The following is a 144,179-nucleotide window of genomic DNA, read 5'->3' as shown; positions in this document are numbered from 1 at the left end:
AGTAATAAAAATATTCATCCTGAACAACAGAGAGAAACAATGTTTTTAAAAATGGGCAAAGCCTTAGGATCCTGTAAAATAATACCAAAAAAAATAATATTCATGTCATTCTAGTCCCAGAAAGACAGAAAGCAGCATATAGTGCAGAATAAATATTTGAGAAAATAATACTTAATATTTTTCCAAATTTGATAAAAGACATACACTTACAGATCAAGTTCATTAAACTCCAAAGAGACTATGCTAAAAGAAATCCGTATTTTAACAGATAAAACATAAACTTATCAAAACTAAAGACAAAGAAAAAATATTTTAAGCAGCCAGAAAAAGAAAAAGAGATGTTAAATTTAGGGGATCAGCGATTCCAGTGACTATGGATTTCTCACCAGAATTCATGGAGGTCAGAAGGCAATGGAATAACATTTTTTAAGTGCTAAAATAAAAGAATTGGACAACACAGAATTCTACATCCATGGCCAGGCACGGTGGCTCACGCCTGTAATCCCTGCACTATGGGAGGCCAAGGCGGGTGGATGACCTGAGGTCAAGAGTTCAAGACCAGCATGGCCAACATGATGAAACCCTGTCTCTACTAAAAATACAAAAAATCAGCTGGGTGTGGTGGTGTGCACCTGTAATCCCAGCTACTCAGAAGGCTGAGGCAGGAGAATCACTTGAACCTGGGAGGTGGAGGTTGCAATGAGCCGAGATCATGCCACTGCACTCCAAACTGGGAAACAAGAGCAAAAATCTCTGTCTCAAAAAAAAAAAAAAAAAGAAAGAAAAGAAAAGAATTCTATATCCATCAAAATATCCTTCAGGAATGAGAGTAATATACAAAGATACTATCAGATGAAGAGCCAAGACAACTTGTAGCAAGCAGACCTGGTCTAAAAGAATTGCTAAAGAAAGTACTTCAAATGGAATGAAAATGTTACCAGAGGGCAACTTGAAACTTCAGAAATAAAGGAAAAGCAACAGAATTGATAATGGTCCAGAAGATGACTGTTTTTGTCTTCTTTATTTCTTTAAAATATGCATGAAAGTTGAAAGGAAAATGTATAGCACTGTATAATAAGATTTAAAATGTATACAAATACAATACGTATGAAAAACAGACCACAAAGAGGGGAGGATAAAGGGATTTTATATAGTAGTAGATTCCTACATCCTCCAGAAAGTGATAAGATACTAATTCTAAATAGACTATGAAAAGTTAAGAATATATATTGCAATCCCTAGAGCAAACATGAAAAAGTATACAAGCAGATATAGTCAAAAACTCAGTATAATAATCAAAATAGAACACTAAAAAAATTCGGTGAATCTAAAGAACAAGAGTAAAAAGGATAACAAGAAATTTTTTTAATGGAGGAATAAACAAAACAAATCAAGACAGCAATAATTACATAAAATGAAAATTGTCCGAACACAGCAGTTAAAGGAGATAGATTGTCAAAATAAATTCTTTGAAGAGCCAACTATATGCTATTAAAAATCTCTCTTTAAATAAAATAATATAGGTGGGTTAAAGGTAGAAAGAGATGGAAAAAGATATACACAAAAACAAATGGGATATAACTAACAAAAAAAGACAAAATTATCATTATTTGTAGGTAATATATTTATCTATTGGTGAAACCCGAGAAAATCAACTAAAAAATACTGTGGCCAAATTATAGCACTCAGTAAAGTGGCTGCTTATAAAATAAATATTCAGCCAGGCACAGTGGCTCACACCTGTAATCCCAGCACTTTGGGAGGTTGAGGTGGGTGTATCACTTGAGGTCAGGAGTTTGAGACCAGCCTGGCCAACATGGTGAAAGCCTGTCTCTACTAAAAATACAAAAATTAGCAGGGTATGGTGGCACATGCTAATAATCCCAGCTACTCAGGAGGCTGAGGCAGGAGAATCGCTTGAACCCAGGAGGTGGAGGCTGCAGTGAACCGAGATCACACCACCACACTCCAACCTGGGTGGCAGAGCAAGACTCCATCTAAAAAAATAAAATAAAATAAAATAAAATATTCAAAACTTAACAACTTTTATATGTATTTATAATAACAAGTTTAAAAAATTAACTCATAATAGCAACAATGTTTTATTCTGCTAATGTTATATAGTATTTGACTTTTTTTATTTCAATCATTTTGAGGGAACAGTTGGTTTCTGGTTACATGGATAAGTCCTTAGTGGTGATTCAATTTTTTGCCCATTTCTTTCTGATCAGCAAAGTTACATTAAAACAGAGAGATGTTATAAGGAACACATTGCTTCACCTTATCAATTAGGTAGGACATTTTTAGTTCCGTTGCTGACTGTGTCTGGGAACATAAATGAGGAAACCTCTGCCTCCCAGTCCAGCCCACTCTCTGATTTTCTCTATTTAGAAGTACTCTTCAGTGGCATAGACAGATTTCTCTGTATGGTGGTTGTATTAGTCCATTCTCAAGCTGCTATGAAGAAATACCCGAGGCTGGGTAATTTATGAAGAAAAGAGGTTTAATTGACTCATAGTTCTGCATGGCTGGGGAGGCCTCAGGAAACTTACAGTCATGGTGGAAGGCACCTCTTCACAGGGTGGCAGGAGAGAGAATGAGTGCTAGCAGGGGAAATGCCAGGCACTTATAAAACCATCAGATCCCATGGGACTCGCTCATTATCACAAGAACAGCATGGGGAAACTGCCCCCATGATTCAATTACCTCTACCTGGTCCCACCCTTGACACATGGGGATTGCGGGGACTACAATTCAAGATGAGATTTGGGTTGGAACACAGAGCCAAACGCATCAGTGGTGAAGTAGATTTTTAATTAGTGTACTTCCTGTTCTCAAGCCCAGTGCAAGATTTCTTCTCAGAGCTCCAGCTCCAACCAGAAGAACCCTAAAGAAAGATTGGTCCAGCTCAGGTACCAGGCTCTTACCTGTATCATCAGAGTGGTCAAGAAAATGGTAATTTATGATTAACCAGGCCTATACCGTGTGGCTTATAGGAAAGGAGGAGGATCCTATAATTAATGGTCCCACCAGAATCACAAATCTAAAATATGAGAGATTTAATACTTCAACCAGGGTGTGCAGTGCTAGACACCCTAAACCCACATCTTCCAAGAGGAAAGGCTTCTACAATAATTGGAATATAGGAATATAAAGAAGAAATGAAAGGCCCACAGTCCCCCAGAAAACCCTGCCCCAAAAATGTACAGAAGAGAAACTCCTCTGGGCCAAGAGTTAAATGGTGTTTTTGCTTTTCATCCAGAAAAAGCCAAGATGATGCAAAGGGAATATTATTCTTTCCTAACTGATGCAAACTTCTGGGGAGAAAAACATACATGTGCAAACGTATGTTCAAATCTACATATGCATAATACATTCATGAGCACCAGTATATCACTGTGATTTGGCACCTAATATTTAACAAATCTAATATTTTTGTTTCTATGAATACTTCTCAGCTGCCTGGGATAGCCTGAAAGTTCCTAGTCTCATTTCCCTGCTGGTTCTTTGCCAGAGAATGCAACAGTGAAGGAAATCAAAAGGCCTTACTTCATCAGCTGACACTGGAGGGAACAGCACAGGAATCACAGACTGAGGCTGACAACCAGCCCCCTTTCTCACAGAGGAAAATTACCAGAACTCTCTGCAGAGTGACTAAGAGCTGCCAGCAGTGCTGCCTCGTGTCCTCTTCTCATCTGAGACTGAGCAGATGCAGCTTTATAAACAAGATGGAGAGAGAAGCCAGGATTCCACCCTGAGACAGAGCAAGCCATCTCTGACCAGGTGGTCTTCCCATCATATCTATGGACACTGGGCAGACAGCATGAAACGCTAATGGGCAAAAGCACCACAGATGCTTCCTGAAACCAGGGCAGTGCTGAAAGTCAACAGAATGGGCGTCCTGGTTATGGTAGGTATCAGCTTTTTCATAATGTGGTCAGGGAGACAGACGCTCCCAAGAAACCCGTTGGCTCATCCAGTTGTCTGGCAGAGATGAATCGATGTTAAGATACATCCCTGACTGTGCCTTCCATGCATCTGTTCTAGAACTGGAAAGTTGCCAAGACCCTCAGGACTCCCACAACAGAAAACAGAGGAAAAAAAAAATTAAATTGGAATAGTGTATTGTAGGAGTAATAGAGATTTGCATTATTTGCCTGATGTTATGTTGGTTTTGAACCACATGCAGATAAAGAGCCTCTGACTTACTCCCTGCTGTATCCCAGCTCCTAGTAGAAAAGGCAGTTCATAGAAGTGCTCAAAACATATTTCATAAATGAATGAGAGACATTACCTAATTTTCCTCCATACCAACCCTAATCATGAAAAAGGCTGGTGTGTACATATGTGTGTTGTGTATGTCCATGTATTTCATTGAATCCCTGCTTCTGAAATACTTCTGAAACAGTAAAGCTCCTAAAGTACCAAAGACCAGGAAAATATGACTTTGTGTCTATGTGTACCTGGCTAGATGATGAAAGTATAATATGGTCTGGTCAGAATATCCTACTAATTGGAGATTTTGAGTCTAGTTATCCCAGGGATAAACCATACATTTGAATATTTTAATATTCAATTATCTTTTTTTCCCTTTGTGAGAAAGAACAGAACCATCTCTAAAAAGGAGCAAATGAAGACAGTTTCATCAAGACCAGCACTCTAGGGAAGGAGAGCCTTATCATATCAGTGAAAGAAGGAATCAGGAAATTATCAGCTAGCAGCTGAAATAGAACTGTTGTCTGTCAGTCCCTAAAATGCAACTAAAAGTCTCCTATCAACACCATCACCCATTGTCTCCTTTTATACCCCTCAAGTTGCTTGTTATCCCTTTCTGGTACCTCATCTCAGAAACACCTCTCCAGGGATAATCACTGACCACACCTCCCTTGGACATTTTATTTAACCAATTTTTGTCCATATTCCTATTTCAAATGAGGGATGAGCCCCTTCCCTCACCTCTGCTCCTTTGAAGCTAGGTCCTAAAAAGTGGGCAGTAGGCCTAGATATTTCAGGACAGAGAAAGGAGCTATGCTAAGTCATTAGCCCACCTCCAAACAGAATCTACTGTGAGAGAGGAGCTTCCACTTACAGAGCTAACTATAGGAGCACAATTTTCTGGGAAGACAAAAGTCAACGATCTTGGCAGCCAGGCTCCAGGTGCTCCTGCCTCCACCATGACATTCTCTTCTTAAGGCAAGAGCATGGTCCAAGAGTACGTTTTCCAGGCTGTCTTCACATCCTCAAAGGTAAAAGCACACAGCACTAATTCTTCCCCCACACCTACTTCCCCATGTTCAGGTGGGCCAACAGCACTACTGCCCATTCACCTACATGCCACTCAGTCCTGCCACTAGAAAAGCCAGCATCTTTCCAGAGGGCTACCAAGCACTGCCAGGACACTGGAAACAGTTCTCAAGCAAAATGGGTCCTTAATGGAAGACGATTAAAATCTAGCTCTTGGATTGGGAGCAATGAAAGGCTGAATGCCCTTGGCCCAAAGGCTTAGGGTTGTTTAGGTTATGTTTCCTGGTCATCTTAAGCTGAACAGGCTGAAAAGGAAGGTTCCTAAGTGCTGGGAGGGAGAATGAAAAGGAAAACAAACAGAATGTAGAGACAGCTGTAGTGTGGATACCCAAGTTCCTTCTGAACTTTGTACAGACAGACCTCACACGTTCTCCTTTCCTCCCTCAGAAGCAGGGACAGATAGACACTGCTCTGCTACGTGGACACATACTGGGAGCCCAAGCTTCCTTTTGGAAAACCCATGGGGATTTTTCTCTCTGGACTTCAGCCTGATACACTAACATAAAGAGGAATAGCCTTGTTTTCACTTGGTTTCTGTCTCAATTATCACTCGCTACACTCCAATCTCTTCCAATTCCCTTCATCTCTCCTGTCCCTCATAGTTCTGTTCCTAGCCCTCCATCCCATTCTCACCAAAGTAAATGGGAAAAGAATTATCAGGAGGGGGGAAAAAGATGACTTTCTCATCAGAAAAATAGACTTTTGGTGTTTATACTCAAAGATTATCTTAAATAACATGTGTGTTTTCACTCATTCAATAACTATCAATACCAACTCTGTACTCAGCCTTGTGGAGAAGATATTAAGGTGAACTAAGTACAAACTCCACTATCCTAGGCCTCCCAGTGTTCTAATAATTTGTTCTGGTCTTAAGATTTTTATACAGATAGAAGCAAGGCATTATGGGAATACGGTGAAATAAACTCTTAATTGTCTCTAGAGATATCAAAGAAGGCTTCTTGGAAGAAACAACATTTGAGCTGGCTCTTAAAGGATGAATAATGATTCTCTAGCCAGACCAAGAAAAACAGGAAAGAGTTTATGAGACTAAAGAAAAGTCAACTTAAAAAATGTGAAGATGAAGACTAGCTTATGTATTCAGGGAACTGCATTTGGTAGCAGTATTAGAGATGAGACTACCCAAGCAGAAAAAAGTCAGGGCATGGTGCATCCTATGATCTCTATGTTCTTTATTTAGTGGTTTGGACATTGTTGCATGAAAATTAGAGAAATTTAAGTGGTTTAGATTAGGATCCGATCAGATTTGCATCATGATCAGATTTGCCTATTAGAAAGATCCCTATGGGCCGGGTGAGGTAGCTCACACTTGTAATCCCAAGATTTTGGGAGGCTGAGTCAGGCACATCACTTGAGGTCAGGAGTTCGAGACCAGCATGGCCAACATGGTGAAACCCCTTCTCTACTAAAAATACAAAAATTAGCCAGGCATCGTGGCACATACCTGTAATCCCAGCTACTTAGGAGGCTGAAACCGGAGAATTGTTTGAACCCTGGAGGCAGAGGTTTCAGTGAGCCAAGATCGCACCACTGCACTCCAGCCTAGATGACAGAGCAACACTTCATCTAAAAAAATAAATAAATAAAAAGAAATATCCTTCTGGCTACAGTACCAGGGATAATGCAACTCGGGTTAGATCAGAGGTGGGGAAACTACTGAGGAAGTTACTACAAAGTCAAGCAAGAGATCGGGAGGGTCTGAACAAAGGCAGTGATGTGGGTTTGGAAAAGAGGGGTTTATGTTATTTATCACTCAGTTCCTAAGGTAATATTTTTTTCCTGCCTAATATTGTAATGTGGAATCAGGCAAGCGAATGTCTGCGTCTTAAGGCAAGGATTATGTGTGTTTTGGGCTTATCTTTATTAAAAATTACCTTATCCTGAACCTGACCTAAGCTCTTCCGCCCAAAGTGAGTGGTGGAGGTGGTTGTCATTGTTGACATGATTGTTATCATGATGATGATAATGATGACAATGACAACCCATTTAGAATGTGAGAGCAGACCTTTAACTACCATAAATTAAATTTGCTATGCTCTGAATGTTTGTGTCCCCCCAGAATTCATATGTTGAAACTTAACCTCCAAGGTGATGATAGAGCCTTTGGAAGGTAATTAGTTCATTAGCGTTCTGCCTTCATGAATGGGATTAGCACCCAATATGGTTTGGCTGTGTCCCCATCCAAATCTCATCTTGAATTCCCATGTGTCGTGGGAGGGACCCAGTGGGAGATAATTGAATCATACAGGAAAGTCTTTCCCATGCTGTTCTCATGACAGTTAGTAAGTCTTATGAGATCTGATTGTTTTATAAAGAGGAGCTTCCCTGCATGAGTTCTCTCTTTCTCTCTTTGCCTGCTGCCATCTGTGTAAGACAAGACTTGCTCCTTCTTGCCTTCTGCCATGATTGTGACCCCCTGCCACAGACACATGGAACTGTAAGTCCATTAAACCTCTTTTTTTGTAAATTGCCCAATCTCGGGTATGTCTTTATCAGCAGCATGAAAACAGATTAATCCAGTAAATTGGTACCAGTAGAGTGGGGCACTGCTGTAAATACCTGAAAATGTGGAAGCGAATTTGGAACTGAGTAATAGGCAGAGGTTGGAACAGTGTGAAGGGCTCAGAATAAGATAGAAAAATGTGGGAAAGTTTGGAACTTCCTAGAGACTTGTTGAATGACTTTGACCAATGCTGATAATGATATGGACAATGAAATCTGGGCTGAGGTGGTCTCAGATGGAGTTAAGGTACTTGTTGGGAACAGAAGCAAAGGTGACTCTTGTTGTGTTTTAGCAAAGGGACTGGTGGCATTTTGCCCCTGCTCTAGAGATCTGTGGAACTTTGAACTTGAGACAGATGATTTAGGGTATCTGGTGGAAGAAATTTCTAAGCAGCAAAGCATTCAAGAGGTGACTTGCATGCTGTTAAAAGCATTCAGTTTTATACAGGAAGCAGAGCATAGAAGTTCAGAAAATTTGCAGCCTGACAATGTGATAGAAAAGAAAATTCCATTTTCTGAGGAGAAATCCAAGCCAGCTGCATAAAATTTGCATAAGTAACGAGGAGTTGAATGTTAACCCACAAGACAATGGGGAAAACGTCTCAAGGGCATGTCAGAGACCTTTGAGGCAGACTCAAAGGTCCCATCAGAGACTTGGAGGCCTAGGAGGAAAAAGCGGTTTTGTGGGCTGGGCCAAGGCTCCCTGTGCTGTGTGCAGCCTAAGGACTGACTTGGTGCCCTGCATCCCAGCTGCTCCAGCAGTTGCTGAAAGGAGCAAATGTAGAGCTCAGGCCATGGCTTCAGAGGGTGCAAGCCTCAAGTCATGGCACCTTCCATGTGGTGTTGAGCCTCCCAGTACACAGAAGTCAAGAATTGGGGTTTGGGAACCATCACCTAGATTTCAGAGGATTTATGGAAATGCCTGGATGCTCAGGCAGAAGTTTGCTGCAGGGGTGGGGCCCTCATGGAGAACCTCTGCTAGGACAGTGCAGAATGGAAATGTGGGGTCAGAGCCCCCACACAGAGTCCCTACTGGGGCACCACATAGTGGAGCTGTGAGAAGAGGGTCACCATCCTCCAGATCCCAGAACGGTAGATCCACCGACAGCTTGCACCGTCCACCTGGAAAAGCCACAGGCACTCAATGCCAGCCCATGAAAGCAGCCAGGAAGGAGGCCATACCCTGCAAAGCCACAGAGGTGAAGCTGCCCAATACCACGGGAACTCATCTCTTGTATAAATGTGACCTCGAGGTGAAACATGGAGTCAAAGGAGATCATTTTGGAGCTTTAAGATTTGACTGCCCCGCTGGATTTCAGACTTGCATGGGGCCTGCAGTCCCTTTGTTTTGGCCAATGTCTCCCATTTGGAATGGCTATATTTACCCAGTGCCTGTATCCCACTGTATCTGGGAAGTAACTAACTTGCTTTTGATTTTACAGGCTCATAGGTGGAAGGGACTTGCCTTGTCTCAGATGAGACATTGGACTGTGAACTTTTGAGTTAATGCTGAAATGAGTTAAGACACATGATTGGTTTTGATTTCTGTTGGTTTTTTTTTCTTTTTTTTTTTTTGTTTAGACAGAGTCTCGCTCTGTTGCCCAGGCTGGAGTGCAGTGGCATGCTCTCGGCTCACTGCAACCTCTGCCTGCTGGATTCCAGCAATTATTCTGCCTCAGCCTCCCTAGTAGCTGGGACTACAGGTGAACACTACCACACCCAGCTAATTTTTGTATTTTTTAGTAGGGATGGGGTTTCACCACATTGGTCAGGCTGGTCTCAAACTCCTGACCTCGTGATCCACTCACCTCAGCCTCCCAAAATTCTGGGATTACAGGCATGAGCCACTGTGTCTGGCCACATGATTGGTTTTGAAATGTGAGGACATGAGATGTGTAAGCGGCCAGGAGCAGAATGATATGGTTTGGCTGTGTCCCTACCCAATTCCAATGTGTTGTGGGAGAGACTTGGTGGGAGATAGTTGAATAAGGGGGGAAGCCTTTCCCCTGCTGTTCTCATGATAGTGAATAAGTCTCACAAGATCTGATTGTCTTATACAGAGGAGCTTCCCTGCATGAGTTTTCTCTCTCTCTTTGCCTGCTGTCATCCATGTAAGACATGACTTGCTCCTCCTTGCCTTCCACCATGATTGTGAACCCCACTCCCCACCACCAGCCACGTGGAACTGTAAGTCCATTAAACCTCTTTCTTTTGTACATTTCTCAGTCTCAGGTATGTCTTTATCAGCAGGGTGAAAATGGACTAATACAGCACCCTCATAAAAAAAGCCTTGAGGAAGCCTATTCACCCCCTCTGCCCTGGGAGGACACATAGAAAGCACTAGCCATGAGGACAGGCCCTAAGCAGACACTGAATCTGCCGATGCTTTGCTCTTGAACTTTCCAGCCTCCAGAATTGTGAGCAATACATTTCTGTTGTTTATGAATTACCCAGTCTAAGATACTTTGTAATGACCACCCAAACTAACTAAATCAGAATTGAACACCAATTATTCTTTCAAAAGGTTTGAAGTTATATATTTAGAAATAAATATATTATTATTGATTGAGGCCATTCTTGGCTTCAAATGGGATACTTCAGGGACTGCTAAACCCCCAAACCAAGGAACAGAAGCACTCACTGTGTTTATGATGTTGGAACTTAAATATAGAGCAAGAGGTCTCCTTATGCTCATTCTTGCTGACACTTGCTCTTCTCTCCAGCACTCCAACCACAGCCCTGGTCCCCTGTACTGCCATTGTCCCTTCTCACTGGACCTTCACAAACTTTTCCACAGTTTATTGCCCTAGCATGTGCTGTTTCATCTAATTTTTTTTTAAACAGAGTCTTTCTCTGTCACCCTGGCTGGAGTGGAGGGCCACATCTTTTCCTCTATCTACTCTGCCTTGGAAACTTGAGCTCATTTCTCAATTTCCAGCTCAAAGTTCCTCCTGCCTCTTGGCAATATTCTCTGATCCCAAAGAGGAAGCTCGTTGTTCAATATTTTATGTGCCTATAGCAAAGGGCTCATAGCTGTGTTATAGTACTTAGATATTAAATTGAAAGAAAGGAAATTGATTGAAAGAAAGAACAAATAAAGGAGAAAATATAAGAAAAATAGAAAGACAGCAATACCACAAAAAGTGAAGTGCAGATAAAGAATTTAATATAACCCAGTAATAACCAATAATTAAGAGCCAGGACAAAATGTCTTATATGTGTGTGTATTTTTCTAGAAAGAGAATCCACAGCCTGTCAGATTCTCAAAGGGGTCTAAGAAACAAAGTTTTTAGAAAAATACCTATTGTACACAAAATGAAAAAGAGTTAACATACAACATTTTAAAAGAGAGTGAAATACTTTCATGTATTTCTGTTGAGCCTTGTTATTCAATCACATTTGTGTATTGACAAAGCATAGGAATAGTGAATATAAATAAAAAGCAGTTTTTAACTCCAGGGAGAATAATAGTAGAATTACCCAGTGAGTTCTGGCCTCAAATCAGACAGAGCCATATAAAATATTCAAAATCTAATAAGATATAATTTAGGTATATTTAAGTGTCATATGGTCCTAGCAAAAAGAAAGGTTTCAAAGGTTCAAAAGTGAATAAAGTTTCAATTCTTAGGATTCTATGAAATTCGAAGATTTAAACATATAAAAGGAAAGACATGTACATATGGTAAGAGCTTATCAGCCTAGTAGAGCTGTGGACTTCTCCCAGTTGACAGAAAAATAAAATAAAATGTATAACTTGCATTCAAGGAAGTGGACTTCCCTCTCCTAAAGTCAAAGAATCATTGACATTACAATATAAGTAAAGTCAGTACGTTCTATCAAGGTCACAAACAAGAATCCAGTCTCCTGGCCTAAATCTCTGCTGCTAATAATATAAATTGTAACAAAATAGGGGTCAAGTGCCCAAAGTCCTTCCATTTGTTTTCATGAATATGCATCTACAGGTTCAAGGGTATGGGGTTCATCTCAAGGTGAGGTCAATTCTTTTTTGGCTGTTTCTTCCAATACTCAGGAAATACATTGCTATGACTATCCTTCTACAGCATGAATGTAGACTGCCAGGTCAACAGCAAATTTCACATCAACATATCCGGTCCAGCAGCAGAATGGGTCCACATGGAGGAAGTCTGAAGAAAGAGGTGTCTTACATCCAAATGGACCAGGTCCTGTGAAACTCTCCTGGAAACCCTTGAAACCTCTTTTGTAAAGATTATGACAGTGAGAGAAGTCTAACAGAGCTGACTCCATTTTACTTCTAGCCTCACAGGCTGCCTGTCTTTGCTTATTCCTGAGCATAGGCCAAGCTAACCACGGGAGGAATTTAGTTTATAGTTTAACTTGGTAGCAAAGATGAGAACAGTTCCTCCCTAAAACTAATTCTCCCCTTGCTCAGTGACAAAAACCTGGTGAAAGGCCATGAGATTAGGATTATGGGAGGAGCCTGAACTCCACTAAAATGTAGGTATAGTTTCTATAACTTCCTACTGCTCAGGAGTCATGTGGCCAGAGGTTACAAGATTTGTGGCTTCTTCAATTGCTCCTATAGATAACATTACCATTATAGAACCTGAGGTTGGTCTTTTGAGATGCTTTTCAGACCTTTGCATTCTGGAAACTCAGTAATCCCACCTAGACTCATGGCTCATGATTCAGCTGATCTTCTGCACCCCCTAAACCTACCCAGAGGCAGACTCAGCACACAAGGACCATTTTCCACACCCTATGATTGCATCCCCAACCAATCATGTGGATCCATTCCCTAGTCCCCTGCCTTGAAAAAGCCTAACCTCCAAGCCTTTGGGAAGACTGATTTGAGTAATAACTCCATCTTCCATGTGTTTAGCCTAGCATTAATTAAACTCTTTCTTTACTGCAATACCGTGGTCTCAGTGAATTGGTTTTGTCTATGCAGCAGGCACAAAGAGGCTGTCAGGTGATTACACCTTTGTGGATAGAGTCTCTCTTCTGAGTCAGCCATGTACTATGAACCCATGGACCACTGGACCCATGGACCACAAAACTTACCTACATAAAAAGTGCCATCAAAGATGGGCATCTGCAAAAATGAGTATCTGCAAATGACAGATACCACTTAATCTAAAAAAGAATCCCTAAGTTTCCCTCCCTGTAGCAGCTTTAGCCTAGAATATAAAAATGTATGCCCCTGAGGATCTGATTCATCAACATTAAATCTCAAAAAACCACACTGAGACACAGGATAGGAAACTTCAGAGCTGCTGGTGTGCTCTGAAAAACTCTGGGCTGATGGAACTAGCTGCAAATCAAGACAGTCTTGACCTTGCTCCAGTGGTAGTTTGCTGCTGCTCACCAGAAAGGGCTCCTTCCCTGCTCCTCACTTTGACCACCTCCCTCAAGTTTCCCTTACAATAACAGTGAAGAATTACAAGCTTAGAAACTTATCATTTTAGCCAAATGAAATATGGATATGAATGTGAGATTTGTACATACACAGAAGGGAGCATAAAGAGGAAAGTAGGCCTCCAGAGTCACAAGAACTTCATATCATGTATTCCTAAAACTTTAAAATGCTGAAAAAAATTATGACTTTTCTTTTAAAATGTATATCTGAATCATTTTTTCAAAAATGTACTGCATTTACTGTGACTACCTTTGCTTTCAAAATGCATGTTTGAGTCCCTTTTTAAAGTTTACTATGATTCTCTTGGGAAAAAAAAGTGTGTGTGTGAGTGTGTGTGAGTGTGTGTACATATATATAAGGACTAGGGAATGGGTCCTTGGGTCCTGCTAATTGGTTGTGACTGCAATCAGGGGTGTGGAAAATGGTTCTTGTGTACTGAGTCCATCTCTGGGTGGGGGACCACAGATATAGCTAGCTAGCTAGATAGCTAGATACATAGATAGATAGATCTATAAAATAAATATTTAAAATAAAAATAAATAAAGACTGAGCCCAAAATAAGATGGCCTTGGCCTCAGGGTTTTCAAATATTTGTGGCCATTTCAGAACCTTTTAGCAAGAGTCCATTTGCATTTCTGGGGTATAACCACACAGGAGCCTGAAACACCATCCTGAGCCCTAGCAACTGAGCCAATCCTGGTGTTCTTTTCCACCTAATATTCACCCAGATGGGCTCCTGCCTCCAGGTCAGATCATCGTATAGATCTTTGCTACTCAAAATGTGGTGCCCAGACCAGAAGCAACAGCAGAACTTGTGACCTTGAAAGAAATGCAGAATCTTGGCCAGGCATGGTGGCTCATGCCTGTAATACCAGCACTTTGGGAAGCCGAGGCAGGTGGATCACCTGAGGTCTGGAGTTCAAGACCAGTTGACCAACATGGTGAAACCCCATCTCTACTAAAAATACAAAAAATTGGCCTGGTGTGGTGGCACATGCCTGTAATCCCAGCTACCTGGGAGGCTGAGGTAAGAGAATCACCTGAGCCAGGGAGGCAGAGGTTGCAGTGAGCTGAGATTATGCCATTGCAATCCAGCCTGGGCAAACTGAGTAAAACTCCATCTAAAAAAGAAAAGAAAGAAAAGAAAGGCAGACTCTCAAGCCCCAGCCCAGAACTACTGAATCAGAATCCGTATTTTTCTAAGATTTCCAAGTGAGTTCTATGCACATGAACATTTTGGAAGTCCTGGTGTAGAATACATTGTCTCTCCCACTATGGGTACCTAGAGAAAAAGGAAGAGAGGCATTCACATTGCTACCTCACAGATGGAAGAAGGATGGACAGAGCTTTTGGCCCCGATATTTTCTTGCTTGGAACAAGTAGGAACTAGATGTGGACAACGATGATTCCGTCACTCCCTCAGGTGCACTGGGCGTTTGCAGGCTTCAGTGATTTTTATAAATGTAATTAAATCTCACTCTACTTCTATTTTGACTACTAGCTAACATTTTTTGACCATTTACTATATGTCACAAACCACTTTAAATTTATAATAAGTACTGTCTCACAGAATCCTTTTAAGGACCCCATGAGTAGGTTCCATTACTACCCTCATTTTGCAGAGAAGGAAACTAAGGCACAGAGCCATTAATTAGCTTGCTGAAGATTACACACTAGTAATCCACAATTCCCTCTAGGCACATTGACTCCAGAGCTCCAGCTCTCATCCTCCACACCAATCCCATTGCTCTTACAGGAGACAAAGCTGGGTCACATGGTCACGAGTAGAACCTCTATGCACATCTGCATTCAGAAAGATGATCAAGCTGTAGAACGGCTAGCCAAAAACACAATGCTGAAAGTTCAGGGTTGCAAAAAGTCAGAAGCACACATCAGCTTCAAAGAGAAGGCTGTCAATGGATATGGGAAGTGGGGAAGGAGGGGGTAGCCTTCTCTCTGCCACACAGAAATGGCTCCAAGGCTGTGATGCAAGGTGGCCCCAGCTCTGTGAAAAGGCACTTTCACCTTTAAAGCACTTTGCTGAGAGGGAAAGTCAAAGCTGATGTCCTCCTAGAATAAAGCACTCAGGTCTACTGGGGAATCCAAAAATAAAAGCATGACGTTAAGTATTTCTCCACCTGTAGCTACTGCTCACCCTTAAGAAGAGGGGCAAGGTGGTGCTGTTAAGGGAGCAGGTAGAGGGAGAGGCAGGTGGGGGACCGTGGTTGAAGCACTAGAAAAGGGCAGCTGGGAAGACTAGCATATGGGAGTGGGGGAAGGGGCAGACTTCCAGAGGAAGTGGTTTTTGCTGAGGCTGGCTGAGAGCAACAAGGAGGCTGGGAACACCAAGGATGCCGTGAGAAGGTGAGTGACCCAGAACTCATCACGTGTGCTTCTCGAAATCAGAAGACATCTACTGACAGTGACATCTTTTAAATTGGAGCCCTGATAGCATAAACAAGGCTTCAAAAGTCTTTAAAAATTCTTTATTTTGGTCAAAATACAACCTGATTTTGCAGGCCATCTTATCCTGGCTTCAAGACTTTTTCATCCTCCTAGACTTCAAAGCACAGATGTCAGGTTTCCAAGCTGGCAAGTCTACCTTCAATATTAGAAGGAAATGCAAGAGCAAAAAGAGATGAATGACACAATCCAGTAGGTTGCAAATGGAACTGTTTGTGTGAGGCACTAGAGTTGCATCAGCTCTGCCAGGTCATGTGTGAAAAGCAAAGTGATTACACCCAGAGCAAGAGGCTGAAGTGCCCTCCACTGGCCAGACAGATTCCCCAGTAGCCTCAGTGTCACCGCAGAAATGGCTTGAAAGGACAAGAGTTTTTGGAATTTGCTCCATCTTAAATCCTGGGGTTCAAAGATGTTGATGATGCAACCAATGGAAGAAACTAGCCGATAGTGTTGCTTCCTGAATCCAAGCTTTTAATTTTATTTAATATGGGAAATTCTCTTTAATCTTACAACAAAGAGATTTACCTTAAGTCTTTAATGTCTGAACCACAGAAGCAGAAATAGAAACATGCTATACTCAAGAAATTATCACAGACTTATCTTTTGTCTTCATGTTGTTTCCTTTTGTTTGTTTTCATTTTTGAACCTCATTTGCCATCTTTTTCCAGGCAATTTTTATTGGTAATCTGCTTAACAAAAGACTAAAGTGATCTAGTTCTGCAGATGAAGCTGAAAGCAGATTCTATTTCTCCAGCAGGGTTTACCTCGCTCTGTGAACACAGGCTTAGCAGACATGAGTTAAAAATGGACAGGGGCTCTCTGGTGCCTCAAGACAGCTTTAGGCACACATGGAAGAAGGGGAGGGTCTTTGAGCAAGAGAAAAAACGGGCACCTCACTCACCCTTCCAGGCAGAGTCCAGCACAATCTTCGGAGGGCTAGAGGTGGATTGGAGGTTGTCACAGAAGCCTTTGAACATTGCAGAAGTCACTTGAGGTATTCCCCAAGGATAGCAACATCTCACAGGCACCAGCTTCACTGTTCAGGAAGGAACAGCAGCGGCTTCCTACAGGGACACACGTATGTGCAGTGTCTGGAGAGTGGCTCTGCTGGGCCAGGCTGCCCCACGGAGACAGCCAGCAGGATGTTCCTTTTATTTATTTTTTCCAGCTTTACTGAGGTATAACTGACTGACAAAACTATCAGTTTAAGATGTACAATATTAGGATTTGATATATGTATGTATTGTGAAAAAAATGACCACAATAAAGTTTGTTCACATGTGTGTCACCTCACCTACTTACCAGTGTGTGCATGTGTGTGTATGTGTGTTTGTGTGTGGTGTTGAGAAGGAATGAAATCAGTAGCTCAAAGAGATAGCTGCACTCCGTTATTCATTGGAGCACTGTTCACAATAACCAAGATATAACCACCATAAGTGTCCATTGACATGAATAGATAAAGAAATTGTGAAATACATGTATATGTGTGTGTGTGTATATAATTGTATATTATTTAGCCATAAAGAAGCAAATCTTGCCATTTGTGACAACTTGGATGAACCTGGAAGACATGATGCTAAGTGAAATAAGTCAGACAGAGAAAGACAAATACAGTATGATCTCGCTTCTATGTGGAATCTAAAAAAGTCAAACTCCTAGAAATAGAGTAGAAGAGTGGCTGCCAGAGGCTGGGGATGGGGGAAATGGGGAGAGGTTAATCAAAGGCTGCTCCTTCTAAAGAGTGAACTGAATGCAGACAAGGTGGCTAAGCAGTTACTGGTTAACCTATCTGGGCACAAATAACTCTACAAACTTCACAAATCAAACCACTAAAAAGCAATCACACTATTTTATTACTAACTTGTGCACTATGACAAAATGATATCATCTTGTTTTCAATGTAAGGCCTATAAAATATTTAGTGATTTGTGGGAAAATTTGGTACACAAGGGAGAAAGCCTAACTACAAAGATCCAGACACACAAGGAGGGTAGAAGATGGTTCCCAGGAGCCGTTATCTATACAAAACCTTAGGGCTAAAATTTAGACCTTCTTGATGCCATGAGACCTGCCTTCCTGTGCAGTTTTTCCATTAACTGCAGTGAGACCTTTGTCTAGTCACTTACTCTCCCAGGAGCCCCATCTCCTTGTTTGTTCAACATTCAACAAGCACATTTTGAGCCCTAAATACTTTCTGGGTACAATAAACCAAGATGGTTTCTAACCTTTCTAAGTATAAAAGAACATATCTTCACACCAGAAAATTTCCAACACGCTTCTACATGAATATCATCATACTTTTCCTTTTGCTTCATTTTTTAAAAAGCTATCTAAATGGCAGAAAACAATGGAGTCAATGATACATCTAGTACTTTTATATTTACTAATCAGAAGAGCATCTATGCAGACCACAAAAGTGGCAATAAATACATTGCAAGACGTAGTATTCATGTAGTCTCAATGCCTGGTGCACCAACATATCCACTGGCTCCTCACAAAAATTTAAAGGTCCCAGGAGCACAAGGTCCCGTCTTTGCTCAAAATAGAAAGTACTAGTCTAGGTGTCCCGATGTTCAACACTAGGGCACTGGACACTGAGATGTGGACATTATCATCTCCCAGGAAAACAACTTCCCCTAACTTTAAAGTACCACTGGACTCAAAGGGTCATATGGCTGGAAACAGTTCTGGCTTTACTTTAACCACCAAAGATTCATTGCCTAAGACAGTCTCAAAATTCTCCAACTCCCTTGGAATTCTCAAACCGTTATAGTCAGCAGATTTGGTGTTATTTATATTTTTATCTGTAATTTTCCTCTTCCCCCACTGCCTCATGCTCATGAGACAATGCTATCAGTAGAGAGTATCTGAAATCACTTCAAGTAAGAAGAAGAAGCTACTGATACATGTGTGAATCTCATAATGTTCAATGAAACAAATTAAAGATAGAAGAGTACACACGGTATGATTCCGTTTATATGAAGTCCAAAAGTAAACAAAACTAACCTATGATGGTGGAGGTCAGAATTGAGGCTTCGTTGTGGGGTACTGGCTGAGATGGTCATGCAGGAGCATTTCTGGAAGCTGAAAATTCTCTAACCTTGGTTTAACTGGCAGCTACATAGTTGTACATATAAGTAAAAATTCACTGCATATATATTTAAGAAGTGTGCACTTTAAGGCAAGTAAGTCATACTTCAATTTTTACATACAAGGGGAAAAGCAATGGGAATTAAACCAGGAAAATGGTTAAAAGGAACAGGTGGGTTCAGAAATAGAAGCAGGGAATCTGGAAGCAAATCCTGGATGACTTGAGCATGTAAGGATGAGTGGGGGTTGTGAGGTGCCCAGCAAAGGAGACTGGGAAAAAGAACTCAGAGAAGGGGGAGGAAATGGTATAGGGAGGGACAAGAAGACAGGAGTAGTTCTCAATGACTTGCAGATGTGAAAATAAAATCTAGGCTGTGGGGACTCCAAATTAGTTTGAGTTTGAAAGAAATATGACTGTGGTACCTGCGTCATGTGAGAGGCATCTGCAGCCTGGGCAGGTGTAACTGTTGTTTCTCTCCTTATAGGTTAGACTTCTTCCTTACCTACATTGTTTTTTTAAAATGTTGTAAATGACTAAAGGGAGGCAGGGAAGACCCCTTCCCTCTTCACTGTTGATCTTCGTTATAGATTAACTTCCCTCTTACCTTTCTCACACAAAGACTTGATGGTTATCACATTTTCTAAAGACGAATGTTGAACACATTCTTTTAAATTGGAAAGAAAATGAAAACAAGCCCCATGGAAAACAAACTATAATGAATTAAATTGTTGTAAATCACCAACAAGTCCTGTATAGAAAATGTTATAACACGGCACATGGATATATATGTAACAAACCTGCACATTGTGCACATGTACCCTAAAACCTAAAGTATAATAATAAAAAAAAAAGAAAATGTAATAATCCTATCAAGCTTCTTTGTTTTCTGCCAATATAAGCAGGAAGGTAACTTTCAATTTTGGAGGACTGGACCCATTTTTCTGGAGTTTGTGTCTTCTAGACGGTTATTCCCAGCTTTTCACTTGAATAAACTCTTAAAAACTGGATTCTGATCCTTTTGATTATTTCATGTTGACATAGATAAAGAAGGATGGAGACAGGGTGATAGAGGGGAAAGACCTTCCGGTCTCATTAGTGAAAATAACATACATGAAAAAGCCATATCTTTTCACAAGTTTCAGAAGTATCTGGGTAACTTTAACACTTGCTGGAGAAGCATCAAGTCTCCATTCAAGGAAACTTGAGTATCATGTCCAAGTACCACTGTCAGAATCCAGAGCAATCTGGGGACCCTCTGGAAGGATGTTCCGAGCCCTTCAGAAATACCCACCCAATGGCCTGCTTCTGCCTGGAGAGGGAACGTTCACCATCTCTAGCTGGACAACAGAGTGACCTTCAGGGGCACCAAGCCAAATGCAGAGAAGAAAGGAACGGAATGAGGCAGACGCAATACTGGGCAACACCTGCCATTAAGTGGAACAACCTGGGCTGTTAAACACACATTCACTTGTAGGGAAAAATTAGAATCAGGTTGGTTTAGGCTTAATAGTGTATTTATACTGTGCTGGAGAAGAGTTTTGAAAGCAGGGGGCTTCTGCAGTGCAGCTGACATGGCTTGTATGAAAATACCATTTTCTTCTCTTAATTTCTATAGCACTTTGGTGAAGATATTTTTTAAGAAATCTGTTAAATTTTTTCTTGTACTGTGCTTATTTTATAGACTTTTATTTTCCTCCACATTAGACTGCAAACACTCCGAAGACAGAAAGCAGGTCTTTTGGCCAGGCACGGTGGCTCACGCCTGTAATCCCAGCACTTTGGGAGGCCAAGGTGGGTGGATCGCCTGAAGTCAAGAGTTCAAGACCAGCCTGGACAACATGGCAAAACCCTGTCTCTACAAAAAATACAAAAATGAGCTGGGCATTGTGGCACATGTCTGTGGTCCCAGCTATTCAGGTGGCTAAGGTTGGAGGATCGTGTGAGCCCAGGAGGTCCAGACTGCAGTGAGCCGTGATTGCACCACTGTACTCCAGCCTAAGTGACAGAGCAAGACCTTGTCTCAAAAAAAAAAAAAAATGTTCTTTTCATCTTGTGTGCCCCCAACTCCCCCATGGCTACTCACAGTTGGAGGAATGTAGCAGGTGTTCCCGGCGCCTGGGCGCTGGTGCCTGAGCCACTCCTCTGCTGTGAAGAGGAACCCTGAAGGGTGAGGTTCACCCTGCAGGCAGCCGGTTGTACCCAAATGCATTGTCTTTGAGCCAGAGGCATTGCTGCTTCTCTGAAAAAGGTAAAAATAAAGTGTTTAAAATTCAAGGAGAATTTCAGAGAAATAGGGACTAGGTAAAGACAGCCCTGTGGCAGTAAATAGCAGACAGTGAAGGAGGAAGACAAAGTTTCAGAAGGAGGAAGACAAGGTCGCCTTGCCCTCTGGTCTCATTAGTGGAAATAACACCGACAGGAAAGTAACATCTTTGAAGATATTTGAAAGTTTCCTGGGTGATCATGAAATTGCAGGTGGCAGTATGAGGTTTTCAAAATACACAGAGCATGCCCTCTGAGAGAAACTCAATTGGCAATTAGGACATTGCAGGATCATAGAGCTTTTCTTCCCTTCTTTAGCTATGAGTCACAAGCTGCCAATTAAGAAATCGGTGACCTGTCAGGAGCTTGATATTACCTAATGGGCTAAAGCCCTCAATGGTGATGACTAATAACATTGGTGTGTTCAGGATTTATCTTTAACTTGATTTCCTGGGGTGATTAGATGATGAACAATAAGACGGGTTATTTTATTCTTCAATAGATCCTTTATGTGGGGATCTGGGTGATGCAGTAAAGCAGAAGGAATAAAGAATTGTATCCTCTTGCATTCTTCCTCCTCCCCCTGCCCAGCAACAGACATGTTAAGGTCAGCAGTCTTGAAGTACAGACGGGTGTTCTTGGTAAGATGTGCAGGAATCCACAGTGATCAGAATGCATGTGGACCCCATTGTTTTTACTGTGCAACAAATGTGTCAAAAGCTCATACAGGACAGCAAAGCAAAAATGTTTTTAAGAGCATGAACTCAGAGTCAAGCAGACCTTGTTTGACTCCTAGATCTGCCCCTTACCAGTCTCAAGCAAGCTTCTTAACCCCTCTGAGCCTCCACTTTACTCATCTGTAAAATGGTGATAATAACAGTACCCACCTCATATCCTCATATGATTGTTGAGGAAATTAAATGAGATATTGCATGCAAAGGCTTCATGTAGTGCCTAGTTCCTGATGAAGTGCTAACAGACATCAGCTAATATTATCATTTTTATTAGCAGCCTGTGAAAATCTCTTATAACTTAGCCATCTGTCTTTACAGAGTATAAACCATGTTTCATTACTTCATCTAAGGAGAGAAGAGATTCCTGTTGATAGAGGAAGATAGCAAATGAGCTTGTCATATATACAGATTTCAACCTAAGTGCTTAGAAGACAGCTCTGTGACCAAGGCTACTGAGGACCTGTCAGGGAGCCATTAAGATTTACAAAGGATCTCTTTTTAAATATCACACATTGTTGTAGATCAAAGCAAGCCACGATCTTTGAAGAAGGTCTTCCACTTGTCTTGTTCTTTCCATAGCTAGCATAGAAGGATCTCTTGGATTGATGCTGGTTTGTTGCCAGAGTATCCATGGCCATTCTTTGGGAAACTCTTGGCTTTTCCCATCCTTGGTGAATAGGGTTATACAGCCCTACTTACCAGGGACATTTTGAAGAGGACACTAGGAGAAGTGGGCATTTCTTCAAGAGAGATGAAAAGAGGGAAGGCATGATGTCACTATCACTTCATATGAATGGCAAACACATATCAGTGTATATAAACTACTGGCACAAGCAGAGTCTCACTTACTGGCTCTGACCTACACGCCAGGGTCATTGGCCAGAGCATCACGGACCAAAGCACAAATAGTGCTGGATGATAGGGTTCACTGCCAAGACGAAGAGGGATGAAAACAGGAAAGGAGAAGTTTGCCACATGCTCAACTCAAGTCTCCTTACAATAAAAAGTCAAAAATTTATTTTCTGAACTACATATCTGCTCGGATCTTACCATCTTCATTTAGCCACCAAATTGTTGACTTAAAAAAAATGGGGAGGGCAGGTGGGATGCCTCTCGTCTGTAATCCCAGCACTTTGGGAGGCCATGGCGGGCAGATCACAAGATCAGGAGTTCTAGACCAGCCTGGCCAACATGGTGAAACTCTGTCTCTACTAAAAATACAAAAATTAGCTGGGTGTGTTGGCGCATGCATGTAATCCCAGCTACTTGGAAGGCTGAGGCAGGAGAATCACTTGAACCCAGGAGGTGGAGAATGGAGTGAACCAAGATCACACCATTGCATTCCAGCCTGGGCAACAGAGTGAGACTCCATCTCAAAAAAAAAGGAAGTCAGGTTCACAAAGTTACAGAATGTCTTTCTTGGCTAAGACCTGAAGCTCCTTCATTTCTGTTAAAATTAGGCAAATAATTCCCAAATGGCAATGTGGAGTCCAGGACTAGTATGCAGCACCTGGGAAACTTCCACAAATTACAGATGCCTTGAGCTTACCCCACGTGGACAGATCCAGAATCTTTAGGGGAGGGTTCCATTCTTTTGAGCATCCCTGATGATTATGATGAGGGGCCAGTCTTGGGAACCCCTGAAACGGGCCATTTTCATGCCCGGATTTACAGGGTCTGCATCTGAATGTCATGTTCATTAATTGATGTATTTCCTTATAACTTGCCATCAGGAAGTTTGCCCAGCAAGTTTCAAGAAGATAACATAACGCTGATAGCCAGTCCCTCCTATTTACCCAGGAGTTTCCCTTCTCCTCTGCTGCAAAAGTCTTTCCTTTCTTCCAAAGTCCTGACACTTTCCACTTAAACTGGCCTTGAGTCATATCTAAACCTCCCCTCTCTCAAAGCGAAAACCATTTTACCCCTTCTCACCCTGAATACTTTTTCTGTTGAGATTCTTATATATGCAACATGAGTGCGTCCCCTGGACATATTGGCTAAATGTCCAGAAAAAGAATTGCTCCAATAAGTGCTCAGTAAAACTCCTAATGAGACCATGGAGTAGATGCTTAAAATAAATTTTTAAAAAACCAAAGTTGTATTTCAATTCTCTGTGTGTGTGTGTGTGTGTGTGCGTGTGTGTGTACGTGACTGTGCATGTTTTGAAAGGAAGGGAGAGATTTTTAATCAAATTTAAACAAAGCAATAATTTATATTCCAATGATGGAAGAAAACAATTTGGTCTCATATATGGAACCTGAGGGAAAGACAAGCTTCTCATTTATAATTTGGAAAGATGCCAGGGGTAGGAGGTGGGAGAGCTGAGGAGGGCAGGGGTGCAGTTTTTTTTTCTTTTTTTTAATAACATTTTTTAAATAGTGTGACATGTATGGTCACGCCTAAATCTCCCTAAATTATATTTTAGAAAAAAAAAATCATTTAACCTCCTTTCCTTTGTTGGGAAGACAGAGGTCATGGAAACATGCCTAAAGCAAGAGATGGTAAAAATGATATCACTATTTCCGCGGCTTCGAAAAGTGACACTGGTCTCTGTGCAGGGACATTGTCAAGCATCAGGAACTTTTCCCAGGCTGAGCCACCTTCCACACTCAACCCCAGCTACTCTCTGTCAATACGCTACCCAACCTTCAAAGTTCAACTCAAACGTGTCAGCCTCTCCAGTAGCTTCTTCTGCCCTGGGTTAGGAGAGAGCTTCCTGTGCTAGAATTTAGTTCTTCACTCCTTGAGTTAGAACAGTGTTCTCAATTAGAGAAGATTTTGTCCTTCGGGGACTCGTGGCAGTCAGTGTCTGGAGACATTTTTGGTTGACACAGGAGGGAGGGAGGTGCTACTGGTATCCAGTGGGAAGAAGACAAAGATGCTGCTAAACATCCTATAATGCACAGGGCAGCCTTTGACAACAAAGGATTATCCAGCCCCAAACATTGGCAGTGCTGACATGCAGACCTCTCCCTCCTCCTCAGCCTTTTACCTATTTGGCTTCCAGGACACCACATCCTTCGGGCTTGAGTTTTCTCCGACCTCACTGGTCCACCCTCTTCAGTTACCTCTGCTGGCTCCTCCACACCTCCCCAAACTCTAAACATTGGAGCACACTAGTGTTGGGCTTTATCTCTTGTCTACCCATTGTCACTCCAGTCTATGCCTTTAAATATCATCTTCAGACCTGCTACTCCCAGATTTATATCTGACTGGACCCTGCCCCTGAATTCTAGGTTCATAGATCTGAACATCTCCATTTGGACATCTGAAAGGGCATCCCGCACTCAGCATATCCCAAACTGAGTTCCTGATCTTTCCCCAAAAAACCTGCTCTTCCAAATTATCTGTTAATTGCCATTCCATCTGCTCAATTGCTCAGGGAAATAACCTCAAAGTTATCCCTGACCCCTCCCTGCCTCTCAAATTTTCATTCAATCTACCATCAACTCTATTGGCTCCAAAGATATCCTAACTCTGACCACTTTTCTTCACTTCCACTTTCATTCCCTTTGGCCCTGGTCACCACCATCTCTCACCCAGACATGGCAGCTGTCTCCTAACTGGTCTTTCAGCTCCTGCCTGTAGGACCTTCTCAATGCAAGAGCTGGAGTGATCCTTACAAAATGCAAGGCAGATCATGCCACGCCTCTATTCAGAACGCTCAATGGCTTCCAGCAATTTCCAAAGTAAAGTCGAAAGTCCTTATACTATGCTGCAAGGTCTCATGTGATCACTCTGCTTCGAAATCTCCGGCTTTTCCCCCATTAGAATCTCTCTGACTCATATCCTGCCCTGCCCCTTCACCTGCCCCAGCAGCCACATCAGCCTCCTGGGTCCTCCCTGCCTCCTCCAGGCACCTCCCGACCCCAGGACCATTGCCTCTGCTGTGCCCACTGCCTAGAATGGTCTTCCCCTAAAACCCCCGTGGCTCACACCGTCAATCCTCCAGGTCTTATTGAAATGCCACCATCTCCGAGAGGTCTCCGATGCCACGCTATTTAGAAGTGAAGCCCTGCACCTCCAGTGGTCGGCTGTAATATCTTTCCCGTAGTGCTGACCACCATCTGGCACACTCGTTATTTTTCTGGCGTGAGTTTTTGTCAGATTCAAGCTCTCTAAAGACCGGGACTCTTCCGTATGACTGTCTCCACAGCATGCAGACGAGTGCCATCTGCGGTAAATGCCCAGTGTGATGCACAGCTGAACCCCCCGCAGACTTCAAGATTCCCCAGGAACAGGAGGTGTCGTATCACCCACAGCAGCTTACCCAGGTCTCCTTCCACGCCTTCCTATATGACCTCCATCTCTCTTCCAGGCTAAGCCCTACACAAGGAGCTTTTGTACACATTTGTCATTTCATTTTGTTTACTGGAACCCAATCGATTTTTAATTGAATTTACAACCAGAATCCCGAAAATGTCAAAGGTATCTTCACCGCGGTGAAAGCTTCATGCTGCTCTCCAAACTTCAATTTACCAGCAGCCTGGCAGAGGCTGCAAATCACTCTTCAGAGGTGGTGCCCTTGGAGGACAGACTGTGAGCAGGGTTTCTGCACCATCTTGTGGACAGCTTGGGAACGACACCTACTGAAACACGTCTTTTATGTCCGTGTGTGTGTGTGTGTGTGTGTGTGTGTGTGTGTGTGTGTGTGTGTGTGAAAGAAACGCTTACTGATGTCTCCTCCCCACACCAAAATGAATACCTCCTCTCCTTACCAGTCCTCAATGCTAAAGGCTTCTTGGTTGTGTTTTAAGCTGGTAATTCCCTTTTTCAGTTAAAAAAAAAATTCCTCCTCCTGGCCCAGTAAGGAGAGAACTGAAGGCTCCTTGCGGTTTGGCTTCTCCCAGAGTGTCTTTTCCTTAGCAGCAGCATCTAGTTCACTCTCTGAATCAGGAAACTGTGCAGGTAAGATGAGTCTTCAGTATCTAAAGGGGCTGTCCTCGAAGGCATGATTTCAGCAGCACCATGCGAGGCCGGCACACCACCCCCTAGTCCAGTGGGCCCTCTGTAATGTGCCTTTTATTCCACTGTCAGAACTCAGGTTTTAGATGTAAACACTCCTGGGAGAGGAGCACTAATGTCCAGTCATACCAGCCCAAATGTCCAGTTATACCGACCCAAATGACCAACAGCCAACCTACAGGCAGGAGGTGGAGAATGAGGGCAGACAAAGGCCTCTAGTCATCTAGTGGGGAAGGCAGGTCTGGGACAAGAAAGGCTACCTGACCCTCCAAATGCCACTGCACACACCTTACAATTTCCTTCCTACTTGGCCTACCCATGCATAGTGTCAACTCACTGATTCCATCCTGTGTGTTTGGGATTGAAGAGGGGAAAAGGGCCAGATCCATCTTCATTGTGAAAATTCTACACTCCAAGGGTTTGTACAGCAATTCCACTACCTCAAGACCCTTGAACTATATTAACTACAGCCACCCAAGCTTGCCTGGGGAAAGACGGTGGACAAAGAGCCATGATTTGTAACCAGCCCATGATTTGTTTGAAAGGAGCATGCATTTCTGAGGTGTGAGAAAGTTCTAGAATCATTTTAGCCAGGATCAGGGAGATTGTTTGCTTTCATAATATGTTAAGAAAATGGAAGAAAGAGTGTGGACTCATAAGTAAATGTAAACTTTAGACCAGTATATACGAATTAGCATCAGAAAGGGAAGGGAAGAGAATAAAGATTTATTGAAAGCCCATTTATGGAACGCGCTATCCAGCCACGTTACAAACCTACATTTAACAACCCTCATTAGAGGCCAGCTATGTGATCCTGAGCTAGTAGTTTAACTTCTCTGAACCTCATTTTCCTGATCTGTAAAATGGTGTGCTGATGCTGTGAAAAACAGTTGGGTGTTTCCTCGAAAAGTTAAACATAAAACTACCATATGATCCAGTAATTTCACTTCTGAATATATACTTAAGAGTGAAAGCACAAACTCCAACAGATATTAGTACACTAATGTTCATAACAGCATATTCACAATAACCCAGAGGTAGAAGTAACCCAAATACCAAAGGACAGATGAATGAATATACAAAATGTGGTATAAACATACAATGTTTTGTTTTGTTTTTTGTTTTGTTTTGTTTTGTTTTGTTTTTGAGACAGGGTCTTGCTCTGTCACCCAGGTGGGACTGCAATGGTACAATCATGGCTCACTGCAACATCAACTTCCTGGGCTCAAGTGATCCTCCTGCCTCAGCCTCCTGAATAACTGGGACCACAGGAACACACCACTATGCCTGGCTAATTTCCAAAACTTTTTTGTAGAGATGGGATCTCTCTATGTTGCCAGGCTGATCTCAAACTCTTGGGCTCAAGTGATCCTCCTGCCTTGGCCTCCCAAAGTACTGGGAATATAGGTATGAGCCACAGCACCCAGAAAATATATTATTTTTAGGCCTTAAAAAGGAATGAAATTCTGATGTAAGCTACAACATGGATAAACCTTGAAAGTGTGTATGCTAAATGAAATAAGCCAAACACAAAAGGACAAATATTGCATTATTCCACTGAGGTACCTAGAATAGGCAAATTAATGGAGGTGAGAAGTAGAATAGAGGCTACTAGGAGCTGTGGGGAGGAAGGAATGGTGAATTAGTGTTTAATGGGTGTGGAGTTTCAGTTTGGGGTGATGCAAAAGTTCTTGAAACAGATAGTGGCAATGACTGAATAACATTGAGAATGTATTTACTGCCACTAAATTGTACACTCAAAAAAAGGTTAAAATGGTAAACTTTATGTTATGTATATTTATCACAACGATAGAATAGATGACAAATAGATGATTGATTGATAGATAGATAGATAGATGATAGATAGATAGATAGAAAATGGTACTGGGTTACTATTCAAAGTCATGTCTTTCTTAGCCCTAAATATATATATATAACAATTTAAATATATATTACAATTTATATTTGTAGAAAGGATATATATATATATATATATATATATATATATATATCCCTTCTACTATATTGTCTAATTCTATGTTTATTGCATTGCGTATTTTGCTAAATTTTACTCTGTGCAAAACGTGTTGAATAGGTGTGAATTAATTAATTATATAGTTTTATTGACTACGGCAGTACAAAAGGAAAAGACATTATGATAAATTTTCTCAATACACAATACAAACTAAAAAGACTCTTCCAGTCCTCCTGAGCTGGTTCCATCCTGAACCAAGTATCTCTCCCAAGAGGCCCCAGCAGGGCAGGCTCAGGCAGGCTCTCCTCTACAGTTCGATGAGAAAAGTCTCCATGATGTACTTTTCTCATATTTACGATATGAAGAATGGCTTTTTTTCCCTCTAGTTTTAATTGAGACGGAACATTCCAAGGCCAAGAAAATGTCATGCATTCACTGGTGAGTAAGCTGGACATGACGGGAATGACAGTTACAGGACACAGCTATTTGCCAAAAACGTGACCTGCGGGACTTAAGAACCATGTCACGCTGCTCTGCTTGAGGGTTTCTATTTGGATGATCTGAAATCAGAAACTTGGTTTTCTTTTGAAGAGAAAAATGTCCAGAATACTGGGATATGCGCAGGGGTGTGGGACACGTGCAAGTGTGCACATCCACATGTTCACAGCCATGGAGAAGGGAGGAAAAATCACCCCTTAACTCAAAGAACTCTGGAAATTACAAGAGGAAACAACCTACTTTCCCTATTGAACAGCAACAAAAAAAGAAGCAAGCAATAAGGGATAAGAAAATGCCCAAGTTATGTTTTTACATGCAAGGAAAGTGAGTCAAGAGGACTATAACTTTGAAGACAGCTTATGGAATATGAATCTCTCCACACAGGGTACTTACTGTATTTTCTCATTTCTTTCAAATCCTGTAGAAGTGCATAGTCAAGACTGAAAATATAAAAGGCCATAAAAATGGAGATACAAATGGCTCTCTAGATGTTTGAGTTGGTTCTAAGAGAAATCACATTTGTGAGAGCAGACAAAAATGTGAAACAAAAAAAAAATGGTAGTGCTTAAATGTTAAAGCAAACTCAATTGACAGACATTAACTGAGCACCTACCAAATAAAAGATATTGGGCTAGCCTCCACGAAACAAAAAATAAAGCATTATTTCCTCCCCATTCTGGATTATAATCTAGTTGTGCCTTTTTGAAAAGCCAGTCCCATCAACAGAAAACTATCTTGATTTGAATGGCTCATTAAATAGGATAGAACAGGGGAATTCCAGCTCTAAATGGAAGGCTGTTTAACTCCACCTTCAACTGGGTTCTCTTTAAAATGACAGCAAGACAATTTAAGAGGATTTAATGTACAACAATAAAGAAAGTAAAAGAAGGGCTGTCACTGAATGAAAATTCAACAAATGACTAGAAGGTGGATGAAAACAGATGAAGTAGATCAGAGGAACCGTGGCCTAGAGTCTTTATGGGAGGCAATACGCACATCTACCCTGCCAGACTCTGTTAGGTTTCAGCACTCAGAAAGATCTTTGACAAACCTGACAAAAACAAGAAATGGGGAAAGGATTCCCTATTTAATAAATGGTGCTGGGAAAACTGGCTAGCCATATGTAGAAAGCTGAAACTGGATCCCTTCCTTACACCTTATACAAAAATTAATTCAAGATGGATTAAAGACTTAAATGTTAGACCTAAAACCATTAAAATCCTACAAGAAAACCTAGGCAATACCATTCAGGACATAGGCGTGGGCAAGGACTTCATGTCTAAAACAACAAAAGCAATGGCAACAAAAGCCAGAATTGACAAATGGGATCTAATTAAACTAAAGAGCTTCTGCACAGCAAAAGAAACTACCATCAGAGTGAACAGGCAACCTACAGAATGGGACAAAATTTTTGCAACCTACTCATCTGACAAAGGGCTAATATCCAGAATCTACAATGAACTCAAACAAATTTACAAGAAAAAAACAAACAACCCCATCAAAAAGTGGGCAAAGGACATGAACAGATACTTCTCAAAAGAAGACATTTATGCAGCCAAAAAACACATGAAGAAATGCTCATCATCACTGGCCATCAGAGAAATGCAAATCAAAACCACAGTGAGATACCATCTTACACCAGTTAGAATGGCCATCATTAAAAAATCAGGAAACAACAGGTGCTGGAGAGGATGTGGAGAAATAGGAACACTTTTACACTGTTGGTGGGACTGTAAACTAGTTCAACCATTGTGGAAGTCAGTGTGGTGATTCCTCAGGGATCTAGAACTAGAAATACCATTTGACCCAGCCATCCCATTACTGGGTATATACCCAAAGGACTATAAATCATGCTGCTATAAAGACACATGCACACATATGTTTATTGCGGCACTATTCACGATAGCAAAGAGTTGGAACCAACCCAAATGTCCAACAACGATAGACTGGATTAAGAAATTGTGGCACATATACACCATGGAATACTATGCAGCCATAAAAAATGATGAGTTCATGTTCTTTGTAGGGACATGGACGAAACTGGAAAACATCATTCTCAGTAAACTATCACAAGGACAAAAAACCAAACACCGCATGTTCTCACTCATAGGTGGGAATTGAACAATGAGAACTCATGGACACAGGAAGGGGAACATCACACTCCGGGGACTGTTGCGGGGTTGGGGGAGGGGGGAGGGACAGCATTGGGAGATATACCTAATGCTAAATGATGAGTTAATGGGTGCAGGAAATCAACATGGCACATGGATACATATGTAACAAACCTGCACATTGTGCACATGTACCCTAAAACCTAAAGTATAATAAAAAAAATAAAGAAATAAAACCATAAAAAAAAAAGAAAGAAACAGAAAGAATAATGAAGGCAGTGAAATGAAGGTGTGGACATGGGCTGCCCTGTCCCACTGCACTCTCTCAGCACACTACAAACCAGACATCTCCCTGGCCTACCCCACCTTACTCCCCAGTCTAAGCATCAAAGGGTCTTCCCTGAAACAAATCAATAGCCCCACTGGAAACATCTCTGCATTCTGGCATTTAGGATGCCCTCAATCTCCCAGAGGCAAAACCATCTACCTGACAGATCCCGTTCACATGCATGATTTTTCATTGCCTCGCACTTCAACTTAAATGAACAAGGATGAAGACTGTGCAGTTATTTCAAAATAGAGACAAGTTTTTTAAATGACTCCAACCAAAACAAAGTTAGGCTATAGAACTCAAAATAAAATCCTCTAATTAGAAATTAGATTCATGAAACAAAAATAAGATGCTATATCAAGAGGAAAAATCAGATACCAACAAAAAGAGCTACTGGAAATTTTTTAATGACTGCAAAAGTAGGAAAATTCATTACAAGGGTTGGAGAGTAAAATCCAGATGACTTCCCCAAAAACAGATCTAAAAAATAAGAGATAAAAAAGATAATAGAAAAAAAATAAGAGACCTAGAAGACCAATCTGTGGATCCAATATCTGACTAATAGAACTAATACAAAAAAAGAGAAACCAGAAGAGAGAGAAAGAGAGGAAGAAATTATCAAAGACATAACAGAAGACAGTAAGAATTGAGAGGTGAGACTGATCACTGAGGATTCAGGTAGTCAGAAAAGTCGGCACAGAGGAGGGAAGTTTTCAGCCCAGCCTTGAAGGATGTGCAGGATTCTGACCAGTGGGAAGAAAGTGAGGTCTCAAGGTACAAAGCCCAGCAAGCAAAGAATTCAGACCAGAAAGAGCATGATTTATGCCTACAGAAGCTGCATAGATTCAGATGCAACCACCATTTCCCTAGCATTGGCATCTTCAGACATTGTTCTAAGCCCCTTTAATGCTGCACCCAGTGGAATCCTCACAACCATCTCACAGCTCTCATGTATAGCTCAGGACACTCAGCCTAGGAGAGAGAGGCAATGCATTCATGTCACACCGTGGTTGATTCTAGAGTAGAATTCACACCTATGATGACCCCAGGCTCTAAGTCCCTCATTCATAAATCTCACCAGGGATGAGAGTTCTCTCAATTAAAAAGAGGACTCTATGACTAGAAAGATAAGTTGAGACTAGATTTTCAGGGGCCTAAAATATTCAGTAAAGGAGTTTTTTTTTTTTTATATGACACAGTCTTGTTCTCTTATTCAGACTGGAGTACAATGGCAAGATTATGGTTTACTGCAGCCTCAACCTCTGAGGTTCAGGCAATCCTTCCACCTTAGCCTCCCATGTAGCTAGGACTGCAGACATGTGCGACCATGCCTGACAAAATTTTTTTTTTTTTGTAGAAACAGGGGTCTCACTATGTTGCCAAGGGTGGTCTTGAACTCCTGGCCTTGAAGGATCCTCCTGCCTCAGCCTCCCAAAGTGCTGAGATTACATACATGAGCCACCACACCTGGCCAGGATTTCTAACTGTATCATTAAAGCAATGAAAAGCCATAGGAGGTTTCTGAAAAGAAAATGACAGTGAATGTGGTGTTTGAAGAGGATAAAGCTGACAGCAGTTGGAGCAGTCGGGAGGGAAACAGACTTCGGAAGCTGTGACTATGGCTCCTACACAAAGGAGCTGGATCTGCCCATGGGAGCTGGCAGTGCAATGAAAGAACAAGAATTCAAGCATGCTTCAGCAGTGTGCGGGGAATGCACATGAAATCTTTGGCCTTGACCTTTAACTGTAATGCACACCCTAGCAGGGTAAGGGGACGTTGTCCATGCTCCTCCCCTTGGGTCCCTTTTTACTGTTTTTGTGTTTCCCACTTGTTTTCTGTGTTTTTGTTTCCTGTGCTTTCACCAGCACCTGCAGCTCTTCTTCTGAGGCCAGGGCTCCTGGGGCAGGTTTGGCCCAGGTGCAAGGAGCGGAAATGGAGAAGCTCTGAGCTGCCCACCCGCTTAGGCCCTTGACCCACAATGGTTGGGGACAGGGATGTAACAGCCCACTCCTGGGCCTTGGCTAGAGCATCTCTTCCCTTCCACAGCCCCCTGCAGGATTCAGTGGGAGCTTCCTTCTGTGGACATGGGAGAACCACTCTCACACTTGGCCTCCTGCTGCTCTACTGCTCCTACCATGCCCTCCTGGGGACCTAGGAATGCATCCTCCATCTGTCACCCACACACCCTCATCTTAAGGTCTGCTTCTGATGACCCCAGACTGAGACAGATAGGGGAAAGGTAACAGCAAGCTTGGAACGGGGGAAGGAGAAGGAATGGGAGGAGATTAGCCCTCGGAAGCTGCTATAGTTTGTCTGTGTCCCCACCCAAATCTCATCTGAATTGTAGCTCCCATAATTCCCTCATGTTGTGGGAAGGATCTGGTGGGAGATAATAGAATCATGGGGATGGTTTCCCCCATACTGTTCTCATGATAGTGAATAAATCTTACGAGGTCTGATGGTTTTATAAGGGGTTTCCCCTTTTGCTTGGCTCTTACTCTCTCTTACCTGCTACCATGTAAGACGTGCGTTTCACCTTCTATCATGATTGTGAGGCCTCCCCAGCCATGTGGAACTGTGAGTCCATCACACCTCTTTTTCTTTATAAATTACCCAGTCTCGAGTATGTCTTTTTGTTGTTGTTGTTGTTGACGACAGAGTTTTGCTCTTCTTGCCCAGGCTGGAGTGCAACAGCACAATCTCGGCTCACCATAACCTCCGCCTCCCAGGTTCCAGTGATTCTCCTGCCTCAGCCTCCCGAGTAGCTGGGATTACAGGCATGTGCCACCACGCCCGGCTAATTTTGTATTTTTAGTAGAGATGGAGTTTCTCCATGTTCGTCAGGCTGGTCTCGAACTCCCGGCCTCAGGTGATCTGCCCACCTCGGCCTCCCAAAGTGCTGGCATTACAGGTGTGAGCCACCATGCCCAGCACAGGTATGTCTTTATCAGCAGCATGAAAACAGACTGACTCAGAGGCCCACGTGTGATGTGATGAGGAGACTTACTCCTTAGCGACCATGGTGCTCGGGCACAGCGGACCCACAGAATGTGCATCTGGCCTTGTGAAGCAGCTCCGAGACAAGATTCAAGCTGCTCCCAGAGTCTGGAAAGTTTCCTCTGGTCTGCAAGAGATCTTGAGGATAACCTAGGGGCTCCTTTAGGGGTTAGCATTATTGCTGGCACGGCCTATCTTGCAGAAATTTCCTGTCCTGGAGTTTAGAGAACTGCAAGAAGGAAGCCTCAGCATTCAGAAGGCAGCCAGATCTTTTCTCTCAGTGCAGCTAAGTTTATCTCCTTATTCCCTAAAACCCACTGGGGGAGGGAGGATGCTTCTTTGTAAAATGTTCTTGTTTCATAGTTTAGGGGAAGGGAGGAGACACTCACTTTATATTCTAATTAAATACACTCACTTTATATTCTAATCCCTCTGAGGCACAGGCAGGGATTAGACAGGAAGCCAGTGGAGGTGTCCTGTCACAAAACCAAGCTATGAGCTTCTGACCCTAAGAAATACACATAATTTTACCCTACAGTAATTTAGTTTGGTGGCAGACCTTGGGGTTCCTTGCTCCATGAGAAACGACATTCTCATCCCTGGTGAGTTCACTTTCCAATAAGCCTCCTGAGCTCATCCACTGTTGAGAAGTTACCTGCCACCAGTGAAATTTTATTCAGTTGCTGGCATGGTCTTTGAATAGGCTGTGCCATTTCTTTGTTGATATCTATGTCATATTTTAGCTGAAAAAATTTTAACGCCCAGAGAGAACTTTCCAGACCTATAGTTTAGTGAAAACAGGGGATGAAAAAAAGCCCACTGTGGCCCAAAGTCCTGGAGCAAAAAGAGGAAATAGAAATCAGTCTGTATTAGTCTGTTTTTGTGCTGCTGATAAAGACATACATGCGACCCGGAAGAAACAGAGGTTTAACTGGACTTGCAGTTCCACATGGCTGGGGAGGGCTCAAAAATCATGACAGGAGGTGAAAGGCACTTCTTACCTGGTAAGAGAAAATGAAGAAGCAAAAGTGGAAACCCCTGGTAAACCCACCAGATCTCGTGAGACTTATTCACTATCACGAGAATAGCACAGGAAAGACCGGCCCCCATGATTCAATTACCTCCCCCTGGGTCCTTCCTGCAACATGTGGGAATACTAGGAGATACAATTCAAGTTGAGATTTGGGTGGGGACACAGCCAAACCATGTCATTCCACCCATGGCCCCTCCAAATCTCATGTTCTCACATTTCAAAACCAATCATGCCTTCCCAGCAGTCCCTCAAAGTCTTAACTCATTTCAGCATTAACCCAAAAGTCCACAGTCCAAAGTCTCACCTGAGACAAAGCAAGTCCCTTCCATCTATGAGTCTGTAAAATCAAAAGTAAGCTAGTTACTTCCTGGATACAATGGGGGTACAGGTGTTGGGTAAATACAGCCATTCCAAATGAGAGAAATTGGCCAAAACAAGGGGGTTACAGGGCACATGCAAGTCTGAAATCCAGCGGGGCAGTCAAATTTTAAAGCTCCAAAATGATCTCCTTTGACTCCAGGTCTCACATCCAGGTCACACTGATACAAGAGGTGGGTTCCCATGGTCTTGGGCAGCTCTGCCCCTGTGGCTTTGCAGGGTATAGCCTCCCTCCCAGCTGCTTTCACAAGCTGGCGTTGAGTGTCTGTGGCTTTTCCAGGTGGACGGTGCAAGCTGTCGGTGGATCTACGATTCTGGGGTCTGGAGAATGGTGGCCCTCTTCTCACAGCTCCACTAAGCAGTGCTCCAGTAGGGACTCTGTGTGGGGGCTGCGACCCCACATTTCCCTTCCACACTGTCCTAGCAGAAATTCTCCATGAGGGCCCCGCCCCTGCAGCAAACTTTTGCCTGGGCATCCAGGCATTTCCATACATCTTCTGAAATCTAGGTGGCGGTTCCCAAACCTCAATTCTTGACTCCTTTGCACTCTCAGGCTCAACACCACATGAAAGCTGCTAACTGAGCTGTATGTAGGCCCCTTACAGCCATAGCTGGAGCAGCTGGGACACAGGGCACCAAGTCCCTAGGCTGCACACAGCATGAGGACCCTGGGCCTCGCCCACGAAACCACTTTTTCCTCTTGGGCCTCTGGGCCTGTGAATGGAGGGGCTGTCTCAAAGATCTCTGACATGGCCTGGAGATATTTTCCCCATGGTCTTGGGGATTAACATTAGGCTCCTTGCTACTTATGCAAATTTCTGCAGCTGGCTTGAATTTCTCCCTAGAAAATGGAATTTTCTTTTCTATTCCATAGTCAGGCTGCAAATTTTCCTCTGCTTCTCTAATAAAATTGAATGCCTTTAATAGAACCCAAGTCACCTCTTGCATGCTTTGCTGCTTAGAAATTTCTTCCACCAGATACCCTAAATCATCTTTCTCAAATTCAAAGTTCCACAAATCTCCAGGGCAGGAGCAAAATGCCACCAGTCTCTTTGCTAAAACATAACAAGAGTAACATTTACTCCAGTTCCCAACAAGTTCCTCATCTCCATCTCAGACTACCTCAGCCTGGACCTTATTGTCCATATTGCTATCAGCATTTTGGGCAAAGCCATTCAACAAGTCTCTAGGAAGCTCCAAACTTTCCCACATTTTCCTGTCTTCTTCTGAGCCCTCCAAACTGTTCCAATCTCCGCCTGTTACCCAATTCCAAAGTGGCTTCCATATTTTCGGGTATCTTTTGAGCAACACCCCACTCTACTGGTACCAATTTACTGTATTAGTCTGTTTTCATGCTGCTGATAAAGACATACCCAAGACTGGGAAAAAAAAGAGGTTTACTTGGACCTACAGTTCCACATAGCTAGGGAGGCCTCAGAATCACGGCAGGAGGTGACTTCTTACATGGTGGTGGCAAGAGAAAAATGAAGCAGCAGCAAATGTGGAAACCCCTGATAAACCCATCAGATCTCGTGAGACTTACTATCACAAGAATAGGATGAGAAAGACTGGCCCCCATGATTCAATTACCTCCCCCTGGGTCACTGCCACAACACTTGGGAATTCTGGGAGATACAGTTCAATTTGAGATTCGGGTGGGGACACAAACAAACCATATCACAGTCTGACGGTAAGATTGGACTAATCATATAATATATGATAGATATGTCATAGAAATAGAAATCAGTTAAATGATTAAGGTTGATTTAGATTAATATTTGAGATTGTTCCAGCCAAAATATGACATAGACATCAACAAAAAAAATGGCACAGCCTATCCAAGGACCACACCAGCAGCAAGGCAGGTGAGGGTCAGACCATATGGAAACTTGGGCACCAAGAAAAAGGAGACTGAACTCATCATAACAGCCATGAAATGCCATTGAGAAGCTTGTAAAAGAATATAATTAGCATATGGTCAAGTAATTCCATTGCTAGGTATATATCCGAGAGAAATGAAAACACATCTACACTCAAAAACTCTTATATGTGAGGCCAGGCACAGTGGCTCATGCCTGTAATCCCAGCACTTTGGAAGGCTGAGGTGGGCAGATCTTTGATGTCAGGAGTTCGAGACCAGTCTGGCCAACATGGTAAAACCCCATCTCTACTAAAAATACAAAAATTAGCCAGGCGTGGTGGCACATACCTGTAATCTCAGCTACTCAAGAGGCTGAGGCACAAGAATTGCTTGAACCCCAGAGGCAGAGGTTGCAGTGAGCTGAGATCATGCCACTGCACTCTAGCCTGGGCAACAGAGCAAGACTCCATCTCTAAAAAAATAACAAAAACTCTTATATGTGAACCTCTCAGAAGCATTATTCAGAACAGCTGAAAAGGAGAAACAGCCCAAATGTCCATCAAGTGATTAATGGATAAACAAAATGTGATATATCCATGCAATAAAATATTATTCAGCCAAAAAAAAGAAGTACTAATACATGTTACAACATAGATGAACTTTGAAAACATACTAAGTGAAAGAATCTAGTCACAAAAAGCTATATATTATATGATTATATTTATGTGAAATGTCCAGAATAGGCAAATCCATAGAGACAGAAAGTAGATTTGTGGTTGCCCAGGGCTGGGGTGTGGGGGAACAGGAGGTGACTGCTAATGAGTACAGGGTTTCTTTCTGGGATGAGGGAAATAGTCTTAAAATTAGATTGTGGTGATGTTTGCACAACTCTGTGAATATATTAAAAAGCATGAATTTTATGCTTTAAATGGATTGTGTGGTATGTGAATTATATCTCAGCAAGTTATTTTTTAAGATGTAATTAAATTTATGTTTTGGAAAGATCGGCCTGGCAGTCATGTGGGAAAAAATTAGAGGAGTATAGAAATGAATGCAGAAAGGCCAGTGAAGAGGCTATTTTTACCATCAAAGTGGTTGTCAAAGACAGAGGGGACTACAGTGGTAGTGGAGGTGGTGGTAGAGAAAAGTGAATCACTCAAGAGAGACTCAGAAGGCACAAGACACAGGAGTTGGTGCTTGGTTGGCTACGTGCACGAGGGTGAGGGGGAAGTCCAACATGACTCCCAGGTTCTAGCCAGATGGAGAAGTGCTACACTCACCACATTACAGCAGAGTGCAAGAGGACCAAGCTTGCTTCTGTGGACAGTGTTATTATGAATTTAGCTTGGAGGTACTTTTGAGACATTCAAGCAGAGATGTTTAGCAAATAGAGAAAGTGCTGCAACAGACATGAGTGGGTAACCTTCATGTTGTGGCAATGAAGCTCTGAGATTGGGTGAGACCACCTGGGAAAAGAGGACTGAGCCTAAAGAACTCCCCCGTTTCAATGACTGAATAGAAGAGGACAAGCTGAAGAAAGGCCACGAAATGTAGGGGAAAGCCAGGGAGGTCCCCAGGGAAGACCTGTGCTTCAAGAACCATGGGTCTGTGGCATTGAATGGTGCTGTGAAGTCAAGGAAGACAAAACTAAACTGTGTGCACCGGATTTAGTGACATCATGTTTTGGGGGCTCTCTGAAAGAGCTGCTTCCCTGGAGTGATGGGCCCAGAAGCCAGATTGTTGGGCTGGAGAGTGAATAAGAGGGGAGGAGATGGAGATTAGATATCTTGGGTTAGGTTTTTCAGATGCAGACTGGGACATTCAAGTGCAAGTGATTGATTAAAATGCCCCCAAGAAAATGCCAGTCAGGGGAGGGAAAGGAGAACAAAGAAGCAAGAGAAGGAGGCCAACCAAGGTGCAATCTCAGGAAACGCCAGCAGAGTGTGGCTTCAGCCGGATCCCGGATCCCACTGGAGAGCTCTGGGGTGTCAGTTGTTCCAGCCTGAGGTGAGGGAGCGTGGCTTTCAAGCATTGCCCCTGAGTCACCCTGAGTAAATTCTAGGAACTTCTGGAATGTACTGGAATTACCTAGAATATATTCCAAGGCCTTCTGGATCTGTGGAGGGTAGAGGTGGGAGTTGAGTGGTTCTCATAGCCCAAAGGCAGTCCTCATGAAGCCATAGTGCTGGGTGTTAGAAGCAAAAGCACGCTGAAGGGGGGCAGGCACACACAAGAAGCAGGGATTCAAAGGTATGGGTGGACAGCCAGCACTGTCTGATACATCAGATAAGAAAATATTATTTTGAAAAGTTTGACTTTGAAGAATAGGAGAAAGACAAAATCATAGCTGGAGGGGACAAGGGACAGTTTTGATTTAATGGGAACAACTCACAAATGTTTAAAATCAACATGAAGAGTCAAGTTGAAAGGGAGAGTTAAGCTATTCAAGAAACGAAAGGATAATTGATCACAGAAGGGTTGAGAAAGAAGAAAGAGAACAGGTGCAAAGCACAGATGAAGATGTTGGCCTTCCATTGACAACTTGCAAAGGGCACTCAAATACGGAGCTCATTCAAACCTCACAAAATCATGGGAGACTTTTTTAATGTGCCTACTACATGCAGCCTTTTTTTACATGAACTATTTCATTTAATCCTGATAACTCAGATAAAATACTATCACTTTACAGATGAAGAAACCAAAACTCCATTAGAATTTTGATTGGCTGCATGTGACTGGAAACTCCAAGAAATAGTAACATAAACAAGTTAAAAGTTTGTTTTTTATCTCATGTAAAAATGTCCAGTGGCAGGCAGTCTTGGCTTGGTATGGGGCTCCTTGATAATTAAGGACACAGGCTCTTTCTGTCTTGCTAATGCAGCCATCCTGATGCATGGCTTCCATTCTCAAGTCATCTTGTGGCCCAAAATGGCCTCTAGAGGTCCAGCCATTACATCCCAATTCCAGGTAGTAGCAATGTGGCAAAGGAGAAGGATCTAAAGTACCATATAATGATTCCACTTATTTCTCTTTTAACAAAATTTAGTCTCATTATCACACCCAGGTAAAGTTACCTCTAGATTGCAGTTCTTTAGCTGAACCCACTGCTGACTAAGTTTGGGGTTCTGTTGCCAAGAAGGAGTGAGAAAGTGGGGTAGGAAATCAGCCCTCTGAAACACTGAGTAATTTGTTGAAAGCTATCTGTACTATCTCCACTACTCTTCAACATGTACTATAATCTTAGACAGTACAGCTAGATAAGATAAACTAAGCAGAATCATACAAATTTGAAAAAAAGTGAAACTATAGCTATTTGCAGATGACATGCAAGAATACCTGGAGAATCTTAGAGAATCGATGATAAAACTAGCTCAAAAGATTCAAATAAGATAGCAGGATAATAAAGCTAATGCAAAGAAATCTTCATATACGAAAGCCACAACCAATTAGAAAGTTTTATGATAAAGAAAACCTCATTCACAACAGCAACAAAGAAGGTATAGCAATAAACTTAAGAAACGTGCAAAATCTACATAAGAAAAACTTTAAAAAAATTCTAAAAGAAAAGTTGACTTGAACGAATGAGAGACATACTATATTTTTATTTTTTACTATTATAATTTTTAAAAATCTTTATGGGTAGATAGCCATTGTAAATATTTATGGAGTACATGAGACGTTTTGATACAGGCATGCAATGTGAAATAAGCACATCATGGAGAATGGGGTATCCATCTGTCCCCTCAAACATTTATCCTTTGAGTTACAAACAATCCAATTACATTCTTTAAGTTATTTTCAAAATACAATTAAGTTATTATTGACTATAGTCGCCCTATTGTGCTATCAAATAGTAGGTCTTATTCATTCTTTCTGTTTTTTGGTACCCATTAACCACCCTCACATCCCCCACAACTCCCACTCCCTTTCCCAGCCTCTCATAAACATCCTTCTACTCTCTATGTCCATGAGTTCAATTGATTTTATTTTTGGATCCTACAAATAAGTGAGAACACACCTTGTTTTTAAATAGGAAGAATCAATATCATAATGATATCAGGTATCCTTATTTTATAAATGTAATGCCATTCCAGCAAGCATTTTTATGTAGCTAGAGATATTAATCCTGAAATTTATATAGAAAAAAAATGCAAGAATGACCATTAAACACTGGAAAAGAAAACACTGAAAACGAAATTCTACAAGGAAGGACTATCCCTACCAGACACTGGAACATACTATAAGGATTCCATAATTAAAACAGTGTGGTACTGGTGCATGAAAGGATAAGCTAAGGAAGTGATATAGAAAGTCCAGAAATAGACCCAAATACATATGGAAATTCAGCATATAACAAAGCAGCATCTCAAATCACTAGGGCAAAACTGACCTTTTAATAAACAGTACTTGCATATCTAATTAGCCATTTAGATTAAGAGAAAATTAAATCTATACTTTAGACCACATACTGAAATAAATTCCAAATGGATTAGGAATCTAAATCTATATAGGTCTCCACCCCCAGGCTACACCCATTCTCAGGCCTTCTGACTCTGACTACATCATTGGCTTTCCTGGTTCTCCAGGCTGTAGGTGGCACAGTGTAGGATCTCTCAGCCTCCATAAGTGTGAGCCAGTTCCCATAATCACTCATGTATAATCTCCTACTGGTTCTGTTTCTCCGGAGAACCCTGGCTGGTACCATGACTTCCAGGAGGTGAGTAGTAATGACAGTTAAAGGGTGGGGGTGGGAGCAAGGTGAGGAGTTTAGGGGAAGGATAATTTCCTGATAATATATACCTTTTGGTATAATTATGTTATAGCATATATGTAGAATCACGTTAACGTTTCACATATTCAAATAAAAAGGATGGGTAGATAGATAGATAGATAATTAAATGAGAAGGAGTAGGAAAATACCCAAAATTGAAAGTAAGCAGAAATAAATTAACCTATTTTCAAGTAAATAATATAAATACATTGAAGGGGGTTGAACGCTTACTGGAGTAACTTTTGAATTCAGAATTTTGACCATATACCCTCAAGCTAAAGTCAAAAATGAACTGTAAACAAACATTGAATTCTAGTTCATATCTTCACTTTCCACAGTGATATGGTTAGCAATTCTGTAATGACTTTCTGGCCAGGCATGGTGGCTCACACCTATAATCCCTGCACTTTGAGGAGCCAAGGTGGGCAGATCACTTGAGGTCAGGAGTTTGAGACCAGCCTGGACAACATGGTGAAACCCCATCTCTACTAAAAATACAAAAAGTAGCCAGGTGTGGTGGTGCATGCCTGTAATCCCAGCTACTTGGGAGGCTGAGGCAGGAGAATTGCTTGAACCTGGGAGACGGAGGTTGCAATGAACCAAGATGGCGCCACTACACTCCAGCCTGGGCAACAGAGCAAGACTCCATCTCAAAAAAAAAAAAATGAAATGACTTTCTATGTGTTCTAAGATTAAGGATTTAAGTGACTCTATTCTGAATAAGGGTAGCCAGGTTTATAACTGTTGAAGAGTGTTACAGACATGGAAAGAAGGAAGGCTAGAACGAAGCTTGTGTTGCTGGGTTAGTATTGGGGGTACCAGTATGAACTCAAGGTTTTAGGATGGATGGATGGATGGATGGACAGAACAAAGCAAAGAAGAAAGGAAGACAGATACAGATAGTAATATAGGGTGTGTATGTGTCTGTGTGTGTGAATACATATGTGTATTTATTAATGCTGTCCTCTGACACAGCCTAGAAAGAGTGACCCCCTCCCCCAATAGAATGAGTACATCTAGCACCTAGATCTTAATTGACTCCTGGCCCCCAGGGGGAGGTGGATTTATTTATTTACTTATTTTTCTCTTGCCCTAAAGGACATTAACAGGACAACTAGAAAACTTTGAATAAAACCTATAAATTATAAAAGAGTACTACGTCATTGTTAACTAACCAATTTAGGTAATTGTGGTCATATAAGATAATGTCATTGTTTTTAGGATATACACTCTAAACTATTTAGGAGTAAAGGAGTATCATGTCTACAACTTACTCTCAAATGGTTCTGAAAAAAATTTGAGAAAATGATAAAGCAAGTATGGTAAAATGTTAACATTTGAAGGATTTGGATGAAGGGCATACTGGAATTCTTACACTATCTTTGCAACTTTCCTGTAAGTCTGAAATTGTTTCAAAATATAAAATTATTTTAAAGAAGGCAATAAAAAACATTAGCTCAGGAATTCTGAAGGTGGCACAGAATTGTGGCTGGTTATTAGAGTTCAAACTGTATTAAACACCAGTCCAGGGAGACTGGCGTCCCTTACAAAAAAGGAACTTAGATACAGTAATTAACAGTTTCGGGGGGAAGTTGCCAGACTAACACCCCTTTTGCCATTAAAGTTTGCTACTTTTCTATTCAAAAAACATAGAAGGAAATTCATTCAAGAAAATGTGGGAAATGCTGAAAGCTGTAAACCAAAAGATGATAGGCTAGTTTTCATTACATTTGTGTACACACTTACATGTGCCTTTTCATAAAATTAGGATAGGATCAGATCATGCTTTATACACTTTTATATGCTCCTGGTTTGGGAATATTATAAGCATTGTTCTTGCTATTAAAATTTTTTAAAGGTGGAGAGGGTTGAGTCAGTCATATTTCCCAGTGAATGACACGTTTGTGTGTTATATTTGTACTTAGCAACAGTACTTTTTACCTTCATTCCCTTCATCCCATTCTCCTGTTTGTATGTGCTCCTGTAATGCACATAGCTCTGTGCAATGCACGCATCTTACGCAGCTCATGCTGTCCTTAATGTTTTACTCAGCATGTTTGTAAGTTCCCTTTAGTCCACGACTTCTAACTGCCACAGATAGTCAAATATTTTTAAACAGGTGAATTTTCACGACTGCATAAAACTTCATCATAGGACTGTACCATCATTTTCATCTCTTTCCCTGCTGTTGGCAAATAGATTGCTGCTGCTTTCTTCTTTGTTCCTTGCTCCTCCCAAGTCAGGAATAAGACAAGTTTGTGTGTATGTCTGCTGTGTGGCCATGCCAAGTCTCCTTAACATCTCTTGAGCCTCAATTTTCCACAACCCTAGGGTTGAACACGGACTTGTAACACTGATATGCGAAGGACCCAGACAGAAGGAGGAGGGATTACTGTGGACAAAGCACTTGGCGACAGCAGTCTATATTCTGCAAGGCTTAGTTCCAGGAGCCCAGTTCCTGGAGTAAGGATCTCAGTTCACACTACAATCCATAAGAGGCAGATCTGCTTTGACATCTTTTGCAAATAAAAAAAAAAGTGGGCAGAAAGGAGGGATCTAGGGAGCTTAGCATGTTGACCCTGGACTCATCTCCTGGGGTAGCATGAGAGAGTGCACTTACACCTCACTAGCAATTTGATAACAGCTGGACCAACCAGCGAGCCACTCCAGAGACACTGGAAAGATGACAGTGCAGCCTCTTGAGCCAGGAGAATCCCTGGAAGCAGCACCACTGCGACCACCATTTCCCCAGTGCAGAGGTAGGCATGGGCATGGGCATGGAGGTGGGGAGGTGTCTGGGCAAACATGGGCCCAGAGAAGGCTGCCAGAGGTAGCTAAGGACAAGCCAGAGGTAGCTAAGGGCATGCCAGTATGCTTTTGCTCCCCCAGAACCTCCCCATCAAGGCGAAAGGGACCCAAAGAAAGGCTGGGGAGAAATCCCGTTGGGGCTGCAGTGGGTGTCATGCTCCCATAGATGCCCCACAGCAGGAGGCTCTGGGGGAAGTTGCCAGGTGACAGGCTGCAGGTGTCTGAGTTCACCTGAAGGAGCCAGCATCAAACATCATGAGGGGCTGAGAGAATCAACATCCATTAAAGAAAATGTGGTACATATACACTATGGAATACTATGCAGCCATAAACAGGAACGAGATCACGTCCTTTGCAGGGTCATGTATGAAGCTGAAAGCCATCATTCTTTGGAACAGAAAACCGAACACCACATATTCTCAATCATAAGTGGGAGGTGAACAATGAGAACACAGGGACACAGGGAGGGGAACAACACACACCAGAGCCTGTCAGTGTGGCGAGGAGAGGGGGAGCATCAGAAAAAATAGTTAATGCGTTGGGAGCTTCATACCTAGGTGATGGATAGGTGCAGCAAACCACCATAGCACGCGTTTACCTATGTAACAAACCTGCACGTCCTGCACATGTATCCCAGAACTTAAATTTTTTTTTTAAAGAACCAACATCCAGGCTATTAGCAATGATGTCCCACACCAGCTGGAAATGATACCACAGGGACAGGGAACAAGGAAAAGCCAGAGGGTCTACAGTACGAATCCTGCCCCTTCCCTGTGAAGTTATTTAAAAGTCCAGGGCCAGGGGCCAGGAGGGAGCAAATAAAGCCCCCCAGAATACCCACAAATGGGTATGAGGCATTGCTGTGAGGTGAGGAACTTGTTCTAAAACTGGGCTATAGTGATGATTGTCCAACTCTATAATTTACTAAAAATCATTGAATTATACACTTTTAAAATGATTGAATTTTATGGTATGTAAATTATACCTCAATAAAGCTATTTTTTTTTTTTTTTTTTTTGAGACGGAGTCTCGCTCTGTCGCCCAAGCTGGAGTGCAGTGGCGCGATCTCGGCTCACTGCAAGCTCCACATCCCAGGTTCACACCATTCTCCTGCCTCAGCCTCCTTGAGTAGCTGGGACTACAGGCGCCCACCACCACACCCGGCTAATTTTTTGTATTTTTAGTAGAGACGGGGTTTCACCGTGTTTGCCAGGATGGTCTCGATCTCCTGACCTCGTGATCCACTCGCCTCGGCCTCCCAAAGTGCTGGGATTACAAGCATGAGCCACCGCGCCCGGCCAAAGCTATTTAAAAAAAGAAAAAATCCTTTAGATGGAAAAAAATCATAAAATGTGGCCTCAATTTTAATATGCAACCCAAACTAGAAATAGCCAGAATGACTTAAGTCTCAAGAACAGAATAAGTATGTTGCCTACTCTAAGCCAAAGTTAACAAAACTCCATTCTGAGGATACAGTAGTCTTTATGTTTGCACATATCTAGTGTGTCTATTTATACTTGGTGCTATACAAGGCATCTGGCACAGTGCCAGGCAGGTGGCAAGCCAGCAGCCAAATGTTGTTTCATTAACTGCTCAGGGCAGATGCTCAGTGCCATGCTTGGAACTGGAGACCAAGTGGGCAGAATACAGTAAAGCATCATGGGTCAGCAAGGCGCTGGGGTGGGGTTGAGGGGTTTAGAGTCAACAAGCCAAGACCAACAGGATGGCTCAGGAAGGTCTGGCAGCATGAGTCAAAAGGCTGGAGTCTGAGGGACCAGACCACATCAAACTAGTGTGCAGTGAGCTTCAGACAGACAAGGTTCCAACCTAGCTGTCACTTACTCTTTTAACTGCTGTAAGCCCGAGCTTCCTCATCTGTAAAACAGCATGAGGAAGGACACCCACTTTTGTGTCACTGTCATGTGGATTTATGGAGGTAACATGTATCAAATATTTGGCAAATTCTGAGTTAACTGTTGTGTCCTGTTGTTCTGTCTTTTATTGTTTTTTGGGTTTTTTTGCTTTTTTTTTTGGAAACAGGGGTCTCTATCTGTTGCCTAGGCTGGAGTGCAGTGGCACGATCACAGCTCACTGCAGGCTCAACCTCCTGGGCTCAAGCAATCCTCCCACCTCAGCCTCCCTAGTGGACCACAGGTGTGCATCATCACATCTGGCTATTTTTTTTTTTTTTTTTGTAGAGATGGGGTCTCCCTATGTTGCCCAGGCTGGTCTTGAACTCCTAGGCTGAAGAGATCCTCCTGCCATAGCATCCCGAAGTACTGAGATGACAGGTGTGAGCCACCGTGCCCAGCCTGTATAATATTCCAGAACTCACAAGCATGAGGATTGCTAATGTCTTGCAAGCATGGCTTCCCAACAGGTTTTTCCAATAAAAGTGATCATCTTTCTGTATCCTTAAAAGCAAAGAAAAAGCAGGAAGGACTTGGAGGGGGGAAAAACAGGAGATCCCAATTATAAAATTCAAAAAGCAATTCTTGTTACCAGTACTACAATCAAAAAACTGTCCTTTTTTCACATATCTGTAATCATATCTAATTGTCAGCCTCGACATCACAGACACACAGGTGACTGGTGATCATGGGCATCTTGCTATGGTGAGTCTGCGTTCTTCATCCTCTCTACCTGTGAAAACAGTATTGCCAGGGTTTGGGGTGGGGGAAAAATAAGAAAATTTTGTTTTCTACTGCACCAGATTCCCATCACTGTGTATGGGCAAGGCTCTGTGTCCATGCCACTTTGGGGAAATGGAAGCTACAGAGCTGGTGAACATCAGCTGCATGGTGGACAGCCCATAGGCTGGTGATTCAAAGAAGAGGAACGGGCGGCAGACGGTCACAGACAGCAACATCCATCACCCACGCAGCCCTGCTGCTTCCTGTAAATGCCGCAGAGGAGACAAGAAGAGATACACAAACACAAAGCTGCCTTCGGATTTTACATCATATTCCTGCCCATTTTTATTTTATTCATTATTAGCATATTTCCGGGAGTAGAACAAAACAATTTCTCAAATGACTCAAAAGGCATATGAAATTATTGTTTATTAGCAGGGAGGGAAGGGAGGAAGGAAGGAGGTGGGAAAAAAAGGAGACACATGACAAAAAAAACCTAACACAGGACTGGGCACGGTGGCTCACGCCTGTAATCCAAGCACTTTAGGAGGTGCAGGCGGGAAGATCACTTGAGGCCAGGAGTTTGAAACCAGCCTGGGCAGCATAGTGAGACCCTTTCTCTACAACTAATTAAATTAATTAATTAGTTAATTAATAAATAAGCCAGATGTGGCAGTGTGCTCCTGTAGTCCCAGCTACTTGGGACACTGAGGCAGGAGGATTTCTTGAGCCATGATCACGCCACTGCATTCCAGCCTGGGTGACAAAGCAAGACCCTATTTCAAAAAGAAAAAAACAAGGGAAAAAAGAAAACTAACACAGGGTCTACAAAGGCTCAGAGGGACGGGACCTGCCTCGGTCACACTATACACAACGTTTCCCCTTCTTTCCTGCATTTTAGCTAAGGCTAATTGATGAAAAGGCTAAAGTGGCCTAACACTGGATTACTGGATTATAGTGATGATTTTCCAACTCTATGGTTTACTAAAAATCATGGAATTATACACTTAAAATGAGTGAATTTTATGGTATGTAAATTGTACTTCAATAATGCTATTTTTAAAGGGAAAAAAAATCCTTAGATGGAAAACTTAAGCATGAAATGTGGCCTTCATTTTAATATGCAAACCAAACTAAAAATAGCCAGAATGCCTGAAGTCTCAAGAACAGGATAATGATATTGCCCTCCCAGGGACAGGACCTGCCTGCATCACAATACACCATCTTTAGCTAAAATGCACCTGCATTTTAGTTAATTGATGATAACAGGCTAATTAATGAAAATGATAGTATACCCAACATTCATTCAGAATCTCTTAGAAGAAAGTCATATGACACTAGACTTGGAGGAGACAAAGAATCACTAAAACACCCATTCCTCAGGAATTTAAATTTATCTGAGAAGTCAGGAGATAAATATGTACATACACACACACACACACACACACACACACACACTCAAAACCAAATAACAATTGGATAGTTTACAAAACTGCTAAGGTTTGATCTACCTAGCCATTCCTCTGTTAGAAAGCTGTCCTGTAGATGAGCTTCCCCTTAAGCACAAAAATGTGAGTAAAGGCTTTGTGTTGTCACACTGATTCTAATGGTAAAAACTGGAATAACTTAAGCGCCTAACAATGAGAGAATGGTTTTCATTATGATACATCCATTCTGTGGAATATTGCCTCGCCATTAACAAGGTTATTCATGAATCAGGTCCATTATATGCGTACTGACATAGGAAGATGTCCAATGTATGCTCACAATAAAAAAGGCAAGTTATAGAATCTAGACCAGGATCTAACTGCGATCTGTATTAGTGTGCTAGGGCTGCCATAACAAAATCACAGACTGGGTGGCTTAAGCAACAAAACTTTATTTTCTCACAATTCTGTTGGCTAGAAGGGCAAGATCAAAGGGTCAGCAGGGCTGGTATCTTTTGAGACCTCTATTTTTGGGTTGGCATCCCACGCTCTTCACTCTGTGGAGATCTGTGTCATAATCTCCTTGTGCAAGGACTCTAGTTATATTGGATTAGGGGCCACACTAATGACCTCATGTTAATTTAATCACCTTATTCAAGGCCCTATCTCCAAATTTACTCACATTCTGAGGTACTAGAGATCAGGACTTCAACATATACATTTGGGAGGAGAGACAAAATTTAATTCATTGTATGTTTTCTAAAAACCCTGTCCGTATAGGGAGGATCTCCGTTTTTAGTCTATATCTCCAAATTACTAGAAATTTTATAATGAGCATAAATTTATGTTATGCTAAATAAGCAAATCTTTCAGAAACTAATATGGTATTTTTACACCTGTTTGTCTAACATTCCAAATAAGCTTAAAAAAAATCACAATAGCAGGGAGCCTCAAGCCTGGTCTGTAAAGGACATCTGGTGCAATCATCCACAGGTCTCAGCACTGGCCCTGATGAGGGATCACAGGTCAACACTGACACCAGACCCAGAGCTAGAATCAGCCAATAAAACAACCAAAAGGCAAAGCAGAACTGGGCAACTTTCAGGGAAAAGATAGAAGAAAAGCATCTTTCTGAATTTCCCTTTTCTTATAGGAGCTGTTTTTAAAAATTAGCAAATCATCTCCTCTTTTTAAAATGGATTATCTACAGGAAAAAATATGCAATATGATATTGTATTAGTCCATTTTCACGCTGCTAATAAAGACATACCCGAGACTGGGTAATTTAAAAAGAAAAAGAAGTTTCATGGACTCTCTAGTTCCACACAGCTGGGGAGGCCTCACAATCATGGTGGAAGGCAAAAGGCACGTCTTATATGGTGGCAGGCAAGAAAGAATGAAAGCCAAGTGAAAGGGGAAACTCCTTTTAAAACCATCAGATCTCATGAGATTTATTCACTATCACGATAATAGTATGGGGGAACCGTCCCCATGACTCAATGTTCTCCCACCAGGTCCCTCTCACAACATGTGGGAATTGCAGGAGATACAATTCAAGATGAGATTTGGGTGGGGACACAACCAAACCATATCAGATATTGATACTAATAAAGTTTTACATTTAACAGGAGGAGAAGAAAGGGCATAGCAAATCTACTGGACACACAAGAAGAAAATCTTCTTGAAAAGAGCTATTTAGGGGCCAAGGTCCTACATAATTCAGTTATAGAAAAATTAAAATTGAGTCATGAAGCAGCAAATAAGAGAAAAAATTCAGATTAAGAACATGAAAATAAAGATATGCAGAACATGGGAAGAATTACCAGAAAAAAAATGCACACACAGAAGACAGGCACAGATACCCATATATCATGTTATAAAGCTGGAACAAACAGAACAAGATTGATAAACAAGGGTATAGCTGAAGGGAGCTTTCAAAAAATATATAAATATGAATGGGATTAGAAAATAAAAGGGTTTCTAGTTTCTTCTTTACTAGAACACTTAAGATAGCTTCAAATATTTTTTCTTAACAATTGATAATTTTGCTAAGATAAAAAATTTTAAAGCTTATGGTCCATATTTTAAGCTAGGCTTCTTTATATCAGCTTGACTTTTTATTGTAGGAGTAAGTAAAGCCAATGTAAAGAATTTTGAAAGTATGAAGAGAAAAATGTCAATTACAATTTTTGGCCAATGTTGGCACATTTCTTTCTAGACTTTTCTCTCTCTATATATATACACAACACACACACACACACACACACACACACAATGACATAAAGTGCCTATGAATTTTGATTCCTACTTTCTTCCCCCATAAAATTCATAGTATGAAGTTCTCCTCACAATATAAAAAGCTGTATAAACATTTTTTGTGTCTCTATGATCAAGTGGATAGTGTATAATATTTAACTGATATCTTACTTTAGTGCACTTAAATTGTTTCCAATTGATAGATTGCTATAAACAACTTCACAATGAAGGTCTTCCTGGAAGAAATCTCAACCCGCACCTCTTGAGTATTTTATAAGGACAGATTCCTAGATGTGGAATTAGTGGGCATAGGAACTTTTTTCAGCCTCTGGTGCATCTCACTTTCCTACGTGAGGTGAGCTGCTGATCTGCTCAACAGGGTAAAAACAGATTTGGGTGGCTATTTTTGACCATGGCTACCAAATAGCCATCTTTTCTTACATTTGTGGAAACGTTTAAAAGAATTCTAAGGCCGGGAGCGGTGGCTCACACCTGTTAATCCCAGCACTTTGGGAGGCCAAGGCAGGTGGATCACCTGAGGTCCGGAGTTCGAGACCAGCCTAGCTAACATGTTGAAACCCCGTCTCTACTAAAAATATAACATTAGCTGGGCGTGGTGGCGGGTGCCTGTAATCCCAGCTACTCAGGAGGCTGAGGCAGGAGAATCACTTGAACCGGGAGGTGGAGGTTGTAGTGAGCTGAGATCATACCACTGTACTCCAGCCTGGGCCACAGAGTGAGACACTGCCTCAAAAAAAGAAAAAAAAGAAAAAAGAAAAAAATTCTCAGAGTTCTTGCCCCAGTGCTCTCAAGACATCCAAAACATTCAAACCAAGAGAGGACTGGAGTGAGGATGGCATTAGTGCTAAGGCTGAGCAGAGAGGTATTATACAAGGCAGGTAGAGCATCTAGCAGAACAAGGGACTGTGCCCTGGCCACTCATGGAGGTCCTCAGACAGGGTGAGTGACCCACAGCGGGGTTGGGAGCTTCGAGGACAGCACATTGCTGGGTTGTTAGAGCTGGATGTTTTATATGTGAGCACCTTCCCACACAACACCGTTCCTTTCCCGCCAGGCCTGAAGCCCCATCCTTCCAGGCCCCCACTAAAGGCATTGGGACTTTTAAGTCTTCAACATCCTCCTCTTCCCAGATTCCAGATGAGGGCTTTCTGAGTGATAACAGGGCCCAGAATATGGCCATGGGGTTGACAAAGTGGCAGGGCTAGGCAAGGCGTTGGAGCTATAGGCTTTTATACATAAACATTTTGACAGTTGGGAGATCAAATTATTTGGACAACATAGTTACAGGTTTTTCATTTCTATTTTGAGGAAAAATGTGGAATTTCGCCTTTATCACAGAACAAATCTGGCAAAGCTATATTCTTCTGACAGCTATGATCTTTTTTCTTGGGAGTCAGGGGTGGGGAAGGCATACATACAGCCCTCCTAATGAATCCTTATCCTTTGCCACTCTCTTGTACCTTTTGTATTCTTAATATTTTGGTCATGAAGAAAAATCAAAGTGAATGATTTACTTCTACATGTTTCATGATAAAGTACAAACCCTTTACAAAGAAATATTGATAGATATAAGCCACATAAACAAACATTCTGGAGTCCTCAATAATTTATTTCAGAACAGAAAGAGGTCCTGAAACCAGAAAGTTTGAGAACTGCCTTAATGAACATGAGAAAAATCACACAGGCGAGAAATCCTATGAACATAAAGTATCTAAAATCTCTAAAGACTGCTCCTCCCTTATTCAACATGTGAAAGTTCATACAAGTTAAAAAACCAAAAACCTACAAATATAAAGAGGGGAAATCTTTAGCAAAAAGCATCGTTTAGTAACCAGTAAAGAATTAATACTGGAGAAACTCCACAAATGTGGTCAATGTGGAGAATTTTTCCCTTGTAGCTTGCCTTGATTCAACACGAAAGAACTCACACTGAGAAGAAACCTACAAAGGCAGACGGTGTGGGAAAACCCGTAGCTATTGCTCTTCGCTCTCTCAACATGAGAGGGTACATTCCAGAGAGAAAAACTGTAAGTGCACTAGCATGGAAAAACTTTCAGCATCAAAACATTCATATGGGAGACAAACCTTGTTTCTATAAAAGTAATCCACGCAGAAAAGTCACTTTTTTACAGAATAACAAAAAACCCACACAGAACCTTTCTTCACAAATGAGAATGAATCTAAGAAAAAAATCACCAAATGCAGGAAGTTGCTTTTGAATGAATCCCACCAAAGGCAACATAATTCAAAATCACTGAATAAAGACACTAATGGAAAAGGGTTTGCTGGAAAGCATTTTGAAAAATCCAAACCAGAAAAAGGCATGTAACATTACAGGATACGCATGCACTGTTATAATAATTTCGTTAACATTTTAATTCACTCAAAACCAGTTACCAAACACCTCCTCTGGGGGCCATGCATGCACCATGTTAAGGCATCTGGTTTACAGAGGCAATTCTGAAATGGACAGGCCCTTGCAGACTATATGCTTGCATGTGGACCAACTAATTAGGAGGAAATCAGAGACAGATCTTATCAGATTGAAGATGTTATTACATAAATCAGGCTACAGATCTGCATATAACCTGTTTTATGTTATGCCATAAAAACCATTCCATGACACTATAGACCAGCCTCATCCTAAAATCACTTGCATATTTGGTGTGGTAGAAATATTGTTACCAATGTTTAAAAGAATAACCTGGGCAAAGTTAATGAAGAGAAATTAGGCACAACTGTCTAAGTTAATGCAAAACACAGAGAAGATGCCAAATGTTTATGTAAAGAAACGTTTAACTGGTTTTGTTACAGGATTACACACAGAGCAAAAGTATGCTATGATAAAGTCACATATACCCACAAATATTGACTGGCAGTCAAAGATGGGGTGCGTAAGGGAGGTTAGTTTCTGAAATACAGCATGATACAACTCTTCCTCCCACAATTATTGGATTAAATGTTGGCACAAAGTTTAGATATTTCTGCCACATTGTAGATTCTACCCCATTAATTTTGATGCCAAATTTTAATTTACCATCTCTATTCAAGATTTTATGCTGTATGAATATTTTGGAATTTAAAATGCTGACAGGATATCTTCTTGGCAGTCAGAACCAAAAAGGAGGAATGGAAAGGAGGAATTCGGGAAGGGTTAGGGAAAAGTTAGAATATAAAAAGGCTAGGAAATAGATTATTAACAGAATTTCTAGAATAAAAAGTTTTCCTTTGGTTAGGTTGTTAGGCCAGGATGGAAAATCCCCAAACTCCTTCTTCAACAATTATTTCAGGAATGTCAATTAAAGTTTCACTTTTATGGGAAGAGCTTTTCTTAAAAAAAACCAAACCAAAAAAAAAAAAAAAAAAAAGCCAATATATTAAGAGCTTTAATATCAGAAACTTCAACTTTTATATATCTTTATTCTTCAAACTTTATGTCAAATTACAAATAAATAGTCCATACCATGTAGCTCTTTATGATATACATGTCTTCAGGCAGAAAACAGCAACAACCAAGAATACATCGGAAATAAACTCACAGTAAATAACCAATTTTAAGTAGAGAAAGAACATATGACATTTCAGTGTGGTCCAATATGTACACTGTTTAAAAGTGGATCCCCCTGTAAAACATCACAGATGTACATAATTCTTATGGAAAAAAAAGGAGCCCACACATCAGAGATTTTTAAAAATTTTTTCAAAGTTGTATCACAGGGACTAGTTGTTTACAAATGGCAAAATCTTGAGTATTTTAGCAGCAAACAAGTAAGTTATTCCAGGCTAATCTATTTTTAAACGTTGCTGAAAAAGTTGCAAGCTTTAGAGAACATTATAAATATCAAATCCACTACTGAAAAGCAAAGTAGTATTTAGAAAGTAGATACTACTTTCAGGTTTGTTCTGTGTCAGCAAAAACTTTTTAATGAAGTTTCTGCTAAGAAGGATGTCAGTGGAAGAGCGGTGGGAAAAAAATGGAGGTGGCCACCAGTCTTTGCTGTAAGTTGGAACATGTAATGTTTACGAATTCTTCATACAGCTTAGCTTATTCCCAGTAAACAACAGTTCTTAAGAACCATTCTTTTAGATCTATATCCTATTGTCAGATATTTGTATTAGATTTAGCAATTTGAAATTCCTTAAACTTTTCCTCCCCAAATATCTCCTGGTTAAACCAGTATTTCTTATATGAGTCATAATTGGGTGGTTTTTTCATTGAACAATTTTTTCCTCTTGAAAGGGCAATTTTAGACGATATTATTTTTTAAGTCACTAAGATAGTTTTGCTTACAGAGAAATTTGTTTAAAAGGGGACTCTACTTAATTTCATGTTCTACTGTGGCATTTGACACCTGGCATCTGACATTTTAGGACTAAAAGGAATTATGGACTTCATATGAGTAAACAAACGAAACTAGATAGAGTTTAAGCCTGCCTCATTAGATGGTTCAATCAGTGATCAGCTACATATTCATCTGACACTATTTCAAGTCACAATTATCAGTATCTCTCCTTTGAAGCATTAAAACTTTTTCCTAGATACAATCTTTTTTTAATCATCTGAAAGCAAACAATTATTCTACAGACAAGGCATCAGAAACAAATTATCTCCACCCACCGAGATTTAATTTTTAGATCACAGCATCCTCATATAGAAGTTCCATTTAATATTTTTACTTCTTCTTGGCAGTTATCCCAAACATTAATATTTAATTATGAAAAGAGAAAAGCATTCAAAACATAATACAAATATACAAGAATACAAGAAAATTTGAAAACAAAACACTGTATTGCAATGTCTCCAAATACGATGTTTGTGATGCAACCACACACTATACAGTCCTAGCTGCTCCTAACACTCCCCTTCCTTTACACAGACCTAGGTTCACCTTTTTTTTTTTCCTTTTGATGCCTACAGTAACTGAGAATCAAGAAAGTAACTAGTCTGACATGAAAAATGTGGTGCCTATGATTTAAGTCCTGATTTGAGCACATCTTAATTGGTGCACTATTGCTTTTGATAATCCAGAAATAACAACAGACAAGCAGTAATATACGAAGAGACTTACTATGTATCACACAAGCAATGTTTCTGAATCACAAATAACTTCAACACTGACATCAAAACCTATAAATTAAATCTTAACTCACGTGGTTATAAAGTTAAATTCTCATGTGTCTTAGTGAGAATGCTATTATCAAATGCATTCTAAATTATTTCATTTTCTAGTGTAGAAAGGTTATGGGAGAAAGGATAAGGTGCTTTTTAAATAAGCTACCAAGGACTCACACACATCCATACACGCATCAGTGCAAACTATGAAAAATACTAATTTTAAAATGAAATAATGATTATCTAGACGAAAAGGAGACTTTGGGGTAGAATAATTTTCCATGACTGACTAATTTGTTTACAAATATAGATAATTCAGTGTACATATAGTCAATGAAATATTCAAAGAATAACTTTATATACTCTTGTTTTTTAAATTCTATCCTCTCTTTCAGAATTACTTCCATTTAAGTTTGGATATTTTCCTAGTTTCAACAGATGAATAGAAGACTTCATTGAACATTTTTACAGTAAGCTACTAGACAGACCAATTATCAATTGGTGCTACACGTGCTGTTATATCTCCCTTACTATTAAACTATAACCCTCTCTTGCTATTTTGTTTCATGCATCACCAACCAAACTTCATTTTTTCTAATAAAAAATAAATATATAAAGAAGACACTGACAGGCATATATTCACAAGATCTCAATTTCTTAAAACATAAGTACGGGTATATTTATTTCTCTCAAATGCGTACAAGACAATAATTACACAGCAACAAATCTTTTGTTCAACAATGATTTGATTCATAAGCATCTGAAATGTACATAATTTGATATCAATACCCTTGAATTTTTAAATACAGTAAGTAAAAAAGCCCCCAAATGACCAATTCTTATATTTCCTATTTATTCCTCTATACATCCAAACTTTTAAAAAGTTACAAACTGAACATTATACAGAACATATAAATCATGTTTAAAAACTTGAGGTTTTAAAATCACTGCTTCCCCAATATGATTCAGAAAAATTCTCATACTGACAAGTACAGTCATAGGTGGTAAAGTAAGTTGGTGGCGGGGAAAATGAAAGAAGAGACAGACACAAGTTTGCTGTCTTAATGTTTTACTAATCCTGTCAGTTAAAAATAGTGACGTCATGAGAAGTAATAGTTTAATATGAGGAATGGAGTTTGCCTTGCAGCTTGAGACATGCATTTCAAGTATTTTCCTATTTGATCTGAGCTCACTGTAGCAAACTGATGCCAGAAGAGAGTAATTATTTTCTTCCATACATTCGCTCGATGTCCGCCTGGTAATGTGTTTTAAGCTCTTTGCGTTTCAGCTTGAAGGCATCTGTCACCAGACCAGTTTCAGGGGTCCACGGTTCAGGGCTCAAACGAATTTTTACTGGAATTTCAAACTTTTCCAGACTTGCTAAGATGATTTAAAAAAACAAAAAAGAAAAAAGAGGTATTTAAGTTCTTAGCAAATGGTGTAACTTCACCATGATGGATACTTTTCGAGTATCCATCAAAATGCACAACCAACAAGTGAACCATGAATGTCACTTCTAAAGAATCTATTCCTCAAAATACAAACATTTAAGTAAAACAATAAACTATTCAACAAGTCCCCATCAAGAGAAAAATGAGTTAAATAAAATATGATATAGGAACAAAACAGAATATAATTCTGTCACTGAAAACGAGTTAGAGCCAGGCATGATGGCTCAGGCCTGTAATCCCAGTAACTCTGAAGGCTCAAGCAGGATCGCTTGAGGCCAGGAGTTCAACGCCAGCCTCGGTAACATGGCGAGACCTTGTCTCTAAAATAAATAACTTAAAAAAAGTTTTTAATAGAAATAAAAAATATGAGCTGGGTATAGTGGCATACACTTGTAGTACCAGTTACTCAGGAGGCTGAGGTGGGAGGATGACTTGAGCCCAGGACATCTGAAGATGCAGTGAGTTATGACCGTGCTACTGCACTCCAGCCTGGGCAACAGAGCAAGACCCTATCTCATTAAAAAAAAAAATTAGATTTAGACAGGTATCTAACAGGGTATCCAATATAGTCACACATCTCTTAATGACAGGGATATGTTCTGAGAAATGCATCACACTTGGCAGTTTTGCCATCATGGGAACATCATGGTGCATCTTACACAAATGTCGATAGTATAGCCTACTATATACATCTAAGCTGCATTATCTAGCCTATGGCTCCTAGGCTACACACCTGCACAGCACGTTACTGTACTGAATACCATAGGTAAGTGTAACGCAATGGTTAAGTATTTGTGTATTTAAGTGTATCTAAACATAGAAAAGGCAGTAAAAATATATTATAATCTTATGTGACCACTGTCATATATTCAGTCTGTCACTGACTGAAACTTCATTATATGCTGCATAAATGCCTATTGTTAGGTTAAAAAAAAAAAAAAAAAAAAGACAAGTTCCAGCACAGGCTGCATAAACTTATATGCACCTAGATGTGAGGAGAAGGATACATACCAAGCTATAAACTCCACACCTCTGGAGCCTGGTATCCAGGAGAAAGGAAATGAGGAAATTGACCTTTTCCTTTATACCTATTTGTTTTCCTTGAATTTATTATGCAGAGCACATTTACTTCAGAAATTAAAAAATAATAAAGTTTAAGACAAATTATGTCACTGAACCAGGATATTCCCTACAAGCTATGCGGAGACAGAATGCTTGCTCAGTATTGTGTTCCTAACATATTGCCTAATACTAAGGAGATTCACGATAGCGGCAAATGGAGAAAGGAAGGGAAGAAAGCAAAACATTTAAAGGAGATTAAGGGGCAGTGTAGTTTTGAAAAACCATATGTCATCAGTAGGACTGACTTATTTTTCTAAGCATTCATTCAACAAATATTAAAAAACTATTACTACATGTAAAGTGCTTTACTGAACATTCTTTTAAAAATGCAAAATATGACAAGTTTCTGCTTTCAAGTGGCATGCAATCTAACAAATGGAAATGGGTAAACAGCTAGCCATATGATACATGAAAGAAATGTGTTAAGGAGTGATGTCAGCAAGACGACAATATAGGAAAACGCAGTCCCTCCTTCCCCTACAGAAACATGGATTTTAAAATGCTATATGGGCCTATTTATTGCCTGTGTAAGAAACTCAGAAACCAGTTAAGAGGTTCCTGCACTCCAGGACAGAAGGAAACCAACCGCATCAAAGGCTGGTAGAAAAATACAAGGTATTTGCTTGCCAGAGACCCTCCCCTCAGCACAGTACAAAGTAATAGGGAAGAAAACCCTAACTTCTGACTTCTCCCTAGGGAAGAGAAGGAGTGGAACATACATCCAATATTCTGACTTCTGGGGTGCAAGGAACTTGCTTCTGTCTTTCCTGAATCTAAATAACAGGAACAGGGCACCAGGTTGGGAGCTGTCAAGAACAAAGATTAACATGCACCAGAGGCTGCAGTATCACAGACACTAGGTAGAGCTCCAGTACCATGGCTAACTACAGCACCAGTGAGGCCACAATATCACAGACAGACACCAGAGGGAGCTCCTGAGTAGAAACCAGCAAACCTCTTCAATTAGATTGTACCCCACAAACCCAAAAAGGACACAGCCTCGGAAAAGGCTTAAGATGGCTGGCTCTAGAATCCGTAGTAGGGCTGACTGGACAAAGTCCTCTCAATACAAAAGCAGACTGTAAGACAGAGAAAGGTAGCTGATTTTTCAAATGCTGACATCCCAACAAAAATAAAGATATAGATAAATATCTATTTATCTATATAGGCTATCAAAAGATCAAATTAAATCTCCAAAAATAAACCCCAGAAAGACATGGAGATAGATGAATTACCACATTCAAAATAACTGTCATAAGAATGCTCAATGAATTACAAGAGAGTACAGACACCTGAAAAAAAAACAAGAAAACAATGCACGAACAAAATGAAAATATAAACGAAAGAAATTTTTTAAAAATGAAGAACCAAATAGAAATTCTGGAACTGAATACAATAAATGGATAGAAAAATTCACTAGAGGATCAACAGCAACTTGACCAGGTAGAAAAAAGAATCTATGAACTCAAAGACAGGACTTCTGAAATTACTAAGAGGAGCAAAAATGTAAAAATGAAGAGAACCTAAAGAATGAATGGTACACCATCAAGTGGAAAAATGCTCATTATAGGAGTTCAGAAAAAGAAGAGAGAAAGGAGCAGAAAGCCTATTTGAAGAAATCATGGCCAAAACCTTCCTATATCTGAGAAAAGAAATGGGAGTATAAATTCAAGCAGCTCAAAACACTCCACTAGGAAGAGAACTACACCAAAACACACTCATAATCAAGCTGTCAAAAGTCACAAAAAATCTTGAAAGCAGCAAGAGAAAAATGACTCATCACATACAAGGAAGCTCTCATTGAACTATCATTTATCAGCAGAAAGCTGGCAGGTTAGAAAATAGTAGTATTCAAAACACTGAAAGAAAAAAAATTGTCAACCAAGAATACTGTGACCTAAACCTGTCCTTCGAAAATAAGGGAAAAATTAAGACTCCATGATAAACAACAGTAGAGGGGGTTTATCACCACTAGACCTGTCCTACAAAAAATAATGATAGGAGTACTTCAAGTTCAAGCAAAATGAAAACAAACAGTAACACAAAACCATAAGAAACTACAAGACTCCTTGGTAAAGGTAAATACATAGGCAAATACAGAATTCTGAAAGTAATTTGATATAGGTGCATAAGTCACATTTAAATCTGTATAGAATTTAAAAAAACAAAGACATAAAAAGTAATTATGAATCTATATTAATGACTACACAATAAAAAGGTCTTGAGGGAGGAGGAGAGTTATAAAGGACTCAAGTTTTTATATGAGACAGAAGATTAAGCTGTTATCAAACTAAAATAGACTGTTATAATTTTAAGATGTTTTATGTAACTGCATTGACAACCATAAAGAAAATGTCTATAGAACATACACAAAGATAAAAGACAAGGGAATCAAAGAATGTAATTATACACACAAAAAATCAACAAAACAAAAGAAGGCAGCAAGAGAGGAAAAGCTACAAGATATACAGAAAATAGTTAACAAAATAGAAATAGGTATGAAAAGTCTTTCATATCATAATTACCTGAAATGTAAATGCTGATTAAATGCCCAATTAAAAGATACAGATTGACCAACTGAATATAAAACAAGACTCAAGTATATGCCATCCACAAGAAACACACATTAGATCTAAGGGCATGCATAACCTAAAGTGAAGGATGGAAATAGATATTCCATGAAATTAAGAACCTGAAGGGGGATGGCCATACTTAAATAAAACAGACTTTAAGACAAAAACTGTCACAATAGACAAAGAAGGACATTAATTATAATATAATTATAAAAGAGTCAATTCTCCAGGATGATATGACAATTACAAATATACACGTAACTTGAGAGTTTCTAAATATATGAAGGAAACACTGACATAACTAGGGGAGGAAATAGAAAGCAATACAATAATAGTAGGAGACTTCAATACTCCACTTTCATTTATGAATAGAACAATCCAAAGATCAGTAAGAAAACTGTTATATGTAGAAAACTCTAAAGACACACACACAACCTTTGTAACTAATAAAGATTCCAGCAAAGTTGCAGGATAAAAAAAATCAACATGAAAAATCAATTGCATGTCTATACACTAACAATAACTGTTCTGAAAAAGAAATTAAGAAAACAATACCATTTAATGTAGCATCAAAAAGGAGGAAATACTTAGGAATAAACCTAACCAAGGAGGTGAAAGACTTGCACCCTGAAAACTACAAAATGTTGCTAAAAGAAATTTTAAAAGACACAAATAAATGCAATGTCCTGATAAGGTTTGGCTCTGGGTCCCCAGCCAAATCTCATCTTAAATTATAATCCCCATAATCCAGACATGTCGAGGGCAGAACCTGGTGGGAGGTGACTGGATCATGGGTGCGGTTTCCCCATGTTGTTCTCATGATGGTGAGTGAGATCTCACAAGATCTGATGGTTTTAGGAGCTCTTCCCCTTCGCTTTCTCTCTCTCGTCATTTGCTCTCTCGCCTGCTGCCATGTAAGATGTGTCTTTGCTTCTCTCTCTCCCCTTCCGCCATAATTGTACAGTAAGTTTTCTGAGGCCTCCCCGAGCCATGCCATGCAGAACTGTGAGTCAATTAAACCTCTTTCCTTTATAAATTACCCAGTCTCAGGTATGTCTTCATAGCAGTGTGAGAACAGACTAATACATGTTCAGAAATTGTAAGAAACTTGTACAACTTGCTTGCCTTCCATCCTTCCTTCTTTCCTTCTTTCTTTCTTTCCTTTCTCTTTTCTTCCCTCTGTTGCCCACGCTGGAGTGTACTCGGCTCGCTGCAGACTCCCTGCCTCCGGCTCCCGTGATCCCCTGCCTCGGCCTGCGGGCTGCCCGCCTGGGATTGCGGCTGCGCGACACCACCCCTGCCTAGTTTTTTCTCCTTTGGCTGGAGGCGGGGTTTCGCCATGTTGGCCAGGCTGGTCTCCAGCTCCTGATCTCGAGTAGTCTGCCCGCCTCGGCCTCCCGAGGTGCTGGGACTGCAGACGGAGTCTCGCTCACTCGGTGCTCGGTGTTGCCGGGGCTGGAGTGCGGTGGCATAGTCTTGGCTGGCTGCAGCCTCCGCCTCCCAGCCGCCTGCCTTGGCCTCCCAGGGTGCTGGGATTGCAGCCTCTGCCCGGCCGCCGCCCCGTCTGGGAGGTGGGGAGCGTCTCTGCCTGGCCGCCCATCGTCTGGGATGTGAGGAGCGCCTCTGCCCGGCCACCCTGTCTGGGAGGTGAGGAGCGCCTCTGCCCGGCCGCCGCCCCGTCTGGGGAGTGAGGAGCGTCTCTGCCTGGCTGCCCATCGTCTGGGATGTGAGGAGCGTCTCTGCCCAGCCGCCCCGTCTGGGATGTGAGGAGCGACACTGCCCGGCCGCCACCCCATCTAGGAAGTGAGGAGCGCCTCTGCCTGGCCGCCGCCCCGTCTGGGAAGTGAGGAGCGCCTCTGCCCGGCCGCCCCGTCTGGGAAGAAGTGAGGAGCGTCTCTGCCCGGCCGCCCCGTCTGGGAAGTGAGGAGCGCCTCTGCCCGGCCGCCGCCCTGTCTGGGACGTGAGGAGCGTCTCTGCCCAGCCGCCCCGTCTGGGAAGAAGTGAGGAGCGCCTCTGCCCGGCCGCCCAGTCTGGGAAGAAGTGAGGAGCGCCTCTGCCCGGCCGCCCATCGTCTGGGAAGTGAAGAGCGCCTCTGCCTGGCCGCCGCCCCGTCTGGGAAGTGAGGAGCGCCTCTGCCCGGCCGCCCATCGTCTGGGATGTGAGGAGCACCTCTGCTCGGCACCCCCCATCTGGGAAGTGAGGAGAGCCTCTTCTGCCCAGCTGCCCCGTCTGAGAAGTGAGGAGCGCCTCTGCCCGGCCGCCCCGTCTGGGAAGTGAGGAGCGCCTCTGCCCGGCCGCCCATCGTCTGGGATGTTAGGAGCGCCTCTGCCCGGCCGTCCCATCTGGGAAGTGAAGAGCACCTCTGCCCGGCCGCCCCGTCTGGGAAGTGAGGAGCGCCTCTGCCCGGCCGCCCCATCTGGGATGTGGGGAGCGCCTTTGCCCGGCCGCCCTGTCTGGGAGGTCTACCCCGGAGGCCAGACGCAATGTGGGGGCTGGACGTGGTGGCTCACGCCTGTAGTCCCAGCACTCTGGGAAGCCGAGGCGGGTTGATCACTTGAGGCTAGGAGTTCAAGACCAGCCTGGCCAACATGGCAAAACATATGAAAAATACAACGGACCAACCAACCAACCCAGCAACAACAAAACAGGTCTACCCTGGAGTCATACTCTAATTTTTTCTATTTTCCTCCCTTTCTCATCCTTTATCCCACTTTCTTTTTCTTCCTCTTCCTTATCTTTCTTCTTTGTCAAATAGAGGATTGAGTTATTATCATTGATCCATACAAAGTCCCTCTCTCATTTATTTTCTTCAATTCCCACCCCCCATTTCTATTCCCCGTCTTCCCATGTGCAACCTTCCTAATATGTTTGATATGCATCTTTTTATTTGTATGTCTTTTTAGAAAATGTTTGTTTTGTGTGCAAAAAAATAAAAAAAAATTTTTCAAAAAAAAAAGAAACTTGTACAACTTAACTACGAGGGTGGGGGGGGGGTGGAATCCTGATTTTAAAATGGGCAAAGGACTTGAACCAACAATTTTCTGCAGAAGATATGTAAGTGGCCAACAAATATATATAAGATGCCCAACGTAACTAATAAAAAGAGAAATGCAAATCAAAACCACAATGAGATATCACTTCACATCTGTTAGAATGGATATTAGGAAAAAATACACAAATGTTGGTGAGGATGTGGAGAAATGGAAACCCTTAATACCGCTGGTGGGAATGTAAATCAATAGTCATTATGAAACACAGTATAGAGTCTCCTGAAAAAATTAAATATAGTATTAATAATTGCCATAGGATCTAATGATCTCATTTCTGGGTATATATCCAAAATAATCCAAAGCAGAATCGCAAAACCTTATTTGCACATCTATGTTCATCACAGCATTATTCACAATACCCAAGAGGTAGAAGCAACCCAAATGTCCAAACATAGATGAACGGATAAAGAAAATGTGCAATATACATATAATGGAGTATTACGCACCCTAAAAAAGAAAAATCCTATCTTATGGTACAATATGAATAAACCCTGAAGATAACACTACACTAAATAAGACAGTCACAAAAGAATAAATACTGTATGATTCCACACGTATGAAGTACCTCAAGTAATCAAAATTTTAGAAACATAAAGTAAAAAGGTGGAGGGAATGGGGAGAGAGGGAAGAGGAATTAGTGTAATGGGTATAGTGTCTCAGTTTTGCAAGATGAAATAGTTCTAAAGATCAGTTGTGCAATAATGTAAATACACTTAACACTACTGAATTGTACACTTAAAATGTTAAGATAGTAAATTGAATGTTATGAGATTTTTACTACAATAAAATAAAGAAATATGCAAAATTAAAGACAAAGTGCCTTGGGAGTAAAAAAAAGATGTATTAACTCTAACTTGTAAAAGTAAACAGAAATAATACACAAGGTTTCAGTCTTCAAAGATTAAAAATATTTCAGGAGTGGTTTCCAAAGGAATATACACTATGAGCAAAATCAGTAAGGCATGTACGACAGAGCTGACTTAAAAGACTGCGTGGAACCTGACATTACTGAAATGTGAAGAGACTAAAAAGTAAATGCTGGAGCCTGGCATGGTGACACACGCTTGTAGTCCCAGGTACTCAGGAAGCTAAGTTGGGAGGATCGCTGCAGCCTAGGAGTTCAAGACCAGCCTGGCCAACATAGTGAGACCTCGTCTCAACAACAAAACAAAACAATTTTTTTTTAATTAGCTAGGCATAGTGGCATGCACTGGTAGTCCCGGCTACTTGGGAGGCTGAAGGGAAGAATCGCTTGAGCTGGGAGTTCAAGGCTGCAGTAAGCTATGATTGTGCCACTGCATTCTGGTTTGGGCAACAGAAGAGACCCTGTCTCTTAAAAAAATAAATAAAATAAAAAATAAAAAATAATTCACGCTTGTTTTATGCTTGACACAACAACTTAAAAGACACACATGTTTTTATTAAACCAACAATATTAAACTAGTCTTGGGCACTCTTCACCCCACCAAAAATGGTTATGGAAACTATTAGTACAACCAACTACCAGTACTCTAACATTGTATAAAGTTTCAAAAGGAGTTTTGGCCTGATCACACTGTGGGATAGTGTGGCCAGAAAACTGGGCAAGGCCTTGAAGAACAGCTGATATAAGAGAAAGGGTTAACCCAGAAAGCAAAGGTTGCAGAGACAAGAACATTCAAGATACATGTACCTCAGTTTGGTGGGAGTGGTTAATTTGTGTAGCAGGGCTTGAATGGGGGACTGATAAGTTTACTCTTCCATATACTAATGGTACAAACGGTTTCTGAGCAGAAAGTGATGAACCCTAAACCTTAAAACAGGTTGAATGCATGTAAGTACTCTCTTCCCATCTCAGTTCTTAGTCTATCAGTTTAACCGAATACTCACCTGAAATAGCGGCTTCGGAAAGCACTTTAAGTACCTCATTTTCCATTTCACAGCTGTTACACAGCTCCTCCCAAGTCCCTTTAAGTCCTTTCTTTCGAGCTAGTTCAGTTAATTCCTTTTGATTTGGCACAACAAATCCAATGACATAAGAATGATAACTGAAATACAGAAAGGATAACAGATAAGGAACAAAATGGTAAACTGTTAACTGCAGTTATTATTACAGTGACAAGTAGTAAATAACTCCTCACTATTTTTTTTAAATGCATGTGCCATACTTGGCACTGGCATACCCATTTCATGCAACTGCCAGTTTTACTGTTTGATTCATAATATTTTCCAATGCTTTGGCAGAGTTCATTGCTAAATAAACTTCAATCTGACATTTCATGACGAATTTCAACTATGAAAAACTGTTATGAATACTGCCACGTACACATTTTAAAAGCAAGTTACAAATATTAGAAAATTCACCTTTAAACCCTGATTATCAGTATTTCATAGCACGTGTTTTAAAAAATTAAAATTTAACATAAATTAAAACTATCTAAAAATTCAGCAACGAATCAAAATGATGTGAATATATTTTTTTTCTTTTGTTATCATGAGAATTTGTATTGATAGAGGAACTCTGACTATGCCCAATGAAGGCAGATACTTTTTTGAAGGCCATAAAACAGTAACATCAGGAAGAAGATACTTCTGGTTACTATCACATAAATAAATCCAGAACTGTATCATCACTAAAGAAAATACTAAATGGCTAAAGACCAGAATCATTTACAAATAAATGCAATTCATTTCTAACTTGGGCTGTACCCCCAACGCCTGTTTCTAAATTAGTTTTTCTGATAACAGATTTTATTTTCCCATAATAATGCATGTCAACTGTCGTAGACAGGTTCCCAGCTGCCTCTTCATCATCATGAGGTGGGGAGGCTGTGCGTTTAGGCTGCAGCTTAACACAGCTTACATGGGAGCCCCAAGACCTGCCTGGAGTGCCGAGCAGGCTCAAGTGTAGAGTGGGGATAAGTAAGCAGCACACTCCTCACTGCCACTTCTTTACTCCCCATTCCTCTGGAGTAGTTCTGTGAAGCTTCCCCTGCTGAGGGACAGGTAGGTAGAGGTACCAAGGCAGCAGGAAGGAATGTTTAATTTTCTTCACCTCCCTACATGGGACACTGCCGTGAGACGTAAAGCAGAAAACAGGGACACAGAGAAAGATCAGGGGAAGCCTTACAAGGAAAAGAGTCAGCTAATGGCTGTAATGAGAAGGAGGCCCTTCCCACAAGTAACAGATAGGAAGAGTTCTCAGAACATTTTTACAAAGAAGGTCCATACAGGTCGGAAATGTCTATGCACATCAAACGTTTTAAGTCAAACTAGTATGAGTTCCACGTTCTCACCTGTTTGCATATGCACAAATGTTATCTACTAGTGGAAGATTCTTCAAAGCTGCCTCTACTTTCCCAAGAGAAACATATTCTCCTGCCTGTAGTTTTACAAGGTCCTTTTTACGATCTTCAAAACAAAGAAAAGTGGAGAGGGGAAAACAATGAGTAATAATATTAATAACATTTAATACATATATAAATACTGGCCATTCTCTAAGTAATCTGCTATCAAATTATTTAACACTTGGCAAAATTAAGCATTAATGGTTATGCCGAAATTAAAAGCACATATTAAAATTAGGCCCTAATTTTTGTACTGCTAAATACATGCTTTTAAAAGAAAAACAGGCCAGGTGCAGTGGCTCATGCCTGTAATCCCAGCACTTTGGGAGGCCGAGGCGGGCAGACCACTTGAGGTCAGGAGTTCGAGACTGGCCTGGCCAACATGGTGAAACCCTGTCTCTACTAAAAATACAAAAACTAGCTGGGCGTGGTAGTGCACACCTGTAAGGATCCCAGCTACTCAGGAGGCTGAGGCAGGAGAATTGCGTGAACCCAGGGAGCGGAAGTTGCAGTGAGCTGCGATCATGCCACTGCACTCCAGCCTGGGTGACAGAGCAAGACTACATCTCAAAAAAAAAGAAAGAAAAACAATTAACTTCTACGTAATGGACTCCATTAGCAGGGCTTCAAGTATGTTCTTCTGAACAGGTTTATTCCTGGTATCCATTAGTACCAGGCAGGTGAAGAAGATATTCAATGCCATCTGCAAGTTCACAACCTATCTGGAGACATGCATAATGCAAAAACGTATTACTTCAATACATTGGTACTACAATGGTAGAGCTAAGTGTTAAGACTCTCCAACCTGGGGATTTGGAAAAAATTCTTGCAAGTGAGGCCTGAGCTGAGGGTTGGTTGGTTGGTTGGTTGGTTGGTTGGTTGGTTGGTTGGTTTTGAGATTTTGAGTCTCACTCTGTTGCCCATACTGCAGTGCAGTGGCACAATCACGACCTCCTGGGCTCCTGTGATACTCCCACCTCAGCCTCCCGAGTAGCTGGGATTACAGACCTGAGTCACTATGCTCAGCTGCTTGAGCCAAGTCCTAAGGGAAGAGTGAGAGGTCAGGTGGAACAACACTGGCAAAAGCCAGAAGAACATCAGCTCTAATTTCAGCTGCATCAAGGAGGAGGAAAACAACCGACGATGAAGCTGAAGAGGCGAACAATGTTAACAGGGGCACCCTGAACTGAGCTTCTAGGAGACATTAAATGGTTGTGGCCAGTAAGATCCATGTTTAGTAATTACATGGTGGCAGTGAGAGGATGTGTTTAAGGCGGTAAGCATGGCAATAGTGAAATTATTGGGAGAGGGCGGCAGAAGGTACAGGCCTGACCAATGATCAGGTAAGAGAGACAAAGAGAGAAGAGTATGATTTTGAGACATAGCTCATAAAATAAACTAGTGGGATATAAAATAGGCATGGGAAGCTGACTGAAGAGAACAGTCTTGAGTCTCCTCCCAGGTTTCTAGTTAGCAAGACAGGGACAGAAATGCCATTAACTTTTTTTTTTTTTTTTTTTTTTTTAGACGGAGTCTTGCTCTGTTGCCCAGGTTGGAGTGCAGTGTCGCGATCTCTGCTCACTGCAAGCTCCGCCTCCCGGGTTCATGCCATTCTCCTGCCTCAGCCTCCCAAGTAGCTGGGATTACAGGCGCCCGACAAAGACACCACGTACGGCTAACTGAAATGCCATTAACTTTAAAAAAAAAGAATCTAAAAGGAGAAGCAGAATAACGTATTTTTCAACCCATATGAGTCATAGTACTTAAGCTGCCTGGCTTTCCTTTGTTCTCCTGGGCAAGGCAAGGGTGCAGTTCAGACTGTGAGAGCTCCATCTACTAATCTCTAGATGTCAGAAACACAGGCAGGAAAGAATGACTAAAGGTTATCTACGAGTAATTTAAAATATCACTGCTGCTGAACCATCTCTGAGAACTCATAACATGTCAGGCCTCATAAATTCCACAGTCCGTAATATTTCATATTCCAAGAGTGATGCAACAACCCAAACTAAGATTACATAAAGATCTATATTATTAAACGCCTTCTCTAAATACATTGTACTTCTTGTGTAAACTACTTCAGAAACATTCATTTTCAAAAAAATATTAGATGACTTACCAATAATCTTTAAGCATCCATCGGGTTCAAACTCTCCAATATCTCCAGTACAGAGCCACCTCTGTCCATTTTCATCTTCAAAGAAATCAGCTTTTGTTTTTGCTTCATTTTTGTAGTATCCCATTGTCACACTTTGGCCCCCAATAAGAATTTCACCCCTGGGGTGTGGTTTATCAGTATTAAAGTATCCACCTAATAAAATAATAATTAATTATTTGGAGTTGGGTTAAACACATGAAAATTTGAAACTATTAGTTTCTAAATAGTCATCTTATTTTAATCCAATTAGAACTTCCCAAAGGAAAAAAGGCAGACACTACGAATGAACAAAGTTTATCAATTTAACAGTAGGCACAAAATCTCAGTTGCTAAACCATAAGCATTTATGTTTTCAAACTTCTATTCCAAGAAAAAAATTAAACTCTAAAATCCAACATCTTCCATTTGTTGTATAAAATTATAAATACAAGAGACAAATTATTTGAAAGATTCTGCAACGTCTTAAACATCATATTGATAAACTGATAAAAGTATTAAGTCATGCAATTAATAAAACAAATCCCTATATAAGAATGAGTTACTGCTGGGCCAGTGGCTCATGTCTGTAATCACAACACTTTGGGAGGCCAAGGACGGTGGATTGCCTGAGGTCAGGAGTTTGAGGCCAGCCTGGCCAACATGGTGAAACCCCACCTCTACTAAAAATACAAAAATTAGCCAGGCGTGGTGGTGCACGCCTGAAATCCCAGCTATTAGGGAGGCTGAGGCAGGAGAATCGCTCAAACCCAGGAGGTGGAGGTTGCAGTGAACCGAAACCATTGACATTGCACTCCAGCCTGGGCAACAAGAGCGAAACTCCATGTCAAAAAAAAAAGTGAGTTACTACATATTAAGATTTATTCTTACAGATAATTTCAAAATGACTCCAAGCCTAAATTTATTAAATATTCTCACTAATTCTGCTAAAGATAGCTAAAAGACATCCCAGCCTTAGAATCTTTCTTTCTTTTCTTTCTTTCTTTCTTTCTTTCTTTCTTTCTTTTGTAGACAAGAGTCTCGCTCTGTCGCCAGGCTAGAGTGCAGTGGCGCAATCTCGGCTCACTGCAACCTCCACCTCCTGGGTTCAAGTGATTCTCCTGCCTCAGCCTCTCGAGTAGCTGGAATTACAGACACGAACCACCACATCTGGCTAATTTTTGTATTTTTAGTAGAGATGGGGTTTCACCATGTTGGTCAGGCTGGTCTCGAACTCCTGACCCCATGATCCGCCCATCTTGGCCTCCCAAAGTGCTGGGATTACAGGAGTGAGCCACCACGCCCAGCCAGAATCTTTATCTTTACCTGATGCAGAGGAAAGGTGCATCCCAATAAAACACAGATAATTTGTATATTTTAACAGGATCAAATAAATTTTTAAGTGATCATTATTTTAAATGGCATGAGGATAAACAGACTTTTATGAAATTATAGTGAAAATTTCCTTCTAATAATATAAGTTTGAAGCCCTCAGAAAAAAAAGAAAAAAATCATTTAAAAATCCACAATTTCATAAAATAAATTTTATAATTTTACTTCTGCAAAATAAAGTTATGATCACTCCTAATTTATTGACATTATTCACTTACTAGTACATTTCTTAAGTTTTTGCCATAATTCTTACTTGTATCTACATAATAAGTAAATAAAAACAATTATAGTTCTTCAGAAACATCTTTGAAACAAGAAAAATAAACGCATTCATATAGTTCGATAAAACACGTCTATTACAAAGGACAAAAATGAGCACTTATGGGTGTTTTCATTCTAAAGGAAGAAAGTGAAGCACTAATTTTAAAGTGATTCTAATTTTAAAGTTTAATACTTTAAAAATTAATGCTCTGTGGTTAAAACAGTTTATTACCTTCCTCCCAGTTTTTTAATTTGATTTCACAGCAAACTAATGGTGCTCCCACTCTGCCAGTATTGTAGTCCCACACTAGGAATTAAATGAAAAAAAGGGTATTTGAGAACAGTAGCTAATACATTGCTTCATTTTTCTAAATTACCAAAAATGATTATCCCAAGGCTGAGATATCCCCAGAGAATCCTTAAAAGCAGAAGTCACATATTGGTGAAGCACAGGAGGCCTGTAGAGGCGTATTTTTTGGCCTATATTGAGGGTTCTTTTTTTTTTTTTAATTTTTTTTTAAAAATTCGTTATTGCCATTCTTAAAAATCAGGAAATTTTAGATGTAAGTGTGGAATCGCCAGCAACAATGGGCCCACATTTCAGGTACAGCAGAAATGACAGCCTCTGTTAGAGAGGGCATGCCTGCTCCTGTTCCCTCAGAATCAATCCTTACCCATCACACTGTCTTACATTAGGGCCCACTTGACTCATTTAAACAGGCAGCTGCCTGGTTCTTGAGTTTGAAGTCCCTGTCTTAAAGGATGATGAAAACAATGGTTTACATCTATTCTACTTTCTTATTAGGCCTCACAGATGTGCAGTACAAAACACCTCTCTAATCTTTTCCCATGTAATGTATCACCATTTCAAAGCAAGACCTCTGCAGGCTTCCATCAGCTTATGCTATCACACCCTATTTAAAATTAATACAGCAATAGCTCAAGAGCCAGACTGAAGAATAAGACTGGAAGCTTTCAAGGATGTGAGGAAAGAACCCTCCACTATTATGAATTACTATTGCATTATGTTTCCTCTTCAAAGACCAAATATCAGAAATGAAAGGCTGATATTTAACACTTAAAGACTTTTATTTACAACATAAACTGTTACTGATTAATCATTCAATTTGAATCTTAAAAAGAGAAGAAATTAAGGATCTTCAGAAGAAATCCCATATGCATGTATTTAAGATTGCTTATTTCCTACAAAACATGACTTAGAACTAGCTTCCAAAAGTATATGAAACAGAGAACATAACTGCAAAACAGAAAAATGAAGTAATACATGAAAATGGTATACAGAGGCACTCAAAATAAATAGGGAAAAATCAGTTATGAGGTTTTGTATCTATCCGTATATAGCAAATACAAAGTAGAAGCAGCATAGCTGTATCCTGTACCGGAAAGCAAAATAACTTTCTCCCATAAAAGGGACACATGAGGCCCTATGCAATTCATCTCAGAACTGCTGATTAGTTGGTAGATCTCCTCCTCAAACACAACCACACGATAAACTCTGGTAATAATATTCCCTAGACCTGAACCTAGTTCCTCTCTAACACTTACAGAAATCCTCATAAACATTTCTGAACCTGAGTCTTAACATACTTACCTACACAAATAAAAGCACCTTAATTTTTCTACATAAAAAAATTTAATCACTGATGTGAGAAAATAAATGTACACAAAACAGTCAATGTTTGTTACTAAAGTTTCTTTTCCAAAATGCTAAGTGGTTTTTAATATTACCTATCAGAGTTTGATATAAAAACTTGTCCAGATGAATTATTGACTCTAGATACATCTACTACATTCTAAAAATTGCTATCAATGATCACAGTACTTGGACTCTACCATTATTCTGCCTCACAAACACCTTACTGCTCTTCTCCTATATATTCGCAGAAAATATCCCATACCCCAAAAAAACGTCTGGCATCACACTCCAGCCTCTAGACCATGGAGAACACTACCTTCGGAAATTGTTCCGGCCCCAGCAGATTCAGTGAGTCCGTATCCCTGACCAACAGGACAGCAGAAACAGATGTTCATGAATCGCTGTGTGGTTGCAGAAAGTGGAGCACCACCACACAACAGGAGACGAATATTTCCCCCTAGCAAGCTTCGAACTTTCCGGAAAACAAAGCTAAAGAAAAAAATTAGAGAACCACAGGATTTTAAAACTGAATGGGATTTTCCAAATCACTTAAACTAATCCCCAGCTTTGATATGAGAGATTTTGAGATTAAGTTACTTATCCAAGGTCACACAGCCAATTTGGAGATTCTCTTGAGCCCCAAATCTTAATTTTTTGAAGTTCAACAAGGTAAAGAATTTATGATTTCCTCTTAAGGGCTTTTCAAGTAATATTCGAATTTGAATTGTCGGGTTTAATTTTGTATAGTGACAGGAAAACCCTTGCTTATGGCTACTTTTATACCATTATTTACATAAAATATTTATCATATATTATATTAATACTGAACAATCCTATCATCTTTATGAAATATATTAAAATCAAATTAATTTTTGTTTTAATGTACTTTATTAGAAATGTGTATAATTTGTATACAACAATCTTGTTTTAAAGTTTCACTAATTCAAGCTTTGAAGTGTTTGTTAAAAATAATCTAGTAAATTATCTGTGAAGCATTTAAAAAAGGAAACAAGTTAAACATCTAATTGATGTTTCTGAAAATACACTAGTAAAAAGATTGCATATTGCCTTGATCAAAAAGGAGAGGTAGTACTTAAAAAACCTTTTTAAAAGGTGAAGACTACATGGCGACCATTTTTTAAAAATGGTATTAACAGACTTTTCAAATCAGCTTTTACAGTTACCCCTTGGCATCCAGTCCTCTGGATACCAAAACACTCAGATGCCTAAGTCCCTTATATAAAATGGCATAGTATTTGCATAAAGCCTATACACATCCTCCAAAATACTTTAAACTAGATTACTTATAATACCTAATACAATATAAATTCATTGTAAATAGTTGTTAATACCGTATTTTCTTTTTCACTGTTATATTGTTGTATTTTATTGTTTTTTTCCCCCAGAATATTTTTGACCCACAGTTGGTTGAATCTAAAGATGTGGAACCTGTCGATACAGAGGGCCGACTTTACAACTCACTGAAGAAATAACTAAAGTAAGGCAGGAAAAAAAATTACAAAGCTCTAAATTATGTGAAGCATCTGAAAACTATATTAATATTCCCATAAAAAATACTTTGACTGTCATACTTCCATTTTCTAACTTCTAAGCTATTTTATGATCAAATCATAAATCTACGTACTCTAATAACACTACACAAAGGTTGGAACAAGACTGATCATTTAAAGCTTTAAATACAAAACATTTAATTATATTCATACTGAAATAAATATAAAAGCAAAAGAGAAACTATTTCTCAAAATAATTAGAACTACCTAAGGGTTCACAGAAAATATAAACTCACAAATAGCAAAATCTTAAGTGAAAACACACTTTTAATGACATTGCAGGTTTTTTAAACTGCTCATACTGTTATAAAGGTTTTTTGTTTGCTTGTTTTTTAAAGAGACAGAGTCTCACTTTCACCCAGGGTGGTGTGCAGTGGTGCAGTCATTGCTCCCAGGCCCAAATGATCCTCCCACTGGGGGCCCAAACAATCCTCCCACTTCAGTCCCTGAAGTAGCTGGGATTACAGATATATGACATCATGCCCAGCTAAGCAGAGAAGTCTTGCTGTGTTGCCCAGGCTGCTCTTGAACTCCTGGCCTCAAGCAATCCTCCCATGTCAAGATGATTTTTTTTTTTTTTTTTTTTTTTTGAGACAAGAGTCTCGAACTCTGTCGCCCAGGCTGGAGTGCAGTGGCACGATCTCAGCTCACTGCAACCTCCGCCTCCCAAGTGAGCTCAAGCGATTCTCCTGCCTCAGCCTCCCTAACAGCTTAGACTACAGGCACATGCCACCACCCTGGCTAATTTCTGTAATTTTAGTAGAGATGTGGTTTTGTCACGTTGACCAGGCTGGTCTCGAATTCCTGACCTCAGCTGATCTGCCCACCTTGGCCTCCCAAAGCACTGGGATTACGGGAGTGAGCCAAAGTGTTCAGCCAGGATGGATTTTTGTTTTGTTTTTTTTTTGTTTTTGTTTTTGTTTTTGTTTTTGAGACAGATTCTCGCTCTGTCGCCCAGGCAGACAGATCGTGCAGTGGCACAATCTCGGCTCACTGCAAGCTCCGCCTCCTGGGTTCACGCCATTCTCCTGCCTCAGCCTCCTGAGTAGCTGGGATTACAGGCGTCCGCCACCAAGCCCCGCTGATTTCTTTTCGTATTTTTAGTAGAGATGGGGTTCACTGTGTTAGCCAGGATGGTCTCGATCTCCTGACCTCGTGATCTACCCGCCTCAGCCTCCCAAAGTGCTGGGATTACAGGCGTGAGCCACTGCACCCGGCCTGGGATGGATTTTTTTAAAGAGTTCTCCTGACTTTATGAAATAAATTTATTTCTTATAATTATCTCAATTAATTGGGCTATTAATGTGAACTAAATGATTAAATTATCAAGAGGAGAAAGAAGGAGGTAGAGAGTCTTTACTTACCTGTTGCACAGTGGAGTATCACGTCCTTTTGAAATCTGTTCCATTTTGTAATTATAGGCCAGAATAAACAGATTACGTTGAAAACTACTCATTTCATTCACTTTATTCATGACATTTTTGTAGATCCGATCCATGATTTCCTAAATGTATAAAAATGAGTTTAACATAGTTAATAATGATAACAGCTGCCTTACATGTTCACTTAGCATCAGATTAATATTTCTAGCAATATTAAGGCATTTTAAAAGAAGTATTCTTCAACTGTGGATGTGATTCAGCAAGAAGGAAAAAAAACTTTTGTGAATTTTTCAAAAAGATGTATCCTATCAAGATCAAACTTTTAAAATAGAACCACAATTAGTTTAAAAATAAAGTTTCTAGAAAAATAATTTTTAAAAGCAGAAATATATCTAGATACTCATAAAAATTGTAAGATATTCTTTATATTGCTTTGTTTACCTTACTGATTCTGAACTAAAACCTACTCACAAAATAAATGAACAACCATCTGAAATGGTTTTTCAAAATTCCCTAACTTTATCTTATAAAAATATACAGTACCACATTCTTTGCTCACAAAAAGACCACGCAATGTTTGGTTTTTGTTTGGCTATTTGTCTTTCGATATTGCACCAGGAAGTTTTCCTTGTCTGTGCTGCATTTTGCTTGCTAGATCCATTACTGTGAAGTATACTTTAATGACTTAAAATAATGTTTCCTCCATAACTTGAAATTACATGTCATTTTTAAGTGAACTAAGAATTTAAGTGGGATACTAAAGAAACTATAATTATAGAAGAAACTACGAAACTACTGATTATTTACATTTGACTTTGAAGTAACTATGTAATTATTCTTGACGTAAGCATTTAGGTACCCGACAATTCCCATCATTTCCAAACAAACTTAGCCTATGTTATAAGGAGCCAGAAAATCACTGCTGTCCCATTTCCCTTGTCTTATTCCCAGGCCCCTGTATTATGTAAGGACGCACAGCCCCTCTTAAGTCATTCAAAGCTGCACCAGCTTCTCTGTCACTTTGTTTGGTGTTCAGCCCAGACTTTCCCTGAGGACTCAGGAGGTAACTATACAGCTTGCTTAAAAGGAGGTGATCTCACACTTTCCCTCCTAGCTTCAAGTGTCGATGAATTCACAAACAGACATCATGAAAATAATTTTTATTTTAACAAGAAGGTATTTAGGCAAAGGAGTTGATAATTACACATAGAAGCTGAAATTAAGTTGAGTGCTTAGTAAATAAGAAAGCAAACTAAAACAAGACTGAAGAAATCCTATAGTGCCTAAGGCAATATTCATAGTCAATAAGGAATAAATCCTACATAAACTACCTTGTCAGCAATGTATTTTTCACTAGCACTAATGCTTTGTAGCGGGTGATACTTCTTTAATACTCAATATTAAATAAGGGTCACTTCTTACCGGAACCGCTGCCATCAGTGTTGGTTTCAACATGGATGTATCCCCTTTGCTTCCTTTTTTAATTTTTGAAGACTATAAAATAAGAAAAAGTGATCCATATAAAGTGATCCTTATTTTTAAGATTCAATGGTATTCTTAGATCAAAAAGCCTATTAAAAATTATTTTAACGTACTTACAGTCTAAGAAGCACTTAAAAGGCTAAAGCTCATTTTAAAATGAACCATTGCTCTCATAATACACTGTCGTACTGACTGAAAAAAATGCATTAAAATTCACTACGATTTTTTAGTATTTCAAGTCACAGACATTGAACATACCTGATCTGCTAAAGTCTGTGGTGAAGAGTAACCAATGCGGCATCCATGAGACAGACAGACAAGCTCAGCACTTAATTCTAGAACGTGGGCCAAAGGCAAATACCCAATGTAGACATCTTCCTCTCTAAAAGAAAAGGGAGACGTCAGAAACAAAACTCAGGTGCCGTCTATGCCAAAAGTGCCCTATATAATGGGAGCAAGCTTGAAGGCACATGGAAGGGCCCCAGGGCATCAATTTACTGGTAAAGTGTGTGTGTGTTTGTGAGAGAAAGAGACGGATGAAAACAGAGGATAGACAGACGCTGGGGATGTTAGGGAAAAAGAATTACAGCTCAACCTAAAAGCAAGGAGGCAGACACTCGCAGGAAGGAGTGCTGTTTCCCGTCCTACTTAAAAGCACTCAGTAATTATAAGCGTTGCTGAAGCAAAGTACTGAGGCAGAAGAAACAGTGGCATAAACAAATAATAATATAGAGTTCTTTCGAAGAACGGAAGAAATCATCCAAGGGGGAAATAGTCTTTACATCTAGTGGGTTGCCAACCAGAAGAGTTAAAGTAGAATCCACAACTATCTGCCAGAAATTTTACAGGTAAGACTCTTGCTGTGGGAATTGGATTATGTAATAAATTAGATCTTAATATACAGAAAATGTGTAAGTATTTGTATATGTTTCAAGAGCTGCCCCCATAACCAAAATATAGAAGGCAACTGAGGCAAACCTGTAGAAAATTGTTGCACTTAGTTTTTTCCGAAATGTATGCATACATGAGACATTCCTCCATCCCCAAGTTCAATACCATGGCAATTACGTGAGTGTGTGTGTGCGTGTATGTTTGTAATTTCTGTGCATAAAAGCATCAAAAATATCCAACCACTGTACCCTATCAGTCATCAGAATACCGACTGCATCTCTGGCAATGTTTCCTTGACAGTCCCTCAAACTTCCATCTGGTTTCCTCCATCAGTCTCTTTCCCACTCCACTCTACCTTCTGCTGCTACCACTGGAGTTTGTATTAACAAGAAAAATCAGAGACTGAATACTGAAACTCAACAAATACTTAGTGGATAAATTAAGTTACCTGTTCACCTGAATTGTATTTAGATATTAAAAAAAACTACAGCAGCAAATACAAGCTGATTAAAACAACTTAAAGGATTTACAACTATAAAAAGTTCTGTATTTTTTGAAACATATCTATACGATGTATTTTCAACCTCACAACTATAACTATTTTGCCATTCATTTTAATGTCCTTTTTATTTTTTAAGGAAAGTCCTACTACAAACAGACTCTGAAGAACTAATTTAGCTATATATTAATAAAATGACACAAATGCTAACATTATAACAGACAGAAATACTTAACTACTCAATGTTACTTTACTATGACATACCCCAGTTCTGGAATCCTTTCTGCCATCCCAGTTATACCAGCAATAATGTTACTATGTGAGATCATGACTCCCTTTGGAAGTCCTGTGGATCCACTTGTGTACATGATTACTGCAATATCTGATGGCAATGGTTTGCTATGAGGTTGGCTTTCTGCATTGAAGAGAAAAAACAAACACATACACTTTTATGAGATTCAGCTGTATCGACAATTTCTTTTCATTATCAATTCAATCAAATAAATAACTCAATCAAATTGAGTTAATTTAACTCAATTCAACAAATATTAATTATACTGAGACCAACAAAACAGATCAAGTCCCTGCATGTATGGGAGATATATTCTATTGGGATATACAAACAGATTAACCTGTGAAGAAAACTGAAGCAAGACAAGGTGAGATGACGACAATAGATGCTATTTGGATGGAAAAATCTGGAGAGCGTGTGTGTAGAGTTTCCTTTAGCAAAGGCCTGAATAAAGTGAGGAAGGGAGCCATGAAAACCCTGGAACTGGGAGAAGAGTGTTCTAATTAGAAGGAAATAAGCAAATGCAAAGACCCAAAGGTAGGAATGTGCTCAGCATATCTAAAGACCAGCAAGGAGTGTGGCTGGAACACAGTGAGCAAGAGGAAGAGTGGCAAGAAACAATGGTCAAGTGGCGATCAGGGACCACACATAGGACCTCAAAGGCCATGGGAAGAAGAACTCTGGATTACATTCTGGATGTAAAGCAATGTTGTTTTGCACAGGAGTATGTTATTATCTGTGAAAAAAAGATCACTTTGGCTGCTGTGTGGCTAACTAACTTTAGAAAGGGAAAAAAGGTTATCAGGGAGACAAGATTATCCCAGTAACTCAACTAAGAAATAAAGGTAGCTTGGACTAGAGTATCTAGGTGTTTGCTAAAAACCATTCACTGCTTCAGAGTGGTGACTAACTTGGTTACACTCAGAGTCCTGCATTAAAAGACAACGTGAACCATTTGAAATCAGAAGAGTACGAGCCTAAGGACAACAGCTGACAAGCTATAGAGGTGGCACAGCAGAAGAACAAAGAGAAATAGGTCATGGTTGGCATTGCTGATATGTCTGAACCACTCCCAGAACTACTCTACATGTGGACTTCTAAATGAGTGTGAAAAAATTATTTAAACGTACTCCCAACAGAATACCCTTCCTCTCCTGCCAGTCAAGATATATTTCTTAAATAATGTTTACACTTGGAAGTCTTTACTTCTAAATCAGCCCTTCATTCCTTCAATCCACAGCACCCTTCTCCAACACCACCACTTCTTGGAAATTACAATCCTTGTGTCATCTGACCTCTGCATGCAGCCACTGATCCTGCTCATGACTCACCAAGATCTCCTTTCCCCTGGCTTCCAGGAACCACATACTACTAGATATTTTCTTCTTTCCTCTCTGACCAGTCCTTGGTAGCCTTTGAAGCCACCATTCCCTGTTGGTGACCTCACCCCCTACTCCCACAGCTATAATTAAAACCTAACTGCTTCTAGCTTCCAAGTCTCTTAAGTCCAAACATAACTCGAGTACTAGACTTTTACACACCACTGTCCACGACATATCTGCATCTAAATATCCCACTACCACTCAAATTCCAGGTGCCTAAAATTTGAGCTGAGTAAATGCTTATATCTAATTAATTATTATGTTTCCAACTACAGAGGAAATACAGTCCCAGCATCCCAGCAGCTTTTGCAGTATCTCTAAACACTAGTATACTAGCTAACATTTTCTGACGCTTTTTTGAGAGTAGGAACTTGTAGAGTCACCACGCCTAGGTGTGCTAGTTGGAGGGTAAGGTTTTCACCTCAGGAAAGGGAAGAACTGGAACAGGGAGTAAAAGGAGGCCTCCAGGTTTAGCCACTCTGTTAATGCTACTTACAGGTAATTCACATAGGACAAGATTAATGGCATTAATTATAAACTAACTTTAAACCACCCAAAACTATCACCATAAAAGGAAATGAAAAAAACTGAATAATGTAAAATATTTTAAATTTCAAATAAATACTGCTTTTAAAACATTAATAATTAATGTTTATATTTTTCCTTAAAACTTTCTTTAAAGACTAGATGAAAGTATACCTAGACGGACCTGTTTTCCTAACTGATGTTAGAAAACTGATGTGTCATTTGAGCTAACCTCAAAATCAAAACTTTGGCATAATTCTGGAGAATGTGGTCGCCAGAAAGCACAGGTAAGGAATTAGAAAAGTGTAACATACCCATGCTGGCCTTGGCTCCCAGGGCCTCCACTGCAGCCATGGTATGCACAATGATGCCCTTGGGGAACTCGGACCAGGTTGGTGGCTTTCCATCAACAGTGATGATGTGCCGCAGGCGTGGGACCAAAGAAACTATATCCTAGAAATAACACCAACATTCATCATGTTCATTATTTTTCAAGCAGTTTAGCGAATAAGAAAAGTAGTTTACCATATTCGGTGAATTGTTAAGTAATTTCTTGCCTCAACAAAGAAAGAAGAAAGGGTACACTGGCATAATATCACTTTTTACAGATGGGTAAGTATTGGTCTGAATTTAAACTATTATTTTATAGCATTAGATTCACTGTGTGTACCCTTGGCCTTTGGTAAAACCCTGATCAAGAAGGGTACTGCCTTACAAAATGGGCATGTAAACACAGGTTGCCTGAACTGTAGAGAAACCAGAAGCCCCTCATATTTTCAAGAGACTACATAAAAATATATGGGGGAAGGAGGAGAAAATTCACATGTAAACTTGTTCAAAAAGAAAAGAATGGCCCAGGTATTTCTGGGAGTTGTCTAGAGACCAAAGAAACCTCTTTTTACTGTAATTTCATTAAAAGTCTCCCTTTTTAACTTTCAAACAATTCTGAAAACTTGTAATTAACGCTTCAGAAGTAAAATAAAAATTACTAGTTTAAAATATAACCCTTCAAAATTACAAATTTACTAAAAGTAAACTAGAAAATAGATGAGCACAATAAGAGAAGAAGTCATAATTTCTTCAATTTAGACATAGGCATCTTAACAATTTATAACTGGATTACTCATACATGAATATATACAAAATATTTTTATTTTCTAAAGGAAAAAATAAAGTATGATATTCATAAAAGTCCACAAAGATTAAGGACTTAAAAGTCATAAAAGAACTAAGTATCAATAATAGGGCTCACGACACTGAAAATTCTAAAGTATCAGACAGTTAAGAAAGTAACTAGAGTCCTCACCTTCAACTTTGTTTGTAAGAGTTCTTTACTAGTAATGATGTTGGTCACCTCTGTTTCATTTAATGCATGAACAATGGCTGGACCTCCTAGAGTAGCATATAATGTAACAACTAAAAGGAAAAGCAACAGCCAGTCAAATATTCAAACATTTAACTACAAATGTAAAGTCTCTGAATGTGGAGATGAATCATAATAAAGCATGACGAGCCCTAAACTGTTAAATCCATAGTCTATAAGCGTTATGTTTTTTAAAGTTATCTTACCATACTAATCAACATTACACCTACTCATCCTCCCCTAAATGCCCCAAGAGTTCCAATTTTTAAAGATGAAGATATTTAAATTTTTATTTTGTTTCACTTACAGATATTACTCTGGGACTACCACATTGTGAAGGAATTATAACTGATTTTTAAGACTTCAAATTCTTAATTCTTGGCCACTTGGTTTTACAACGTGAAAAAGAACATATACAAATAGGATGACACACTGAATGTCAGATTTAGAGTGTATGTCAAGAAAAGAGCACAAACGAGGCAGTACTGTTTATTCTCAAGCAAAAATATCCAAAGACAAACATTCTCAGAAATGCTGAAATTACATAACATGAATAAAGTAGATTTTTATTTACTTTCTGCCTAACTCAAAAAAGATATACAAAATGACTTTGAAAATAATTCTTTTAAAGCTCCTCAAAAGAAACAATGTAATTCCAAACCTGTGAAAACAAAAATGGAAAAATGGAATGTTTGTTTAAAAGAAAAGGTGTAGGAGGCCTGGCACAGTGGCTCACGTTTATATTCCCAGCACTTTGGGAGGCCAAGGTGGACAGATCACAAGGTCAGGAGATCAAGACCATCCTGGCCAATATGGTGAAACCCCATCTCTACTAAAAATACAAAAAAATTAGCCAGGCATGGCGTTATGCGCCTGTAGTCCCAGCTACTCGGGAGGCTAAGGCAGGAGAATTGCTTGAACCGGCAGGCAGAGCCTGCAGTAACCTAAGATTGTGCCCCTGCACTCCAGCCTGGCGACAGAGTGAGACTCCATCTCAAAAAAAAGAAAAAGAAAAAGTGGAGGAATTTACAGCAAGAAATCTGGTGAAAGTGTATTTTCTGTTTCATCTGAAGGATGAGACTAAACATCCACAAATCACTGTCACATTTTGGCACCGAGACCTCTGAACTTATGCTTCCAGAACTATCTCACAGACTGAGCCACCACAATTACCACTCAAATAATTACAATATGAAAACTGTATTGTTTAACCTGCCCCTTGAAGTTCACCAGGTTTCAGTATGGAAGTGTTTCGGAGGTCAACTGTTGTTACTGATAGAGGTGACAGAACAAAATGACAGTAACTTCCAAAGAGGATTCCTAAGAAATGGTACTGGAACAATGGCCCCTAAGTGTAGGTCTAGTTTTCAAGACCTGAAAGTCTCCTATTAAGAGGTTCAAACCTACTGCAACATTGATTGGTACAATTTGTCATATAATTGATTTATTTTCCAAAATAAACCAAAAATTCCAAGTCACAACAGAGTTCTCCACTAACTGGACACTGGGTGAAAATTAACATCAGAATTTTAACCTCTTCAGAGTAAAGTATTTCAATAAATATCTGTAAGTTCACTCTTCCAGAAGATAAGAAAGTCTACATACGCTGAAAATTATACATAAAACACGCCTGTGCAGCTATCATCCACTCAGCCCTGGTCTCACAGAAGATGGCGATGTTGGTCTTTGGTTTCTGACCCAACATCTGTAAGCCATTTCCAAAATCAAAGGCTCGAACAAAGACATCTTCATAGGAGAGCCAATTATACTGTCCAAGAATAACCTGATAAAACAAAAAGAAAAACAAATACCTTTTAATGTAATCAAAATAATAATTTACAGAAAGAAACCAGAATATCGTCCAAATGTTATGATGAACCAGAAAGTTATGTTTGCATAGAATTTTTTTAATAAAAAGCTAGAAATTGAGTGAAAAATCTATTTTAAAAATTAGCTATTTTGTGACATGTTCTATAACAACTCAAATCTTATATTGTAACGGGGGTTTTTTGGCTTTATTTTTGGTTTTCAAAAATATTGAGAGTTTGACAGGATCCTAAAGGTCAACTGCCTGGCCAAATGGCCATATACTAATAATCTGCTTATAAATTTCATCTATTTAAATGATTTAGGTGTTAACTTAATATTTAGCCTAGTACCAAGTACCACAGATGCCAAAAGTTTAATTTCTCTCTATTTAGGAATTCCTAAATGTCAGTATCAGATGGTACAATATGATTCACAGAAACTTTCTCTATCCAAGCTAACAGAAATCTTTATGATTGTTGAACTTGAATTGCCGTATCAAACTCTGGATAAGCAAAAGCAAAGTAAACAACTTTCTGTTTACACAACCAAGTGGACTAGTTATATTATTCAAAGTCCCTCTGTTCAAGCCTTAAATGCTTACTGGCACCACCAGGCTTTCAATATTTTATCTGTTTATCGTAAGTGCTGGTAATACCAAATATGCCTTAGTAAAAACTCCCTTTTAAAGTTTTTTAACATATTGTCTTTAGAAATTTTCCTCAACTTAGACAAAACCATAAATCCCTAATTACATACAGATTGTATAAAAAGCTCCTCTCTCTGCAAAAATATATAGGTAATTAATTCCCAAACATGGATGTGTCAGTAATATACATCTCAAACCCTTAAAATCATCTGACCATGTTCATTTTATAAATGTAAACATTTAAGAAATTTCTAGAAGAGGTTGGATAAAGATAAAAATGGAAAAGGATAAATGCTGCCATCTAGTGTCCCATGCAATTACACATTTAAGAAATGAATTTTTATTTTGATGGATAAAGCAACTGCATTTAAGATGGTACTTATTTACTTTACCGGTCCCAAACTCTCACCTTGCTCTTTACCCCCATGAAATGCTCAGCACAGGGAGCTCCAATGACTTCAAAAGGAGCTCTGTGGGGGTGAGAAGATGACAACTTGGCCAAAACGTGCAGGAACTGGATTATAATTATGAAGAATTTTACACTCTAAAGGTTAAGAATGCACTACCTTCCAGATTCTAGTATGTAAGTGACAGGATTTATAAATTTCAAAGACTATGTGTGTTCTGAAAAGGCGTTTGATATATAATCCAAATATGTAAACTCACGCAATGATGCCACCATGTGGCAAAGGAATCAAATGAGCGTAAGATTTCCACATATGTAAAAAATAAAATATAAAACAAAATCTGAATCTCATGATTTTAATTCTTTAAACCACTGAACCATCTAGTAATTACGTTTTTCATAAATATTTCATTTAGAGGACACTACCCACTCTATATTTTATGTGATTTGTGCTGGAAAAGTTTCTAATCCTAATTTTGTCCCTATGGCTAGCCCAAGACAAGATTAAACTATTTATTCCTTGCCAATATCACTGAACACTGCTGCAGAACAGCCAACCTTATTAAATCCGGGACCTCAACACCCTGAAGCAAACCTATCATAGATCCCTGGTCTATTCATTTTCTCACTCTCTCAAATACCTCTGAAACCTTCTCTCTATTCGAATAGCCTCCTCTGGGCAGGTGCACTGGCTCATGCCTGTAATCTGAACACTTTGGAAGGCTGAGACAGGTGACTCATTTGAGGCCAGGAATTCGAGACCAGCCTGGGCAACACAGCAATACCCCATGTCTAAAAAGGTGTAAAAATTAGCCAGACATGTAGTACATGCCTGTTGTCCCAGCTACCTAGGAGGCTGAGGCAAAAGGATCACCTGACCCCAGGAACTCAAGGCTGCAGAGAGCTATGATCATACCACTGCACTCCAGCCTGGGCAAGAGTGAGACCCTGTCTCAAAATACACACACACACACACACCTTCCACCCTTCCTTCTCTACTTACAGGTGGTAATCTTGTCGCCTACTGAAAGCCTCTTTAAGCACTATGACTTGTTTTACTTTCACTGTTTAGAAATATTTCAAAATTACACACGTTCCTGTCTTCTTCAGTAAAGTACACCTGGCTTCATTTAACCCTTCTCTCTGCAACTGAAGATCATTATGAAAAAATTATTCTGAGGGGAGCCACAGAGTAAAAATATTCAAGAGATCTGGATCGTTGTAATAATCATGATAATGATAATGAGGGTAACTAACCTTTATTAGTGCTTACTACATGCTAAGGACATGGCAAGTGTTAACTTATTAAACTCTTATCATACCTGTAAAAAACTGTTACTATTATTATCCCTATTTTACACATGAGAATACGGAGATGTAGAGTAAATATAACTTGTTCAAAATCATGTAACAAATAAGTGATGGGACTAGAATACAAACCCAGGCAAACTCATTCCAGAGATTAAGCATAAAATCACAATGCTTCAACTGCACTGTAGAAAGAAGTCAGGGTCTTATTAAGCAGGTGAGTAAGGTGGCCTGATTAACAATTGTGAAAAATCATCTTTATGCTGTGTGTGAGTGAATTACAGTTGGGGGCAAGTGTGGAAGCAAGGAGGCCTGCTAAAAAAAAAAAAAAAAGGCGGGGGGAGGCTGTAAGAGATGTAAATCAGATACCCCTGATTTTTTGGGCTTCAACAATTTGGTATGCAGCAGTGCCTTTAATAAATAGGATGAAAGGAGAGGGACAGTTTGGAAGGGGAAACTAAGAGAAGAGTAATATAATAACCAACCCACAAATCCCAGCCAAGAGATTAGCATGATGCAAATGTCCTAATAAAGCAGAAAATAAGTATTACACACATACACAAACAGGGTAAAAAAATGTGCCTAGAGTAAGAACGCAAAAGACGGCATTAAGAAAGAGAAAAAGAAAGCTAAGTCAACTTACAAGGACATAAATGAGTGTTTCTATTCTCTTTTTGGATCAATTTAGAAGGAATGTCATAGTGAAGTCTTCTCTAAGCACCATTATTACATAATCCCTCATTCTCTTCTTATTTTTGTAAAATACCTAAGAAAAAATTAAGTGTTTCTGATAGCTCACAAAGTATACGAGCCAGCTTGTACTCTTTTCTGGTTCTATTTTTAGTCTTTGCAGCTTTGTTCTATTTCAGGTATACATGTATTTTAAAGTTGTCCTGAAATCATTTCACTGTTCATTTCAAGACGACGTTAGTGCAATGCATTTACTGCTGGGAACACTGGAATCAGGTGATACTGACACAGGTTCCAGCTCTTAACTCTGCTACAGTTTTATAAAACCATATGAAACTTAAAAGGATCCCGAAAAGGCCTGCCAAGCAACCAAGTGCCTTTTGTTTTTCTGTCCCCCCAGGAAGAATCTGGTCGTAGTGAAGCTGGTGGCTACTCTATCTTGGACACAATGAGAGCAGGGTCATCGCCACTGCCTTTTTTTGTCCACTCACCCTCACTTCAGGACCTCAAAATAGACTGTTGGGATAAGATGGAAACAAAGCTTCAAAGTTCATTAATTTGAAATAAGGCTTGTGCATCTTTCCTTCAGCCATATCAGACACAACATTCTGGGGGTTAATCCCCAAAAGTCTTCCTCAAAAAATATTTTAAATATTGCTACACCATTCGTTTTCTTTTCCAGTTGAAGATTATCTTCAAATATGGAAACTAATGAAGACACACTTCACTGAGCTTGATCAGCTAGCAGGCACTAATGGCAGAAAGTACACAGCTTAACCCACCAGTTGTGAAAGTTCCCCTTTTCAACATCCTAGGCAGATGCTGCTACTGACGCAATGCAATGGGTGTAACAAGAAACCAAACGAGGGGAAAACAAAAAAGGCCTAGCATGTTTAACATGCAGCTGAGATACCCACTCTGCAGTCTGCAGATCACTGCCACAGCTGCAACACAGAATGAACAGAAACTAAAGCCTCAGCTAACCAGCGACACCACACACTTTCTTCTTGAGTATGGCCAAGAGAAAGTACTTGTTTCATTTATTATATGCAAAATCGAAAAACTAATTCTACTTTCCCAATGAACCTAAAGAAAACTATAACATGTTCCCATGTCACAGTCTAGACATAGCCTTCTGAACAAAGTTTGATGAACCACAAATGCCAATTTCATAGCAAATGCTAGTAGGCAGATCTTCTGACATATAGAAATTCAAAACCTCCTGTACTAACTAAATAAAACTTCACAGTAATGAACTATAGACAGAAAAAGTTGCTAAAAATCAGTCTGTCTCACCTCCTAACTTTTATGAGTTCAAATACTTCATGCTTTGTTGAATAATCATTGAATACAAAGGCACTGTGGTCAAGACAAGCAGGAAAGAGCCACATACACTTATACACGCACATTTAGGAAACAACTATCACAGCTCTAGGATTTTATTTTGTCCAATTATACTGATACACGAATTAGGAAGAAATTTCATATTCACCACATAAGCTTTTCTTCTTTTTACCCAATTGAGAACTAGTTTGCTGCTGTACATACTGAATGATGACTGAAAGACAATACTAGCCACATTAAAATGAATAAAATATGTGTGGGATACTGGAGAAAAACTAAGCTTCCTGAAAAATAAGACTTCTGTATATATGCTTAGACTAAAAGAGAATCCAATCTTTGAATTCAAATAGCATATCAAAGACAAGAAAATGAATCTATAAGCAGATAGAAAAGTAGAAAACTTTTGCACATAAAAATGTACTGTTTTCAGTACCTTCTCATAACTACCTGATTTCTCAAACACAGACTCAAGAATAGAGTGCCATAAAAAGCTGTGCTGGTCAGGCGCAGTGGCTCATGCCTGTAATCCCAGCACTTTGGGAGGCCGAGGTGGGCGGATCACCTGAGGCTGGGAGTTTGAGACCAGCCTGACTAACATGGAGAAACCCTGTCTCTACTAAAAATACAAAATTAGCTGGACGTGCTAATTTACAGGCGCATGCCTGTAATCCCAACTACTAGGGAGGCTGAGGCAGGAGAATCACTTGAACCCAGGAGGCGGAGGTTGTGGTGAGCTGAGATGGCACCATTGCACTCCAGCCTGGGCAACAAGAGTGAAACTCCATCTCCAAAAAAAAAAAAGGCAGTGCTAAATACGTAAATATGACAAAAGCAAACTTCATTATGATAAAATGTTTTGGAAATTACAATCCATAGGCTAGAAAAGAAAAATTGAACATGCTTAACTCATGATTTCAATTTCTAGAAATGTGCTATTAACTTCAGCGAGATCTTAAACAGAAAAAAATTCAGTTTTTTCTAAGTCTGCAAAAGAAATAGGGAATATGCCTCAAAAATAAGATGACCACGTAACTATCCAAACTAGGGCACTTTTGAGACCGTAAGGGGGCACTATTAATGTCACAGCAACAAGTATAAATCAGGATGGTTTCAGATAAAACAAGATATACAACTACTCTATTTAAAGGTGAGGAAATTTACAGATTCTGTTGTCGAGTTAAAATGTTTTTAGTTTCTAGAAATTACTGACATCAACATGCTTGGCATCTCCTTCATGTTTTGAGGAAAATGATATATGAAGTTTGTTTAAGTGGCAAAATTAATGGGCCATATAGAGGAGGTTAAGCAACATCCCTCTGGCCCTCCAGTAAAAGAGGAGCTCTGAGTTTTTCATTCCATAGTTGCAGTTATTTGGACTCTCCTTCAAGAGCTGAGGGTTTCCTTGTAACTGAGAGGAAAAAAAGGCAGTTGGGGATCAAGATAGCTGGAAATGGTTAAAAGATATTAAACCTATTACCTAACCAAATTATCAACCAACTACATATCACTTCACTGTACCCCCTCTAAAAAATACTTTCTCTTCAATTTTTAACTTACTAGAGTTTCAAGAACTGCTCATAAGGAAGTCACACATCCAAGTTCATAAACAGCATTCTCACGCCATTTCTATACTACCAGTGAAGCACTATTCCATGATCTAATTTTCCTCATTGAATTTTCTACTATAATTTTCCTCATTGAATTCTCAAGATAATAGTAATGTAATAATAAAAGCTAGAGCATTTACATTAAGTGCCACAAATTGTTCTAAGCACATTGCAGATATATACACACACACTCAATCCTCACAAGCATGAAAGCTGTGATCAGTGAGGAATGGAGGGTATGAGTTCTGGAGCCACAAGGCCTGGATTCCAGTCCCAGCTTCACTAGCTGTAGTGTCCTTGGGGTAGGTTACCTCAACTATCTGTGCCTCAGTGCTGTCATCTGTAAAGTGAAAATAATAACAACTAACTCATAGGGTAACTTAGTCTTAAGATGATATATGTAAAGCTCTTAGAACAGCTTGGCTCTTGAGTGTCAGTAATGATCATTATCTTCATATTACAGAAAAAGAAACCGAGGCAAATTAGTTAAACTACTTTTCCAGGGTCAGAAAGCTAGTAAGTGGCAAAGCCAAGATTCAGACCTATAGTCTGGGTCTGGAGTCCAGGCTCTTAATCGCTGTTACATTGCCTCTAAGAACATCTTGCCAGTTGTTTCAAATCAACAATGGCAGGTTTCTCCATATTTCTGAAAAGAAATGTTTTAAGAACCATGCAGTTGCCACAGCCAAAGTACAAAGACATGAAGCACTCACTGCAACCCACATCTAAGCCACATTTAACCACATTTAACACAGCAGGTCCCACCCCAAAACCTGGAGCCATTTCCAGCACCCAGCTGCTCTAGAGACAGGAAGTATGGTTTCATACCCAAAACTGCCCTAGACATTCCAAACCCCGGTAGACACTGGGGAAGAGCTCCACACCACTGGGTCGCGATGTCCTGAAAACTCGGAACATATCAGTGCTGGTAAGTACAGGAGGAAATCAGAAGGCAGTCTAGCCCCCTTCCTACACTGTTTCTCCTTCAACAGCAAATTCTAATGGAGGCAGGCTGTGCTTGCCCTTTACTTCATTTCTAATAGGATATTTTATTCAGAAAGAATTCAAAGGCAATGAAAAGATCATCTTACCTTTTTAAAAATTTTTCCATTTGGTTGTATTTCATCTTCCTCATTTAAAACTTCACGTGTTCCCAAGAGTCTTTTGTTCTTAAATTTGTTTTTTGCATATGTAAAAACTTTATCTAAAGTATCACATCCAGGGTATAATACTGAAGCCAAACCATCCAAACTATTAACAGATCTGTATGCAGAATCAGGTTTTGAATTTACAGGTTTTGCTTTAATTCGGTTTGATTTTTCTTGTCTTGACTCAGAGAAAAAATAAAATGGAATGTATGTTAAAATAGTATAAAGTGATATTAGAAAATGTATAAAATATAAAAGAATAGGGTTGATGGTATGTTTTAGCTTCATGGTAGATGGTTTTGAAGACACGTGGTTATTCATAAGTACTCAAAAAGTAGAATGAACAGACTTCAGCGAGAATCTAGAAGGAAGAAAAAGAAAGGCGTTAGTTCAAAATCATTTTAAAATAATTTAAAAAAAAGTTACATCGGCAAATGAAGATTTTTTTTTTCTATCAGGCAGCAGCTACCATGCTCGTCCCCTACAATGTCTTGATATTTCTAAGAGACTCATTTGTACAATAGCTATTAACAATGGAATTACAAGAAAAGTTTCCACATCATACTGTAAACAGGTGGCTGTTCCAACCAAAACCCTAAGTATCCACAAACATTTCCCAGTAGTAAAAAGGGAGCAAGTCAGAAAGAGGGTTGGGGGGAGACCAAAAATTTACCCATTTCCTGTACTTCAGCATCTCACTGCATTAGAGATGGCAAGTACTTTACAAATATGACACATCCATCCTCTCTCACAGCCCCAGCAGCCACTGCCAAATAATCACTGCATTCCTTCCCTGTGAGCCCCATTCTCACTCTAGTCAGCAACAAGCAACTGGAGTTTGCAAACACAAAAAATTCATTTTCCACAATGGCTCTACAGATAGTTTTCAAGTTAGGTTAAACTATGACGCAAGAAAGCAGTATACTTTGGTCATTCTGTACTTGCATTCATCAGATTTATTGAAAATCCACTATGTTAGATATCATTCTACGCACTGCGAAAGTAACAGTAAACAAAACGGCCTAAGTTCCTGCTCTTATGCAACCTACACGTTCACTGGGAGAGGTAGACAAACAAATATGTATGTATGCATGCATGCATGTGTACGTGCCAGGTGGTGATAAATGTTATGAGGAAAATAAACCCAGGTGAGGAAAACAGAAAGTGACTGGGGCAACATTGGAGAGGTGCTAGAGCTAACTGATATCTGAACAGAGACTCATAAGGAAGAGAGAGTGTACCATGTGCCTATTTGGGTAAGAAAGAGCACTCCGGGCAGAGGGGAACAGCCATTGTGTGGCAGGTGGCTAATAACACCTTTTTTTTTTTTTTTTTTTTTTTTTAAAGACAGGATCTCACCCAGGATAGAGTACAGTACAAGATTATAGCTCACTGCAGCCTCAAACTCTTGGACTCAAGCGATTCTCTCTCCTCAGCCTCCCAAACAGTTGGGACTACAGGCATGTGTGACCATACTCAGCTAATATTTCAAAAATTTTTTTTGTAGAGACAGGGTCTCATGATGCTGCCCCAGCTGGTCTCAAACGCCTGGCTTCAGGCAATTCTCCCACCTCAGCCTCCCAAAGTGCTGGGATTACAGGTGTGAGCCATCGCATCTGGCCATCATTCTTGAAGAAATAAAATTGAAGCAAACTAGTAACTAGTTACCCTACCCAGCTCCAAATCCAGGACTATGATTTCTTCCCAAGTGACGCAAGCAGCCAGCATTTTTCACCTCCTACCCCTAGCTCTGTGTTGCAGAAATTCTATTCCAGGCAAGTGTAGATAGATGAGAGAACTGAAGAATCCTTTCTCTTTCATCCAGTCCCCATTCTTAGGGCAGAAGCTCTACCCCAGGTGCATCAGGCCAAGGACACCAAGCACAGATCATCTTTGCCTCACCTCTTGTAAGGCAGAGGTTCCATGCAGGCCAAGAAGCTCCAAACAGAGAAGACTGATGGGTACATTGATGGCCTAGTAGACCACTCACAAAACAGATGTAACTATAAGAAAATCAAGCTGCTGTCCCCATCTCCAGCTCCAGAACAATGGCACAAAGGTTCTGCACAGGCTGGAGAAGCAGGCTGTAAGAACACAGAGCCCCTTAGCAATTTCTAAGACCGACTATATTTAGAACAAGGAATGGAAAAGTTCATGCCTAATGGCACTGTCAAAAACAAATGAGACATTGGTGGTAAGCAATTATGATGAGGCTGCCCAGTACTTTGGGAGGCCAAGGAGGACAGAACACAAAATCAGGAGATTGAGACCATCCTGGCCAACACGGTGAAACCCCGTCTCTACTAAAAATACAAAAATTAGCTGGGCGTGATGGTACACGCCTGTAGTCCCAGCTACTCGGGAGGCTGAGGCAGGAGAATCGCTTGAACCTGGCAGGCGGAGATTGCAGTGAGCAGAGATCGCACCACCGCACTCCAGCCCGGCAACAGAGCAAGATTCCATCTAAAAAAAAAAAAAAGACGCTGGTAGTTCTGTGACAGCAGCAAGTGAAAGACTAACCAACTACTGTAGAAGTTTCACAGAGAACCAGGGAAGGAGATACCTAAGAATCCTCCTCCTTGACATGACAAGCCTCAAAGACTGCCATCAAACACAACCCCTACACACAGGGCATCTTAATTTAACTGGATCACAAGTGGGGAAATTTATGGCCCAGAGCTTTGTCCAAAACAATAAAGCAATCAGTTAGCAATTAGTGAAGAACAGTTGCTGGGTGGTGATACCAATGAAAGCGGAAGCTTAACAAGGAGATCTGAGAGTTAAGGAAAGCCCTGCTGAAAATCAGCTATCATCTCTCAAGAAGGGCAGTCCAGGGTGACTATGTGCGTGCCCAAGTGTGCCCTCTTGAGGAGAAACATCAGAGGGTACACTATGCAGAATAAACAAACCTCAGTGTAACAGTTCAGCCAAGTCAGTTAGCAAATAAGGAAACAACACAACAAGCAGCAGCCCTGGAAGAGGGGAGGGAAAATCAGTATTCCGAGTTGCTACAAAATACTATCTAAAATGCCCAGTTTACAACACAAAATCATGAGGCATGCAAATAAACAGGAAAGTATGACACATAGAAAGAAGGGAAAAGCAGGCACCAGAAACAGTCCTTGAAGGCCCAGATGTCAGACTTAGTATATAAGACATCAAAGCAGCTATTATAAATATGTTCAAAGAACTAAAAGACTGAATTCTAGCACTCTGGGGGAAAAAAAAAAGAAGAACTAAAGGAAATCATGCTTAAAATACTAAAAATCCAAATCTTACGAGGAACACCTCCAAATTTGCTCATGCACAGCTGGTGAGAAGTCAGGACTCCCAATTGAGCCCCAGGCTCTGTTCACCATTCCAGGCTGCTTTCTTTGACAACGTATTGTGTAGTAATCCAAAGACCGGTCGAGAGAATTTGGGTTTTGCCATAAAGGTCATGGGGAGACATTAAAGCTTTCAGGAAAATGGCAAAATGAAAACAAATGGTCTTGCTACACCTAGAACATCAGAGTTGCAAAGAATAAACATACCCTAATAACCCAGAAGATGTTATCCAACTAAGTTCTCTCTCTAAAATTTAATTTTGCATATTTGTTTTTGAATTAAAAATAATATCATGGCCAGACATGATGGCTCATGCCTGTAATCCCAGCACTTTGGGAGGCCAAGGCAGGCGGATTGCTTGAGCCCAGCAGTTCAAGACCAGCCTGGGCAACATAGTAAAACCTCATCTCTACAAAAAAGAGAAAAATTAGCAGGGTGTGGTGGTGCACACTTGTAGTCCTTGCTACTCGGGAGACTGAGGTGGGAGGATCACCTCAGCCTAGGGAGATCGAGGCTGCAATGAGCTGTGATCCTGCTACTGCACTCCAGCTTGGGCAACAAAGCAAGACCCTGTCTCAAAAAATATATATAAAAAAATTAGCCAGATGCAGTGGCTCATCGTGAGGCTGGGGCAGGACCGTTTGGGTCCTTACCACCCCTGAACAATCCTTTTGAAAACCTCAGCTGGGACCTAACAAGATGGCAGAAGCTGAAGACCATGTCACAGCTACCCCCCTTAACTGCTGCTGGCAGCAAAGGACTTACTCTAGAGGTGTCCCCAAAACAGCCACTTCAGACCCCCCTTATTCCACTGTAGTTTCCCTGGGACACAGGATCCTGCTGGCAACATCAAGAAAAATCTGACATCCTACTAAAGGCTGTGGGACATGTTCCTATTATGAAAACAAAGAAGCAGGCAGTAGAGTGAACTCGAACCATCCAAAGACTCCTTGACTTCATCAAAAAAGTTCCTTAAACTTGCAACCTCAGTTGTTTATTTATGTGAGTCAGGCTTTTGCTCTTTCCTTGGACCAGGAATTTGGAAGCTTCTGTGAGTGTTTCAGCAGTGATGGTAAACTAGTTCTACATTACTGCAAATCTCAGGCATGGGAATGAACCACAGAAAAAAACAACTTGCTTCTTAGAATGAATTTTCACAGAGGAAATAGCTCTGAAAAGTTTTGATGCTTTGTAGCAAGAGACTTACCAGATATGACCTATTCAGTATGTGTCCACTATGACCTATGTTTATGCCTAAGAAAACATCCACAGCATGAATGGACTCACAAAAACGTGATTTGTATTAATACACAAATCATCATAAAAGACTGACATCAGAGCATACCCACCGTTCCTATACATTACTATTCTCATTGCCGCAGATCTGCCTCCAAGGTTGAAATGGAGACTAAGACTGTATAAACTTCACTACCAGTTCTCAAAATGACCATAATTGGTTTTGTTTGTTTGTTTGTTTGTTTTGAGATGGAGTTTCGCTCTTGTTGCCCAGGCTGGAGTGCAATGGCACGATCTCGGCTCACCGCAACCTCCGCCTCCCAGGTTCAAGCAATTCTCCTGCCTCAGACTCCCGAGTAGCTGGGATTACAGGCATGCACCACTATGCCCGGCTAATTTTGTGTTTTTAGTAGAGATAGGGTTTCTCCGTGTTGAGGCAGGTCTCGAACTCACCACCTCAGGTGATCCGCCCACCTCGGCCTCCCAAAGTGTTGGGATTACAGGCGTGAGCCACTGCGCTCAGCCAACCATAATTGTTTTAATGGTAAAAGTTTATTAAAGGGCTTTTTTTTTTTTTAACCTATTCAGGGAACTTCTGTTTGTTTGGGATATGGGATGTTTACATTTATACCCACTGTGTTACCTTCTTGTAAAATAGTCATATTGACCTGCTCACTGAATACCTTAAATAGTCCAGTAGAGGGCAGCCCTGCTGGCAAAAAGGGTTTTACATCTTTACCACACAGTAATAGGGGAAAAGACTGTTTTTGTTAATTTTTAGCTAATATCTAGCCAGGAGAGCAAGCATGTTGGGCAAATTGGAAGACTATTTCAGAGAATATATATAGTTTAAATTTATTCCATTGGTATACAGAAAAAAAATTTATAAATTCTGGACAAATGACTCATATAACTCTTCTCAATCCTATCATTTAATATTTCTTGAGTTCCAACCATATAACTATGGTATTACTCTGTCATTTATTTATATAGTATCAAAAGTACTCAATAATCCCAGCAACATCTTTGAGTGTTTCACAATGCACTTTCCAACTTGAAAGCAATCAATAATTGAAAAACAGGCCAGCATGGTGGCTCACAACTGTAATCCCAGGACTTTGGGAGGCGAGGACAAATGGATCACTTGAGCTCAGAACTTTGAGACCAGCCTGGGAAACATGACGAAGCCCTGTCTCTACAAAAACTACAAAAATCAGCCAGGTATGGTGGCACACACCTGTAGTACCAGCTACTCAAGAGGCGGAATGAAGTGGGAGGATGGCTTGAGACCAGGAGATGAAAAGTGCGGTAAGTCGAGATCATGCCACTGCACTCCGGCCTGGGCCACAAAGTCAGACCTCGTCTCAAAAAAAAAAGAAAATCAACCTTCGATTTTACGTGTATTTCATGCCATGACTAATACAGTACCACTTTTACTGATGCTACTAGGCTGTAACTTCCTAAGGTGTGATTTAACTTTTTTTTCTTCCTTCAGTGTTATATTTGTAGTACCATATTGATAGAGGCTGGAGGCAGACAAATACCTAGGCAGATAGGGTAGGGTCCCCGGTGAAACCTCACCTTCAAGCCTAAAGCAACCTGAAGGCTGAAAGACTGGACTGCTGGTCCAGGTTGAAACCCGTGACCCAGAGGGAGAAAGTCTGCCCCAGTTTGCCCACCGTTTCCTGACTGATTCTTTCTGAATAATGCCCTGGGGTGGAGCCACCAGGAATTTGTGCCTTATGCAGAGGAGGAGTCTGCACTCTTCAGCTCCTGTGTGGTGGCCCTGGTATTCAATTTGTGAGGTGGAAACCTGCCTGCAGGACGCCTCTCTTTGCTGAGCTTTCCTTTTGCTTAATAAATTCCGCCCTCCTCATCCTTCAATGTGTCCACACGCCTAATTTTTTTCTGGTCATGAGACAAGAACCTGGATTTAGCTGAACTAAGGAGCAAGAATCCTGCATCAATATCTTTTTAAAAGCATTACAATAAATTGAATGGCATGTACAAACGAGATCTAAGGTATGTACTAGAATTCCAAGTATTGCCGGGCGCGGTGGCTCACGCTTGTAATCCCAGCACCTTGGGAGGCCGAGGCGGGCGGATCACGAGGTCAGGAGATCGAGACCACGGTGAAACCCCATCTCTACTAAAAATACAAAAAATTAGCCGGGCGTGGTGGCGGGTGCCTGTAGTCCCAGCTACTCGGAGAGGCTGAGGCAGGAGAATGGCGTGAACCCGGGAGGCGGAGCTTGCAATGAGCCGAGATTGCGCCACTGGACTCCAGCCTGGGCAACAGAGCAAGACTCCGTCTCAAAAAAAAAAAAAAAAAAAGAATTCCAAGTATTTATTTTCAAAGGTAATGGTGTGAATGTGAATGCTATGATTTTATTGAAGGATTTGAATTATATTTTAATCCCTTAAAGCCCAGAATGCAATTTATGGCTACAGGGATCTGCCATACATTAGCATTAGGGGACGCTAAGTAACAACTAACGTTATAGTGATGAAATCACTGTCTAGTTCTCATTTTCTACCCAAACCTGTGAATTTTTGAGTCCCCTTACACCAGTGTCCTTATGTAATTAATATAGCTAATAGCACTAGAATAATACTGACAAGTTGAATTATGTAACATTATCTTACAAGATTATAAAAATTTGCAATTATGTTCAAAGCTGGAAAGTGTATCAAGTTAAATAAGCTGGATATGAAAAAAGACTTGTTATCTAATTTTGTCCACTTAGTTTACTTAAGTGAATATATTTACACCCATGTATTTAACAAGTAGCAAAAATATGTTAAATTTGGGTATTGTGTTTACCACTGAGGTTTCAGATGATAGAATATTTGCTACCTCAACAATACTTAAGTTCAATTTTTTTTTTTTTTTTTGAGATCGAGTCTCACTCTGTCACCCAGGCTGGAGTGCAGTGGCGCAATCTCGGCTCACTACAACCTTCGCCTCCAGGTTCAAGTGATTCTCCTGCCTCAGCCTCCTGAGCAGCTGAGACTACAGGCGTGCTCCACCACGCCCAGCTAATTTTTGTATTTTTAGTAAAGATGGCGTTTCACCATGTTGGCCAGGATGGTCTCGATCCCTTGACCTTGTGATCCACCCACCTCGGCCTCCCAAAGTGCTGGGATTACAGGCGTGAGCCACCATGCCCGGCCTTTTCTTTTGGACCTAAATAACTAGTTCATTAAATCTAAGGTTAGCTTAAAAAAGATCTCAGCTGTATAAAACCTGGCTTTTAGACAGAAATAAGTAAGCTGATTTTAAAATTCACATGGATATTAAAAGCACCCAGAACAGCCAAACAATCTTGAAAAAAAAGAACAAACTTGGATGACTTGTATGTCTTAATTTTAAAATTCACTACAAAGGAAAAGTAATTAAGACGGTGTGGTACTGGCAAAAGGACAGACAAATAGATCAATGGAGTCAATTTAAGAATCCAGAAATAAATCCTTATATTATGGACAACTGAATTTCAATGGGGTGGTGAGAAAATTTAATGGGGAAAGAACAGTCTTTTCAACAAATAGTACTGAAATAACTAACAAGCAAAAGAATGAAGCTGTAACCCTTCCTTACACCATACAAAAAGTTAACTCAAATGGATCATACAACCTAAAGGTAAGTATTAATCATCAAGTGTAAATGGTGCTTCAGGAAGAGTACAGTAAAAGGTAGAGACTAGTTCTGGCATTTTCTGAGAAACCTTCTTGGATCAAATGGCAATTTTTTGTGATCTTAAAAGGCTTGAGGACAAGTGAGGATAGTGTAGGGAAGTGGGAGTAGCGATGGAGCTTTAGAAGTGATGGCACCGCACAGATTGACCAAGCACCAAAACGTTTGTCTTTTGTTCAAGAAACAAAAAACAAACCAGAAGAGCAGGGCCGGGAGGAGACGAAGTTGAACTGTTGTGCCCTTTGAAAAGAACTTAGTTTGCATTCTAATGTACACAAATGCAGGTTTAGAAAACAACTATACATACACAATGTGAAGGCAGCAGAAACTAGAGGCAAAGAAATTAGATAAAAATCAGTGAAAATAATTCTTTACCTTCCTTGATCAAGAGGCTAAGGTGGTGTGACACAGGACCAGCAGCTTCTGAGGGTGGCAAATGTTACAGCTGTTCCCCCAGTCCTTCCCAACAACTAATTCTGTATCTGAATACAATACAGAATTAAGTCATGAATTATTAGAGCTGTAACAATACAAGGAGAGAAAATGATCTTGGTGCCTTCCACCAAGACAGAAATACAAGAAGTAAAATAGGTGGTCAGTGGTTGGATGGTTGGTAGAAAGAAAATAAATACAGTCTTGAAAATACGGGTTTAAGATTCCTGTGAGTCATCCAAATATACATAAACTGTGAAACTTAAGAGAGGCCAGAGCTAGAGGCATACATTTTGGAGCCATAAAGAGAAGGATGAGAATGCCCACACAGAACGCATAGGAAATCTACAAGATCAAGCTCAAGGACAGAAAACTTTGAAAAGAAACCAATCCACGGGGCCGAGAAGGAGAAAGTACCACTGAGGAAACCAATAAAGGAGAAACTGGAGAGGACAATGTTGCAAAAGCCAAGGGAGGGAAGAGCCACAGAGCAAGTATTCAAGGGCATCAAATGCAGCCTAGTGATACCAGCCACATTCAATTAAGCCATTTAATTTTACTTTTTTTTTTTTTTGAGACGGAGTCTCGCTCTGTCACCCAGGCTGGAGTGCAGTGGCGCAATCTCGGCTCACTGCAAGCTCCGCCTCCCGGGTTCACGCCATTCTCCTGCCTCAGCCTCTCCGAGTGGCTGGGACTACAGGCGCCCGCCACCACGCCCGGCTAATTTTTTTTTTTTTTTTTTTTTTTTTTGTATTTTTAGTAGAGACGGGGTTTCACCACGGTCTCGATCTCCTGACCTCGTGATCCTCCCGCCTTGGCCTCCCAAAGTGCTGGGATTACAAGCGTGACCCACCGTGCCCGGCCTAAACCATTTAATTTTTCTAAAATGTTCTAGATAAATTAAGTAAAGTAACAAATTTAGACAACTGCATCTTATTTGCTAGGTGGCTCTAAAAAATCTTTAGAACTAGTCATAGATACTTTATGTTGCTACACCTTAGAATGAGTATTATTGTCAGAGGTGTTTGAACCAAAGCGACTCCATCTTTGGTGAGGGCTAGGAAGATGAGGCTGGGACTTGCTGGGCTGCATTCTCAGAAAATTAGGCATTCCGAGCCTCTGGGTGTTTCCAGTTAAGAGAACAAATTAATAATGTTTAAAAAACAGACCCAGACTTGGGAGTGTCCAGATATCCCGATACCTGGAGAACAAAGGCATTCCTAATTTTGCTTTAAAGATAACACTCATTTTTGCAAAATATAGTAATTATTCCTTTATCACAAACCCTGTAGCAGAGCACATCTTCCCATCTATACCAGCATTGTACCTAGGGTGGGCGCATTCCTCTTCTTTCAGGAGTATCCTACTCTGTCTACGGAGTAGCTGTTCTTTCGCCACTTTATGTTCTTAATAAACTTGCCTCTACTTTGCACTATGGACTCGCCCTGAATTCTTTCTTGCACAAGATCCAAGAACCTTCCATTCAGGTCTAGATCAGGACCTCTGTCCTGTAACATTATCTTTCTCTTTTTATTTATTTATTTATTTATTTATTTATTTTTATTCTTTTTTGAGACGGAGTCTCGCTCCGTTGCCTGGCCGGAGAACAGTGGCGCGATCTCGGCTCACTCCAAGCTCCGCCTCCCAGGTTCAAGGGATTCTCCTGCCTCAGCCTCCTGAGCAGCTGGGACAACAGGCGCCCGCCACCACGCCCAGCTAATTTTTGTATTTTTTAGTAGAGACGGGATTTCACCATGTTAGACAGAACACTATCTTTCAAAAGTAAAAGTAAACTTGAACAGCTAAATCTGTCAACCTTTCTTTCACAGCTTCTAGGTTTCCAACCTAGTTTTAAAAGGCCTCAGCTATCCAAAGGTTAAACTATTGGTCTCCTGTATTTTTTCTAGTGTTTACCTAATTTTTACATCTAATCTTTAATTCAACAGAGTTTATTTTTCTATATTATATGACGGTGAAAGCTAAATTCTTTCCTCTCAGATAAACTGCCTAAAGCATTTTTAAATAAACCACTCTTTTCTCAAATAAACAAAGTGTCCTCTTCATTAATAATTTCTCATTCACACTCGGATGTGTTTCTAAACACCATTCTGTTCCTGCCATGTATTTGCCTACTGCTTTGCTAATACCCCTTTATACCAAATACAAATTTACAGCAATGTTTCTTTTTGTTTTGTTTTGCTTTCATTTGTTTGTTTTTTGTTTTTGTTTTTTGAGACGGAGTCTCACTCTTTCGCCCAGGCTGGAGTGCAGTGGCGCGATCTCGGCTCACTGCAAGCTCCGCCTCCTGGGTTCACGCCATTCTCCTGCCTCAGCCTCCCAAGTAGCTGGGACTACAGGCGCCCGCCACCACGCCCAGCTATTTTTGTTTTTGTATTTTTAGTAGAGACGGGGTTTCACTGTGTTAGCCAGGATGGTCTCAATCTCCTGACCTTGTGATCCGCCCACCTCGGCCTCCCAAAGTGCAATGTTTCTTAAATGTGGCCCATGGACCAATCCTATCAGAATTACCTTAGAGGTTATTTAAAATGAAGATTCCTCAGATATGCCTCCCTATCTTCCTTACTGCCCCAATACCTAAAAATTGAAAACTCCTGTGGCAGTTTCATTTTTAAATTGCAACCATGCGGGTTTTTGTATACTAATGCTTGAGAACTACTGCTTTAAATATCTGATAAGACCTTCACTACCCACATTTTTCAAAATTCTCGTTGATTCTTACAGATTTATTCTCCTACAAAATCCAGAGGATTTAACATTTCTGTATGATGAAACACAACTTTAAAAGAATCAAAAAGAAAACAAGCGTCCAGGAAAAAATGGTGACAAAATACACAAAGAGCGCCTATAAATTAAAATAAAAGTCAAGCAACACAAGGAAAATGGGCAGAGAGTATGAATAGGGAAGACAAAAAAGAGGAAATAAAAGAGGAAGCCTGCGAGTTAACTACTGGATTTGATAATGTGAAGGTCTCCACTGACCTTAAACTTGAAAAGAGCTTAAGTGTTAAGGACCAAAGCTCAACTGAAGAGGGTTCAAGAAAGCGCAGAAAGACAGTAAGTAGAAAGAGTTCTAAAGAACAAAGAAATGGTAACAGGCCAGGACAAAAGAGATTCTTTTGTTTTAAACATTAATAGTAGAGCTTGTCTGCAGACTGATGGCTATGAACCAGCAGAGGAAAGTATTATGCAGAAGAGAGCCACACCCTGGAGGAGGAGAGAGGGTGGGAGAAACAGGGACACAGATGTGCGCGAATAGGAGCTTGTACAAGATTTTCTTCCGGGTGCTTCTATTTTCTCAGAGTAAGAAGAAGCAAAATCATTGGATGGGAGGGAGGCAGAAAGGAAGGTATCAGAAAATTAAGGAGAAAGTATAAAAGTCATCTAGGAGAGTGGGAGAATGAATGGTCATGGAAAAGGAGTAGCAAAGGCAGGTTGGAGTATGAAATAATAAGACCACAGTGTCAGAAGGATATTGAAATCACTAAGAATCACGACAGAGTAGTGTCAGGGTCACAGGAAGACATATTTACAGATTTGGGGATGAGTAGTTAACTGCAACTAGTAGTAATATAGTGAAGATAAAACTTGGACACACATACACACACACACACACACACACACACACAACCTGAGAGACATGGCAGTACTGTTTCAGTGGCAAAAAACAAAAATAGAAAATGATCTACAGATTCATTAATCAAAGAATGCCCGAAAAACATATATACCCATTGAATAGACTATTATGCAGCCACTAAAAGCAAGCTACACGTACATGCATTGACCTAGAAGAACTTCTATGATACCTTGCCAACTGAAAAGAATGTATACACGGGCATGCCTGGCTTCATGCCTGACTATAGAAAAAGATATAGGCAAGTCAAGGTTTTTAAGAAATTATCCCTAAGTATTTAAAAGCAGGTATAAGTCCATTAATCTTTCACCATGAAGAATTTAACAACTCCCAACTTCACTAAACTCTCAGAACTGCTAATTAAAATAACGAGATGAATTAAGTTTAACAGCATTAAAAGAAAATGACCTATTACTACCTATAAAATAAAGACGAGCAAACAAAATCTTGAAATATAAAATTGTGTGATAAATAGGTAGGTTCAAACACTTGAAATGTGTTTTTAAAATGTTCTATGCAAATGGTCAGTTGCATTATATCAAATTGTTATTTACATCTTATATTTTAATTAGCAATTGTTTTAAATCATAATGATCAAGCATAAGGAAGATCTCTTCTCTGTATGATCTCTATTATTTGAGAGAGAGAACACAGGTGACTTGGAAAGAGTGGAGGAAACGGAGACCAGACAGGATTTTGTGTCATTCAGATCTCGTGTTATGAAACAAATGTAAGTAAAGTAATGGAGCTTAACCACCAGCCAGGAAATCACTTTCAAATGATATACTTCCAAAGGGTATGAAGTGGATGTTAAAATAAAATTTTATCTTAAAAATTGCTATTAAAGAATATTATTAATATCATAGTCAAATGCCCTGTAACAGCTCCCAAGTTTTCAAAACAAAAATTGCTACAAATGCTCATATGAAAGCTTCCTGCCAGGAGCGGCGGCTCATGACTGTAGTCCCAGCTACAAAGGAGGCTGAGGTGGGAGGATCTCTCGAGCCCAGAGGTTGAGGCTGTGGTGTGCCGTGATCACACCAAAGCACTCCAGCCTGAGCAACAGAGCAAGACTTTGTGAAAAGACAAAGTCAGAAAGAAAGACACCCTGTGAGAAAAAACAACCCTGTGAGGTGGGAAGAGGCAGAGGAGGGATGAGGAGAGGAGGGAAGGGAAGGAGAGAGAAAGGAGGTGGAAAGAGGGGGAAGGGGGAGGAGAGAAAAGGAGAGAAGGAAGAAAGAGAAAAGAGAGAAGGAAGAAAAGCTTCCATCAGACATGACGTGTTTTCCTAAGAGAAAAACAGGAAAAAAGTAGGCTGCCACAGGGATCACTTTCAGACTAATGTATCAAATGGTTCTACCTGCTTAGATCTGCGGTTTCAAGAATGTCTCAGGCGCAGGAGAGATACAACATGGTACCTCAACCCAAAATTGGCAGACCTGTGAAATCAACCTCCACAAAACTCGTGGACTGAACAAAGAAAACGGAAGTCACCTTCAGAATCTAAGACATGTACAATGTCTACAGGAGGGAAGAAGTCAACGATGGTATTATATTCACATTCTACTAACAGAGCAAGCAGACATTTTATGCCCCTCACATCCACCATCATCATGAAAAGGAACCTGAAAACTCAACTTGCAGAGCAGGCAGAGAGCCCCAACATTTAGAAATGCTCCCACAAAGTGAAAGGCAGCAGAGGATGAGGACGGGGAAGAGAGGACAGAAAAGGAGAAAATACTGCAGATGGTGCATCTTGACATGCCACAATTTACCTCTCGGTTAATCCTGCCCACCACTCAATCTGATTTCCTCCTCTGTATTTTTCTTTTGGCCTACCACACTCAGGCACCAATACTATACAACTGTTCATATCTGCAAATAACAATAATAATAATATGGCTTAGCATTTTATCTCTAATGAAGTATAAATGAGTGGCTTGCATAATGCTGGATATCAAGGAATCCGTATTTGCTAGTATGAAATGTGGCTGGAATTTTTCACCAAGCTTGCAATAAATAGGAAACAATTCTGAGTGCAGGCAAACAAGCACAGTGAAGGGAACTTTTTATATTATCTCATTTAATTCTCACAAAACCCAATTTCAAACAGATTGCGCCCAAAGGCACTTACAGCTAGCAGGTAAGGTAGGATATTAACCTACATGTCTCTCCAAGGCATGTCCAAACTTTTCAATGCCCCCACACTCTCTTAATAAACTCTATGGTTAATACCTTATTGTTGGGGAGAAAGAAGTGCCCTTTAATACACTACTTTTGAGATTCTCCTTTCCACAAAAGTTAGGTGACAGTCATACACACTCTACAGAGACTGTAAGAGTCCCAGATGAATGACGCAAATCACGTATTATGAAATAGGAAACCAGGGTCAAGAAGGGCAGAAAGAACTATTTCCTACCCAGAATTACTCTCTCAGAGTTATAATGCAAAGTGCAATCAGAGACTATTATTTACCCTCAGGAAAGAGTTTCTTTTTAGAGGGGCACCCTGGTTCTCACAAACATGTTTGCTTCTCAGGCTTCCAAAGCTAAACACATAATAAAAATACATACCTAGTTCAAGAAAATGGTTTTAAAACATTTACTTACTATATATCCTGCTGCCTCCCTCCCCAAAAAAGCAGACCTAAAAGTAGGAAAGCTGTTTTAAATTCTTACAAATATCAACAACACACAAACTAACTTATTATGTGTAATACAGTGGTTCTTATGTATTTAGTAAAGACAAAGAATTTTTCCTCTCCAAATCCTCAACTACTAACACAATCTTTCAACAACTTCAAAGATTTCAACTATGACCACACAGTTGCAATGTATGACATGGCAATGACTACAGGGCTGAAATCAATATCATTAATCCATGCAAGAACTTCCTTAATACAAAAATAAAATTGTCAAAAAGATTCTGGACAGGAAATCAATTAAAAACATTATTAGAAGGTTTAGTCATATAACTATCTGGATTAGATAAAGTTCCACCTTACAACTAGGAAGTTTTATGAGGAAATAATAATTTGGTATTTTATTTTTAAGAAAACTATTAAGCCTATATTTATTTTAACCTCAGAAAATGAAATGTTGGCATTAAAGATATATATTGGAAAGGAGGGAGGCAGGAACATTTATTATAGCAAGTCTTTCCCATGAATATATCTAAATGAAAAAGCAGTTTAACAAAGCCAACTTTTTAAGTTTCAGTTATCCAGTGTAATTTTAAAACTGTTTCAGTCCTATTAGTATGACAGCGGAAATAACAGTAGGACTCTCGAGTACTCTCCTTGAACTATAAATACAGTCCCCTCGATGTCCCCAAAACTGATCAAGACCCATTATTTCTTAAAAAACAGCTTTTATCCCTCTTCTAGATAAAAATCAATAGGAAACAGAAATCAGGCAAGGGATTTTAAATACATATACACACATGCATATGTGCCTAAACACATACACTAGACTAGACTGAGCTCTGCTACCAATTACTAAGAGATCTTGAGCAGGTCACTAAATCTTAATTTGGTCACCATTAATATTGATGCAGTTCAACTAGATCAATTTTAAGACTATATTCTACTGATGCCTAGGGTTCCCAAAATTGATTAAGACAATACTGAATAGGATTCTTTACTCTTTTAGTACTACTCCTTATTTATTCCAGTCATTTCCTACAAAATGATTAATGAGAAAGCCAGCTATATAAGTATTTCAGGAGAACATGAACTATTAGATTACTTAATGACATCAACCTGGCTCATGAATATTTGAGGATCTTCATAATTCCAACTCAATCCAGCTACGTACTACATTTGGCATTACATGAACCTGTACTAAGGAGAGTGAACAGACAGCCTAATTTTTAAGTGAAGGTTGTGTTAGTTGAAGTAACAAATTCACTTTTAAATATACCTCTTTTCGGCCAGGTACAATGGCTCACGCCTGTAATCCCAACACTTTGGGAGGCTGAAGTGGGCAGATCACTTGAGGCCAGGAGTCCAAGGTCAGCCTGGCCAACATGGAGAAACCCCGTCTCTACTAAAAAAATATAAAAATTAGCCAGGTGTGGTGGTACGCACCTGTAATCTCAGCTACTTGGGAGGCTGAGGCACAAGAATCACCAGAGTCTGGGAGGCAGAGGTTGCAGTGAGCCAAGATCACGCCACTGCACCTCAGCCTGGGCCACAGACCAAGACTCTGTCTCAAAAATAAACAAACAAACAAACAAACCTACCTACCTCTTTCCCCCAGGGTGAAATAAAAAATAAAGAAAAATCAAAGGCCAGAGGAAAAATATAACAGCTCCAAACATACAAAAAAAAAAACAGTTCGCAAAAGTAAATATAATGAATGAAGTATGCGTATTTGAGAGAAGACAGCTCTTCTGGTTATGTTTAACCTTTGTGAATGTAAAATAATTAAAGTTTCTGAAGATTTTCAAGATGATGTTAAAATGCTTATTCCATTTATAAGAGCTACAACAGCTTAAAATAATTTTGCAAGCTAAGTCTACCCAGAATATATTTTCTTTAATTTCAACGACTTATATATCATTCCGTAAGATTACTTAGATGTTTCCTTTTCTCTTCCTCCATTCCCCTTCCCACCCCCAAAAGCCCAGTTTCTTATCTGTAGTTTGCATGGACCAGCTAAAAAAACAAAGTTAAGAAAAGGCAAATAACATATAATTAGAACTTATAAGTATGTTGTGGAAATATACAGAATAAATAACCTGCATCACAATTAACATATTGCCTTCATTTGTACTATGTAAAGGTTAAGTAGCTAAAAATGAGGTTTAAACATCCAATTACTTCCTTTAGTCAAGAGTCTTGTGTTGTATTCAAATATTACTCGCTTTTTTATCTTTAAATTCTTTACAACATATTTTCTTCTTCCTACAAATTCCCAATTATTTTACCACTAAAAAAAGCTATTCCTGAACAACACGTTTCAAAATCAAAGCTACCAAGATCACCAGTTGTCTTCCCTCTCATCACCTCCATTCTCCGTTGTGTCATTTCCTGGCCTCTGCAGCTTTTCTGCAAGTGCTCAAAAACCAGACTACACTTAAAAAACAGAAGACACAGAAAAGAGGAATCCACCTTAAGTAGCTTGAGAAATATCTGGCCCAACTCTTAAAAAACATTTTCCTCTGAAACCAAGGGAGGAGCAAACTTGCTGCTGTCTCTGTCTCCTCCATACTTCTCATCTAGGTCACTTTCACATACAAATCCAAATTTGCTTCCCTACATTTTTTAAGAAGTTTAAAATGTTTCAATCCGACAATCGCACAAAGGACATCTACAAATGTGAATTAACTTCCATTTTTACATTATCTCTTAAATCATGGGACTTCTGAACATAAGCAATTCCCAAACGTGAAAAGGTTGAGTTCTAAGTTTCAGGATTCAAGACACTGGGCTTCCCAAGTAGTTCATGACATTCCCTTTACTTCATCGCACAGTTAACCTATATAACATGATTATGAGTCTTATTTCTCTTTTTAGGCAAAATTATGACAAGGTTATCTTTGTCACTGTACCATAGTACTCCTTCCCTGTGCACCGCCCTCCCACATCAGTTTCTGACGGCCTTTTCCCTCCTCAAATATCCTAAGTACCCTACTGAGCACATATAAATGCACTGAAGCTCCAAAACCACTTCTTCACCTACCCAAACCTAGCTGATCCTCAACAGTAATTAGTCATTTCTATAAATGTCTTCCTATTTAAAATCTATCATTTAATATGCCATAATTTCTTTGCAATTTCAATTTTACTGTAAATCTACTAAACTCTCTTGATGCATTCTTAGCTAAGAATTCAAAGTTTGTAGTTCCCATAACCCATTAACTACTAAAAGAAATTTGTAGAGGAGTACTGTGTTACAATGGGTTTACTTAGTCACTTCAAAAGCACTCTTAATTTGATCATGTATATCCCTCAAAGAGACGTAGGCACAGATATGTCTAAAACAAAGTGAGGCGTACTATTAAAGTGGACAAAGTATATTCCTTTTTCCATCACACCTACTTCATTAAAAGATGGCAATCTTGGATACGCAAACAAAGCATCTGGAAAGATACACTCTATGAAAATAAGGGATAATCCCTAGCAAAAGAACCAGGGTAACATAGGAGTTTCCTGTTTACTTAGATGCTCCTACATTGCTTACAGTTTTTAATAATAAACATATTACTTGTGTGATTTCCTTTTAAAATCAGTTAAAAATGTCAAGATTAATAAATTCAACTGATGTGAAAAAAGACTTCGAAATGAGATTCTGAAAAGGAGGATATCAACTATCATGATTCTAATGGATGAAATGCTTACTGCCTTTACGTCATCAAAGCACTTTACCAACATAGACTATTCCCTATAGCAGTCCTACTCAATTTTATTTTCATTTCACAGAATGCTAAAAACCTTCATCCTTAAATTTTTGCCCTAAAATTTCATAAACTCTAATTCACTTCAGATGACACAGAAAGAATAAAATTGTGCTATATTTCTTATGTCCCATGACAACTATAATAACCATGCAGAACCTTCTATGGGTTGACAAAAAGCCCTTGAAACTACAATCTCTACTAAAATGTCCAGTTAGAAATTTACAGTAACGTTAATACAAATTTTAAATGACCATCACATATTAAAATGGTCTAATTCATGCTAAACTATCCAAAATAAAGAGGCTACTGAGTTCAAATCCCTTGCAGATACTTAGTGAAATTCAAGTTAAGGAAAGGAAGGTAGACAATATTGCTCAATGACATGGTTTAATGTCCCAATTGATCTATATAGAATTAAAGTAAGTATAAAACTATCTTCTATAACCTTCATAATTCTATAATCATAAAATGAGAATTACAATTTTTTGGTCAGTTTAGCCATAATTGGTTTTAATATTTATTTTATAACAAATAAATCTATTGTAATAAAAAATTAAATATTTTACCAGTTGACAATGGTAGGAGGTACTAGGTGCTTTGAAGATATGCACCCTTGTGTCAAAACCTGTCAAAACAAACATAAAAAAGACAAGCATTACTACTCATAGTCTAGTTAATCAGAGCCGAATGCCAACTTTTTCCTGGAAGTATTTTACTTCTAAACCTCACATGAAAAGTTTCTGGTGAGTTTTTCTGGAAACACCAATCTATCACACTAGCAAACAAAATTTTTACCATGTAACCTTTCTTCAAAAACATATAGTACACACACTACACACCAGTAAGAATGCCCAAAACCCAAAACACTAACACCACCCAATGCTTGCAAGGATGTGGAGCAACTCTCATTCATTGCTGGAGGGAAGGCAAAATGGTACAGCCACTGTGGAAGTTTGACAGTATCATATAAAACTAAACATACTCCAAATATATGATCCAGCAACCACAGTGCTTGGTATTTACCCAAAAGAGTTGAAAACATGTCTACAAAAACACCTGTACATGCATGCCCATAGCAGTTTGATTCATAATTGCCAAAAGCTGGAAACAATCAACATACCCTTCAACAAAGTAATGGATATATAAACTGTGGTACATCCAGACAATGGAAAATGAGTCAGTGTTAAAAAGAAATCAAGCCATGACAAGATATGAAGGAAACTTAAATGCATATTACAAAGTGAAAGAAGATAGTCTGAAAATGCTATGTACTGTATGATTCCAACTACACGACACTCTGGAAAAGGCAAAGCTATGGAGATGGTAAACCGATCCATGGTTGCCAGAGGTTAGGGCACAGAGGGGGATGAATAGGTAGAGCACAAAAGGACTTTTAGGGCAGTAAAGCTATTCTGTATGTATTATAACGGTAGATACACGTCATCATGTATTTGTTAAAACCTACGGAGGGTACAATACTAAGAGTGAACTCTAATGTCAACTACGGACTTTGGGTGATAATGATGTGTCAATGTAGGTTCATCAGTTATAACCAATGTAGCACTCTGGGGAGGTAGGGGGATGTTGACAAAGAGGGAGGGTATGCCTGTGTAGGGGAAGGGGTATATGAGAAATCTCTGCACCTTCCTCTCAATTTTGCTGTACACCTAAAACTGCTCTAAAAACTAAACTCTATTATAAAAAATAAGGTATTTCCACCGTATACTATAAAGGCTGCGTTCATTTAGTCATGATGATGATAAAGAATAAGTATTAAGATGTATACGTAGTGATATTAATACATTGTTTTTAAAAAACACTTTTAAATTTTTTCAGTGATTTTCTCTATCACCCGCGAAGCAAATAGGTTAGCAGTCATTATACAGTTATTTTTAAGAATATATTAACAAGTAGAGCTAAAAGCTAAGTTTTTTTGAATCACTTAATTCAACATACCACTGCTTCATTAACTTTTAATTCATTATTAATTTTTGTAAAAACGGACAGACTTTGCAGCCATAAAAAAGAATGAGTCCATGTCCTTCGCAGGGACATGGATGAAGCTGGAAGCCACCATTCTCAGCAAACTAACACAGGAACAGAAAAGAAACACCACATGTTCTCTCACTCATAAGGGGGAGTTGAAGAATGAGAACACAGGGATATAGGGAGGGGAGCATCATACACCAGGGCCTGTAGGTGGGTGGGGTAAGGGGAGGGAGAACATTAGGACAAATACCTAATGCAGGCGGGGCTTAAAACTTAGATGATGGGTTGAAAGGTGCAGCAAACCAACATGCCACGTGTATACTTACGTATACATGTAAACCTGCACGTTCTGCACATGTATCCCAGAACTTAAAGTAAAATAATAATTTTTTTTTTTTTAAAGTAAGGCATCACGTGGCTCATGCCTGTAATCCCAGCACTTTGGGAGGCTGACATGGGTGGATCACCTGAGGTCAGGAGTTCAAGACCAGCCTGACGAACAAGACGAAACCCCATCTCCACTAAAATTACAAAAATTAGCCAGGTGTGGTGGTGTGCATATATAGTCCCAGCTACTCTGGAGGCTGAGGCAGGAGAATCACTTGAACCCAGGAGGCAGAGGTTGCACTGAGCCGAGATCATGCCACTGCACTCCAGCCTGGGTAACAGAGCGAGACTCTGTCTCAAAAAAAAAAAAAGGACAGACCTTAAACTCAGATACTACTGGGTTCAAAATCCCTGCTGTTTCTTATTAGCTATGACTCCAGACAAGGTCATGCATCTATTCATCCAAGGGAAAAATAACTTAGAAATCTTCTTATTAATAATTTCTTGTGCCAGTTTCCTCATATGTAAAAGAGAACAGTGCTATATATAATTCATATCCATATTTGTAGAATTTCTATAAATAAAGAACAGGAGAAAGCAGGCTATGTATATTAACAGAAAATTCCACACTGATTACCTATTAAAAATGGTTAACCTCATTATCAAGGAAATACAAATTAAAACAGTATCATTTCCTCCATTAAATTTTTTTTAATGAAAAAAATTCACAAGTGTTGGCAAGGATATGGCAAACAAGATATATCTTGGCACTCTTAGGGAAGTACAGCCAGTTAAGAGAGCAATTTGGCAGCATCTAGCAAAAGCTGAAAATGTAGACTCCTATGACCCAGTAATCCCTTTTGAGAAATATGCCCTGGGGAAACTTATGTGCCATGCTTACTTTACCCTGCTTTGTTTATTAAATGGCCCAAGGTGACAGGTCCTACTAGGTATGTAATTGGCCCTCAATAAATGTTAAAAATCTCTTCAATAAATATTAAATGCCTTACTCAGCTCCAGACCTGACGCTTTGCATTCTAAGAATGACACCATAGTACTGAAAAAAAAAAAAAAAAAAAAAAACTCCTAGTCAGTGGTAGAGCCTGACAAATCACTTCAACATGGCAAAAACTATGAGAAGTGCATCAACTGCATTAGGAAAATAGGCAATTGCAGCCTTTTGTCTAGGGTGAAGACAAGGTCAAGGAAATCACTATAAACTGAGTTGATGTATGTATTTTTGTTCAAGCAGACAATTACTGCAGGCAGTAATAACAATTATTTGTAAGCGCAAAGGGAACTATACAAGAAAAGAGAAATTTCAGAAGACTCTAAGTAGTTGTAGTAAGCTGAAAAAAGGACCTCAAGGGTATCAGGCCCTAATCCCTAGGATCTACAAACGTTACCTTATTTGGAAAAAGACCCTAGATTACCCAGTGGTCCCTAAATGCCCTCACAAATGTCCTTATAAATAGAGAGGCAGAAGGAGATTTGACACACATGAAGGAGATGATGACGTGAAGATGGAGCAGAGACATTTGAAGATGCTGGCCTGAAAGATTGGACTGATAATAGGGAATGCCAGCAGCCACTAGAAGCTGAAAGAAGCAAGGAACAGGTTCTTCCCTGGGGCCTTCAGAGCTCTGCTGATACTTTGATTTCAACCCAGTAACACTGATTTGAACTTCTGGTCTCTATTAACATTAATAGAATAAATTTCTGTTGTTTTAAGCCACCCAATCTGTGGTAATTTGTTGCAGTGGCCCTAGAAAACAAATGCCTCACTGCCACTGTGAATGTTTGCTGCCCTAAGTGGTTGAAACATTATCCAGATCTCCTAAAAGTCTTCTAACTTTTATTAGCAGGGGGATGACATATTCGGATCTGTTTCATATACTAAACCTGGTCCCAATGTTGAGAATTTATTTGTGGAAAAAGAAACTAGAAACAAGAAAACCATTTAAAAATGCAAACTCCAGACAGAAGATAAAGTTCTTAATCACCAGATATTTGTGAAAAACCATCACTATCAAAGAAAGGGACAAACAGCAGACAAAAGGTGCCTCAGTGGAAACAGACAATGTAGGAAATGTGGGAAATTTTAAAATATGTCTATGTAATATTCTCAAAGGCATAAGAGAGGCTATTGCCATCTATGAAACAAGAATGGAATGCTATATATTAACAGAAGGAATAAAAATAAGAAAAAGCTCTTTGAAATTAATAGCAGCTGAAATTAAGGAGTCAATGCAAGTGTCAGAAAATGAGGTGGAGACTCTTTTCCAGATAAAAGAGAGCAAAAGCAAAGGGGTAGAATATAGAAAATTGATTCTCATTTAAAAAATAAGGTGTTAAATTAATCCAAGAGATTCAAGTTCCATTACAAGGAGTTCCAGAAATAAAAAGAAAAAAAGAACAAAGAGGCAGAAATTCCTGAAGCATTTTACAAGCAGAAATTCCTAAAGCACTCTGCAACATAATATCCCAGAGCTGGTAAACACTAGTCTTCGGTTTGAAAGGACTGGGCAGATCAATGAGGGAAAAAATAACTGACTTCTAGACAGAGCCACGTAAATTCCCAAAGTGCAGAGTGTAAGAATATCCTCAAATCTTCCTAAAAAAAACAAAAGGCTGGCCGGGCGTGGTGGCTCACGCCTGTAATCCCAACACTTCGGGAGGCTGAGGCAGGCAGATCACCTGAGGTCCGGAGTTCGAGACCAGCCTGACCAACAGGGAGAAACCCCATCTCTACTAAAAATACAAAATTATCCGGGCATAGTGGCGCATGCCTGTAATCCCAGCTACGAGGGAGGCTGACTGACACAGTAGAATCGCTTGAACCCGGGAGGGGGAGATTGCAGTGAGCCAAGATCCTGCCATTGTACTCAGCCTGAGCAACAAGAGCAAAACTTCTCTCAAAAAAAAAAAAAAAAACAGAAAGCAAACCACCTATAAATAAGGTGATTCTATAACTGATCGACAAACAAGGATATATATCAGAATGAAAGGAGGTACTATTAAAAAGTGTGATTTGGGCCAGGTGCGGTGGCTCACGCCTGTAATCTCAGCACTTTGGAAGGCCAAGGCGGGCAGATCACAAGGTCAGGAGATCGAGCCCATCCTAACACAGTGAAACCCCATCGCTACTAAAAATACCAAAAATTAGCCGGGCGTGGTGGCACCTGCCTGTAATCCCAGCTACTCAGGAGGCTGAGGCAGGGAAATCACTTGAAGCCAGGAGGCGGAGCTTGCAGTGAGCCAAGATCATGCCACTGCACTCCAGCCTGGGCAACAGAGCAAGACTCTGTCTCAAAAAAAAAAAAAAAGTGATCTGGAGGTATTCCAGACAAATCAAGATATATGGTCACCCTTCCTGTAAGGCAGGAATTCTCAACCCCCAGGCCACAGACCTGACAGCAGGTAAGCAACAGCAGGTAAGCAAGTATTACCACCTGAGCTCTGCCTCCTGTCAGAACAGCAGCTGCATCAGATTCTCACAGGAGCAGGAACTGTGCACGCAAGGGTTCTAGGTTGTCCGCTCCTTACGAGAATCTAATGCCTGATGATCTGAGGTGGAGCAGTTTCATCCCAAAACTATCCCCCACCCTGCTGCCTCCTCGACCCCCGTCCATGGAAAAATTGTCTTCCACGAAACTGGGTCCCTGGTGCCAAAAAGCTTGGAGACCGCTGTTATAAAAGGAGTAAGAATCATAATGGCATCAGATGCCTCAGAAACACAGGAAGGTAGGCAACTATGAACAAGGCCTTAAAAGTTTTAAGGGAAAGTTTTAATCTAGAATTCTCCTCTCAACTAATTTCCCAATCAATTGCAAGTAGAATAAAGAAATTTTCAGACTTGCAAGGACTTAGAAAATTTACATTCCACAATACACTTTGCTAAGAAATTACTTTAAAAAGTTCTCAATCATGTGCATATATTCCTTTAAGTTTTAAAACAATTTTTTAAAGCCAGAATGGTCTGAAGTTTTGTTACCTAGTTTACAAGAGCTAACATAATGCTGATTCCAAAACCTGACATACCACATAGGACAATCTCTTTAAAGAATATGAGGGAAAAAAATCCTAAAATGTCAGCACATCTAATCCAGCTGAGTTAAAAGAATGATATACCATAACCAAGCATGGTTTGTTTACTCTGAGTGCAAAGATGCTTCACCATGAGAATTCTTTATTACTACCATTCTCTATATTTAACAGGCTAAGTAGGAGGGGAAAGGTGTGAGCATCACCATATATTTTCTTAAGTATTTAAGAAAAGTGAGGCTGGGTGCAATGGCTCACACCTATAATCCCAGCACTTTGGGCAGGTGGACCACCACCTGAGGTCAGGAGTCCATGACCAGCCTAGCCAACATGGTGAAACCTCATCTCTACTAAAAATACAACATTAGCTGGGTGTTGTGGCGCATGCCTGTAATCCCAGCTACTTGGGAGGATGAGGCAGGAGAATCGCTTGAACCCAGGAAGTGGAGGTTGCAGTAAACCAAGATCACACCATTACACTCCATCCTGGGCGACAAGAGTGAAACTCCATCTCAGGGGTGGGGCAGGGAGTGAATATCAATTACTAACTTTTAAAGGAACATCTTATTCAGAAACAAAATTGCTTAAACTTAAAAACAGTATATTAACTAGAAATCAACATTAAACATCATACTGAAAAGCAACTTCCATCCAAGTAAGGGACAACAAGGCCAACTATGATCATAATTATTATACATCAAGAAGGCTCTAACTCTATGCTGTCCAATGTGGTAACCACAAGTGCCAATGCACACCGGAAACGTGGCTAGTCCAAACTGAGATGTGATCTAAGTATAAAATACACATGGGATTCCAAAGACCTAATAGTAAAAAAAGAACGTAAAATAGTTAATTAATAAATTTTATATTGAACATATACAATGAAATAAGATTTTGGATCTATTACATTAAATAAAATGTATTAAAATCAATTGCCTACTAGAAATGTAAAACGACATATATGGCTTACATTTACGGCTCTCAATGCATGTCTTCTGAACAGCACTGCACTTTAGCCAATGCAATGAAAAAATAAATGAACAGTTATGAATACTGAAAAAGACAGTCGTTATTGTGTGCAGATTTAAGCGCCTGTCTGACAAGAAAATCTGAAGGAATCATTTGAAAAATATCCAACCAGAGGGAGAATTCACAAAAATACTTGGATACCAAGTAAATAATAAAAATCGACAGTTTTTTTTTTTTTTTTTTTTTTTTTTTGAGACAGAGTCTTGCTCTGTCACCCAGGCTGGAGTGCAGTGGCGCGATCTCGGCTCACTGCAAGCTCCGCCTCCCGGGTTCACGCCATTCTCCTGTCTCAGCCTCCTGAGTAGCTGGGACTACAGGCGCCCACCACCACATCCGGCTAATTTTTTTTTATTTTTAGTAGAGACGGGGTTTCACTGTGTTAGCCAGGATGGTCTTGATCTCCTGACCTCATGATCCGCCTCCCTCGGCCTCCCAAAGTGCTGGGATTACAGGCGTGAGCCACCGCGCCCGGCCAAAAATTGACAGTTTTTTTTATATACTATTAATCACCGTTAGAAATTGAAATAGAAATATAGTCACAATAGCAAACGCAAGTTTAAAATACTTCATGTAATATAACATTCATATTTACATATGGATGTCTGTGTGTGTAAAATGCTACTGATAGACACACACACACACAAAAAAACCCTGAATATATGAAAAGACAGACTTGTTCCTGAGTAGAAAGGATAAATCTAATTCTGCCAAAATTAACCCATAAACCAAATGCAATCCCAATTAAAATCCTACTAGGATTTTTCTGAAGTGTTTGTTTTGTATGCTTATGTGATATATTAATTCTAACATTTATCTGGAAGAAAAAACTTTGAGAAACAGCATATTTAATGCATATTTGCCCTATTCCATATCAAAACACGAATTGTTTTAATACAGAATTTTAAAACCAGAAATAGTCATGGGACTTTTGTATATGGCAATAGTGACATTGCAGATCAGCAAGTAAAAAATTATTCAGTAAGTTGCACAGCATCAAAGAAAAATTTTAACTGAGGTAGTAGCTGAATTAAGTCCTGGAAAGATAAGAAGCAGATCCCTGAAGCAAACAACCAGCCTAGTAATACCTCTCTTCCACAGCTCCCATATTCCATAAATAGAAAAAAAAAAAGGTTGATTATTTTTCTTTATTCTGATTCTGAAACAGTCTCCAGTGATGTCAACCCACAGTCCACACTGCCTGGCCTACGACTGTTGGGAAGGGAAGCATTGGCTCTGTTTCACATATGTGACACTGTTCTGTCCCCATCTCCAACCCCGCAGACTATGGCAAATGTGGGCATCCAGCAGACCTGTGACCAGTGAAGCCTGTATCAAAAACATGAATGTGTTGGTCCAATCATACTCTTATGTCCAAAACACGGAATGGGGTATGGAATTGGAGAGAGACAGAAGCAGCTAAGAGGACTGTCAAAATAAACTCATCTTTCAAGATTCAGGATGAGTATAATTACCCACAGACAAAGCCGAATCAATCCCTCCAGGCTCTGGCTCCTCCTTCACGCCTGCCTAACAGGGAGGCATTAATGAGCATAGAGTGAGTAATCACAAGTAGCCTGAGATCGCTGGAACACAGGAAATATATGGGGGAGTTAGCAATGAAAATGTTGCAGATAGGATGAGATCGGTTTTCAAGTAAAGCATTTAACTAAATGTGTTTTCTATTTTATTTTTGAGACAGAGTCTTGCTCTGTTCCCCAGGCTGGAGTATAGTGGCACCACCTAGGCTCACTGCAATCTCCACCTCCTGGGTTCCAGCGATTCTCCTACCTCAGCCTCCCGAGTAGCTGGGATTACAAGCACCCACCACCACGCCCAGCTAATTTTGGTATTTTTTGTAGAGACGGGGTTTCACCATGTTGACCAGGATGGTCTTGAACTCCTGACCTCAGGTGATCCACCCACCTTGGCCTCCCAAACTGCTGAGATTACAGGTGTGAGCCACCGTTCCCAGCCCTAAATGTGGGTTTGTTTTTTTTTTTAAGAATGATTACTTGGGTCAACATAGAAAATATACCAAAAGGGATTCCAGGTATGCGGTTATTACCACAGCCCAAGTGATGAAGTGCAGAATTTAAGGCAGTAGATGCAGAAGAAACAGGACCAACTGTAGAGGCTTCTCTGAGGTAAAATTAGTAGGACCTGTCAGGTAGATGTATAGAGTAAGGACTCTGAAAATTAAAGTCTACATTTCCAGAATAAAAGAATGGTGGCGTGTGGCCGGGCGCAGTGGCTCACGCTTGTAATCCCAGCACTTTGGGAGGCCGAGGCAGGCGGATCACAAGGTCAGGAGATCGAGACCACCGTGAAACCTCGTCTCTACTAAAAATACAAAAAAATTAGCAGGGCGTGGTGGCGGGCGCCTGTAGTCCCAGCTACTCGGAGAGGCTGAGGCAGGAGAATGGTGTGAACCCGGGAGGCAGAGCTTGCAGTGAGCCGAGATCGCACCACTGCACTGCACTCCAGCCCGGGTGACAGAGCGAGACTCCGTCTCCAAAAAAATAAGAAAAATAGAATGGTGGCGTGTAATAAGGAATACAAGAACAGACACAAATATGAGCGCATGAATATAGGGCTGGATGTTAAGTTTGTGGGAAAGACCAGAAGAGAGATTCAGTATATTGTTAGAATTACAGGGCTGGGGCTCCAAACAGCTGAAGATGCAGAGGTCACAGTCACCACTGACTCTATTCATAGAACACAGAATTCATCAGGAACAGTATATTCAGTTGTAGGACAAAGGATTAAGGGCAGATGCCAGAAAAACCAACAAGAAAGGTAAAGGAACAGGAAACAGTGCCCTAGAAGCCAAAGACAAACACAAACGTTGATGAGGGTGTTGTCAGAAGTGTCAACAAGACTGCAGAGAAGGCGACAAGCAGCAATGACATTAAAGTACAGCAAGCAGTTGGCCTGGCCTGAAACAATGCATCACTTTCCTGCCTTCATAATCACACAGATTTTTAAAATTACATTAGCATATATTACTCAACCAGTTAGTTATTCGAGTACGTATTTATCAACAGAAAGTCTATTCAGGAATTCCTGAGCTTCCATTAGTAAGTATATACTGGTCATTTTGATGTGAGATTTTTGGCCTTCCAAAAATTTTCTGGTAATATATTCAAATCTTTCAACTCAATTTAATAACTGCTTACTCAGTATCTCATGTCCATTACTGTGCTAGGTGGCAGGGATGCAGAGACTGATTCATTCATTCAACAAATGTGAGTGTCTCCTATATGCTAGGCACTGGGTGTGCAGCAGTGAATAAAGCACAGTATCTTTCTTTCTAGTGGAAGAATAAATTAAACCTACTCTCCCTGAAGGAGCTCAAAAGAAACACATTATGTTCTTGACTTATCTAAGAAAGACAGCAAATATAATTATTTCATAAAGCTATTTGAAATTAATAACAAGAAACAAAAACTGTAATCACCTATAGTTAACATGCCTGTACTCTGACATCAAATAATACAAATAAACTTTATTAACTTAAATACACATACATAGAGTCAGCTCCCAATTATCTACAGGTAAATTATCCATGCATCAAGGGCAATTCCCAAATAACGACTAGCGATTCTGGGGTAGTGTCCCATCCAAATTTCTAGCATGTAATCTTCTAACACATGATGTAGTATATAATATATAGGCATTACATATGCCAGTTTTACACTATGTCCACCATTCTCCCCAGAAACATCAATGCAAAGAACAAAAACTGTTATATGCCTACAAAATCATTTCTGAACTAGGTATTTATAAAGGTGTAAGTGTATATGCAGTAGTCACTGTAGTTAGTATCTAATAAAAACAACAAATGCCAATATAGATGTTTCTCACCAAAAAAGTAAATCTACGAATGTGCTATGCTTTTCATTCTCAATACCGAAGTTCAGATTTACATAAACAGGCCCTGAGTATTCAACTGATCCTGCCCTCATGGAACTTTCCATCTGGGCTATCATCTGCTCCACCTCTTAATTACAAGGAAAATCACAAAACTAACTTTTAAAAAACACCCTCTAAACAATCTAAGTACAAAACCATCTCTTAAGTACAAAACTCCAAAACTACTCTTACCATAACCAGTTCTATTCCACCAACTCTTTCACTTCAATCCTTTGACCTCATCCAGAACTCCAATCCCCTTGATCTCTCCACCGTCTTTCTCAATCTATCAGGCCTCCCCCTGCCTGATCTCTACTGTTAACTGACTTATCCTATAACACACCCTTTCAATTCCCCAAGCGTTCCCCATGTGTATTCTTGTCCCATGCCTTTATGCTTAGTATGTCCCCTGGGTCCCATCTCCAATCCCCTCCTAACTCAGAAAAACTATGTTCTATCCAGAAGTAAAGGAATATAGATTTTGACTGAACTCTCTCCATCTATTTTTACCTCCATCCTTTTTCTCCCTTCTTCCATCAAGGCTGGGTTAGATGTCCTTCCTCTGAGCTTCCAAAACACTTCGGGCACACCATTAACATAACTTATTACAACTGTATTTTAACTTTGCTTTTCTGTCTCCCCACAATAGACTGTGAGCTTCTGGAAGCAAGGACTTTTTTTTTTTTCTCTCTGCTTTCCTAGAATCTTGCGGAGTATGTGATACATAGCGGGTATGAATAAATGTATACTTTTATAAATACTATTTTATACTCTATAATTTAAATAGGCATAAAGAAAATATTTAAAAGCCATAAAGTAGGGCCAGGTATGGTGGCTCATGCCTGTAATCCCAACAGTTTGGGTGGCCGAGGCAGAAGGAATGCCTGAGTCCAGGCGTTCAAGACCAGCCTGGACAAAATAGATCTAGTGTCTACAAAAAAGAAAATGTTTCTAATTGGCTGGCCATGGTGGCACATGCCTGTAGTCCCAGCTACTCGGGAGGCTGAGGTGGGAGGATCACTTGAGCTGGGGAAATCGAGGCTGCAGTGAGCCATGATCGTGCCACAGCACTTCAGCCTAGGACTGAGATTCTGTCTCAAAAACAAAAAACAAAAAAACAAAAAAAGCCCATAAAGCAATAATTAGCTCTTGCTCAAACATCTGTTGAGAAAAGCTATCCCACATGAGGGTAGGGAATGGATACCAGAATCAAAGCTGCTCCTATGATTTACAAATCGCACACTATTGCTCCTTCCCCTGCTTATTAATCCCAATACTTTCATACTGGTGAAACAGTCCAAACTCTAGCTCAAATGTCACCTCTTTTATGAAGTCTTCTAATATCCGCTTGCAGTCCTCTAAGAACCCAAAACACTTCGAATATACCTCTACATTAGCACTTTTAACTATGGATTGTATGTTTACTGTTTTACTTTCTACTTCAATGAGGTAAACACTCTAATGATGCATCTTTGAAATACGAATCCCAAGAAACCTACAAAGTATTACCTAGTATATGCTCAACAAATTTTGGCTGATTTTATGAATAAAATTTTAAAACAGGGGAAAACAAAAAGAAACATCACCAAAAAAACCCAGCAATAAGCTAAGGAATTATGTCTGTGCTTGTGACATGAACTGGACAACCCAAAAGGGGAGGGGGAGGAAGGGTAGAAGCTCTGGTCAATATCAGCTCATTCAACAACCAGTCAAGCGACAATCACTAAGGCCATCTAGGTTCACAGATGTGATCATTTCTACGCTATAACGTAATGCAATTAAAGAGGAAAGAAGCCTCACCAATAAGTCATCTTCCATAGGCACTTCTTCCTAAAATTGCCATATGAAAGTCAATACCAATAAGGTCAAATTTACAGAAATTATTCCTATCATTTTCTAGGAACCAGAAGGAATACAGAATGGGATATAAATCAATCAGTGAAAAGCCAAACCAATGAGTTTTATTTCATTTAATAAAAATCAAGATTTCAACTGGCACTATATAGATCAACTCATTATTATCCTGATCTGAATCATGACAAATGGATTCAGACTCGTCCCTCCAACCCACCACTCCAAAGATTTTTCCTCCCTCCAACCCACCACTCCAAAGATTGTTATTCAAAAACAAAAATCCCATTCCTTCCATCCCCAACCTTCTTGATTTTATCAGTGATAAAATCAGTGAAGTTTTATCAGTGATAAAATCAGTGATGAAGTTTTATCAGTGATAAAATCAGTGATGAAGTTTTATCAGTGATAAAATCAGTGATAAAGTTTTATTAGTGATAAAAACTTTGGAGACACTGTATTATATGAGCTAATCCTCAGAGAGCTGGAAGGAGAAATTTTTAAAGTAACAATAACAATAGGTACATTTACTGAGCATTTAATACGTGCCAGGCACTGTTCTGATCACTTTGTATATATTATCTTTAACATTAGCAGGTTATATATAACATAAAAAAAGTAAATCAAAAGCTAAATTTTTACAATTATTCCTAACTTTACCTCTCCATCCAAATTTTCACATAAGTGAAAATTTTTAATTCTTCAATTCATTGTTTACTTTTATATCTTTTTTTTTTTTGGTAGAGACAGGTTATCACTATGTTGCCCAAGCTGTCTCAAACTCCTGGCCTCAAGCAATCCTCCCATCTCTGCCTCCTGAGTATTGGGATTACTGTAGTGAGCCAGTGTAATTTAAAAACTGTAAATCTATAAATTTTCTATTCTTTCTCCAAATCCTTCAGTAGGATATATCCAATAAGCAAAATTATTGCTATTTATTTAAATCAGGTCTAGATTAAGACTGGTTTAACTAAAATAAATACTCGGGTTGCTAATTTTTTTTTTTTTTCCAGACAGGGTGTCTCACTCTGTCGCAGACTGGAGTGCGGTGGCTCGATCACAGTTCACTGCAGCCTTGAACTCCCAGGCTCAAATAATCCTCCCAAGCAGTTGGAACCACAGGCACACACCACCCCACTCAGTTAATATTTTGTATTATTTTTAGAGAGACCAAGTCTCTCTATATTGCCCAGGCTGGTCTCAAACTGGGTACAAGTGATCCTTCCTCTTCAGCCTCCCAAAGTGCTGGGATTACAGACGTTAGCCACTGCGCCCAGCCAAGAAATTTTTTTTAATTATACAAAATATTATTCGTATAAAACGACATCTTTCTCCTGGTTTTCAGTACATAAATGGAAGTACGAGGCCAGGCGTGGTGGCTCACGCCTGTAATCCCAGCACCTTGGGAGGCCGAGGCAGATGGATCACCTGAGGTCAGGAGTTCAAGACCAGTCTGGCCAACAGAATGAAACCTGGTCTCTACTAAAAATACAAAAAAATGAGCCGGGTGTCGTGGTACGCACCTGTAATCCCAGCTACTTGGGAAGCTGAGGCATGAGAATCACTTGAACCCAGGAGGCAGAGGTTGCAGTGAGCAAAGATCACGTCACTGCACTCCAGCCTGGGTGATAGAGTGAGACTCCATCTCAAAAAAAAAAAATAAGTAAAAAAATAAATCCAAGTACAGGTGCAAAGACACACTCAAACTAAAGGGCACAGATGCAAGTACAACCTCTCTGGGAAGCAATTTTGTAATTTTTATTAAGAGCCTTTAAATTTTTCATACCTTTTGACCAAACAATTCCACTTCTGTGAATATTTAATGAAGAAAAACAAATTTACTTGAGAATTTCCATTTGCTATTTATAATAGGAGGTAATGAAAAAATGCAAATCTAATAATTGGGAAATGGTAAAGTACATTATGTACATATAGTAGATTATTATACGACCACTAAAAATAGTTTCAAAAACATTCAATAACATGGGAATTACTCATGATATGATAAATGAGAAGTAGATTAAATATTTACACATAATATAGTTCCACTTTTGTTAACATACACACAAATAGGTATCAGGACTGAAAGCACCTCAACACTGGCTGTATCTAGAATGTAAAATTTATGCTTTTACATATTTTCCAAACTTTCTCATCAAACATACATTCTTAGAAGAAAAATTTAAAGCAAATATATAAATTCATTATAATTTCTACAAATTTATACAGCAACAGTATTGACATGCCTGAAACACTAGGTCAATTTATGATCTTTTAAACAAGAAATTGAATGGTAAACCTAGAGAAGACACTAAAAATATTTGTTCAAAACATACAACTCTATGGAATTATGAAATAATATCCAATCTAGCTGAAAAGTTTCCCATTGGCCTTAACAGGCAAACAATACCAAAATCGACATAATATATGATCAGGTATATTGTTATATATATTTATAGATGTTTTCATATTGCTGAAGATAATTTTGGTAAATTGTAACATTCCTAATCATAAAATTCAAATCATAAAAAGTTAACTTTCTGAATTTTGTAATAATAAAATTTAAACTTTTTGTAGTAACTGAGGACCAAAGAAGCATACTGACTTGATATAAATATTGCTAACTAGTTGGCACAGTCAAGCCTCCAAGTTCCCTAATCTTCCCAGTCTACTCTCAATGGATGGCTTGTAAGAGCCGGCTTTATTTTTATTCCTGTCTCATACATGCTGTGGCCCATTTATTTTTGCATCCAGCTTCATCTCAGAGGACCTCTGCACAAACTCCTGCCCTTCTGACCTTCTTGTGGATTTTCCCCAAAGCCAAGTCACCACCCCACCCACCTCACACCACTTCAAGCCTCTGCCTAGAAAGCTGCCCAGTCGCCCCACCACCATACCGCCCCACTGCCCCACCACCATCCCCCTTCTCCTAGATCAGCTGGATGCCACTTCCTCAGAGAAGCTTCTCAAGACAGCCTACTCCGGTTCCCCACCCTTGGCACCCTACAACTTTGCCTTCACAGGACCTATTGCGGCTGTAATTAAATAATTACTTGTAGAACTGCTTAATGTTCATCTTCCAACTCTATGCACCAGGGAAGGCCCGTATTTGTCTTATTCATCACTCTATCCTTGGTGTCCACTAGCAAAGTACCTGGCAGGAGCATCCATCACACGGAGAGACCAACAGATGGATGGATGACAGATGTTAAGAATAATCATTTAAATTTTCCTAAGATACTTTTATTTTCTTTCTATAAAAAATATGTAACTGTTGGCCAGGCACACCTGTAATCCCAGCAGTTTGGAAGGCCAAGTCAGGCGGATCACCTGAGGTCAGGAGTTCAAGACCAGCCTGGCCAACATGGTGAAACCCTGTCTCTACTAAAAATACAAAAAATTAGCCGGGCGTGGTGGTGGGCGCCTGTAATCCCAGCTACTCGGGAGGCTGAGGCAGGAGAATCACTTGAACCCAGGAGGCAGAGGTTGCAGTGAGCCAAGATTGTGCCACTGCACTCCAGCCTGAGCAACAAGAGTGAAACTCCATCTTACACACACAAAACAAAAATTGTCTTAGTACTGTTATCTATTTTATAACCTTAGGCACATCTGTATTCTAAATTGTGAACTTTTCCCTGTTGAGCATTTGCCCTACTTAAGTTTTTCCCTAGAATTATGCATCTTTTTTATGGTGACTATTATGTTCACCAAAAACAAGGGAGTCGGGGGTGGGTGGGAACGCCACAAGAGCAGTAATGCCACAGATAAAGCAGAGAAGCAATAATAACAATAATAATAATAATAATAACATTCACATCTGTGGTCCCAAAGAAACAGGATTCCTATCATTAGAAAACTAATTCAAGCCATGAAAATGAACAGAATGAGAATAAGCTGTTAGTAACCCCACAACCCCTCACCCACTAGACCTGCTCTCCCACTCCATCTTGGCGAACTCCCTTGTGGCTTCTCTTGCCCCCTGAAAGCCTAGTCCCAGGAACCAATGTTTCTGTGACAACCATGTCCTTCCTGGAGGACTCTCGAGCACTTGCTATCCTAGAGCTCTAAAACACAACAGCTCCCTGCAGATTCACTGCATTTTCTTCACTCCTACTCACAAGCTGCCAGCTGGAGAGTTACATAGCCAGGACCAATGCCACATGTTTGTGAGACCCAGCCTTAGCTGGGGCCTCCCTAGACGATGCCTACTGGGCCCCTAGTGATAAGCACTTTACGCATCTTTCACTGACTGCTCACCTCGTTCTATAAACATGTAAGTCGAGAACTTTGTTCACTCTCCGCCACTCCCTGATCTCACCATCGCCTACCCAGATGACCCCTCATCTGGCTTTCTTTGAGTAGATCCCAGCTATCCCACTTCGCATTTTTAAAAATAAATATTTTTAACTGAATTCTCCTTTCCACATCTTCCACTGTCACTCTGCTTTTCACCTTTCCCAACTCAAATGGAAAGCTGAATCTTCCCATTTGTAGAACCTACTCAAATATTAAAAGTATTTGGTAATATTCCCTTCCCTTTGTCCTGCAAAGATCCAGTCGGTTGCCAAGTCCTGATGGTTCTGCTTCCTCTGTCATCCCCTCTCTCTTGCCTTTTCTCGTGCATTACTTTATCAGTTCAGGTCCTTACTCCTGTCACCTGGCAGAATTCAACTGTATCCTTAATCACTCCTCTGTCTCTAGTCCCCTCTCCCCCTCCTCCATCAATGCATCCTTCATCCACATTGCCAGTGTGACACTGCCACTCCCTTATAACCCGTATTTCACATCAATCCTCTCTTCAAGAATCTCAATTCCCTCCTCATGTCCAAAAGGGGAAAAAAAAAAGAAGGAATAAAAAAACAATTCCAAACTCATCTGCCAAGTACTTAAGGCTCTCCACAACTGGAAGTCAGCTTACTTTTCAACTCTCACCTTCCAACTCTCTACTTCACATACTACATACAAATCAATTCCATCCACCTCTTTGTCTCCCTTACCTGTCTTCTCTGCCTTTGCTCACTTTGCCCTGTTAGCTCTACCTGGAAAGTCCTTTCTTCTTCTGCATACATCCAAAATCTAGTTATCTCTTAGCATCTAAATTGATTAGGCATTCTCTGCTACCCAAATCTCCACCTGCCCTAACCCCAGCCTGAACTTCTCTACCCATCCGCTGACCGGGCACTCTCTTATGGCACTCATTTTCTTTTGTAATTATTTGTTAACCAATTGTACATCTCAATATAGAATGCCTGTAAGCTCCTAACATCAGAGAAACAGTTCTGCCTCATCTTTCACTCCATCTATTTACTGCCCACTGCCTCTGAGATGGTTTCCATGAGAATCTTGTTTATTGAGATGTCAAAAGAGGAAGAGACTCATGCAAATACCCCATTGAATTCCAGGTAGTAAACACATCAATGAACACATGAGGAAATGCACAAAGCTAACTGATAAAGTAAAAGACACCTAAGAAATAAATATGGCACAGGTAACAAAAATCCTGAGTCAAGTAAAGGAGGGGGAAAAGGAGGTAAAAAAGAACAGTGATGAAGAAGCAGATCGCTCTCCATCCCCCAAAAGCAAGATAGGATTACAGGCCAAAAAAAAAAAAAAAAAAAAAAACAGAAGTCCAGTCAGACTAAATGGCACAGACAATGCCACACCACCAGTCTCAACAGCAGGGTTACAAACAACTCGGGCCAGACCTTCAAAGCTCCTCCTGTAACAACTCAGAGCCCACTCAATTCTCTTCATTTGCTAGCTGCTAGTTCTCCCTTCCTATTCCTAGAAGGTTTAATTCATTCAACAACTACTTTCAGAGTTTAATCAATAAATAAAGAGGTTATGCTAGGTCTTAATTGTTTTTGTCCTTCACGTCTGTGTTCCTTTCTTCCCCACGGGATGTGATTTATCCTCACAGCTTCCTGAGTCTTCCTAAGCAGTTGATGGCTCAGTTTTATTTGCCAATCTTCCAAACTCCACTGCCCCCTGGACATCCTATGTGAATACCTTCCTCACAAATCTTTCTTCAAATCTAACATTAGTCTCATTTTGCTCAGCTGACCATTCCCTGGCTACTTTGGCAAAACATGACCTCTCTGTCCTTTATACTGCTCATTTAACATGTACAACATCTCCTCTGTAACTTCACATGGCCTAAAACCTCTTGTCCTTACAGAATTAACATTTCCTAGTCCCCTTTAAATAATGTGTATCTTTATTAACATAACGAGTTCACTCACACACTGGATTCAGAATGTCTTGTTACCATTTACCAAAAAACTACTTGTGAAGGGCAGAGAAGGGACAAAGAGGAAGAAAGAATATACATAGGGAAAACAGGAAAAAAGGAAGTTAAAAGAGAAGACAGGGGAGCCAGAGAGATGAAGGAAGCAACTAACATAAGTCATGATAACCTTGTGAGGTAAGAATTGAAATCTTTATGTTACAGAAATTGAAATGGAAGGCTGAGAAAGGTTAAGTCACTCGCTCAAATTTACCTATCAAGCTTTAGATACACCGATGGCAATGGTTCCTTCTCCATTGAACAACACAAGGTTGATGATATAGGATAATATACTTAGAAACACCATCTGAATCATTATCAGGGTCATATTACAAAAGGTATTTAAAACTAACAAGAGTAGAGTAATTATCTGAGAATTTCACCATGTCAACCCACTTTCAATGTGCTTTATACATATTTCAAAAAAATTGAAACACGATAAACCCTATTTTTTTTTTTTTTTTTTTGAGACAGAGAGTCTCCCTCTGTTGCCCAGGCTGGAGTGCAATGGCATGATCTCGGCTCACTGCAACCTTCAGTTCCCAGGTTCAAGCAATTCTCCTGCCTCAGCCTCCCGAGTAGCTGGGATTACAGGCACCCGCCACCACACCCAGCTAATTTGTACTTTTAGTAGAGATGGGATTTCGCCACATTGGCCAGGCTGGACTCAAAACTCCTGACCTCAGGTGACCCGCCCTCCTCAGCCTCCCAAAGTGCTGGGATTAAAGGCATAAGCCACTGCGCCCAACCAAATCCTAAATTATTGATATTAAAATATAACAAAGTCTAGTTAATGTCCCTCAACTTACAGTTTGCTACAGTTTACAGTATCTCTTCCCAATCTTCATTAACAAACAGTTATAATACATCAGACATTTCCTTGAGGCATAGATGTTTGTGTTAAAATGCTGTTTCAAAAAAGAAGGCAACACCACAAACTGAGTAGGCTTAGAAAGAAAATGCTGCATACTCTAACAAGAAATAAAACTAATAAAAATAGCTAATACGTATTGAGTAATGACTATGCCAGACACTCACCTCATTTGAACCTCACAACAATCTAATGGTAGATTTCTATTATTATCTCCATTTTACAGACGAAGAAATTGAGACATAGAAATTAAATACACTGCCCAAAGACACACAGCTAAAAAGTAGAGCCCGGATTCAAATCCAAGCAATCTTAACTCTGAGCTCATGTTCCCACCCACCAAACTGCAATGAAAAAAGTGCACTACATTTAAAGGAAAATATTTAAAGGAAACAAACATTAAAATACAGAATTAGCTAAATCAAATGTACATTAACACAGAAACGTTTTCCAAGAGAAAGGGTACACGTGAATTATCCCTACAGTCATGCACGGAATTACAAGTAAAATAATATATATCTGTAAAATATGTACAAGATATACTTATATTTTAAGATATTTTTATTAAAAAAATAAAAGCAAAGAAAGTTAACTAAAATAAAGATTACTAAAAAGAGCCTTAGAGGAAAAGGGCCCATTATAGTTTTGTACTGTAAGTATAATGGACAAAGAATGGTACCTTAGCTCAAATAATGAAACGATTAGAGGAAGGCCGAGACAAAAATGTAAAGAACAGAGAAAAAGGAGCACAGGTTAACCAGAGTGTCAAAAATTAAAATAGACAAAGACTTGTGTTCAATAATACTTACGGTAATAATGTTCGTAATAACAAAAAAAAAAAATGGAAACAGCCTAAAAGTCTATCAACAGAGCAAAGGGCAAATAAATATGGTATAGACCTAAAATGTACTAACTTGTCACAGTAAAAATAAACGACCTAAATCTACATGAACCCATACTGATGAATTGAGTTGAAACTCAATTCATGCAACCACACTGATAAGTGATTTTGAGTGGGGGTAAAATAAACAGTATGCTGAACAAGAATATATGCAGTACCATCTACATAAAGTTTAAGAATATAAAAAACAATACTATACACTGTCTAAGGAAACACATATGTGTAATAAAGCTGTACAGAAATACATAGGAATAATAAACAACAAATTCAGAGCAGTAGTTAGCTGTAAGATTTGGGGGAAAGGAGTAGGTTTCTTTAAGTGGATTAAATTTTATGAAATACTTTTCAAACATACAGAAAGTGTGTCTATATTTTAGTTAAAAGACAGGAAAAGAAAATGGAATTAGCAGACTATGGGATCCCAAATTCCTTTATATTCCAATCTAAAAAGTCAATAAGAATTCCTGTGAAGGAAGGTTAAAGGGGAAAGCATCCTGAGGAATTATGTTCAAGTCAAAAAAGAAAATTCTAGGCCAGGCATGGTGGTTCACATCTGTAATCCCAGTACTTTGGGAGGGTGAGATGGGCAGATTACAAGGTCCGGAGTTCGAGACCAGCCTGGCCAACATGGTGAAACCCCATCTCTACTAAAAATACAAAAATTAGCCGAGCGTGGTGGCGGGCGCCTGTAATTCCAACTACTCGGGAGGCTGCGGCAGGAGAATTGCTTGAACCCGGGAGGCGGAGGCTGCAGTGAGCAGAGATCACACCACTGCATTCCAGCATAGGTGACACAGCAAGAATCTGTCTCAAAAAAAAAAAAAAGAAAGAAAGAAAAACAAAAAAAAGAAAATTCTAGTTAAATTCTCTCAATTTCCTTACGATTTCCCTGAGAAGGGGGGGGACAGTTTTATTTGGGGCAGCAACTTTGTGTAATTAAAACAGACATAAAACTGCCCCTAAATGTCATCGCAGCTCCTTTCCCTATACAATCATGCCTTCAGAGGTTAATATGAACTTCAAGTGAACTGTTACTCCAGAGAGGAGATGCAGCGCCCAGGTTAAAAACATGGACTCTGGAACCAAAGTGCCTGGGATGAAATCCAGCACACATTTAGCACACAATAGCACAAGTCACTTAAATTGCTCTGTGCTTCAGTTTCCTCAACTGTAAAAATTAGAATGATAAAAGAACCTATTTTGCAGTCCGGTACAGTGGCTCACGCCTGTAATCCCAGCACTTTGGGAGGCCGAGGCAGGCGGATCACCAGGTCAGAAGATCAAGACCATCCTGGCTAACACAGTGAAACCCCATCTCTACTAAAAATACAAAAAATTAGCTGGGCATGGTGGCGGGCATCTGTAGTCCCAGCTACTCAGGAGGCTGAGGCAGGAGAATGGCGTGAACCCGGGAGGCGGAGCTTGCAGTGAGCCAAGATCATGCCACTGCACTCCAGCCTGGGGGACACAGTGAGACTCCATCTCAAAAAAAAAAAAAAAAGTACCAATTTTGCAAGGCTGAGATAAAAATTAGAACAGCATTTGGCCACAGTGTACCATAAAGGTGTTAGCTATTATCCTTATTCCAAAGATCATTCATTTAGAAAAACAAAAACTAGGCTTTGTATCCAAATAATATAATTAAGTTCAGTTACTTTCTGCATCAAACAGGAAACAGAAAAGTTGACCATGACAGGACAGGGGAAAATGTGCAGCTTTTCACAGCTTGAGCAATCAACGTTAGGATAGTAAGACAAGCAATTTTTAATTTTTCTAACAATATTCTTTCGTGGTGTTATAACATCTCCAATGCGTACACATCTGTGTATATATACACACACACACACGCACACACACACACACACACACACACGGGATCCAAAATAAAGGTAAAACATTCTATTTCCTGGCTCCCTGTTGACCTGGCAAAACTCCAGTTCATCTTGGAAAACCTAGTTCAGTTACCATCTCCACTGAGAAGTCTCCCCTTTTCCTTCCCTACTCTGTGCCTGCTCTGCACTTTTTCTCTATTTCCTAGCAGATTCCACTGCTGCAGTGATTATACCATCCTGTAATATATTTGCTCATATGCCTTCTTCTGTTGCACCATGCTGTAATTTGTTCACACACCTCTTTCCTGTGGTGAACTGTGAGCTCCTTAAGAGCAGTAACTCGCTCAATCATTTCCAAATTCCGAGTACCTTGCAAAACAGACACTAAATAAATACATGAATGAATGAATCCTTAATAATAAATAGCTTCACAAACAAGCAGAAAGCTGTATTTGGAGGCCACTTATCCAAAAGATTGGTTATCTAAGTATCTTCAATTCTAAACAAAAATTAGCAGATCAGTTGAAACTACTGAATCATCCAATTCTTTATCCTTCAAAATGGGAAACATTAAAAATATGTAAGTAAACATATTCCAATAATAACAGAAGCTAAACTTTAAATTAAAAGAATTAAGGCACCTATGATGTCAGGAAAACAGAAACAGGAAAACAGAAGTCTGAAAGCTTTTTTCTAATGAAACCAAAAATAGGCCGGGCGCGGTGGCTCACGCTTGTAATCCCAGCACTTTGGGAGGCCGAGGCAGGCGGATCACAAGGTCAGGAGATCGAGACCACGGTGAAACCCCGTCTCTACTAAAAATACAAAAAAAAGTTAGCCGGGCGTGGTGGCGGGCGCCTGTAGTCCCAGCTACTCGGAGAGGCTGAGGCAGGAGAATGGTGTGAACCCGGGAGGCGGAGCTTGCAGTGAGCCGAGATTGCGCCACTGCACTCCAGCCTGGGCAACAGAGCGAGACTCCGTCTCAAAAAAAAAAAAAAAAAGAAACCAAAAATAAACATGCAAGGAAGGCATCACAGGATTTAACATTTACAATGTCTCTTTTTTCAGAAATAAATTACAATCAAAAGTCAGATGAAAATATATACTCTACTGAGGTGGATGAAATTAAGACTGAGCCACATTTTAAATCAATCACACAATGCTCTTGCGACAAAGTTTTCTAAAAGACTATGTCATGAGTCAACTAAAATTGGGCTAATTTTTAGAAATTAAACAGTTCTTGACAATTTTTTGGCATTTGCTTAGGACTCCGTAAGTTACAGGCCTGTATTCTGTTACTGTGGAAGAGGTGTCCCCTCCTCCCAGCAAAGATACAGGCCTCAGTTGTACTTTGGGTCCCATCCCAGCCCCATCCTTTTAGGAACTCTGCACAAACCCTTTTCTAGTCTATATTCAACCACTCCCTCTCCACTGAGCCTTCCCATCAGCATTTAAACATGCTGAAATCAAACCTATTGGAAACAGTTGCTGTCTCCATTTTCCTCACCTCCCACTTCTCCCCATCCCACCCCTACCTGCAGATCAGCATCTCTTTCAAAGGTCACCAGTGACCTCCATGTTGCTAAATCTAATGATGGTTCTCAATTCTTCTCTCATAGGAGCATTCCACAGTACTGACTCATCGCCCTGCAGGAACATCTGTTTCTGGCTGTCCTCTGACCTTCCTGGCCACTCTTGTCTCCTTGGCAAGCTCAACCTCCTCTGCCCAGCTCCATCCCAGGCCTCCCTCTCTTCTTATTCTATAGCCTCCCCACAGGCAATCTCACCCATACCCATGGTTTGAGCTCTTGCCTCTACATGGAGGGCTTCAAAACGGTAAATGGCCACCCCAATTCTGAGCACAAAACCAGTACCTCAATAAAGGCCTCAAAGGCAGCTCCAACTGAACACTTCCAAAACTAAAGTCATGCTCTTCCCATATTCAGAACCTAGTTCTCTACCAGTAAGCCCCAGCTCAGTGAATAGCACACACACCTCTTTAGTTGCATAGGTCTGAAACCTGGTAATCGCTTAACACCTCTTTCTCCCACTCCATTTACTATTTATCACCATATCCTGACAATTTTATATCTCCATTTTCTCAGTATTTCTGTTTATCACATATGGTTCTTAGAAGGATCAAATGAGCCAACATATGCCAGCACTTTGAGAAAAAAAAAAAAAAAATTTGAGAATTAGTATACATTAACTGAAATCTCTTTGAAAGCAGGAACTTTGGCAAGTTCATCTTTTTTATTTATTCCACATGGTATCCCTAGGACGGTGTTTTGCATGCAGATGGCCATTAAGTAAATATATTGCAATGTATTATTTGTATTGCCTTCATACATGTTCAACTGAGACATTTATGTATTTTTAACAATCTATATTTCTCAATCCAGCCATCAAAAAATGATCTCCTAAGATGATGAGACTTTTAAGTTAAATGACCCTGTGAAGCGTATGCTACAATGAATACTTTTGATTAATTATGATGCTCCTTATTTTAAAAGCCTATCACCCTTGGCCTAGCTTTCCTAAAAAAAAAAAATCTAAATCCCATATTCAAGCCCAAATCTCATATGTAAGAGTCTTACTCCCCCTTACAGTTTATCTTGAGTGGGAGAAAGTATTAGAGGACTATTTAAGCTTTAAGTACCCTGAAGGCAGACAGAATGACAACTTGTAAAGTTGCCTATCTCATTTTCGTATCTTGCAGTGAGAGCTGGGATGACATTCTGAGTATGAAAGACACTGTGAAATGAAAAGAATTACTGTTGCTCACAACTTCCCAAACTCTCGCATTATGTACATAATTGCAGGCTCAGATTTCGAGACTGTCCCCTAGCAAAATCTCACATCAATTCAAAAAACAGCTCCCTAGACTAGATTTCCACCTACATCACAATCTTGCTCACAATCCTCATTCACACAATACTTTTCCTTCATCGTACCTATCAAACTTGCAACCACCTATCCGTTTGTATGACCATTTGCTTCTTGTCTATTTTTGCCTCTATTCACTGCTGTATTCCCAGCACCTAATAAGGTGCCTGACATACCACAAAAATTAAATGGCTCTAGGTGAGGCAATTAATCAAACGAGGAACGAAACAATCACTTAACTGCAACCAAACAGCAGGGAAACACATAAGCAAATGAAACAGACCTTGAGGCTTTAAGACCTGACCCTCACCCCAAACCAGACAGAGGATGATTTCCCACTCATAATTTGTGCGTCCTTCATTTCTCCCATTCTTCCTTTCTTCCTTCAAGGAGAACATTCTAGACTCTCAGAATATTTAAGCTTTAGCCTTACAAATTCAGTAACTGAGATCCAAAGATAAGAGGTGACTTGTCACCTTGACCCTTAGGTCCAATGGACCACTCTGCCCCACACCCAATGTCATCCTACAAAATCAATACTTTTTACACAAAAGAGAAACCAGGAGAAGTCTAGAGAGAAAACGCATGCGAGAATTATAAGAGAAGGCTTACTCATCCCCAAGTGTGAGGAACTGCCCAGAAAAATGCCAGAAAACAAAATCAAGTCTGTGCAAAAGATTCCCATGTCACACCACCTCTCCCCTATAATACCCTTCTAATACACTTCCAGGAGCAACTCAACAGCACCCTTAACTCTCAGAACTAATTTGGGGAAACCAAATAGGTTGATGATCATGAAAGAAGGTATCATCAAACTACAACTCTCCTGGCCACCCAGACTAAAATCCACTGTGGAAACTATTCGGCCAGCAACCAAGGAGAGGCAGCAAAATATAGTGGTTAGATTTAAGAGCTCTGGATTTACACAGGCCTGTCTGAATCCCAGCTTCTTACTAGCTGAGATCTGAGGCAAGCTAATACGTCCAATCTGCAGTTTCTCCCGCTGTAAAATGGGAATAACCCCCACCTCAGAAGACTGTTGACAGTGTAAAGACACTGTACATAAAGCTCTCCGAACAGTGCGTGGCATGTAATAAAAACTCAATAAATGTCAGCTATTTGTCATTCTTTTCAGCTATAATTTCGTTCACAAAGCCTATTGCCTTTCTAGCTTCCGCATAATTTTAAAGACATTCCTCCAGCCTTTTCATTTTTGAGGGGCCTTTTATACAACAGCTTAGAGCACACTTTCTAGTATCAGACTTCCTGTGCAAACCATTTGAAAACCTGTGCCTCGGGCTCATCTGTGAAACGAGCCTGATAACACCTATCCCACAGGATTGCTGGTAGTAAGCAGTTACCCAACCTATCACCAGTATGTGATTAAAACGCACTTGGGGAAAAGCAAACCTGCAACTCTCAACCCCAAACATCAGTCTTAATCCCATTTCCACCACCACGATAGTGTCCAGAACCAATCACCAAGGTCGACCCACCTCACGCACCCAGTTTCTTCTCAACCCACGCAGCAACAGCCCCTCCTGCCCCGCCAAGCAAGGGTTTTCCGAAATCGCAGGGCTGAGTCTCCTCCCACGGACACCGCACTGCTGGGACCGCGGCAGAGCCCCCTTAGTTCAAGGGGCTGGCCTCGCCACCCCGCCCCACAGCGCCGGGAGGCACGCAGTGCATCCTCCCTGCCTGGTCAGCGCCGCCCCACGCCGTTCGTGCTGCAGCTCCCGGCTCGCGTGGGCTCAGGGCTGAGGCCTCACGTCAGCCGATTCCCGGACCCCAGCGGGCCGCCTCCCACCCTGCGCGCCGCTGCTCCTGGCGCCGCGCCGGCCGCCCGCGCGCACACCCAGAGACCAGGTGCGGCGCCGACGTCCGGGTCCCGGGCCCCGAGGCTGGGGCGCCCCTCGGGCCCAGCCGAACCGCACGCGGAGGCCGCGCCGCCAACCGGCTCCCGCCGCTCCCACAACCCGCGCCGCACTCACCGCTACGCCGGAGTCCGGGCTCCTCCGGCCTCGGGCCCACGCAGGCCTGGCTGAGCCCCAGAGCGTTCACGCCCAGCGCCGCCGCCCGGGGATCCTGGCGCAGCTGTCGGAGCCACACTGCGAGGGGACGAACGTCTGGGACCCCGTCTGACGCCTCCTTGTCCCGGCCCCGGCCGCGTCGACAACTGCAGTGTCGCAGCCCGGCGCCGGCACAGCAGCGTCTGTGGAGCGGAACCGCCTGGGACGCTCACCCCCGGCCGGCACTCGTTGCATATGCAGAGAGGCTGCCGCCCATTGGCCCGCGAGCGGTGGCGCGTGCGGGGCTGGGCCTATCGAATTCGGTCCGGGAAGCGCGGCGCTGGCGGCCCGGGGCGGGGCGAGGTTACTACGGGTCATTCCGCGGAGCCGCCGCGGACCGGACCTGGCTGCAGTCTGCGCGGGGCGCGGGCGGGGTCGACCGGGAGGGACGGACCGCGGGTGGGGGAGGGGAGCGGGGATCTGCGGCAGCGACGTGGGAGGAGAGGCTAGCCCAATAGGGTCTGCAGGAGCTCCGTCCCTCCAGGAAAAAACACTCCCCCCGCCACCAAAAAAAAAAATTACAGACGCACAATTATTGCTGTAATGTATAAATTTCAATATAAATTATGAAATAGTATGCATATTCTTTTTCGTTTTTAACTGGATTAGTTATCCTGTTCTTGCAGAAATTGCTGTCAAATCCTGCCAAATAAAATGGCTTTTGGAACTGCTTGGGGCAAGAAGAGCCTCAAAAACTCAAAGCTTATCCATTATCATTTCTCTTGTTTTGGCCTCACTTGACCTAGCATATAACCCGTTTTCCCCTAAATGCACTCACCATGCAAATTTGCTATTTCTTTTCAAAAAATAAAGTTTACTCCAAATTATTGTTTTTGAACGTTCTTAGGAATCCACAGTGGTTCTGTATTTTAAGGAGTTTGCCATTGTTTCTCGTTTTAGACACTAAACAAGGAAAAGAAAGAAAGCATCCAGTGCAGGTAGTACAACTACATGTACTATAAGAGAGAAGATTTTCACTAACCCAGTCAATAGTAGGATTGGTCTCTTTTTTTAACCCAACATATTGTTTAGATTGCCTGTGAACTTTTCCGTAAGTAGGTGAAAGGTTGCCTTCCTGAGCCAGCCTCAGGCTAAAGCAGGGGCTCATTTCCCAAGAGAATCTCAAAATCAGGAAGCAGCCAGAACTTGAACTAGGTGGAGCAATGATGCACCAAGCAAAGAGAGCTCACTCACCGTGGGCCTAGGGCCAATTGAGAACCTAAAGGGATGGATACCTGACTCAGGCAAACTGTTATCCCATTTCGAAATATGGCAGCTCAGTTGCTCATTAATCTGTTGAAATCTTAACGAAGGATACATCCTGAAGATAAGTGGAATGCAGAATTTCTTATCTGAAAAGACATTCGCAGCTCTGCAGAGAAGCAGGCTTTAGAAGTAGTACTTCTAGAACCATGAAATCCTCTAGAAAATATTGGTTTTCTTCCGAAAGAAGAAAACTAATATTGAACCTTTTTATCTGTCCATAAGCCTAAAACAGACTAGAAGAATTCCAACAATATCTTTCTTCATTATCTCTATATTATGGAATATATATTATGGATATGGACTTATATTTAAAGGAAAATAGTCCTGGGAATTAAAATTCTAAATTCTCATCTTGTTTGCTGTTTAACGCTTAAGCTAAGTAAAAAATATACAGAGATACTTCAGAGATACTGTGGGTTTGGTTCCAGACCACTGACACTTAAAGGGAATATCAAAATTAAGTGAGTCACATGAATTGTTTGGTTTCCCAGTAAATATAAAAGTTATGTTCGCCGGGCGCTGTGGCTCACTCCTATAATCCCAGCACTTTGGGAAGCCAAGGCAGGCGATCACCTGAGGTCAGGAGTTCGAGACCAGCCTGACCAATATGATGAAACCCTGTCTCACCTAAAAATACAAAAATTAGCCGGGTGTGGTGGCATGCTCCTGTAATCCCAACTACTTGGGAGACTGAGACAGGATATCACTTGAACCTGGGAGGCGAAGGTTGCAGTGAGCAGAGATAGTGCCATTGCACTCCAGCCTGGGCAACAAGAGTGAACTCCATCTCAAAAAAAAAAAAAAAAAATTATGTTCATACTATAAAGTGTGCAATAGCATTATATTTAACAAACAATGTACATATCTTAATTTAAAAATACTTTATTGCAAAAAAAATGCTAGCGATCACCTGAGTCTTCAGCAAGTTGTAATCTTTTTTGCTGGAGGAGGGTCTCACCTCAGGGTTGATGGGGGCTAACTGATCAGGGTGATGGTTGCTGAAGGTGGGGATGGCTGTAACAATCCCTTAAAATAGACAACAATGAAGTTTGTACCATAGGTTGACTCTTCCTTTCACAATTTCTCTGTAGCATGCAATGCTGCTTCACAGCATTTTACCCACTGTAAAACTTCTTTCAGAATTGGAGTCAATTATCTCAAATCGCCGAGCGCGATGGCTCACGCCTGTAATCCCAACACTTTGGGAGGCCGAGGCAGGCAGATGACGAGGTCAGGAGTTCGAGACCAGCCTGGCCAACATAGTGAAACCCCGTCTCTACTAAAACTACAAAAATTAGCTGGGCATGGTGGCGCGCACCTGGAGTCCCAGCTACTCAGGAGGCTGAGGCAGGAGAATCGCTTGAACCTGGGAGGCAGAGGTTGTGGTGAGCTGAGATCGTGCCACTGCACTCCAGCCTGGGCAACAAAGCGAGACTCCATCTCAAAAAAATAAAAAATAAAAAAACCTCTCAAACCTTGCCACTGCTTTGTCCACTAAGTTTATGTCATATTCTAAATCCTTTCTTGTCATTTTAACAGTGTTCACAGCATCTACACCAGGGAGAGATTCCATCTCGAAAGACCACTTTGTTTATCCATACGAAGCAACTCTTCATCCGTTCGAGTTTTATCATGAGACACAGCAATTCAGACATATCTTCAGTCTCTACTTCTAATTCTAGTTCTCTTGCTATTTCTAACGTATCTGCAGGTATTTCCTCCACTGAAGTCTCAAACCCTTCAAAGTAAACCATGAGGGTTGGAATCAGCTTCTTCCAAACTCCTGTTATGTCAATATTTTGATCTCCTCCCATGAATTGTGAATGTCCTTAGTGGGATCTAGAATGGTGAATCCTTTCCAGAAAGTTTTCAATTTACTTTGCTCAGGTCTATCAGAGGAATCACTATGGCAGCCATAGCCCCATGAAATTTCTTAAATGACTTGAAAATCAAAACTGCTCCTTGATCCATGGGCTGCAGAATGAATGTTGTGTTAGCAGGCATGAAAATAACGTTAATCTCTGTACAGTTTCATCAGCCTTCTTGGGTGACCAGGTGCATTGTCAATAGTAATAATATTTTGAAAGTAATCTTATCTTCTGAACAATACTCCCAAAAATGCGCTGAAACTGTTCAATAAACCATGCTAAAAACAGACGAGCTGTCATCTAGGCTTTGTTATTTCGTTTATAGAGCACAAGCAGGGTAAATTTAGAGCAATTCTTAAGGGCCCTAGGATTTTCAGAATGGTAAATAAGCATTGGCTTCAACTTAAAATCACCAGCTGCAATAGCCCTTACAAGACAATCAGCCTGTCCTTTGAAGCTTTGAAGCCATGCATTGACTTCTCCTCTCTACCTGTGAAAGTCTTAGATGGCGTCTTCTTGCAATATAAGATTGTTTTGTCTACCTTGAAAATCCATTGTTCAGCATAGCCACCTTCATCAACAATCCTAGCCAGATCTTCCAGATAACTTGCTGCAGCTTCTGTATCAGCACTTGCTACTTCATCTTGCACTTCTTTTATGTTATAGAGATGGCTTCTTTTCTTAAACCTCATGAACCAAACTCTGCTAGCATCAAACTTTTCTTCTGCAGCTTCTTTTTTTTTTTTTTTTTTTTTTTTAATTTTTAATGATCAAAACAAAGCATCTAAAACCGCAGTTTCTGGAAGAACCACTTGTTCTTGCCTGTCTTGTATCTCTCTTCAAACTTGACCTTGGCTTCCCGTCGGGCCTTGCATTTAAGAGCAGGATCTCTGAAGACATCCTTATTGACGACAGTTTTGTCCAAGGGGATATCCACAGAGTACCTTGTGGGCATTAGGTGATTGTAGTTATAAACTTTCACAAAAGACTTTATCTTTGACCTCTTGGCGATCTTCTTCTTGCCCATGGCAGCTGTCACTTTGCGGGGGTAGCGGTCAATTCCAGCCACCAGAGCATGGCTGTAGGGGCTATCTGAGGTGCCATCATCAATGTTCTTCACGATGACAGCTTTGCGTCCGGAGTAGCGTCCAGCCAGGACAAGCATCACCTTCCCAGGTTTCATGAACTTGCCCATTTCGACAGCAACCACTCGGGCCTACAGGAAAAAGGAAAGAAGCTCTTCTGCAGCTTCTTCATCTCTCTCAGCCTTCACAGAATCCAAGAGAGCTACGTCTTGCTCTGGAATAAACTTCGGTTTACGAGAATGTTACGGCTGGTTTGATCTTATATCCAGACCACTAAAAGTGTCTCCATATCATCATTAAAGCTAACTAGCTTTCTTATGCATTCACTAGAGTAGCACTTTTAATGTTCCTCAAGAACTTTTCCTTTGCGTTCACACCTTGGCTAATGGCTTGGCACAAGAAGCCTAGCTTTCAGGCTGTCTGGGCTTTTGAACATGTTTTCCTCACTAGGCATAATCATTTCTAGCTTTTGATTTAAAGTGAGAGACGTGTGACTCTTCCTTTCACTTGAACATGTAGAGGCCATTGTAGGGTTATTAACTGGCCTAATTTCAATATCGCTGTGTCTCAGGGGATAGGGAGGCCCAAGAAGAGGGAGAGGCTGGGGACTGGGATTGGGGCGTGATCCCGGCTCACCGCAATCTCTGCCTCCTAGGTTCAAGCGATTTTCCTGCCTCGGCCTCTGAGTAGCTGAGATTATAGGCGCATGCCACCACACCCAGCTAATTTTTGTATTTTTAGTAGAAACAGGGTTTCATCATGTTGGTCAGGCTGGTCTCAAACTCCTGGTCTCGTGATCCACCTGCCTCAGTCTCCTAAAGTGCTGGGATTACAGGTGTGAGCCACTGTGCCCAGCCACCTCTTTTTCTTCATAAATTACCCAGTCTTAGGTATGTCTTTATTAGCAGTGTGAGAACAGACTAATACACCTCCAATTTGTAAAAAACACAATAAAGCA

At 40.3% G+C, this 144,179-nt stretch overlaps 1 protein-coding gene and 1 pseudogene across 2 annotated transcripts; both read right to left on the bottom strand.

Moving 5' to 3' along the window:
- Nucleotides 1–55,238: 55,238 nt before the first annotated feature.
- ACSL3 (acyl-CoA synthetase long chain family member 3) lies at nt 55,239–139,195 on the bottom strand. The gene is made up of 15 exons (XM_030802368.1): nt 138,925–139,195; nt 92,206–92,623; nt 84,910–85,087; nt 83,248–83,357; nt 82,256–82,394; nt 80,007–80,157; nt 78,611–78,734; nt 78,293–78,364; nt 76,853–76,992; nt 74,234–74,406; nt 72,493–72,567; nt 70,593–70,784; nt 68,423–68,537; nt 67,017–67,174; nt 55,239–58,331 (listed from the first exon to the last, which is right to left on the bottom strand). The coding sequence occupies exons 2-15, from the start codon at nt 92,581–92,583 to the stop codon at nt 58,174–58,176; spliced, it is 2,163 nt and encodes a 720-aa protein (XP_030658228.1). The 5' UTR covers nt 92,584–92,623; nt 138,925–139,195; the 3' UTR covers nt 55,239–58,173.
- A 3,694-nt stretch (nt 139,196–142,889) lies between these two features.
- On the bottom strand, nt 142,890–143,376 carry LOC100593131 (annotated as a pseudogene). Its single transcript, XR_001114242.2, has one exon. The product of XR_001114242.2 is annotated as a 60S ribosomal protein L27 pseudogene (transcript).
- Between the last annotated feature and the right edge of the window lie 803 nt (nt 143,377–144,179).

The sequence above is a fragment of the Nomascus leucogenys genome, chromosome 22a, assembly GCF_006542625.1.
Source record: "Nomascus leucogenys isolate Asia chromosome 22a, Asia_NLE_v1, whole genome shotgun sequence".
Lineage (NCBI taxonomy): Eukaryota > Metazoa > Chordata > Mammalia > Primates > Hylobatidae > Nomascus > Nomascus leucogenys.
This window is presented reverse-complemented; position numbering and strand designations above follow the sequence as displayed.

What these genes read in the sequence shown, in the direction of transcription:
- ACSL3 (XM_030802368.1), bottom strand. Translation starts at nt 92,583, where the DNA reads ATGAATAACCACGTGTCTTCAAAACCATCTACCATGAAGCTAAAACAT. An exon ending in GAAAGGATTCCAGAACTGGG is followed by an intron (nt 78,735 to 80,006) that starts GTATGTCATAGT and finishes CTTTTCTTTTAG; the next exon opens with AGAGGAAGATGTCTACATTG. An exon ending in TGGATGCTTAAAGATTATTG is followed by an intron (nt 68,538 to 70,592) that starts GTAAGTCATCTA and finishes TTTGTTTTGAAG; the next exon opens with ATCGTAAAAAGGACCTTGTA.